A 144179-nucleotide genomic window follows, 5' to 3' on the forward strand; every position below is an offset into this window, starting at 1 on the left:
CGCCTTTAAAATGTCCATACTACAAAGAGTGATCTATAGAGTCAACACAATCCCTATCAAGTTACCAATCGCATATTTCACAGAACTGGAACAAATATTCCAAAAATTTATATGGAACCACAAAATACCCCAAATAGCCTCAGTAATCTTGAGAAAGAACAAAGTTGGAGGTATTATGCTACCTGATACCAAACTATACTACAAGATCATAGTAATCAAAACAGCATGGTACTGGCAAAAAAACAGACATATAGATCAATGGAACAGAATAGAGAGCCCAGAAATAAACTCACAACTTTATAGTCAATTAATATTTGACAAAGGACAAAAATATACAATGTGATAAACATAGTCTTTTTAATAAATGTTGCTGGGAAAATTGGACAGATAAATGCCAAAAATTGAGACTAAAACTACTAGTTTTAGCACCATACACAAGAATAAACTCAAAATGGATTAAAGACATAAAGGTTAGATTTGAAACCATAAAAATCCTAGAAGAAAACATAAGCAGAAAAATCTTGGACATTTCTTGTAGCAATATTTTTTCTGGTATATTGCTTCTGGCAAAGGACACAAAATAAAAAATAAAAAAATACATCAAACTAAAAAGTTTTGGTATAACAAAAGAAACCATCAACAAAATGAAAAGACAACCCACTGAGTGGGAGAATATATAAGGGATTAATATCCAAAATTTATAAAGAATTCATACAACCCAACACCAACAAACACAATCTGATTTAAAAATGGGAGGGGAGAGAAGATGGCGGCGATATAGGCAGATGCGTCCCAGGTCGTGTCCCGGAGCAAATGGAGTGAGCAGCTGAAACTAATAACACCCACCCCGAATTGGCAAAATTGCTCAGCTGGTGAGATGGTTTGCAGCCGGGAAGGGCAGAACTCCCCTGGAAAGGTAAAAACAAACAAACAAAAAAAAACAAACAAACAGGGATTTGGGCAGGAAAGTTTGCCAGACCTCTGAGCCCAGAGGGTCGGAGGGAGACCGCGTGGCAGACAGCCGCGTCCCTTGGGACAGGCACAGCCCCTAACTGGGGAAAGGAGATCTGCGGGATTCCTGGTGCCGCTGGGGGGATTTGAGAGCTGGGTTCTGTGATCACGGAGGACTGAGCCTAAAGGGGGCAGCCTGAAGAGCTGACCAGACCATGCAGTGCCGGTGAGAGAAGAGCTTACAGGAACCAAGCCTTCCCCGTCTCCACGGCCGGCATTTGTTTGTTTGTTCTCACTGAATCCTGTTCATGGGACATTTCGGATATAGACACTCACCTGTGCTGAAGAGAGGGAGAGGGTGCGGAGGAGTGGAATCTGGGGAGAGACTGAGGAGAGAAGGGGGGCCGGGAGAGGTGGAAGCGAATTGAGTGCTGAGACACCCCTGAGCCCAGGACTGGGGCAGCCATTCTCTCCGGAGAGTGAGACTCCTCCCCCCCAGCCCCCAGGCAAGGAGCACAGCCACATCCAGATTCCACCCTGAAGGAGATCAAGGATTAAAATAATCTGATCAGTCCCTGGGAGTTAACAGGGTTTGGCCTATAGAGGGATTTTCAATCCCAGCAACAACACAGAGCGGGTAACTATTAAGGAACCAGCTCTGGATAGTTGACCTCTCCAAATCACTTTTTTTTTTAAAATATATTTTATTGATTTTTTACAGAGAGGAAGTGAGAGAGATAGAGAGCTAGAAACATCGATGAGAGAGAAACATCAATCAGCCGCCTCCTGCACATCTCCTACTGGAGATGTGCCTGCAACCCAGGTACATGCCCTTGACCAGAATCGAACCTGGGACCCTTCAGTCCGCAGGCCAACGCTCTATCCACTGAGCCAAACCGGTTTGGGCCAAATCACTTTTAAGTGCGATAGAGATGCCATATAGCCTCAGAGGCCAACCCTAGAACACTGCCACCCAGAGGCTGAGCCACAAACTGACTCTTTGCTAAACACAAAATAAGGCAGTCTGGGAAACAAATACGGCCTGCTTTAAAATAAGGACTGTGGTTTACAACACAGAGGAACAGTGTATTGCAGGGAAACTCAACACTCTCCTGAATACCTGGCAGGACTAAAGGCGAGCCAGACTGAAGAATAGAAGAACCGAAGGACCTTCACTACTGCAATTTTTTTTTTCTTTTTTCACCTTTTAACTAAGAAACCAATTTTTTTCCTTTTTTTCTTCTTTTTTTTTCTTTTTCTTTCTTTCTTCTTCTTTTTCCATCACCTGATTTTACCCTTTTAATTACTACCTTCTTATTTTTAACCAGTATTATTACTGCTACCATTTTACCATTTTTTAAAGTGCCATTTTATTTTCTCTTTATTTTATTTTGGGATTAGTGTTCTTCATTCTATTCTCGTTTTTATATTATTGGTTCTTTCTAATGCATCCATCTCCAGGCAGCTGGTGCTGGAATTTGTTGGGAATAGTGGCGGTTCTATAGGAGTATTCTCCTCATATAAAAAGTCTCTTCCCCTCTTCCACTTCATTCTCTCTTTTTGCTCTTTTTTTTTCTTTTCTTTTCTCGCTTTTATTTTTCCCCCACCCTTTTCCCAATTTCATTTTTGCACTCCTTTTTTTGGTCCCTACTTTTCTTTTCTTTTTTCTCTTTTATCTTCCTTCTTCCTTATCCCCTAATTCTCTTAATTCGGGCGGTCACCTTTATTTGGGGTTATTAATATTGTGAATATATTTGTGTTTAGTGCCTGGTACATGGTGCCTTGTTGTGTTGTATTTTGTGCCTTTAGATCAACACAGCAGATCCAAGCAACAGCAACCTCCTGAGCACCACACTCTCTGCTGAGGAACAGCAGCTGTACGTGAAACCTCGCCCCACCAGCCAGAAGAGCCACCACAGCTGTGAACAGCACCCACCAGAGGAGCTGCTGCCAACTGAAGAGCAGCTGCTACCACAACCGCCCGAAGAGCAACCACATACCAAGGAGTCACTGCCACCCAGGGAGCAGCCACTGAATGACTCAACGTCTAGATATGTCAGTGAGATCAAACATTGGTAGACAAAGAAACCCCCAAAGGAAAGAGAAGGAGGACTCTCCAGAAAAGCAGCTAAGTAATACAGAGGCATGCAACATGACAGAAAAAGAATTCAGAATAAGGGTCCTAGAGTGCATAAACCGGATGGAGGAAAAAATCGACAACCTCTGCAAGAAGCAAGAAGAAACAGATGAAAAAATCAATAACATATGGAAGAAGCTAGAAGAAACAGATGAAAAAAATCAACAACTTAAGTAAGACCCAAGAAGAAATGAAGAGTGATATAGCTGCAATGAAAAACACCATTGAAAGTATCAACAGTAGACTAGGAGAAGCGGAGGACCGAATTAGTGAATTAGAAGACAAGGAAGCAAAACACACCCAAAATGTACTGCAATTGGAGAAAAAAATTAAAAGACAGGAGGAGAGCCTAAGGGAGCTTTGGGACAACATGAAATGAAACAACATACAAATAATAGGGGTACCAGAACAACAAAAAGATGAATAAGTATTAGAAAACCTATTCGAAGATATAATATCAGAAAACTTCCCTGAGGTGGGGAAGAAAAAAGTCACACAAGCACAGAGAGTCCCAAACAAGGTGAACCCGAAAAGACCCACACCAAGACACATCATAATTACCATGGCAAATGTTCAGGACAAAGAGAGAATCTTACAGGCTGCAAGAGAGAGACGGAAAGTTACATACAAGGGATCTCCCATTAGATTATCAAATGATTTCTCAACAGAAACACATCAGGCCAGAAAAGAATGGATGGAAATTTACAAAGTGATGCAAAGCAAAGGACTGAATCCAAGAATACTCTATCCAGCAAGGCTATCATTCAAACTTGAAGGGGAAATAAGAAGCTTCACAGGCAAAAAAAGGCTAAGGGAGTTTATCACCACCAAGCCAGCAATGCAAGGAATGCTAAAGGGACTGGTATAAAAAGAAGAAATAAAAAGCTCAGAAAGAAAACAGCCACACAAAAACAGAAATGGCTACAAACAAGTACCTTTCAATAATAACTTTAAACATAAACGGACTAAATGCTCCAAACAAAAGACATCGAGTGGCTGAATGGATAAAAAAACATGACCCATACATCTGCTGTCTACAAGAAACCCACCTCATTAGAAGGGACTCACACAGACTGAAACTGAAAGGATGGAAAAATATCTTTCAGGCAAATGGAAAGGAAAAGAAAGCTGGGGTAGCAATACTCATATCGGACAAAATAGACCTCAAAGTGAAGGCCATAACAAGAGATAAGAAAGGCCACTTCATAATACTAAAGGGATCAATACAACAAGAAGATATAACCCTGGTAAACATATATGCACCCAATGCAGGAGCACCCAAATTCATAAAAAAACTCCTGGAAGATATCAAAGGAGAGATCGACAACAATACAATCATAGTAGGGGACTTTAATACACCACTGACAGCACTGGATAAGCCCTCTAGACAAACAATCAGCAAAGATACAGCAATCCTAAATGACTCACTAGATCAGATGGACTTAATAGACATCTTCAGAACACTTCACCCCAAAGCCAGGGAATATACATTCTACTCAAATGCTCATAAGACATATTCAAAAATAGACCATATATTGGGTCACAAGCAAAGTATCCCCAAATTCAAGAAGATTGAAATCATAAAAAGCATCTTCGCAGACCACGATGGCATAATATTAGAAATAAACTACAATAAAAACAACCCAAAATACTCAAACACCTGGAAGCTGAATAGCATGCTATTAAATATTGATTGGGTTACCACTGAGATCAAAGAAGAAATTAAAAACATCCTGGAAACTAATGACAATGAAAACACAACAATCCAAAACCTATGGGACACAATGAAAGCAGTCCTGAGAGGGAAGTTTATAGCTCTACAGGCCTATCTCAAAAAACAAGAAAAAATGGTAGTAAATCATCTAACTCTACAACTCAAAGAATTAGAAAGAGAGCAACAAGAAAACGCCAGAGTGAGCAGAAGGAAGGAGATAATAAAGATTAGAGCAGAAATAAATGACATAGAGACCAAAAAAACAATACAGAAAATCAATGAAACCAAGAGCTGGTTCTTTGAAAGGATAAACAAGATTGACAAACCTCTAGCCAGACTCACCAAGAAGCAAAGAGAGAGGACCCAAATAAACAAAATCAGAAACGATAGAGGCGAAATAACAACAGACCCCACAGAAATACAAATGATTGTTAAAAAATACTATGGACAGCTAGCTCTACTCCAACAAACTAGACAACCTGGAGGAAATGGACAAATTCCTAGAAAAATACAACATTCCAAAACTCAATCAGGAAGAATCTAAAAATCTCAACAGGCCAAAAACTATGGAAGAAATTGAAGCAGTCATCAAAAAGCTTCCATCAAACAAAAGCCCAGGACCAGACGGCTTCACAGGGGAGTTTTACCAAACATTCAAGGAAGAACTAAAACCTATCCTCCTCAGACTACTACAAAAAATTCAAGAGGAAGGAACACTTCCAAGCTCATTCTATGAAGCCAGCATCACCCTAATACCAAAACCGGGTAAAGACAACACAATGAAAGAGAATTACAGGCCAATATCCCTCATGAACATAGATGCCAAAATCCTCAACAAAATCTTAGCAAATCGGATCCAGCAGTACATCAGAAAGATCATACACCATGACCAAGTAGGATTTATCCCAGGGATGCAAGGATGGTACAATATCCGCAAATCAATAAATGTGATACATCACATAAACAAATTGAAAGGAAAAAACCGCATGGTCATATCAATTGATGCAGAAAAAGCATTTGACAAAATTCAACACCCATTTTTGATAAAAACTCTCAGTAAGGCAGGAGTAGAAGGATCATACCTCAACATAATAAAAGCCATATATGACAGGCCCACAGCCAGCATCATACTCAATGGACAAAAACTAACACCATTTCCCCTAAGAACAGGAACAAGACAGGGATGCCCCCTCTCACCACTCCTGTTCAACATAGTACTGGAAGTGTTAGCTATTGCAATTAGGCAAGAAGAAGAAATAAAAGGCATCCAAATTGGAAAAGAGGAAGTAAAACTGTCCTTATTTGCAGATGGCATGATATTATACATACAAAACCCTAGAGACTCCATCAAAAAGCTCCTAGACTTAATACATGAATTTGGCAATGTAGCAGGATACAAAATTAACCCCAAGAAATCTGAGGCATTTCTATACACCAATAGTGAACTTTCAGAAAGAGATTATAAAAACAACCCCGTTTACCATCGCACCAAAAAAATTAAGCTACCTAGGAATAAACTTAACTAAAGAGGTAAAAGCCTCTACTCAGAAAACTACAGGACGTTGAAAAAAGAGATAGAGGAAGACATAAACAGATGGAAGAACATACCGTGTTCATGGATTGGTAGAATCAACATCATTAAAATGTCCATACTACCCAAAGCAATCTATAAATTCAACGCACTTCCCATTAAAATACCAACGGCATACTTCATAGATCTAGAACGAACTCTCCAAAAATTCATCTGGAATAAAAAAAGACCCCGAATAGCTACAGCAATCCTGAAAAAGAACAAAGTAGGTGGGATCTCAATACCAGATATCAAGATGTATTACAAAGCCACTGTTCTCAAAACTGCCTGGTACTGGCACAAGAATAGGCATATAGATCAATGGAATAGAATAGAGAGCCCAGAAATCGGCCCGAACCAATATGTTCAATTAATATTTGACAAAGGAGGCAAGAACATACAATGGAGCCAAGATAGTCTCTTCAATAAATGGTGTTGGGAAAATTGGACGGATATATGCAAGAAAATGAAACTAGACCACCAACTTACACCATACACAAAAATAAACTCAAAATGGATAAAGGACTTAAATGTACGACAGGAAACCATAAAAATTCTAGAAGAATCCAAAGGCAACAAAATCTCAGACATATGCCGAAGCAAGTTCTTCACTGATACAGCTCCTAGGGCACTTGAAACTAAAGAGAAAATGAAATGGGACTACATCAAAATAAAAAGCTTCTGCACAGCAAAAGAAACCATCAACAAAACAACGAGAAAACCCACTGTGTGGGAAAATATATTTGCCAATGTCATATCTGATAAGGGCCTAATCTCCAAAATTTATAGGGAACTCATACAACTTAACAAAAGGAAGATAAACAATCCAATCAAAAAATGGGCAAAGGACCTAAATAGACACCTTTCAAAAGAGGACATTCAGAAAGCCAAGAGACATATGAAAACATGCTCAAAGTCACTAATCATCCGAGAGATGCAAATCAAAACAACAATGAGGTACCATCTCACACCTGTCAGACTGGCTATCATCAACAAATCAACAAACGACAAGTGCTGGAGAGGATGTGGAGAAAAAGGAACACTTGTGCACTGCTGGTGGGAATGCAGACTGGTGCAGCCACTATGGAAGACAGTATGGACTTTCCTCAAAAAACTGAAAATGGAACTCCCATTTGACCCTGTGATCCCACTTCTAGGAATATATCCCAAGAAACCAGAAACACCAATCAGAAAGGATATATGCACCTCTATGTTCATAGCAGCACAATTCACCATAGCTAAGATCTGGAAACAGCCTAAGTGCCCATCAGTAGATGAATGGATTAGAAAACTGTGGTACATCTACACGATGGAATACTATGCTGCTCTAAAAAGGAAGGAACTCTTACCATTTGCAACAGCATGGATGGAATTGGAGAGCATAATGCTAAGTGAAATAAGCCAGTCAATGAAGGAAAAATACCACATGATCTCACTCATTCATGGATAATAGAGACCATTATAAACTTTTGAACAATAATAGATACAGAGGCAGAGCAGCCTCAAACAGATTGTCAAACTGCAGTGGGAAGGCCGGGGAGGGTTGGTGGGCAGGAGGTAGGGGGGGAAAGAGATCAACCAAAGGACTTGTATGCATACATATAAGCATAACCAATGGACATAAGACACTGGGGGATAGGGGAGGCTAGGGGACTGTCTAGGGCAGGGGGGGAAAATGGACACATATGTAATACCCTTTGTAATACTTTAAGCAATAAAATAAAATAAATAAATAAATAAATAAATAAATAAATAAATAAATAAATAAAAAATAAAAAATAAAAAAAGAATTATTCCTGCTGCAAATAAAGATTTTAGAAAACAAAAACAAAAACAAAAACAAACAAAAAAAAAGGGCAGAGGACCTGAATAAACACTTCTCCAAAGAGGGCATACAGATGGCCTATAGAAACATGTCACTAATCATTAGAGAAATGCAAATTAAAACCACAATGAGAGCCCTAGCTGGTTTGGCTCAGTGGATAGAGCGTCGGCCTGCGGACTAAAAGGTCCCAGGTTCGATTCCGGTCAAGGACATGTACCTTGGTTGCAGGCACATCCCCAGTAGGGGGTGTGCAGGAGGCAGCTGATCAATGTTTCTAACTCTCTATCTCTCTCCCTTCCTCTCTGTAAAAAATCAGTAATATATATAAAAGACAATCATATATGCTTCCATCACTGTTATTAAAAAAAAAAACAAAAAACAAAAAACTATAATGAGGTATCACCTCACACCTTCAGAATGACTGTCATCAATAAATCAACAAACAAGTGTTGGTGAGGATGCGGAGAAAAGAGAAGCCACTGTTGGTGGGAATGCAGACCAGTGCAGCTTGTGTGGAAAGCAGTATGGAGTTGTTCCTCAAAAATTAAAAAGTGGAGCTGCCTACAACCCAGCAATTCTACTTCTGGGTGGAATACCTGAGGAAACACAAAACACAGATTTAAAAGAATATATGCACCCCTATGTTCATTGCAGTGTTATTTACAATAGCCAAGATTTGGAAGCAGCCCAAGTGCCCATCAGTAGATGAATAAATGTAAAAGCTGTGGTACATTTTCACAATGGAATGCTGCTCACCCATTAAAAAAATAAATAAATAAATAAATAAATAAATAAATAAATAAATAAATAAAATCTTACCCTTTGAGGCAGCATGGATGGGCCTAGAGAGCATCATGCTAAGTGAAATAAGTCAGTCAGAGAAGAACAAATACCAAGTGATTTCACTCATATGTGCAATCTAATGAACAAAGTGAACTAACAAGCAAAATAGAGACAGAACCATAGACAAGAGAGCAGGCTTACAGCTGTAGCGGGTGGGGGAGATGTTGGGGTCTGGGTGGTTGGGGAGGGATTGAGAAAAAAAGAAACACTCATGGATAGGGACACCAGTGGGAATTACTGTGAGGAGATGGATAGGGTGTAGAAGAGGGTATGGGGGTAAAATAAAATAAAACAGGAAAAATATGAAGAGGAAAGGAATAATACATGAAGAAATGTTTAAAATCACTAGTGAGCGGACTTCCGGCTTCCTCAGCATGGCAGCCTTTCTGGCTCCTCTGCCTCTGTTCTGGTTCCTGACTGCTGGGTCCAGGCTGAGGTAACAAGACCAAGAATACGGGGGAGTCCTGGTCTCCGTCGCACAGATGTGGGGGTGAGGCGGGGTGACCTCACCCAGGTGACCTGCACCAGGCCCAGGACAGGTTCCCACCTCACCCGCAGCCCCCAACTGCTCCGCCCACAGAGTCTGAAGGCGGCCGGCTGAGTGTGACCTTTGATGATGTGGCCGTGTACTTCTCCTGGGAGGAATGGGATCTCCTTGATAAGGCTCAGAGACGCCTGTACCAGGATGTGATCCTGGAGAATTTGGCACTTATAACCTCCTTGGGTTGTTGGCGTGAGGCAGAGGATGAGGCACCTGTGTAGAGCGTTTCTATAGAAAGTGTCACAGGTCAGGATTCCCAAAGCAGATCTGTCTTCCCAGAGGGCCCACTCATGTGAGAGGTATACCCCGGTGTTGAAAGGTATGTTGCTCTCGGCAAATGCCTGTGTGGGAAACAATTAAATTTCAGTGCAAACCTCCCTCAGCACCAGATACAGAATATTGGACAGAAACCCTTCACAATCAATGTGAACAGAGCTTCCATTTACCTGCTGGGAGGTTGGGAAGGACTTCCCGGCCACTTCAGGATTCCTGCAAGTACAAACCACTAACACTGAAAACAATTCCAACACCAGAACCAACTGTGTGGCAGCCTTTCCCAAGTGAAAGACTCATTACAACCTTCAGAACGTACGAAAGCTTCGTGGTACAAACACAAACTTGTTCATCAACAGAGAGACAGAGACAGATGTTACATATGCAGTGAATGTGGGAAATCCTTTAGCCAAAGCTACAGCTTCATTAGATACTGGAGAGTTCACACGGAAGAAAGGCCCTATGAGTGTGGGGAATGTGGAAAATCCTTCAGCAAAAGCCATACCCTTAATAATCACCAGAGAGTTCACACTGGAGAAAGCCTTACTAATGTAGGGAATGTGGAAAACCTTTACTCATAGCTCTAACCTCATGAACACCAGAGTTCACACTGCAGAAAGGCCATATGAGTGCAAGGAATGTGGGAAATTCTTTATCTACAGGTCCCTTCTCTCAGAAACCAAAGAGTTCACACTGGAGAAGGCCTTATGAGTGCAGTGAATGTGGGAAGTCATTTATCCAAAGATCCCACCTCAATAACCATGGGAGAGTTTACACTGGTGAAAGGCCATATGAATGCTGTGATTGTGGGAAATCCTTTAGCCATAGCTCCAGCCTCATTAAACACCACATAGTTCACAGTGGGAAAAGGCCTTATGAGTGTGGGGAATGTGGAAAATTATTTAATAACAAGTCCAGCCTCAATAAATATTGGAGAGTTCATACTGGAAAAAAAATAAGATAAAGTAAAATAAAATCATTAGTGAATAAGGAAAATCAAATTAAGATCAGGATGAGATTTTATACTAATTTGACCCCCCAAAATTAAAAAGTCAGCTTCAAGTGTTGATATAAATCAACAGACGTTTTTTTATACTTTGCTTGAAGGAGTGATATTTGGTACAATAGGTAGAATTCCTTGTTATATGTATAAAATGTAAAAAAAAAAAAAAAATAGCCTTACCAGGAAGCATATGTCAGAATGTTGATAGTCACAGTGCTTATAATACAAAAACAGAATGTCTTTTGTTGACCCCAAGAGCATACCTGACAAAAGGATTTTTCATGGTTCCCTGGACTCAAATTTATCACCAGAGTTTAGCACCCATTTGTTCACCAAGCTGCCAAGCTTCCTGCCCTGTACTCTTGCTATCTGAGTCAACCCTTATAGAAGTCCTTAAATCAACCAATGGGCTGAAGACCTGCCTCAGCCAATGGGGCTGTACTGCTGTATCTTCATTTGCATCTTCACCAACCAACTAGAATGGCTGCATTCCAACTAATCAGGACTGCATTTTGGATCAATAAAACAGTGAGGCTTTGGAGTCCTCATTTGCATGAGAACTGACCAATCAGGGACCAGAGGCTGGAACTCCTCTACATAGCCAGCTTCAGCTGTGTCTCTAGGGAGCCCACTTTCAGTTTCCAGTGAAGGCTGCCTTTCTCCAGCTGGAGCTGCGAGGGCAGAGCGAGGGCAAAGCGCCAGTGGGGCGCAGCTGTGCCACCAGGGCCTCCTTTGGGGCTGCCTCCTATTCCGCTACTGACTATCCCACTACTGAGCTGTCCCGCTGCCACGCTCTCCCGCAGCTGAACTGTACCCCACTGAGCACTCTCACAGCTGAGCTGTTTTACAGTTGAGCCGTTTGCTCTGAGTCAAGTCTGTCCCCCACTTCAGCGTACCCCAAATTGGGATTCCTGCAGGCACTGAGTTGGTGGCAGTGACCTTCAGTTGACACTTTCAATAACAGAACAGATCAATTGTGGAATGTTCACAAAATGACACGTTGTACCATGGTGAAAATTAAAATACAGCTACATGCAGTAGCACAGATGAAACACAGCAGTGTAACACTGACTTTAAAAAACGAGTCCCAGAATATAATGTACTGTAAGGAGCCCTTTGTATTAAAAACTCAAAATAAGTAATGTCCTAGAAATACACTCACACATACACAAAACAAGAGAGTGAACCGCACAGGAACCAGCGTAGTGGTTACTCAGCTGGGGAAGCGGGAAGCAGGAACTGGGGGCGGGGCTGGATAAACAGGTAGCGGTGAGCTGGTGGAGGTCCTCTCTCTGACCGAGCAGCCGGCTCCCACGTGCTTATTCTTAAGTTCATAAACACAATAAAGTAGGCCAGGACGGGATAATGATGGTCATCCTGAGCCAAGAATTCTCACACATCCAATTCTGAGCACCTGCGGTTCGTTAGAAAGCTAACAACGTGGTGATCAAAGAAATACTAGAGAGAATGACAAAACCAAACGCTTTCTTTAAAAGGGTCCTTTGAACAGACTAATAAAAGAGACAAACCTCCAGCATGATATGAAGATGAAGAGAGAAAAGTCACAAAAACAACCTTAGAAATACAAAGGAATGGTTACAGATACAGTTAAAACTTCAATAACATTGGAGAATAAGATAAATAAATATCTCGATGCCAATAAATTTGAAAACCTAGATAAAGTTAAACATTATCCAGAGAAATAGAACTTAATAAAAGTAACATGAGAAGAACCAGAAATGCAGAAGAGATTCATATCTATTTGTTTAAGTAGAATCGGTAGCTAAAACTTGCCACAAATATATACACAGCAAAACAGGTGCATTTTCCCAGATTTCAAGGAACAAATCATCTTTTGCAAATTTCTTCAAAGAGTTGAAAAGCAGGATAACTCTCCTGATGCAACATATGTTCTAAACGAGAAAAGTACACGAAAGGAAAACCATGCGCCAGATTCCCTTATGAGCACAGATGCAATGAGCCTACCCCGAACAGTGGTGAGTGGAGTCGAACAGTATTTTCAAAAAAGTGACAGAGTAGACTTATCACAAGATACCAGTGATAGCTTCACCTTAGACAACAGAGCAGTGTGCCCCATCACATTAAAAGATTAAAGGAAGGAATAAAACCACTAGCCCCTCAATAGATGTAGAAAGAGCATTTGGTAATAATAATGATTATAATAATGATTCTTAGTAAAATAAGAGAAGGAAATTTCCTTAGTCTGATAAGGCCAGCTATCAGAACCTAAAGCAAACAACAGACAATAGTGAAACTTTGAAATCATTACCTTTAAAACAAGGAATACAAATTTTTTTACAAAGGAAAAAGAGGAAGAATCTACAGATAAAACTAATAGCTGAGACTGGTTTGGCTCAGTGGATAGAGCGTCGGCCTGCAGACTGAAAGGTCCCAGGTTCGATGCCGGTCAAGGGCATGTACCTGGGTTGCGGGCACATCCGCAGTAGATGTGCAAGAGGCAGCTGATCGATGTTTCTCTCTCATCGATGTTTCTAACTCTATCTCTCTCCCTTCCTCTCTGTAAAAAATCAATAAAATATATTAAAAAAAAGACTAATAGATCTTAGAGGATTTAATTACCAAATGATAAATACATAAAAAAGTCATGGGGGAATGTAATTTTTAACAATAAAATTTATAGATATCTTTAAATAAATCTAACAAAAAATATTCATGAACTATATTGCTAAAAGTATAAAACTTCATAGATGGATTTAAAAGACATGCATAAATGGAGAGTTTTAATAGACTGTTCAATATCATAAATATAATAATTCTCACAAAATAATCTATAAATCCCATCTAATTCTAATTTATATCAAAATATTTCCTATAACCTGAATTGCTGATCTTAAAATTCCGTGAAACCAAAGAACCAAGAAAAGACAAGTCCATTCTGAAGATGGAGATGGTAGAGTTTCTACTTCACATCTCAAGCCTCATCATAATGTTACAGAAATTGAAGCAGTATGTATATATTTACATATACACATGTATGTGGATATATAACATAATATATACATATAAAACTTATCTGGCAGAAGTAAAATTATAAATCGGGGAAGAAATTGTGCTGGGTCAATCAGCTATTTATATGGGAAGAGATAAAATTAGATTCCTACCTCACATCATTCACAAAAACAAATTCCACACATACTGAAAACCTAAATATGAGAAATAGAAAAAGAACAGACTGGCAGCTGTCAGAGAGAATTAAAAGCATTTTGATGAAGATATAGATGATTTTTATGACATTAGGGAGAAGGAATGATTTCAGAAACATCACATAATAGGCTCAAACCATAAATAAAAAGGCTGCCAACTGAAAACTTCTCTGATAAATAAATGTTATACAAAGTAAAAGCACAAGCCACTCAGAGACATTTGTAAATACAGATGAAAAGATTGGTATCTAGAATATGTGAGTCAGAATATCAGTAAGAAAAGGGTAATACAAATGAGCAAATAATATAAACAGGTAATTCACAAAAAAAGAACATGAATGATTTCTTGAGCAAACGAAAAAACACTGAACCTTACTAATGATCAGAGAAATAAAACAAGAAGATACAATTTCACTATTTATTCATTTAAAATACATTTTAAAATGTGACTGTTTTGCCCTAGCTGGTTTGGCTAAGTGGATAGAGCATCGGCCTGCAGACTAAAGGGTCCCACGTTCAATTCCAGCCAAGAGCAAATGCCCAGGTTGCGGGCTCGATACCCCACCCCACCCCCCCACCCCCCGCCCCAGTAGGAGGCGTGCAGGAGGCAGCCAATCAATGATTCTCTCTCATCACTGACGTTTCTCTCTCTTTCCCTTCCTCTCTGAAATCAATGAAAAAAAATATATATTAAAGATATATTTTTTTAAATAAGAGGTTTCTCTGAGGTTGACAGATACAAGATCAATGCATAAAAATAGTAGCATATTTTTATAATAACAATAAATAGAAAATATAACTAAAAATGAACCACAAACAATAATGATAAAAGTATGAAATGTCTAGAAATTTTAAAATAATTCATAAATCCTTAAATAGAAAAAAATTTAAATCTATTGAAGGACTAAAAGAAGATATAATTGATGAACAGTTGTACTCTTGGTTGAGAATAGTTAAAATTAAGAAGAAATGAATCTTCCCCTAAACAAACTAAAATTTAATGCAACTAAAATTAGAATTCCAGATGAATTTTTGGTGGATTTTGATGAATTCAATCTAAAACTTATTTTAAAATTTCAATAAAGTTTCAGTTATAGCCAGTTCAACACTGCAAAATAAAAAAACATGTGAATGGTTTTTAAATCTAATAACAAGTGTTGGCAAGGGTATAGCTCCCATGAATGGCAGGGGAGGTGCACCAGTACAGCTGTGCAGAGCACTGTCAGCCCCTAGAGGAGCTGAGAGTGCGCCCCCCACATCCAGGTGTCCATTGGGAGCAGCCCTTGCACATGTGCACCGGGGAGCAGGGAAAGCCGGTGAAGCATCATTCTTGGTAATAGCACAAAAATGTAGACCCCGTCTCTCGGGAGGGAATTGGAGCACAGTGAACTATTATACAGCAGTTAAAATGAACGTGCATTGCCAACATGGAATAAATCTCAAAGCATAATGTGTGGCCCAGCCGGCATGGCTCAGTGGTGGAGCACTGACCTGTGAACCAGGAGATGAATCCAAAAATGCTCACGCCAAGACACAAAATAATTAAAAGGCCAAGGTTAAAGACAGAATCTTAAAAGCAGCAAGAGAAAAGCAGTCAGTTGCCTACAAGGGACCTCCCATAAGACAGTCAGCTGATTTACCAACAGAAACTTTGCAGGCCAGAAAGGATTGGCATCAAATATCAGTGATCAAAAGCAGGGACCTACAACCATTATTTAGAATCAAAGGATAGATAAAGAGCTTCCCAGACAAGAAAAACTAAAGCAGGTTTGTACCACCAAGCCAGTATTACAACAAATGTTAAAGGGGGTTCTTTAAGAAGAAGACGAAAAGGTAAAAAATATGAATCATCAAATGGCAATAACTATATATCTATCAATAATTACTTTAAAGGTGAATGGATTAAATGCTTCAGTCAAAAGACATAATGTGACTGAATGGATAAGAAAACAAGTCTCTTACTTTATATATGCTGTCTACAAGAGACTTACTTTAGATTGAAAGACACAGACAGACTGAAAGTAAATGGGGTGGGAAAAGATATTTCATGAAAATGGAGACAACAAAAAAGTTGGGATAACAATACTTATATCAGACAAAATAGACTTTAAAATAAGGGCTATAACAAAAGACAAAGGAGGACCCAGCAATTACAATTCTGAGTATTTATCCCAAGAAATCCAAAACACTAATTTGAAAAGATGTATGCATCCATATGTTTATAGCAGCATTATTTACAATGCTAAGCAACCTATGTGTCTATCAATAGATAAAAGGATAAAGAACTGGTGCATATATACAATGGAATATGATTCAGCCATAAAAAAGAATGAAATCTTGCCATCTGCAACAATATAAAGAGTATTGTGCTGAGTGAAATAAGTCAGACAGAGAAAGGCAAAGGTCATAGATGTCATATGTGGAATCTAAAAGAACAAGATAAATGAACAAATAAAACATAAAGAAACTTGTAGATATAGTTCATTTTGACAGTTGTCAGATGGGACGGGGGTTGGAGGAATGGGTGAAAAAGGTTAAGGGATTAATAAGTACAAATTGGCAGTTACAAAATAGCCATGGGCATGTAAAATATAGCACAGGACATATAGTAAATAATATTGTAATAACTATATATGGTGTCAGATGGGTACTAGATTTATCGGGGTGATCACTTCATAAGTTATATAAATATCTAATCACTATGTTGTACACGTGAAACTAATATAATATTGTATGTCAACTGTAATTGAAAAATAAAAATTATTTAAAAAGAGAGGTGATTTTCAAGAATATGTTTTCACAGTGAAAGAATAATAATAATAATAATAATAATAATAATAATAATATCTGCCCTAACCGGTTTGGCTCAGTGGATAGAGCGTCAGCCTGTGGGCTGAAGGGTCCTAGGTTTGATTCCGGTCAAGGGCATGTACCTTGGTTGCAGGCACATTCCCAGTAGGGGGTGTGCAGGAGGCAGCTGATCGATGTTTCTCTCTCATCGATGTTTCTAACTATCTCTCTCCCTTCCTCTCTGTAAAAAAATCAATAAAAAAAAATATATTTAAAAAAAAAATAAAGATCCACTATGAGGCAAATCCAACAGACATAACAAAGAACAGCATAAGTACCAAGAATGTCACTCAACACAATTGGATTGGAGACTCTAAAACTATTATGTTTAAAATTTTAGCCATAAAAGAAAAAATCGATAAGAAAAAGAAAAGTATGTGAAATAAAGACAGGAAGATTAGGGTGAGGGGAATAAGCAGCTTTAGAAATAAACATTATAGTTATAAAACTCAAAACTTGATGGAGCTTAAACAGAAGATTAGAAAGAAAGGATTCCAGAAGCGGGGGCAGAGAAAACTGGGAAGAGGCAATATTCAAAGAAATAATTCCTTTAGTTTCCCGGGGTTGTTTAAAGACATGGATCCTTAAATTCAGAAAGCAAAAGGTCCATATAGGATAAAAATAATTTCACACAAATCAGAGCAAAAATGCAGAATGCTGAAGACAAAGAGATGATATCCACAAAGGAACAATTTTGAAAATTTAGACAAATGGACAATTTTCTAGGAAAAAAACTTACCAAAATTGACTAAGAGGATTATTGAACACCTGAAAAATTTTAGTGTACAATTCAGTGGCCTTTAGTACATTCACAATATTGTCCAACCATCAACTCTATGTAATTTCAAAGCACTTTAGTCAAAGTGCTCCCCAAAGAGAACTGTGTACCTATTCAACAGTCCCTCTGTATCCACCACCCAGCTCCCAGCCTCTGGGAACCTACAATCTACTTTCTGTCTCCATGGATTTGTCTTTCTGGATATTTTATACAAATGGAATCATACAATATGTAGTCTTTTATGCCTGGTTTCTGTCACTTAGATTATTTTTTGAGGTTTCTTGATTTTGTAGTATGTATCAGTACTTCATACCTTTTCGTGGCTAATTAATATCCCATTGTTTGGATATACTATTTTTTTATCCATTCATCTGTCAATGGACACTTCAGTTATTCCCAACTTTGGCTATTGTGAATAGTGCTTCTATGAACATGAATGTACAAATATCTCTTTGAGACCCTGCTTTCAATTCTTATGGGTATACTAGAGGCCTGGTGCACAAAATTCATGCATGGTAGGGTCCCTAGGCCTCGCTGGCAATTGGGGCCAATCAGTCTTCCAACTGCCAGCCAAGGCCTTCCTTTTGGCTGCTGGCTGCTGGCTGGGGCCTTCCTTCATTCCGCACCACCCCCTGGTGGTCAGTGCACGTCATAGTGAGCAATCAAATTCCTGGTCTCCCAAACTCCCAAAGGGACACTTTGCATGTTAGCCATATATATGTGTATATATATATATATATATATATATATATACATACACACACACACATATATATATGAGGCCCAGTGCACTAAACCGGCAGTCAGACATCCCTCTTGCAATCTGGGACCACTGGCTCCTAACCGCTCACCTGCCTGCCAGCCTGATCACCCCTAACCACCCTGCCTGCTGCCTGATGCCCCTAACTGCTCTCCCCTGCTGGCCTGATCCCCCTAACCATCATGGCTTTGTCCGGAAGGACATCTGGAAGATGTCCAGTCTAATAAGCCTATTACCCTTTTATTAGTATAGACTAGAGACCCGGTGCATGAATTTGTGCACGGGTGGGGTGCGGGAGGCCTGCCCAATGGGTGCCCATTGGGTTGGGCTGGCGGGGGGGGGAGGGGAAGGAAGGAGACATGGTTGGCCGGCCGGCCCCACCCTCATTCGGGGTGTTGGGGGCCAATCGGGGCCCAGATCAGGCTAGTTGGCTGCCGCAGTGCGTGTCATAGCCACTGGTCATTCTGGTCATTTTGCCGTTCCAGTCACTGGGCTTTTATATATATAGACTAGAGGCCCAATGCATGAAATTCATGCAAGGGGCTCGGCCCTCGCAGCTGCGGTGGCTTGCCTCGGCCCTCGCAGCTGTGGTGGCTTGCCTCAGCCCTTGCAGCCCCGGCTTCGTCTGAAAGGTTGTCCAGAAGGACGTCCAGAAGGTCGTTTGGCTGTCTGGTCTAATTAGCATATTATGCTTTTATTATTATAGATACCCAAAAATGGAATTGCTGAATTATAGTGATTCTATTTTTAAATTTTTAAGGAATTGCCATACTGTTTTCCACAGTGGTGCTACCATTTTACATTCTCACCAACAGTGCATAAAAGTTTCAATTGTTTTGCATCTCTATAGACTGTTAGGTTCAGTTAGCTTATAGTGTTGGTCAAATCTTATTTCATTGTTGAACGTCTACCTACTTGCTCCATCCATTATTGAGGATGGGGCACTGAAGTCTACAACTATTGTTTACTTCTCCCTTTATTTCCGCCAGTTTTTGCTTCATGTGTTTCGGTGCTCTCTTATTAGGGGCATATATAATCGTTATATGTTCTCAATGGGTTGACCCTTTACTATTATAAAATGTCTCTCTTTATCTCTAGTAAACATTTCTTAAATTTTGAAGTCTATATTGTCTGATATTAGTAATAGCACTTCAGCTTTCCTGTGGTTGCATGATCTTTTTCCATTCCTTTTGTCTTTGAATTTAAAGTCTTCTGTAGACAAGCTAGATTTTTCTTTTGCACGGAATGGTTTATAATGTAGTATTTTAATTTACCAATGATTTCTTCACTATGTTTTGAGGTGTTTTCTTAGTAATTGCTCTAGGGTTTACCATACATTTCTTAGCTTATCAGATTTATACTAGTTTAATTCCAATCCTGTATAGGCATTACTACCATAGAGCTCTGTTGCCTTTTCCTGTTTTCTGCCTCATTGTGATTATACATATTGTTAGAAATCCACATTATTGTTATAACTATTACTTTACCATCTGTGATCATTTCATTAGCTCATTGCAGCCTTGCTTGCTCCACCCACCTCCTTGCTGTTATTGGCAAGTGTTACATTCTGTATGTGATAGTCCTCCCAGCAATATATTATATATATATTATTTTATATAATTGCTTTTGGAGTCAGTTTAGAGGTGAAACATATTGTATCATTTATAATATTTTTACTATAAAATCTACTTTTACTGTAGCTTTGTTTACGTGGATATGCATTACTATCTGAAGTCACTGGCTTTCAGTCTAAGGAACTTTCTTTAGTAATCCTGTGAGACAGGTCTGCTAGTAACACCTTTTCTGTTTTTATCTCAGGAAGTCTTCATTTCACCTTCATTTTGTAATACCTTTGCTGGGTACAGGATTCTTGGTTTATAGTTTTTTCCTTTGAGCACTTTGAGTGTTATCCTTGCCTTCTGGCCTCCATTACTTCTTCTGAGATATTAACTGTTAATCATGAAGTTCCCTTGTAAATGATGCATAATTTTTCACTTTCTGCTTTCAAGATATTTTTTGTCTTTGATCTCAGCATTTTTACTATGATGTGCCTGTAGGTCTCTTTGTATTTATCCTCTTTGGAGTTCATTTAGCGTCAAGGATGTTTTTCAATGCATTTGGGATGTTTTCAGCCATTATTTGTTTGAATATTTTTTCTTCTCCTTTCTCACTCCCCTCCTTCTGGCACTCCCATTATATGCACGTTGGTGCACTTAATGGTACATCACGTTTCTCCGAGGCTTGGCACATTTTTCTTCGTTATTTCTCTTCTATCTTCTTTGGATAGTATCTCTATCAATCTATCTGCAAGTTGGCTGAATCTCCTGCCATTTCAGATCTACTGCTGAGCCTGCCTAGTAAATGTTTAATTTGTTGCTACACTTTTTAACTATATAAATTTAGCCCCTGAACCTTGAAGCTGGAGAGGATGAGAAATGCTGGCAGCATGCCCCTCCCAGTGAGATACTGTTCCCTTAATTGGGAACTGAGGGAGGGAACCCAATTTTCTGAGCTAAACATACCTGAATTATAGCATCTCTCATCACTGAGATGGGGACGAGTAAGTTGTGGCTCAAGATCAAGAACTCTCACTGTAGATTTCTTGACTAAGTGTTTCTTTGTTTGCAGTATTTCCTTAGGACTATTTCTGGAAATATTAACTTTTGAAGTGGTGGTGGTGTTTGTCTTTTGAAATTTTGTCATTATAGTTGCATTCTGAATAGCAAGTCCAAAGGGTCCCTCACACTGCCATTCTGGAGGTGGAAATCTAAAAGATGTTCTAATGTTGGAAAATATAACTGTATTTTATAATACTATGAGAGATATTTAAAGGAGAAAAATCACACAATGAAATGAACAGATGCAGAAAAAGCATTTAATACAATTCAGCACTGTATTCTGGGCTGCAAGGAGCATTTCCTTAACCTGATAAAGGCCACCTACTAGAAAACAATAGCAACTGTATACTGGGTGTCTCCAAAATGTATACATACTTAAGAACTAATAGCTCAGTTTTGAAAATGAAATCTATTTTAATAAACACTGCCTTTATAATTATTCAAAGTGTGTATATACATTTTGGGGGACACCGTATATTAAATGGTAAAAACCTAGAAGCTTATCTTCAATGTCAGGAATAAGAGAAGGATGCCAAACGTTTACATTCATTGTCATATAGGAAATATATAAGTATTGGAATGGAAGAAACATAATTGTCATTATTTGCAGCTGATATAACTGTCACATACAGGATAATTTATAGACTATCAGAACTAATAAAAGTTCAAGAAGATTGCTAGATATGACCAATATATAAGTCAACAATAAAACTAGAAAATACTTTTTAAATGTTATGTAGCAACCAAAAGTATAGGATTATTAGGAATAAATGTAAGATGTGCATAATCTTATAAAATATCAGTGAAAGACAAAACGGAATTATGTCTTCACAATTAATACGCATTATAAATGCCCTATTCATAAATGAAACTCAATATTATAAATAATCATTCCCAAGCAATCTGTACAGTCATTACAATTTCAAAAACAAAATCCAAATATGATGAGGTGATCCCAAAATTTATATGAAACAAAGGTCCAAGAATACAGCATTTCTAGAGGATGACAGGGTTCATTCTATCATATATTGATAGCCAATTATAAGCTACAATGATTAAAACAGTGGGTTATTGGCAGTTAGATATGTGGACCAATTTAATGGAACACAGAGCCTAGAAACATTCCCATAATACCTGAAAATTGAGTATAATGTAGAGGAGGAGAAAATGGCGGCCAAATAGGCAGACCTACTGGGCACCTCATCCCAGGGCCAAGCTGGAACTACAACTAAATTGGAGAACATACACCTGGAATTTCCTGCTGTGGTTCAGCTGAGGAGGTGGCCTATATCAAGGAAGAATAGGAGGGACCTGGGGATTGGCAGGAAGGGCAAGATAACGAGAGGTGGGAGCCTGGAGAGGAGGGACCTGAGCTACAGGGAGAACGATCCCAGGAGCACAGGCAGGGCTCCACACACCTGCCCGCAGCAGTGGCAGCAGCAGCGACCCAATAGGCGGTGCTTCCCGACCCACTACAGTGCCACCTGCAGTGCCCATATCATCTAAGCAGCTGCAAAAGACAGCAGGACTGCTGGCAGCAGCAGTCTAGACCCGGCAGACCAGAGCCAGTGGGGCAGAGAGCCACAGTTTCAATTGCCTTTAAAAAAAAAAAAAAAATCTTTAAACCCAGAGCACAGAAGTTTTCCTTTGTAACTACACACCTGAGGCACTGGCACAGGGAGGGATGCATGGGTTAAGGTGCCAGAGGACAGGCGGGGTGGGAAGCAGGGCAGGAAGACTTGGAAAAGCAGTAGCCAGGAGTCCTGCATTGGGTCATTCTATGCTTGCAAACCAAACGGCCATTTTCCCTGGGAGGAGCTTCCTGCCCCCAACACCCAGAGGCAGGTCAATGGAAACCCACCCAAGGTGGCACAGCTGCCACACCTGCAGTGTGAGCTTCACTGAGGAACGAAGGCAGAGGCCAAGCTTACCGGTCTGAACAGTGACTGCACTGGAGGAGGGGCCATCTGCCCACTATTCTAGGAACCAGCCTGATACAACTCCAGGGTCCCAGCTGACCCCATGGGTCTCCATACAAGGATCTCTGGCCAACAAGGGCAAGTGTTGGTGAGGCTGTGGAGAAAAGGGAACCTAGTACAGAGCTGGTGGGAATGCAGACTGGTGCAGCCTCTGTGGAAACAGCATGGAGTTTCCTCAAAACATTAAAAATGGAACTGCCTTATGACCCAGTGATCCCACTTCTAGGAATATATCTTAAGAGCCCAAAACACCAATCAGAAAGGACATATGCACCCCTATGTTCATAGCAGCACAATTTACAATAGCTAAGTCTTGGAAACAGTGCCTATCAGCAGATGAATGAATGAATAAAAAAACTGTGGCACATTTACACAATGGAATACTGTGCAGCAATAAAAAAGAAAGAACTCTTACCATTTGCAACAGCATGGAGGGACCTGGAGAGCATTATGCTGAGCGAAATAAGCCAGTCAGAGAAAGGTAACTATCACATGATCTCATCATATGTGGAATCTAATCAACCAGACAAACTGATGAACAAACATAGACCCAGAAACATAGAAACATGAACAGATTGTTGAGCCTCGGAGTTAAGGCCAGGGAGGGTGAGTGGGAAGAGATCAGCCAATGAATTTGTATGCATATATGCATAACCTGTGGACACAGACAATGGAGTGGTGAGGATCTCGGAGGTAGGGGGGCAGGAGTGGGCTGGAAGAGGTTAATGGGGGACATATGTAATACATTCAACAATAAAGATTAAAAAAAAGAATAAAATGTAGAAGTGGCCTTATGAATTAGGAAGGAAAGGATGAATTTTTTTAAAAAGGCATTAGGAAAAATAACTATCTTTATGGACTTTACAAGAGAATTTGTGAGAATGTAATCATGACTTTAGGTCATTAAAGAGGTTATTAAATAAGTAAACAAAACAAAGTATGGATAGACTAAATTTTACTGTATTTAAATTAAAAATTTCTGTATAATAAATGACAGCATAAACAAAGTAGATACCTGGATGTTCTAATTTCTCAGATTTTTACGTAAAATTTAAAAATTCTCACCCCAAACTAAAAATCTATAAAATACCTAGAAATAAGCTTAATATAAAATGTGCAAGATCTTTATGAAAAAGTTATTAAAATGTTATCCAAGAGCATAAAATATTTTAATAAAGAGACCTATCATGATACTAATGGGAAAAATTGTATTAATTATAAATAAATCTATTCTCCACAATTTTAGTGGAACGTAATAAATTGATTCTAAAATTCACGCAGAACAGAATATGTACAAGAATAAGACAATGGAAGAGGAGGGGAAGGGAGAACTTGCCTATAGGCAATAAGACGCATATGAAGTCAAATGACAGTGAAGAGCATGGTTGGTAGGACAGGCATCTAGATCTACTGTCCAGAAACAGGCAACTTATCATATGATAAACTTGGCATTTCAAATAAATGAAGAAAGAAATGGACTAGTTAATACTAGTTGGGACAATTGCCATTTCATTTTTGCTTGGAGGGGGGAGGAACCCTTAAAGATAAATAACCAATAGTAAAACTAGGTAAATACGACATTAACAGGCAATACAATAGAGGATCTATAAATGACAAGAAAATATGAAATGTTTAGTTTTTAAAGTAATCAGGGAAATTCAAGTTAAAGCAAGATTATTTCCAACCACAAGATTGGTCAAAAAAAAAAAAAGACACTAGTATCTACTGTTGTCAAGGGTGTAGAGTATGGTCCTTTGAATAGAAGAAAACAATTTTATTATGCTATATAATAAAAGCCTAATATGCTAAGTGTCCGGTGGTCTGTTCAACCAAAGTATAATATGCTAATGATATGCTAAGGCCGCTCAACCACTCGCTATGACATGCACTGACCACCAGGGGGCAGACAGTCCAACCGGTAGTTTAGCTTGCTGCTGGGGTCTGGCCGATCGAGACTGAGTGAGATGGGCTGGACATGCCCTGGAGCCCTCCTGCGGTCCCTCCCCGACTGGCCAACCTCCCGCCTCCCTCCCCAGTCCCGATCGTATACCAGTGGGATCCCTCGGCCTGACCTGCACCCTCTTGAAATCTGGGACCCCTCAGGGGGGCACATTGACTGTCAGGTAGTTCCATCTATATAATAAAAGGCTAAGTGACCATTATGGCAGAATGACCAGTCACTATGATGTGCACTGACCATTAGGGGGCAGACGCTCAATGCAGGAACTGCCCCCTCGTGGTCAGTGCACTTCCATAGGGGGAGTGCTGCTCAGCCAGAAGCCAGGCTCATGGCTGGCGAGCGCAGTGGTGGTGGCAGGAGCCTCTTCCACCTCCGCAGCAGCATTAAGGAGCAGTGAGCAGAGCAGTAAGGAGCGAGCAGGTGGGCGGTAAGGAGGGGTCCCAGATTTTAAGAGAGATCCTAGACTGCAAGAAGGCACAGGCTGGGCTGAGCCCCTACCCCCCACCCCCACCCCAGTGCATGAATTTTGTGCACCGGGCCTCTAGTCTCCATTAAAATTAAAAATATACATGATTTTTAATCCAGCAATTCTATGAAAGTAGAGGTGTCATTATAGGAATGAAAAGACATCTTGCATATAATGTTAAAGTTAATTGCAAAATAAGAATATAATCCCACTTATTTAAATCACATGCATTGAAAAAACAAAACTAGCCGCTGTAATAAAGAGACTCCAAAGGACAGTGGTTTAAGCAAGTCAGAAATTAATTTCACTCTAAGTTACAGGTGAAAGGAATTTTCCCATCCTTAACACGTGACTTCTGCCCATCCCATGCCACTGTTTAAGCCTGCACTGGCATCTCAGCCAGCAAGGAAGGGGCATGACAGAATTTTACACCCAACTCTTTAGTTAAGGACCTGATCTGGAAGGGCTACTCACATCCATTGCCTGGTCATGTGGCCACAATTACTATAAGAGGCTTGGAAACAGCCTTTAGCTGGGCAGCACCTGTCCAGATACAACTTTATCAGTAAAGGAAGGAGAACACGGGCATCATAGCAGCAGTCTCTGCCACATGTATTTGTAAATAGGCTGCATGAATACACACCAAATACAGTGCTTATCTTCGGAACAGGAGCAAGAGTGGTGGGGAGGTGGAGTATTTCTGAAATTTTATAAACAGTATTAGCATATTTATATATCAACTAAGGAATTTTTAAAATTCACATTTTAAAATCTTTTACTTGGGGCTTGAAACTATTGTTAAGCACACTAAATCTATTAACACTATAGAAAGCATTTAAAGTTCCAAAAATTATATTTTAATCTAAATGAGAAAGTTACTCTGTATTGTTGAAACCATTTTACTTAGAGCATCTTTCTCCAAGCTGCTCACCCAGGAAGCGTGATGGCATTGTCTGTAGGCCAGGGGTGGGCAAACTTTTTGACTCGAGGGCCACAATGGGTTCTTAAACTGGACCGGAGGGCCGGAACAAAAGCATGGATGGAGTGTTTGTGTGAACTAATATAAATTCAAAGTAAACATCATTACATAAAAGGGTACGGTCTTTTTTTTTTTAGTTTTATTCATTTCAAATGGGCCGGATCCGGCCCGCGGGCCGTAGTTTGCCCATGGCTGCTGTAGACAGTCACACTGAGGCACAGGCAGGGCGGCGATCCAGCCGAGGTCACAGCATGCCAGTGGCCGAGACAACTGTCGTGTGGGCCACCCTGCCTTCTCTGCATCATGACTTTGCTAGTTTCCTACTTGTTGAGAGGCTGCCACTCCTCCAGCCCCGGACAGTGTGGATTTCAGACAGTGCATGATGCCCACACGCTTCCCACTCACTAACTGCATCAGGACTTCAATCTCTGAACAAGGGGACACAGCTCTCTTATAGGCTAATGATTACAACAATGAAAATACCAGCGGGCTTCTCAGAAACAAAACAGTCATGAGCTGAACTGACTCCCTTCTGAGCCAAGTACTCAAGTTCAGGATTTCCTCATCTGTTTAAAAATCCCTTCCATGACTTCTAGATAATGATGGCGAATGAGGAAAATATAGGACCTTTCTCCTCTGATATATAATGGATCACGCTATAAATATGAAAAAAAATGAACAAGCCAGAATCCCCCCCAGAACAGCAGAAAACCCATGCAGGAGGCAACCGTCAGATGTTTCTCTCTTCCCCCTCCCTCCCTCCCTTCCACTCTCTCTAAAAAACAAACAAACGACTTCAGAGCTGAGATCTTAAACATAATGAGAAGGAAACAAGGAAAAACAGACTAAGAAAACAAACTGAGGTTCAAAACAGCACCATCACAGAACTACAAACACATAAATACCAGCCAGAAAGAGCAGCTGAAAACCAACCCTTAAACAGGAGAGTCATCAGGAAGGCACAGGAAGCAATGGAAACAGGACAGAGGACAACACCTAAGGAGAGCAGTGCTGCCTGACAGCCACCAGCACCACTAGGAGAGCGACAGACCACTGAAAGGAATCGGTGAGGTCGCCTCCCATCGCGGGCGCAGCGGGCTGGGCTCTGGAGCGATGTTTGTGAGCATGGGTGTGTTGGCTGTGTTATCTGCACTTTTGGTTCTGCTTGTTTTGTTTTTGTTTTTGAGGATAACATTTCATTTTCCTAAAACCAACAGTTATCATAGGGACTTTGCTTGTTATAAAACTGAGTACACTACAACTTTCTAAAACATGTCTTATTTATCCCAGGCTACCTCATGCTTTACTAACGAAACTAACTGCCAATTCAACAGCACCTTAAAAGAAAGACTATTTACAGGCAATTAAGATGATTCAAAAGATAAATCTGATCTCTCTTGGGGTGGCAAATGATAAATTTAAACATTGTAAAAATTTAAGCACCGAAAACAACACTGTTGTCAGATATTGCTGAATTAATTTATTGAACAGGTCTCACTGAATAGAAGACATGTTTTAGTGCAATAAAAAGAATTGTTGCGATTCCGGTCCACAGACTTCTCAATGAGCAGTAGCGTCTCCGGGACTGAAGTCCACAGACTTCTAAATGAGAGTAGCGTCTCCGGAAAAGCGGCTTTTGGGAAAAGGAACAAATGTGTCCTAGGACTGTTGGGCCCCTGGTTTTATAACATAATTCAGAGCATCAAAAAAATCAACCCATGTGTTTATAAAACTTTTAAGTCCCAAAGAATTTCTTCTTCCTTAAAGTTTTAATTATGAGGTAGCTATCATTCAAAGTAAACATCAAATGCAGCCAACCTCTGCTGACAGACATGAGCCCTAATCATAATTCTTGGAAATTGCCACTGGAAAGTCAATTAAAAGTTTAGAAATTATGTTAATCAGCAGTATTCTGGCTTGAGTTTCCAAATTCCTTCCCCACCAGAAGTTCTATGAAAAGTGCAGAGGTTTCTCAACAGTTCTCGAAAGACACAAGACTGGGAAACTGTTAACTTGGACTCGAACTCCTGCAGAATCTCCTGCGTGCTGGCCTGGCCGTCCACGCGGGCCTGAAAGGCGATGAAGTTCCTCATTTCCACCAGGAGGTCGTCGTGCTCCGCGCTGGAGGGCGGCGGGGCGCAAGCCTCGGGAGGGTGCACGTTTTCACTTTCCAGCCGCTCCGGCAAAATCAGGTGGTTCCTGGCTCTCATTCTAGCCAACAGTGAGGACGAAGCGAGGGCCCCGGATGAGGACTCCACAGCTTCCACGTTTCCACTAAAATGCTCAGAAATGTGATCTTTTCCATCCTTTTTCACGATGCTGTCCTGCAGAAGCAAGAGCACTGCATTGATACGTTTACCGTCTAACTTATGGTCCACTAATCTCCCCAAAGCTCTGAGGGGCTATACAGTAACATGGGTGCCCGGGCCAGGATGTCAAATTCATGGGGACAGAATGAAACAATAGATACCACAAAGGGAAAGGAGAGTCAGCCATCTAAATCCACCCATATTAAAAACCAACAACAAAAAGACACCCAAAACTACACTATTCACTTGGTGGCCACTCTGCGTGATGAGGATGGAGGGAGAACAGAGGGGCTGGGGAGCAGGCGCCAGGAAACTGCCTCTAGGAAGCTTGAGTTCTGTGGGCTTCTCCTGCTCTTCCTTCCAACTTTATCCTGGTCTAGGTTGGCACTGTGGGCTAAGGAACAATATTGAGCTGTACTTCTTTTTCTTCACTTTTATATATTTTATTCTTTACTACTTTATACCTCCTATGTGTTTCCTTAAAAACAACAAAGTTTCTCTAGTCATATTCATCTAAAATAGGAGTCTGAACCTGGCAGTTCCAAAGGTTATCAGTAGCACAGCCCTTAACCAGAAAAGACCGAGAGAGCACTGAGTGAGTGAGCGAGGCCCGAGGGCGCGGCCCGGCTGCTCTCGTGGAGCACTCGGACGTTCGTTACAGGACAGAGAGACCGTGCAGAGCGCCGGCAGCTGGTGAATGACAAGCATCTCAGGCCTTTGCTCTAGGGCAGTGGTCTTTGGAACCACTGAACCTGGTACTGCTGCGTGGGCCATGCCTTCCACCTGTCACCTGTCCCTGTATGAACACCCTCCCCCCACACACATTAACTTTCTAAGGGCAAAATAGAGAATTTGCTCTAGATTGTGGGTTAAAGACTTCTTCTGTTAGGAAGTTAGCTGGCCTTTTAGATTCGAATAAAGTGGTTCATAAATCAGAGCAGGCAGCACAAATCGCAGGTGGCGTTAGCCAGAGACTTTTTTCACATCCGAATCGGGTTACATTTTCCTGGGAATCCAATGAAGTCTCCCAGGTGAAAAGCGGACAGGCTACCACATTACCTGGCGTTTCTGCTTTGGGGACGTCGAAGAAGGATGCTGCACAGAGAAGCTGGAATTCCTTTTCTGACCAAATCTACTCCTAAATAAGGAAAAGAATCACAGATAAAATGGCTGTTTTTGTGACTAAGAGATGAAAATGCCTTTTCAACAACTAAACTCTTCCTGGAAAACTTTTGTTCTGCGTAATTCTTCTTTCACAGTCATGGCCCCGCCCTTCCTCTGCTTTACTCCCCTGGGAAGAAATGCTGCATCTTGAGCAAGAACCACTCCATGTCCCTGTTCAGCATACGGGGGCCACTGCCTCCCCCCGGGGAGGAAAAGCCTTCCCGGAGAGTGCACTGAGCAGCACAGCCACGCCCACTGAGGGAGCTGGTGAGATGTCTTATGAAGGCTTAACTGTGATTCTGCACCTCTTCCTGGTTTTAACAAAACAGCTCTCCTTCCCCCTGAAAGCTTGTCTTTGGAAAGCAGGAAACAAAGCGAAGAAGAAGGTAAGGTTACAAACGTGTTTCGCTGAGTCCCACAAGCTGGCTGCCCGTACCTCCCTGAGGTTTCCCCTGCAGAAGAGCAGGGGGAGTGCCCACGCCTGCCCTGACTGTGCCCAGCGGGACGGCCTGGCCTTCTCGCAGCACGGCAGGCAGGGCAGCATTTCTTACTTCGTTCCCGCTGGTGCGCCAGAAACCCCCCTGTGGCCGGTCCAGGTGGGAACACCAGACGCCACTCCCAGACATCTCTGCCGAGAGAGCCTCAGTGCCTTCAGGGCGTCCTGGGCCACTCGGTTGGCCTCTGCCTCCACCAGCACATAATCGGGGCTGGCTCCATCCATGATGGCGTCGTGCTTCATGACACTGTGCACGCCAACTAGCAAGAACACAGAAAACAGGAAACATGTTATTTCAGGTGGAAACAATCGCAGTTTTTCTTCCGTACAGTCTAGCATGTCATAGGTAGAGGGAAATGATGACTATTTTTATTTACCGAGACCCAGTCACTTACATGCTGTGGCTGCTTACCTTCACCACACGGTCTGAGGTAGAGACTATTACTGTCCCTGTTTTACACAATGGAAGCATGATGCTTCGATCATAACTTCAACATCACCTCTTCCCCCCTATCTGGGAATTTTAAAATCTTCTATGGTATGGTATGTGAATTATATCTCAATAAAGCTATCTTTCTGAATCAATTAAGAGAAAAAAATTCTTTACTGAAGGGAAAAATATAAACCAGAATTATAGAATTTCTAAATGTAATGACCATGAAAATATTACATATTAGACTAATTTAATGCAGTTATTAATGGAAAATTCATAGCCTTAAATACTTGTATCAGTAAAAATAAATGAATATAAGAACTACATTTCCAAGTCAAACGGTTTTATAAAAAGACAAAAAAATTCACCAAAACACAAAAACAAAAGCATAAGGAAGAAAGTAATGAAGATAAAAGCAAAAATTATGAAGTAGAGAACAATCATGGATCTAGTTAATAAATCAAAATCTTGGTTTACTAAAAAAAAAAAAAATTCACAAACTAGACAAACCACTAGCTTAACTTGATCAAGAAAAAAATGGTGCGTGTCGGGAGGGCATAGAATATTAGAAATGACAAGGGGGAAATTATCTTGAAAAAGAAGTAAATTAAAAAGAAACATTTCAAGAGTATTTTCTGTCTCTATGCAAATGAACCTGAAAACGGGATAAAACAGATAATTTGCTAGGAAAACAGACCAGTACTGCAGAAAGGGCAGAGTTAACCAGTTACAGGAAAGCATCGGGCCCAGACGGTTGCTCTCTGAAATGCCATCCCAAGCTGCCTCCTTGAACAGAGAACCATCCCAGCGACCTGTTGAGGCCTGAACAGGACCACACCCCATGGATGAGGAAGCTGGGCAGGACTGCCGTCCCCGGGTCCTGACACATTGCTGAGACTTCTTCTGTTCTCCCTTGAGGTTAGCCACTAGCTTTCCTGCTTCCGGAGTGCCTGCCTCTGGCCATACCCCTGCCCTGCCCCCCTCCCCTGCTGTTACTGCAATCTCCTGTGGTTGGAAAATCAGATAAATAAAGCATGTAGGGAAATCTCCTATTAACGTTCAGACAGCACAAGTCCATTGAAAGCATTGCACCCCTCCCGTAAGTGGTTATGTCAAGTACTATTGTTCTCCAAAGTTTCAAATCCTAGGTCTTCAAAAGGGAGAGGTGAATAAAATTTTCAAAAATGTCTAATAAATTTCAAATCTTAATTTTAGGCGAAAAAATTACTTCCAGTAGATAGCACTGTCAGCAGAGGCTGCTACTGCTAGAAACGGCCTACTCATGTCTGTCCCCAGCACACCTGTGGCAAATTCAGCAAAGGATTGCCTGACTTTTTTTTTGTTTGTTTATTTGTTAATCCTCACCCAAAGATAATTTTTTCCATTGATTTTTAGATAGTGTGAAAGGAGGGAGAGAGGAGGAGTGCATATATGTGTGTCGGGGGGGAGAGAGAGAGAGACAGCGCGCGCAAGAAACATTGATGTGAGAGAGACACATCTATTGGTTGCCTCTCGCACACGCCCCAACCAGGGCCAGGGATTGAACCTGCAGCCCAGGTACATGCCCTTGACCAGGAATGGCACTCGGGACCCTACGGTGCACGGGCCGACACTAACCACTGAGAACACCGGCCAGGATGGATTACCTGATTTTTTGAAAAGCTTTTCTAAAACATAGTCATCATTGTTCTGCTGCTTGCTCTCCTGCTCGTTTTCACTGTCCTGCTTCCGGTACTTTCTTTTCTTCACAAGGTGTGGAATTCGAGTTCCTTCAAACTTGGCGTCTCTATGGCACTTGGAGCTCCTGGGCTTTTGCTGTGGCCTCAGAAGCGTCTCCGGGGTCTCTTCTTCTGCCACACTATGTTTTGTTTTCGACTTGTGCTTACAGAAGTTATTGTCCATTTGTCCATTCTCACAAAGAGGTTCAGTTTGGACCTGGCAGCTTTCTCTTTTATCAGAAAGACCTTGCTTTTCACCAATCCTTTCCCCACCAGATGTCTTGCCCATGTCACTGATTCCTGGAGAACATGAACACTGGCCCTCTGCACTCGGCACTGGCCAGTCCTCCAGTCTAATCACTGCGTCTGTCTCCTCGGCAAGTCTGTCACCACGAGCTCCAGTGCCAGGTGTCCAAGGGGCCTCTGGCAAAGGGTCACTTTGATTAGAAGGCGCTGCATTTACTGCAGCTCCTACAGCTGCAGATTTCTCTGCTGATGCTGTGCCATCGCTGGCGGATGCATCAGAACCAGGGAACTTTTTGCCTATTGGAATGTTATGGTCTGTTCCAAAGGCCAGCTGAAGTTTTCTTTTTAAATGGCGTTTGGGTGTCTGAACATCTGAGCCAGTTCCTGTAAAAGGAAAAACACACTAATGTTACATTTTGTAATTCTTGTATCATTTGTTCCGTCAAGTTAAACGAGCTTCTGTAATACCTGCAAAAATAGCACTTGTTTCCGTGCCCTGGGATGCATCAGGACTAGTCAGAGTGAACAGCTCATAGAGGTCATTGGACTTGAAGAACCGCCGTTGCTTCGGATCCTTTAACACTCTATTTGTCAGAAACTGCTTGAAGATTTGTCTAAAGATAGAAAGTAACTGGTATGAAACAACAGTTAGCTCTACCTCAAAATCCTAATTATAAAACAATACGAGAGAGACATGATAACTGCAGCTGTACAGGTGTCTAAATAATTCCTAAAACTTCTAGCCTTGGAAATTACAATTCAAGAAGTACACAAAACATCAGGTGGTCTCCCATGTTTTACAGAATTTAAGTTAGAAATAATGCCTTGTTATTATTTATACCCCATGGGTTTCTGCAATTTCCAAGATTCATCACATTTCAAGAAACACCTTTTTCCACACAATTAAGTGGCACACAGGCTGTCTAAGCTGCAAAGAGCCAGCCCCTGACTCCTGGACCAGGCCCCTTCCCATGACGGGCTCCGCAAACCCCGACCTGGGCTTTGCAAAGTTTCCACCTGGAGCTATCTCACCAGCTTCCACCTCCTGAGCCACACCCCACACTAAAGCAGTATGCCATCGTCACTCTTGCCCAGATCCCCCCATAAAGGAGCCCTGCCCGCCCAGTGGCTCATTCTTCAGGCTAAGGCGTGTATTTCTAAGTGGAGAGCTCTCCCTCAGGACTCGACTGGTCTCCAGCCCTCACACCAGGCCCCTGAAGAACACGTACGGACCCACAGTGGCCCCGCACATGGTGGAGAGCAGGGGCCTCCCTTTAGATCTGGGATGTGGTTCAATAAAGTCTCCAGCACGGGCGAAACTGGCCATCTCTCCATTCCACTGCTGAGGTGCTCCTTGCTCAAATCCCTCCTCTTCACAGAGAGAAAGACGGAGGAAACACAGGTCAACCTTCCTCTATGGGGCGCCTGAGCCACAGCGAACAGAACACCCACGCCAATCACACCCACATGCCATGTGTAAATACCAATACTGTTAGCATTTTAATTCTGTCACGTCTTACAATTTTTCTGAAAAAAAGATGGCACACTATAGTAGGTAGGAAAATTTCTCTCAAATAACAGGATGAAGTTTAAACAGAAGCAGTCCTTGAAGTTTAATAAAGTAGGACAATGACCACGTTCAAAGACATCTTTTCAAAACCTCACAATAAGCCATTTCAAAAAACTAAAATAAGGCTTATTTTAGAAAAATAAAATATAAAGACAAAACAAAAACTTCAAAAACCACATTTTCCCTCAGGTTATAGCAACCATTGCTTTACAAAAGACGCCTGCCTGCCCGGCGGTGGGTCTGTCCCGCACACACACGGTGGGAGGGCGGGCCCCGCGCACTGACCGGTGGTAGATCTTCTCCTCGATGGTGCCCGCGGTGAGGAGCCGGTACACCGTCACCTGCTTCCTCTGGCCGATCCTCCACGCGCGCTCCCGGGCCTGCGGAGAGAGCACGCGTCAGCAGGGCCCTCCCCACGACAAGCACTGACAGAGACAGGCGGCTGGGTGCTGCCCTCCACGCCCCGTCAGAGTGCTGGCTAATGAGGCTGACACCCCTCAGGCCTGTTAGGAAGATAAATAGGCCAGTGACAGAGAGACCGCTATTTCTATCTGAAAAACGAGTCTGTAGCATTCCCTTTATCAGACCTGGTGATGAGGCTGCGCACAAACAGAAGCGCGTCCTCCTCAGGCCGAAGCCCAGCAGCAACACGGAGCCCTGCTGCCACCCAGGTGCGGCCCATAACCGACTGCTGACCCACACAAAAACCCGAGGTAACCTCACTCCAAAACTTAACTACTGACAGCCTTCTGCTGAGCTGACTCGTAATATAAACAGTCGGTAAACACATACTGTGTATGTCATATGTACTATATACTGTAGTCTCACAATAAAGTAAGCTAGAGAAAAGAAAATCAGAAAGAAGACAAAGGACATTTACTGTACTTAATTTTAAAAAGCCTCAGATAAATGGACTCAGGCAGTTCAAACCCGTGTTGTTCAAGGGCCAACTATGTCAGCAACACACTCCTTTTAAAAAATAAACAGACCTGCGTGTCGGTGCTTGGGTTCCAGTCGGGGTCGTAGATGATGACTCTGTTGGCCCCTGTCAGGTTGACTCCGAGGCCACCCACCCGAGTGGTCAGAAGAAACACAAATATGGATGTGTCCTAGAGTAAGACACACAACACTGAGTGTGCACATTTAGGACCAGAGAGAATCGTCACCTCTACCGCCCGTACTCCACCCATGGAACATGGCCCTGATATAAGGAATGGGCTGTGGACTAGAGACCCTGCTCAGTCAAAGATGCCATCTCACCACTCCTGCTCTTAATAGCAATATTAGTTGATATGTAAAAGTTGGGTTTTCAAGAAAAAATATACACACATTAATAATTTTACATGCACATAGACACACACATCAATAATACAGAAATGCACAGAGTTAAAAGCAAAAACTCCCCCTCCCCCTGCTGCCCACCCCAGACTCCGCATGCTCAGGCAGTGCGGGCACGCCTGCCTCTGCACGCAGCAGCAGCTCCGGCATCACTGCCAGTCACTGGTCACCTCATTGTATCTTGTGATCAGCGGCTGTCTTGAAGCTATGGTCGTGGTGCCATCCATTTTGAGATAGGAATACTTCTGGGCTCTAAGAAAGACTTCAAGTATGTCCAACATCTGTTTGGGAGAGAGGATGGGGGGTAAGAGTTTAAAAATTAAATGCACAACCCCGTGAGTGCTTTCACATTTGTGTGAACAGTGACACCTTCCCAACGGTCACATTAAAAGGGTTTCTTGCTTTGAGGGACATAAATTGCTACGAGTATTTTGGGGATTTCTCTGCTGTTAATTTTTACAAGTTTTGTAAATAGCTGGGCATTTATTTGAGTAACTAAGTAACATGGTAACTAAGCCTTTTTAAAAAGCCAACTTCTGAGCGCCAAATCTAGACAGAGATCTAAGCCCAAAGAGATTAGCAGGCTGCCACCCCAGTATCAGCAGGTGGAGCTGCTAAGGGGATCATTACTCTAGATCAGGGGTGGGCAAACTACGGCATGCGGGCCGGATCCGGCCCGTTTGAAATGAATAAAACTAAAAAAAAAAAAGACCGTACCCTTTTATGTAATGATGTTTACTTTGAATTTATATTAGTTCACACAAACACTCCATCCATGCTTTTGTTCCGGCCCTCCCGTCCAGTTTAAGGACCCATTGTGGCCCTCGAGTCAAAAAGTTTGCCCACCCCTGATCTAGATTATACCCCCTATTGTGAATTATAAGCCGTAAGGAACCAGCTTGTCTCCTGAGTGAGCGTTGTCTGCTCACCTGCCTTGACTGGGAAAACAGCAGTACTCGCTGGCCCTGCTTGTGCCATATCTTCAACAAGGACTCAACAACGATCATCTTCCCAGAACGTCTCCAGTGTCCAAACTGGTCTTCCTCTGGTTCATTATCAGAAATGCCTCTGGGAGTCTTGGGGCCTCCAGAAAAGAGGTCGGGGTGGTTGCAGATTTTCCTCAGGGCGACCAGGCCAGAGAAAACCTAGGCATAATAGAACATGTGCGCTCCAGACGACTTGGTGTAAACTCCGTCACGCAGGAAGGAGGGGAGGAGGGAGGCCGTTCGATACAGAACGCAGATTAAGAAGGAATTCTTCATTCGCTTCTTAGCTTCCTCCCTAATCACAGCATATGAGGAGCTAGAAGAAATCAACCTTCACTCATCTTCTTTTCCTGACAGGGCAAGTTCTCCAGAAACAAAAAAAATTCTACTGGACCAAACATGTCTGTGGGGGTCATATTCAATTCCTGATTATCTATCTCCCTCACTAGGAGAAAAGGTGGGCAGCTCACAGCATCAGAAAAAACATGATATATAAAACTGACTCATCTTTTACGTACAAATAAAAAATGTCACGCCCATCTCAACTGGCAGAAATCAGTCACGTAACTTAGCAAATGCACTGAAATAGTACACTCCTGAGGACTCACTAAAAGTTCTATAATTTAATATGAGTCAGCGGTGTCCACTAGTATCATATCAGAAATAGCATGTGCAGGGGAAACACACAATGGGAAAGACGTGCGGTGGTTCACTCTGCAGGACACATAGCAGGAGAGCGCTGCCTCCATGCCTGGCAGGAGGGCCTTCGTCAGTTTTCAGAGCGCGACGCACATCGAGCTCCCCAGTATAAAAGCTCAAGCAGCGCCCTAACCAGTATGGCTCAGTGGATAGAGCGTCGGCCTGCAGACTGAAGGGTCCCAGGTTCGATTCCGGTCAAGGGCATGTACCTTGGTTGCGGGCACATCCCCAGCAGGTGCGTGCAGGAGGCAGCTGATCGATGTTTCTCTCGCATCGATGTTTCTAACTCTCTATCTCTCTCCGTTCCTCTCTGTAAAAAGTCAATAAAATATATATATATATATTTTTTTTTAAAAAAAAGCTCAAGCTGGAAAAGATAAAGTCATAAACTGAGCCAGTAGTCAAAGACTATGATAGTTCTGACTAGTAAATAATAGTTAAACAAATACACTATGAAGAATCTGCATAAATGAGGAACATTGTCAAAATACCCCAGAGTCACCTAACTCATCTTTTTTCCCCAGCCCTTGCCTCCAACACAGCAGTCACAGCCACGTGTGGCCACAGCACAGGAAGTGCGGCTGGTCCGAACTGAGAGGAGCCATAGTGTAAATACACTGACCCTTTCAACTGAAGGCAAACTTTTTTCAATAAATCAGTCAGCCCTCCGTATCCACAGGCTTAGCATCCTTGGATTCAACCAACCACTGACGGAAACGGTGTTTCTGATCCAAGACTGGAGATCATGCATGCAGAGGGCCGACTGTATGCATGGTTCTACGCCATTTTATATAAGGTACATGAGCATCTTTGGATTTTCGTATCTACAGGAGTCCTTGAAACAATCTCCTCGGATACCAAGGGATGACTACTGTTGAGTTTTTAAGGAGTCAAAAGTTAAAAGCAGATTTTTGTGTGGGGTGGGGTACTGGCACCCCAGCCTGAGTTAAAGGTCAACTATCCAATTTTGAAGACTTAACTACAAAAAAAGAGTAAAATATCTCAATAACTATTGATTACATATTAAAGCATTTTGGATATATCAGGTTCAATGAATGTACCATTAAAACTGATTTGCCATCTTTCTTCACCTTTTTTTAAGTGACTACTGGAACACTTTGATCACACATGTGGCTCATATCCTGTATCTCTAGACCATCTAAAGCAGGGGTCCTCAAACTTTTTAAACAGGGAGCCAGTTCACTGTCCCTCAGACCGTTGGAGGGCCGGACTATAGTTAAAAAAAAAAAAACTATGAACAAATTCCTATGCACACTGCACATATCTTATTTTGAAGTAAAAAAACAAAACGGGAACAAATACAGTATTTGTATCTGCATGTGGCCTGCGGGCCGTAGTTTGAGAACCCCTGATCTAAAGCTTCAAGACTTGGAGGCACCTGAAGATAAGGGGAGATTTAGGAGAGATAATAAATGTGAATAATTTAACAAACCTCCAATAGGAGACAAAATAAGAAATTATGAGCCCTGGCCAGTGTTCTCAGTGGTTAGAGCATCAGTCCCTGCACTGAAGGATGGCGGGTTCAATTCCGGGTCAAGGGCATGGGTACCTGGATTGCAGGTTCCATCACCGGTCCTAGTCAGGGTGTGTGCAGGAGGCAACCAATCGATGTGTCTCTCTCACATCGATGTTTCTCTCTCTCTCTCTCACCCCCCTTCCCTCCCTTATAGTCTCTCTAAAAATATCAATGGAAAAAACTTCCTTGGGTGAGGATTAACAAAAATACAATAAAAAAACAACTGAAGTGACTTAACCTGGAGGAAAAGCATGCAGATGCCACGGACACAGGTAGCCCTGTCCCTGCACTCATCTCTGTCTACCCACGGATAAGCAGGACAGTGTGCACCTTGGAGCATACCGTGCTACTCCAGTGAGAACAGGTCAAGGTTTACGAAAGTCTTACATGTCAAATAAATAAAGCACAACTCACAATGTACGATTCTGAAACACAAACACGTTGAATAGTTTACATAAAGCTTGAGACTTAAATGCTGATTATAAACCTACTACATACACTTACTGAAGAGACATTTCCTCACACACTGCTGAGTATTACCAATAACTAAAATGTTATCACGGAAAAATGGATAATGATAATTCTTCCTCCAGGCGCCTGGTAACCCAGCAGGCCAAGACTGCCCCTCCACCCCATCCTGTATGGATCTGCAGCCCCCAAAGGACTCACCATCAGATCTGTCATCTAGAGCTGCTCTCCCACTAGACCCCCCGCTGCTGGGTTCAAGTCTAACAGTACTCCGCACAGACCAAAGGGAGCGTGCCAGAGTATAGCGTGGTCTCTTACTTCTGGTAAAGGTTCTAAATGAAGGCTTGCACCAAAATGTTTTGAAGAGCGTAATAGTGGTGCCCTGGCAGTCATCTCAGTGGTTAGCATGTAGGCCTGTGCACTAAAGGGCCACGGGTTCAATTCCCAGCAAAAGGCATGTCCCTGGGTTGCAGGTTCACTCCCATGCCCAGGTCAGTATGTGTGCAGGGGTCTCTCACATCGATGTTTCTCTCTCTCTCTCTCTCCTTTCTTCCCTCCCTCCCTCTCTCTCTCGCTCCCCTTTCCTTTTCTCTCTGAAAAAAATATCCTCAGGTGAGGATTAAACAAATAAAAATAAAAAAAGAGAGAGAGTGAGCGACAGTGAACCCTGACTGGCGCTGGTATCCGTTCTTTCCCACTTCCCTTCCTTTCTCCAGCTTCTCTCACTTAACTGACCTGCATCTCTCCATTGAGAATTCTGTAAACTTCTTTGGAATCAATGAAATTTTGGTAGACTTTATGTTGCTCTTCTGTAAGACGGCAAAATAAGACCTATGGGGGAGAAAATAAAACAAAAAAACTATAATTTCAAAAAACATTTTAACAGAATAAAATAATTACAATATCAATGAAATTTCCTAATCCAACAGCACAATGTATGCAATTTTAACAATGTATCTCTTGTTTAAAAAACAAAATGAAGCCTCATCTTAGAACTGAACAATGAGTCCAGTTCCCTCCTCTCATCAACCCCTATTTCTGTCCTCTGTCCACCTCCTGGTCCCCACCCACTGTCCTGAGAGTCCCTGAAGACTGGCCTCCTGCTCACAGGAGAGCTCAGGACCAGGTGCTCAGGGCTTGCTCCATCCTAGCCACCACATGCTGGGAGGCTCACCTCCCACGATGCCCCCTTGCCTCAGGTCAGGCCCACACCTCTGCTCCCACGGACTCTGCAGGCTGACTCATCCCCTTCCTCCACTTTCTTTCCTCTTCAATGTTTGCAAACACCACCTGAGTAATCCTTCCAAAACAGAACCCGAGTGTTTATAATTCTTAAATTCACATTTCAGTCCTTTAAAAATGGCAACAGAAAAGCCTCCCCTCTCAATCGCAAGTTAATTGAACAAGTTATTCACCAGGTACCTAGCGTCTGCAAATCACTGTTCTGGGTGCCATGCGGAACCCGAAGATGGGAAAGACAAAATCCCGATCTCAGAGTCCAGTCTAGGAGAGGCCCCAGCGGAGCCTAGTGAGGTCCCCAAGTGGAACCTGTGTGTGGTGCGCTTGCAGAGGGGTGGGAACACCTTCAGGCAAAGGGGCCTCAGGTGCAAATGGGAGGAAAAGTGGGGCGTTTTAAAAAAATCGGAAGCAATTTGCGTTGACTACTGCATGGAATACAAGAAGAAGCATTCTAGGATTCCATAGTAAAAATAAAGTGTTGCAAATAAGCTAAATCGGTATTCCTGGTGGAGAGAGGGATATCCAAGGTATCCATCCAGCAACACTGCAATATTGAGAGGACTGGGGAGTGCCGATGAGCAGGCCATCGGACAACCCCACTGACTTATGAGGATGTGAAGCAGAGAAGGAGAGAATGAATCACCACAGCAACTGGTTGATGGGGACTCAGAGGCAGTCAGAGGGCTGTGGCCTGAGCGGCCGGCAGGGGTGGGTGACCTGTGGGGAGAGCTAAGACCACGACTAAAGCTGGAGATGAGTTCTGCTGGGAAGGGAAGAGGCAGCCATGAAAGTAGCCTTGATGACCAATCTCCCAGATCCGTTAGAGTTTCAACACTCAACATCTACAAGGGATTTATTTTTAGATGCTGAACAGAAGGGTGGCCACCTATTCAGAGAATAGGACACTAGGATGAAATTTAAAAGGATGATCCCTCAAAAGCCTAAGTCAGATGATGTCACTCCCCGCTCAGTATCTTCCTGTGAATTTCCTCTCAAGTCTTCCCCATGCCCAGTGGCCCTGGTGATCTGGCCAGCAATCTGACTTCTTCCACTGAGCCCTCTCCTTGCTCTTGCCCCCCAGCCACACTGGCCTCCTTGAATGTACCCCCACTTTCCATCTGCCTAGAATGCTCTTCCTCCCAAATCCCCTATAAATCCCTCCTTCACCTTCTTTAGGCCTCTGTTCAAATGACACTTTATTAGAGGTCTTCTCCACTTCCCTTATAAAAGTCTGCTTCCCCAAATCCTTGCCCTCATCACCCCTACCCCCATACCCTGCCTCATCTTTATCTCCACACTTATTAGCACCTGCCACCTGATGTATGTCTTTGTGGCTGTCTCTCCTCAAGAATGAATGTGAGTTCCGTGAGAACAAGTGTCTGCTTCGTTCACTGCTAACTCCCAGGTATGGGACTGGCAACGAACACAATTTATAGCACAAATGAATTGAGGACTTGGGAAATAGAGAAGTTTAGAAAAAGTAGCTGCAGGAATCCATGGCTTAATACGAGATCTAAAACTGTGGACCACAGGAGGAGTCCTGCTGAGGGCAGATGCCACTGCAGACTCACCTGCCACACACTTGTACATACAGCCTGACCACACCCCTGCGACCACGCCTATTACCCTCACCAATTCTGCACCTGAAACGGAGAGTGACGGACAGGTGCACCGCGCTTTAGGAATATTTTGGCAACTCCTGGATTTACAGACCTGCTCATTTTTATCCGGTAAAGAAAGACTCATCTTGACATCTGACTTCATTCTCCGCAGAAGGTATGGATTTATGGTATCTCGTAAGACACACGCACACTTATAAGCAGTTTTAACCTTTAGTAAGACAAAAGAAGACACAATTACTGTATGTTTAAGGAATGTATTTGTTTCTAACTCTCGATTCCAATGCTTGAAAAAAGAATTTTCAAAAGAATGACCAATGATTATACAGTATGTTCCAGGAGGTAGGAGCTTTCATAATATCAGTAAAAAACACATCTTATTAACCAAAATGTGCAAGCAAAAGAACAGCTGGTAATTTTGTACCCTATTTCTTTTCTATACTTTGCTTTAATTATTACTGTATAGTTAAACCCTAAAATGGAGATTTATTTGGTTCCCAACCATCCTCTAGGGAAAAAACTGCTTGCAAACAAATCTCTACTTACAATCTCATATTCTCCAAAAGCTACAAGAGAACGGCTACTCTGCAAGCTGAAGATCAAAAGGCAACCAGGGGGGAAGCTACAGCAGTGGAGGCAGCCAGATAATCAGCAGAGATTACTGCCCTTTGGAGACTTCAGAGAGTGAGTTCAAGACAAGCCCTATGATCCCAGAAATGAAAGGTCGCTCAGGCCTACCACAGAGCATATGGCTCTGTAATGGAGCAGCCACATGAGATGGTATTAACTACGTAGAAAAACAAAGACCCACAGCACAGAAACCACTCTGCATTTCATTTAAAGGCAAACAAAGAATTCAATAAATTATTGATATTAAAAAAAATCTACATAGGCTTAACAACCTAGTGAATTACTATTTAATGGAAAAAAAATTCTAAGTTGAAATTTAAGAAACTTAGCTGCAAAATGAATGAGAGGTTGATCATAATACAGAAAAATTCATGTTACAAACTTAACATGGTAAAAAAGAAAAAATTTAAAAGACCCTAAGAACACCTCAAGTATGTATATATGTATGTGCATGTATGTGTGTTTATCTTCTGTGATATTTTTGTCAAAACTGCAAAACCTGAATCCAATCACAAAGAATGAAAGACAAACCCAAAGTGAGGCACATTCTATAAAATAACAGGCCTGTAGTCTTCAAAAATATCAAGGTCATCGAAAGGCATAAGAAAAGTTAGAGAAACTATACAAAATTAAAGGAGACTAAAGAGACACAGATACTACCAGAACTGGCAAAATGTAAATGACATACACATTAGATAACAAAATTCTATCAATATTATATTTCCTCCTCTAATGTTTATGCTGTTGTTCTGTTAAGAAAATGCCCTTGTTCTTAAAAAATACACACTGAAGGGTTTAGAGGAAAGAGCATCATCTGCAACTTGTTCTCAGATGATTCAGAAACAAACATAATCTGTGCAGATAGAGGTGGGGGGGAGGGAGGGAAGAGAAGATCGAGCAAATATGGCAAAACGTTAGCTAAATACGAACAACTAGTGAATCTAGGTGAAGAGCATGTAATTCTTTCTAATTTCTGTTAAACTTAAAATTATTTCTAGCCCAGCCAGTGTTGCTCAATGGTGAGCACCTACCCATGAACCAGGAGGTAACGGTTCAATTCTAGGTCATGGCACATGTCTGAATTGCAGGCTCAATCCACAGTAAGGGGGTGTGCAGGAGGCAGCCAATCAATGATTTCCTCTCATCACTGATGGTTCTAGCTCTCTCCCGTCTCCCTTCCTCTCTCTCTGAAATCAATAAAGACATATTTTTTAGAAGAAATTATTTCTAAATAAAAAACCACTATAAATGAAGAATAATAAGGATTCAGTGGAAGAGAGCCCTTACAAAAGTTAATTAAAAATCATTCAATCTCAAGATGTAAAAGGTATTAAAACTGTTGTTGACAATCCTCTGATTGTAAAGATCTAAAATTCTATTTCTAATCAAGTATTTCAAACATGTGAACGTCATTCGGTGAAAGGCTTTCTGTCGAGGCTCAGGCTGCCCCGGAGGGCTGTGCAGAAGCTCTGCCTCTCACCCAGGATGGAGCCTGACCTCAGGTCGGCTTCCCATCCTACTGTCCTTGCCTGTGACAACCCCATTCTCCCAGTTACCCAGGCCTAAAATCTCAGGGCTCAGCAGCAAGCTCACCACCACCTATCCCATTACCTTTATCTGAGCAGCCTCCACATCTCATTTGTTCTGTCTAAAAAATTGCCACCAGGGGCCCTGCTCACCACTTTCTTTCTCAGCATTACCACTCAGGTCCAGGTCCAGGCCCAAGTCCTCACTGCCCTCACCCCCAGGAGTCCTGCAGGGCCCTCAATGCACCCTGAGAACCCACCTGCAGCCTGAATACCCACCTGCAGCCCGAGTACCCACCTGCAGCCTGAGTACCCACCTGCAGCCTGAGTACCCACCTGCAGCCTGAGAACCCACCTGCAGCCTGAGAACCCACCTAGAGCCTGAGTACCCACCTAGAGCCTGAGTACCCCACCCGCAGCCTGAGTACACCACTGCAGCCTGAGTACCAACCTGCAGCCTGAAAACCCACCTGCAGCCTGAGTACACCACTGCAGCCTGAGTACCAACCTGCAGCCTGAGAACCCACCTGCAGCCTGCATACCCACCTGCAGCCTGAGAACCCACCTGCAGCCTGAGAACCCACCTGCAGCCGAGTACCCACCTGCAGCCTGAATACCCACCTGCAGCCTGAATACCCACCTGCAGCCTGAGAACCCACCTGCATCCTGAATACCCACCTGCAGCCTGAGGACCCACCTGCAGCCGAGTACCCACCTGCAGCCTGAATACCCACCTGCAGCCTGAGAACCCACCTGCATCCTGAATACCCACCTGCAGCCTGAGAACCCACCTGCAGCCTGAATACCCACCTGCAGCCTGAGAACCCACCTGCAGCCGAGTACCCACCTGCAGCCTGAACACCCACCTGCAGCCTGAGAACCCACCTGCATCCTGAATACCGACCTGCAGTCTGAGTACCCACCTGCAGCCTGAGTACCCACCTGAAGCCTGAGTACACCACCTGCAGCCTGAGAACCCACCTAGAGCCTGAGACCCACCTAGAGCCTGAGTACCCCACCTGCAGCCTGAATACCCACCTGCAGCCGGAATACCCACCTGCAGCCTGAGAACCCACCTGCAGCCTAAGAACCCACCTGCAGCCTGAGTACCCACCTGCAGCCTGATAACCCACCTGCAGCCTGAGAACCCACCTGCAGCCTGAGAACCCACCTGCAGCCTGAGTACCCACCTGCAGCCTGAGAACCCACCTGCAGCCTGAGAACCCACCTGCAGCCTGAGTACCCACCTGCAGCCTGAGTACCCACCTGCAGCCTGAGAACCCACCTGCAGCCTGAGAACCCACCTGCAGCCTGAGAACCCACCTGCAGCCTGAGAACCCACCTGCAGCCTGAGAACCCACCTGCAGCCTGAGAACCCACCTGTAGCCTGAGTACCCACCTGCAGCCTGAGAACCCACCTGCAGCCTGAGTACCCACCTGCAGCCTGAGAACCCACCTGCAGCCTGGTACCTGCGAGGACAGCCCTCTCCCATCTCCGCTCAGACAGCCTCGTTGGCTCTTCCTTACCTGAGCGCCTCTGCCTCCCTTTCAAGGCTCCCCTTTCCGGAACCCACAGCTTTCCTGGTGCTTCTCCACAAGCATCTCCAGTCCAGTGAAGTGTGTCTCTTCACTGCCCATGGCCACATAAAGTGGCTGTTGCCTTGTTCTCGAGCCTGTTTTCCCAGAATCAGGATAAGAGATACCTTGTCTCCTTAAGTCTTCCCTGAACAGTTCTCTCTGGTTTCCCCTTCCTAAGACTTTATACTACTTTATAATATGTACTACCCCAATTTGCACTAAATTATATGCTGTCCAGAACTGATTCACTCATTTCATAATTTGGTTGCTCTCAACTATTTTACATGATTTTTAAAAAATCATCTGGAAAAATATGAGCTATTAAGCAAACATAATTTTGTGATTTTTATCAGATACCAATTTATAGGCTTGGCTCTTTCCCTTATTTCTAAACAGTTTGGGTACAAAGTATAATAATGAAATCTAGAAATGCTAACAGTGTTACCTGTACTGGGGAGGCATTTGAATATCCCCCCATGGTGATGGGGACCGAGAACTGCTCCATAAACACAGGTAACGTGCCCAACTTCCCTGGAAAGACAAAGTCAAAGAGCGACCACAGCTCACGGAGGTTATTCTGCATCGGAGAGCCAGACAAGATGATGCGATGAGGGGTGCGGAACTATTTTAGGGAAGAAAATATTTTCTTATTAAATTCAGCTTTTAACAGATGATCACCGACCCTACCCCAAAACACTCCCACTCTATTTTTAGAGTAAAAATTGTGTAAATGTGTAAATTTAACACATTTACATATCATTTTGGTCTTTCCAAAACACAGAAGACATTTTATATAATTTTAATTCTTCAATTACATAAGGGGAGAATTATTTCTTATTGTTCTACCTGAATACTATGGATTTGAGTTAGATTTGGTTACATTCTAACAAATGATCCCTATAAGGATATTAATATGAACAATTAGAATTCTTTAAAAAACATGACTAAGAGCAAGAAGAACTGTCTGTATTAAAGCTAAATGTGTATTTCAAATCCCATATGCAAAGGCACAAGGAAAGATTTAGTAAATGCGTTACTAAAATCAGGGAGTTTATTCTCAATTAAATATTATTACCCACCTGGCAATCCCCCTTGTTCCAAGAGGTCATACCTGTTTGCAAGCAAGGGTGATGGCAGCATTTGGATTTCGAATTTTGTGTCCCTCATCCAAGATCACGTAGTGCCAGTCATGCCTACTAATATCATCTTGCCTCAGTCGGATGTAGGAGTAGGAAGTGATCAAAATTCCATGACAATGAGCAATATCTCGAATTAGTTTCTCCTAAATTGATAATAAAATGGAAAAGCAAGTTTTAAATAAAAAGTTAAATTATATAAGCATGACTCTTAAAATGACAATCTTCCAATCATTGTGCAATCTAAAGAACTTTATAAATATGTATACAAACACTATACAGACAACTGTAGTTCTACATTAGCAGCAATGGAAGGTTACTGCATGTTTCATTCATCTGTAAGTAGCAAGTACTAACACAGCCATTACTGGGGGAAGGGGCTCAAAAGAAGACTACAAAAAATTATAACATACACTTACTCAATTTTTATTTTTACAAAACCTCCTTTGTGTCAATCCTTGTTAAACTTAAAACAACAAGGTAGATGGAAAGTGATTTATTTTAATACAAAAGCTAGAAAATGAGAGAAAAGCCAAAGAGACAAGATAAACAAATCCAGGAGTTCTAACAATTTATGGCATGAATTCCAGGAGAACAGAGTTGAAAGGATATAAAAGTAATCATTTTTTTTTAAAGGTAGGAAAAAATCTGAGGAGAGACTTGGGTCTAGAAAGCAAAACATCCAAGAGTGTCAGGTGGAAGAAAACACTGAAAAAAGACATAGACCTACGCAAATACCTACTAGATGTCTGAATTCCAAAAATAAAGAAAAATAAGAGAAACTACTGTAGTTTTTAGTTAGAACAAAAAAGAGAAAAGATTTCCTTCAGAGGAAAGACTAACTGTGGTATCTTTTATGTAACATTAAAATTTTCAGAAAACAGCCCGGCCAGCGTGGCTCAGTGGTTGAGCATTGACCTATGACCAGGAGGTCATGGTTCGATTCCAGGTTAGGGTACATGCCTGGGTTGTGGGCTCAAACCCCAGTGTGGGGCATGCAGGAGGCAGCTGATCAATAATTCTCTCTCATCATTTATGTTTCTATCTCTCTCACCCACTCCCTTCTTCTCTGAAATCAATAAAAATATATTTAAAAAAAATTTTTTTTCCAGAAAACAACTGGAAAATCTTTCCATATTTCGAGGGGAAAGCAGTGACCTGGGAATTCTGCACTGATCCAAAGTAGCAGTTATGCTTGAGAGGAAAAGAAATTCCACCTCAGTCAGGCAGGGGCAGAGCACAAAGCTGCAGGAGGTGGGCCTGGTACAGTGGGCCAGCACAGGGCTGCAGTCACCCAGAGAACACGGTGAGCCCGCAGACCTCGGGCCGGAAAGCTCATCACAGACAGCATGCTCCAGGCAACCCTGAGAGCGGACAGAGGCCCCAGTACTAACCCCCACTTCACAGATGAGGAAACTGTAGCTTAGAAACAGTAAATAACACATCAGGTCACACAGCTGAGAAGTGGTGGGGTCAGGGTTTGAATACAGAAAGGCAGCCAACTCTAAAGCTAATTAACTGAATGTTACGCAACATTGCCTCTTACTTTACCATAAAAGAAAAAGAATTTTAAGAGAAAATTACATGTAAGATACATTCTAGTTTTTAAAATAAATTATTAAAACAATAATTAAGAAGGATTTAAAACATAAAAAGGGATATATTAAGTGTTATTATAATTCCAATTTAGTTTAACAAAACCTAGAGTGACAATAAGGGAAAATAAAAGTGTACTAAAAATCTTACCCTGTCTAAGGGTAGAATGGGGCTTAGGTGATCGATATAGTTTAATTTCTTAACCGCAAGAGAAAAATAAATTTGTAAACCATTTATGCCCACTTACTGATTCATATTTGCTATTCTGGCATGAATATAAAAAAAAGAAGTAAGATTACAGAACTAGCAAACCACTATAGGGGAAACAAGACGAAACATGCCAGGGGTCTCCATAGGACAGTCGGTAATTAGCAGCTAGACCTGCCACTGGGTAAATACAGCAAAAACATTATGGGACTTATCGAAGATATACCAAGGAAATGCAAACAAAAACAGGGCAGGATAAGAAAGATAAATATCAAACAAAAAGAAATGAACAGAAAAAAGAGGGATATTTTTCTATTTTAAAGGAAACAACATAAAGAAAGGAGAGCCATGAACCTTTACCTACTAAAAAAGCACCACGAGACAGGAAAGCAAAGCCCTAAGTGCTACAGTGACAAAGTGGCCTAGCCACAGCCTTCAGGGGACCTGACCACTGCCTCTCAGAGTGTGACAGATCTGAAGAGAAAAAACATTAAAGAAAACAAAAATTTTAAAATTAAGATACAAGGGATCTGAGTGCACCATGGCTCTCAGCAGTGCTCAGACCACACGAGGAACACCCCTCTTCACACCTCAGAAAGGCTGGGATCAAACCCAGCAGCCACACAATCTGCTGAATCAGGAAAATGGGAGGATGGATAACACAAAAATAAAAATTAGTGACTCTTAAAGAAAAAACCTGACAGAAATGATAAAGCAAAACACTAAACAATTCTTTGAAAAAAACAAAAGAGATGAACCTCTAAAAAGTTAACCCAAGAACACATAGACGCGGATGCACAGCACAAGAACTGGCAAAGCAGTGTCATCGCAGATGCAGAGAAGACAAAATGCTAGCCAACGCTGCGTGCAGTCTAATGTCAAAAGATCATCTGTCAGGAGATGACTGTTTACAAAATCAATCACCAAACTGGACTCAAGAAAAATGAGACAAACCAATCAGTCTACCATACCCAAAGGTTTCATGAGTGAAGTAAGAATCCATCCTGTTAAACTGTCCCAAAACACAAAAAAGATCAAATAAATTCCAAGTCATTAATATAAAGCTAGCAAAACTCTGTTTTCAAAACTGACAGACATACACATTAGAGAGCCATTACTTTATAAATAAAATTTAGCAATTTATTAACCTAATCATGCTATTACAGGAACATAAGAATAGATAAATATCAGGAAACCTAATACAATAATTCATGTAATCACAATCATATAAATTTTTAAAAATTCAACATCTTCAAAAATGATATTATCTTAATAAACTATGCTTAGAATGTTTTTAATTAGAGTACAAAAGGGTATAACAAGGGCCAAGAAATTTATGAAATAAAAATAAAGAGGAGTTTAATAAAAAAAACTTACAGCAAACGAAAGCCCTGGGTCAGACAGCTTCACAGGGGAGTTCCACCAAGCATTCAGAGAAGAACTAAAACCTATCCTCCTCAGACTACTCCAAAAAATTCAAGAGGAAGGAACACTTCCAAGCTCTTTCTATGAAACCAGCATCACCCTAATCCCAAAACCAGATAAAGACACGACAAGGAAAGAGAATGACAGGCCAATATCTCTGATGAACATAGATGCTAAAATCTTCAACAAAATTCTAGCAAAGTGATCCAGCATTACATTAGAAAGATCATACACCATGACCAAGTGGGATTTATTCCAGGGATGCAGGCTGGTACAATATCCGCAAATCCATAAACGTGATATATCATATAAACAAACTGAGAGATAAAAATCACATAATTATATCAATTGATGGAGAAAAAGCATTTGACAAAATCCAACACCCTTTCCTGATAAAAACTCTCAAAGTAGGAATAGAGGGATCATATCTCAATATAATAAAACTAGAGGCTCAGTGCATGGATTCGTGCACCAGTGGGGTCCCTCAGCCTGGCCTGTGCCCTCTCCCAATCCAGGACCCCTCAGGGGATGTCGGACTGCCAGTTTCAGCCCAATTCCTGCAGCCAGGCCAAGGGACCCCACCAGTGCACAAATTCATGCACCAGGCCTCTAGTATGCATATAAGATCTTTGGTTAATCTCTTCCTGCCCTCCCCCTGCCCCCTTCCCTCTGAGATTCATCAGTCTGTTTCCATGCCTGTGTGTTGAGCATCTGCCCCCTGATGGTCAGTGCGCATCATAGCTACAGGTCAAACGGTCTCTTAGGCTTTTATATATATATTAAAAATGGGTGTTGAATTTTGTCTAATGCTTTTTCTGCATCAATTGATAATACTATGTGGTTTTTTTCTTTCAATTTGTTTATGTGATGTATCACGTTTATTGATTTGCGGATATTGTACCATCCTTGCATCCCTGGGATAAATCCTACTTGGTCGTGGTGTATGATCTTTCTGATGTACTGCTGGATCCGATTTGCTAAGATTTTGTTGAGGATTTTGGCATCTATGTTCATGAGGGATATTGGCCTGTAATTCTCTTTCATTGTGTTGTCTTTACCCGGTTTTGGTATTAGGGTGATGCTGGCTTCATAGAATGAGCTTGGAAGGTTCCTTCCTCTTGGATTTTTTGTAGTAGTCTGAGGAGGATAGGTTTTACTTCTTCATATATATATATATATATATATAGATCTTTATATGACAATCCTACTGCCAACATCATACTTAATGGGCAAAAGCTAAAACCATTTCCCCTAAGAACAGGAACAAGACAGGGATGCTCACTCTCACCACTCCTGTTTGACATAGTACTGGAAATGCTAGCCATAGTAATCAGACAAGAAGAAGAAATAAAAGCATCCAAATTGGAAAAGAAGAACTAAAACTGTTCATTATTCACAGATGACATGATATTGTACAAAGAAAACCATAAAGACTCCGTAAGAAAACTACTAGATTTAATAAATGAATTTGGCAATGTAACTGGATACAAAATTAACACCCAGATATCTATGGCTTTTTTATACATCAATAATGAACTCACAGAAAGAGAAACAAACAAACAAAAAATCCCTTTTATCACTGCACCAAAACAATTAAGATACCTAGGAATAAAAGCTTAACTAAGGAAGTAAAAGACCTGTACTCGGAAAACTATAGGACATTGAAAAAAGAGATAGAGAAAGACAAACAATGGAAGAATATCCCATGTTCATGGATTGGTAGAATCAACATCATTAAAATGTCCATACTACCCAAAGCAATCTATAGATTCAATGCACTCCCCATTAAAATTCACAGACCTAGAACAAACTCTCCAAAAATTCATATGGAATAAAAAAAGACCCTGAATAGCCATAGCAATCTTGAGAAAGAAGAACAAAGTTGGAGGGATCACAATACCAGATATCAAGCTATATTACAAAGCCACTGTTCTCAAAACTGCCTGATACTGGCACAAGAACAGACATATAGACCAGTGGTCAGCAAACTGCAGCCCCTTGAGTGTGGCTCTTCCACAAAATACCACGTGCAGGTGCGCACGTACAGTGTGATTGAAACTTTGTGGCCACACTCAAGGGGCCAAAGAGCTGCATGTGGCTCGCGAGCCACAGTTTGCCAACCATTGATATAGACCAATGGAATAGAACAGAGAACCCAGAAATCGACACAAGCCATTATGCTCAATTAATATTTGACAAAGGAGGCAAGAGCATACAATGGAGTCAAGACAGTCTCTTCAATAAATGGTGTTGGGAAAATTTAACAGATACATGCAAAAAAATGAAACTAGACTACCAACTTACACCATACACAAAAATAAACTCAAAATGGATAAAGGACTGAAACGTAAGACAGGAAACCATAAAAATTTTAGAAGAATCAATAGGCAGCAAAATAGCAGACATTTGTCGAAGCAATAGTTTTATCGATACAGCTCCTAGGACAATGGAAACTAAGGAGAAAATAAACAAATGGGACTACATCAAAATAAAAAGCTTCTGTACAGCAAAAGAAACCATCAAAAAACAGCATGAAAGCCCACTTCATGGGAGAACATATTTGCCAATGTTACATCTGATAAGGGCTTAATCTCTAAAATGTATAGGGAACTCATACTTCTTAACAAAAGGAATATAAAAAATCCAATCAAAAAAATGGACAAAGGACATAAACAGACACTTTTCGAAAGTGGACATACAGAAGGACAACAGACATGTGAAAACATGCTCAAAGTCACTAATCATCCAAGAGATGCAAATCAAAATGACAATGAGGTACCATCTCACACCTGTCAGAATGGCTATGACAAGTGCTGGCGAGGATGTGGAGAAAAAGGAACCCTCGTGCACTGCTGGTGGGAATGCAGACTGGTACAGCCACTGTGGAAAACAGTATGGAGTTTCCTAAAAAAATTAAAAATGGAACTCCCATTTGACCCAGTAATCCCACTTCTAGGACTATATCCTAAGAAACCCAGAAACACCAATCAGAAATGATATATGTACCCCTATGTTCATAGCAGCACAATTTACAATAGCTAAGATTTGGAAACAGCCTAAGTGCCCATCAGCAGGTGAGTGGATTAAAAACCTGTGGTACATCTACACAATGGAATACTATGCTGCTGTAAAAAGAAAGAACTCTTACCATTTGCAACAGCATAGATGGAACTGGAGAGCATTATGCTAAGCGAAATAAGCCAGTGGGAGAAAGACAAATATCACATGATCTCACTCATTTGTGGACTGTAATGAACAACATAAACTGATGAACAAAAATAGATCCAGAAACAGAGAACCATCAAACAGACTGTCAAACTTCAGAGGGAAGGCAGGGGAGGGTGGGAGGAGGAAGGGTAAAAGATCACCCAAAGGACTTGTATGCATGCATATAAGCATAACCAATGGTCACAGGCACTAGGGGGGTGAGGACATGTGCTGGGGGGTGGGAGTGGCCGGGAAGAGGTCAATGGGGGAAAAGGAGACATATGTAATACATGTAATACTTTAAACAATAAAGAATTAAAAAATAAAGAGGAGGAAATTGTCTTCTCATCTGTCACAATAAACTTAACATTTCAGAGCCAATAACACTGCTTTAGAGAATAACTATAACACCTGTACCTATTAAAGGTTCGACAGGTGAGAGCTATAACATTATGACTGGTATTTTGCCATCTTCCTATTCACCATTTTCAGTACCTGCACAATACTACATTGAAGGCCACCCTGACTTAACCATTTCCTGACTTCCTACTTATGATGAATGCAGCAGTAAACACCTCCGGGCTCACACTCCTTCATTGCTTCCCCCTGACTACACCACTATTCTGCTGGCACCGCCACCAGCTGCTATCGAAAGATGCAGCGTTCCACCTCAAAGAACCACAGCCCACCTCCAAAGACTTCTAGAAGCAGTGATGATTTCAACAGTTCCTCCACATTTAGATTTTCCATGGAGGTTCTGGCTGCTAGAAGTCATGAAGCAGGTTGGGCATGAGACAGAAGATAGCAAACAGAGACCCGGACTGTTCCAGGCCGCCTTTCAGTCCAGGCACAAAGCTGTGTGCATGCACAGAGAAAAAAGGAGATGAAGACAACCACAACTGTTTGGGGCCTGAAATACACCGAAAGTTAAATCACCACTGTCACTTATACAATTGCCACTGGATCATGGCCCAGCCCTGCAAACGCAGACCCTGCGACCCCGACTGCTGGGTGCAGAATCCCCAGGATCGCTCTGGACAGCACTTCACCAAGTTACACAAATGAGATTCCAACCTCTCAAATACCATGTTTAGCTTCTTTTGTATGTTTAAGGGTTAAAGTTTATTTTTTAAATTCTGTAATGTTAGCTATAAATGTATAATGAGTAAGGATTAAGAAGACACTTTTAGAAAAAGAATAAGTAAAATTTAAAAATGCCCCCATTGAAAAGATAACCGCCACACACAATAGCTACTGGTAAAAACACATGCAAGACTATTTGCTTTCACCTGATTCAATCACAGAATTCTGTAACTGCTAAGACTGGAGTTTCAATAATGGTGAATTGTTGAATATTACCGATGTCTCTATCCAAATACTTAAGACAAATTATCTCGGGCGGTTTCAAATTAAAAGCTTGTAAAATATGTAACCTCTCTCCTAGTTTTTGCAATTAATAGGGTACGTCTGCAATTAGCCTGACTTACTGAACGCAGTGCTGCTGTCATTAAAAGATGTCTGTGCAAGAGCTGCTGTTATTACGGAGGCTCAGGAGACCAATCGCTCCTAGAGGGCAAACAGTGGACTGGTAGGAAACAAGAGCCATAAATCACACTGTCAGGTGCCGAGAGCGGAGGGGAGCACCGGCACATGAAGGCCATTCGCTGCAAGCACAGCATGGCAGCTTCCCAGGCAGGATTTACTGCACCTGTAATTAATTAAAATTTCCTTCAAGCTAAATCTTTAATAAACAAGGATTTGTGCTGACAATGAAGAAAAAAAGCTCCAACAACATAATTTTACAATACACCTCACAGAACAAGCATAGCATCTATCATTCCTTGTATCAGGTGAACATACCATCTCTGAAGTTAATAGGAATTACATCACTTTGCGTAATAATGTGTGTACTTGGAATGGGTCTGAAATATTTAGGATGCTGGAGGCATGCACAGAGGCATGTGGCCCTTTTATTTGTTATGGTTTCACTCTCTTCCAGCTTTTTAAAAAGCCAAGTCTTTTTACTCTAATGTTTCAGAAAACAGGACTTTTAAAAGAACACACAAGAACAGTTTTATCAGATGCCTATGTTTTGTGTGGTTTGTCTTTAATTACACATTGTAGTTCTCAAAAAGCATTTTAACATTCTATTTCATTGTTTCCATTTGGGGCCAAGTGTCTGGACCCGAGGAAAGAAGGTCTATCCATGAATGACCATGAACATTTTTGATGCATTTATATGGAATCATCAGATATGCCAGAATGTATTTTCTTTCTCAACAACTAAGATAGAGACCTACAATTCTTTGTTTCTAATATTAAAATTCCCAGAGTAAATGTAAGCTTTGCACATCCCATTTCACAGGAAATCAAACTGGGCTCATAGAGGCTAAGTGACTTGCCCAAGATCACAAAGTGATCAAATGATAGATACAAGATTCAAACCCTGGTCTGATAATTGCAAAAATCTATGCTTTACACCTTTAAGCCATTGTATTTCTCACTCTTAAGCCTCTAAATGCCATGAATTGATCAAAATAAGATAAAACTCTTTGAATTATCTAAAATATTCCACAGAATTACTATATCCTACATAGAAGCATAAGGTGAGACATAAAGTGACAACTGTTTCGGAATATAAGCAAGAAATTTCTCGCTATACATCTTCAAACTGAAAGAAAGGTCCTTAATAATTAAGTAAACGTTTCAACAGAGTGTTAAAGATACTGCCACCCACTGTGAGTTATGGCAGAAGTATCACAAAACTACCTTCTTTTATTATCTTTTCATATATTTTCTTTCCCCAACAAAACGGTTAGCTTTTCAAGGCCAGTTAAAACTATATACCCATTTTGGGAAGCCCTAACAGCCTGGAACCTCATGTTCATAATTATACAACAAATAAATACTAACTGACTGACACATTAGGTTTCTCTATAATAGGAAAAAAAGGACCACAAAACATGAGAAAGGGAAAATCTTTGACTCCTATTAAATAAGATTTTAACTGACCATTGAAGGAGATTCAAAAGACTAGAAATGAATTTATCTGGTTGGACCATTTGGTTGAATATATTAGTCACACATTTTTTTTTTTTTTGTGGCATGGTAGCTGGGTTTTTATTTACTATCAAAGAGAATATTAACAAAGATAATATAAGAAGGTGATGGAGGTGGGAAGCTAACAGGCTATTTAGAGAAGAAGAAAAATAGATGCACCCCATTTAGAAATCGTTTGATCATTTAAATATGTTCTCTAAATGCAAAAATTTCAAAATTTTATGTCATACCAACTACAACAAATCATTATGAAAATAAAGATAATCTATTTGAATGGTAAACAGAACAATTGTGGCATGATTACTCTAGTTAGTATTTTTAAAGAAAAATTCTCTTCTCTTCCTCTTTTTCCCCACCCTGAATGTTCCTATGCCAAAGCACCACTGTGACATTTAGACAGGACAACCGGTGGGCACAGAAAGCTCCCCCTGGAGAAAAGGAGTCAGCCAATAAGTATGGAGAGGAGGGCAGACAATAGATGCAGGGTGAGAAGCTGGACCGTCACTGACACAATGTTTGAAATATGATTAAGAAACATAAATTCTATTGCAATTGAAAACACCTCTAAACCAATAGGTGTGCATGTGATGGCAAAGATCTATACATACAAATATGAAAGAACAGAGCAGAGGGATCAAACACCACTTGGGTGCCTGAATCCAAAAGCCAGAGTTCTGATCTCGGCAGTGTTACTAACAGGCCTGGGTAAGGAATTAACACATTTTGATGTATCATCATCACAAATAACAAAGTGATGTTAGCATTCAAAATAAATGGATTGTGTTTCTAAGTCGTGAGTATGGTTTGAAAGAGAACATAATTTTGATCTTTCGCTTGACAGCTTATATCTTTAGAGATCTGAGATACATTTTTGTTTGTTTGTTTTTTAAAGAAACCTGAAGTGATCTGCTTTCCTACATAACCTCCAGGTTATATATATACTAGAGGCCCAGTGCACGAAATCATGCACGGGTAGGGTCCCTAGGCCTAGCCTGCGATCAGGGCCATCTTCCACCCGCTCGCCAGTCCCTAGTTCCCACCACCCACCTCAGTTCCCCGTGGTTCCCCGTTTGCCATCCAGTGATCGGAGCCTGCAGGCCAGAGGAAGGGACCAAGAGGTCTGCCTTCTGCCTGCTTGCCAGCCCCCAGTCCTGCCGCCACCCACCCCGGTTCCCTGTGGTTCCCCATTGGCCATCCAGTGATCAGAGCCTGAGTGATGGGGGAGGGACCGAGAGGTCGTCAATGCACCTCATAGCGACTGATCAATTGGTTGTTCTGTTCGTTACGCCATTATGGTCGCTGGCCTTTTATTATATAGGATATTTTTTAAATATATTTTTTACTGATTTTTACAGAGAGGAAGGGAGAGGGATAGAGAGTTAGAAACATCGAATAGAAAGAAACATCGATCAACTACCTTCTGCACACCCCCTACTGGGGATCAAGCCTGCAACCAAGGTACATGCCCTTGACCAGAATTGAACCTGGGACCCTTCAGTCCACAGGCCGATGCTCTATCCACTGAGCCAAACCAGTTAGGGCAGATCTGAGATATTCTGTAACAAAAAAGGAACAATAGAGTTAAGGGTCAGAATAAAAACACAAGTCTACTGCTTTTCCTTAAAAGTTTAGTAAGGAACTTCAAGTTAAACTCCTTGGTGAACTGTAAAGCACTGAGAAAATTATGAACAATCACTTCGGCATGTGTCTGTGTATGCAAAACAACCTCAGAAGCTAGAATCACTGTAAACAGAAGTGAAATATCTGTCCTTAAGCTTTTGCCCTCTGAACAAGTTAAGGAAGCAAGCCTTACCAAGAAACACTGCCCAATGTCAATGCTACTTCCATTAATGAGTCAATGTATTTCATTTACATGCAGGTAGCTCTTCAGGTTACAATTACAGAAGAAACACAGGTGAGCCGTGATCCAGGTGAAGGTGTGAAATATACACACTTCACTAACCCAAAGAAAAGCATAAAGATGGACATAGAAAAAAATTGTCTTTTAAAGACAAACATCAACTAATGAATCTTTCCACAGAATTTTGTGAAACAAAACATTAAGAGATGTCAATAGACAATGGAAGTGAAAAAAGGAATACCCAGGCTTACAAGGGTGGTGACAGAATGGTTATAATTTATTTTGACTAGAAAAACAATAGCAACTCTTATTTTTACCCTCGCGGGTTTGGTTCAGTGGTTAGAGCATCAACCCTCAGATCAAAGGATTGAGGGATCGATTCCCAGTTAAGGAAGCAGTTGCAGGTTTGCCAGCCCTGGTAGGGGTGTGTGTGTGGGAGGCAACCAATAGAGTGTCTCTCTCACATCCATCTTTCTCTCTCTCTCTCTTCCTCCCTTCCACTCTCTGTAGAAATCAATGGAAAAATATCCTCAGGTGAGGATTAAAAAAAAACACCCAAAAAACCCAAAACTATTATTTCCATGCTGCTAAAATATCACTTTTTAAAATCACAGCATTATATTTTAACTCGGTTTATATTCCATTTATCATTTAAAATTCAAGGCAAAGTTGGTTGGTTTTAACAACAGCTAGTATAAGTAAGACTCCATCTCACCAAACTTGAGCTACCAAACTATGGATAGTACTGATTCACTTCCATCAAAAGTTCTGCTTACTCATGATCACAACAAGTTGGGAATGTAGAAGAAAGGGGTATTGGCAAAATTACAGAAACCCTGGGGTCTAGTGGCTCATGTGTGTCTCCCTCAGAAAGGCCAACATTCACCAGCTCTTTCATGGTCCATGAGAGCTCGCTCAAGGGCTCCAACACTCAGGAAAGAAAGAACTCAGAATAAACTGCCACTTCCCGTCAATAAAACAAACTGCAAAACCACAGTGACAATGTGTAATTGTTATTTATTCCGCAAATGCTTATAGGGCACTTGGGATACAAAAATGCGGAACACACAGTCCCTACTCTACGCAACTTACAGTCTAGATAGTGAGACAGATGACAATAAAAAAAGCATAACAGAACACATCTATGTTACCCCTAGGAATACAGATAAACCTCCTTTTAGATAATGTGGTTAAAATTAGGAATAAGTGAGGAAACACACTATCAAAATACAGTGATTATAATTATATGACAACCAAGGATTCAGAGAACAAAAAACTAAAAAGCAACAATGCAAACTGCAAAATTCTCAAAATGGCATATTGTTCTTTTGTTCATTGAAAACATGTTTTAAAAGCATATTAACAAATGGTTTTGCCAATTAAAAATTATGACCTTTATTACCCACCTTCCTAAAACCGTCTGAAGCCACCAATACTCCTAATCCGCCAGGGGACTGTTCGTGAGCCTGCCTTACGGCCCCTCGTGCTCCCAGGCTGAGCCCTGTCTGTGCCCAGCAGGACAACCAACAGTCTCATCACCACTAGGGGCTGGAATGATAAGCCTTCATTCACAATTATTTTCAAAATACACAGCTCAAATTAAATCAGTAGCAGTTTAAGTGCATGAAGAGAAACACAGAAACACCCACTTGATATACATGGGTCAAAGAAAACAAGCATGTAAAATGGAAGGCTTTAAGATGAAACAAACAAAAAGGTGCTGACGTGGTACTGTTACCTTTCTGTGGGTGTAGGAGCCAGTTTCGTGTAGAACTGCCACTCTGAACGGAGGCCACCATGTGTGAAATTCCTTCACCCACTGATGCATCACTGTCGTAGGGCAGACAATGATTGTCGGACCCAACCCCTCAAACCTGTACCAAAATGTCCAAGAAGAAAATACAACCATAAATGACAGCGCAAGGATGATCAACTGCCAAAAAATAAAAAAAGAAACAAACAAAACTTAACAGTTCAAAAAAGAAAATCCAAAAAACAAAAGGAAAATCCTAGCTATGGGATTTGATATTTCCTATAAAGAAAAAGCTGCTAAGGTTGAAACCCAGTCAGTGAAATCCCCACCATCCCATTCATCAATTGGTGAATGCAGGCATTAAGGGAAAACGCTAGCTAGCACATTGGAAGACAACATCCATGCCCAGCTGGTGTTGCTCAGTGGTTGAGCGTTGACCTATGAACCAGGAGGTCACGGTTTGATTCCTGGTCAGAGCACATGCCCGGGTTGCAGGCTTGATCCCCAGTGGGGGGTGTGCAGGAGGCAGCTGATCAATGATTCTCTCTCATCATTGATGTTTCTATCTCTCTCTCCCTCTCCCTTCCTCTCTGAAATCAATAAAAATAATTTTTTTTTAGAAAAGATAATATCTAAAGGAAAATCAAACAAAAATCATGTCATAAAAATACTTTTCTCTCCTCCTCTAGTCCAGATTGATGAAGAGATTATTATCAATGTATCTCAAACTAAGGGAACACAAGAGTGCCTTCCATTTGTCTGACCCTTTATAATTTACCACAAGTTTTCACCCACAAAATTCCAGCCAGCCTCACAGCCCTGGAAATAAGCAGGACAGAAATGCCCAGGGGTTCAGAGCCCAGAATGCTGACGTGCCAGGGCCGCATGGTCACAGGAGATGGGTAACACCTAGAAGTCAGTCTTCCGAGCGCTGCAGCCCGCTCTTCCACCTGCTGCTCGCTTCCCATGTGATAAACACACGAGAGCAGCGCAGTGGCCGTCACTAGCGGTAAGCCCATGGCCATCGAGCGCACGCGCCTGCTCTAGTGGAAACAACTGAGCACCGCGAGCAAGAGCCTTGTCAACAGCCCACGTCCTCCCAGCACCCCAAGCAGCATGTGCACACGGTGGGGAGAGGGGCCTATTTTTCCTACTTGCTTCCTCTTTTACTTACACGCCCACAATAAGGGAGGGTGGACGAAAGCATCCTGTTCGTTAATGTAGCATAGGTCAGTGGTTAGGACTGCCTGCGTCTGAATCCCAGCTCTGGACACACTAATTCTGTGATCTTGGGTACATCACTTAATCTCTCTGAACCTGTTTCTCATCTTAAAGTGGGAATAACAGTACTGATCATATGGTTTACATAAAGATTGAATCAGTCAATATCTGTAAAGTGCTTACAGTCAATATTGTACCACACAGTAAATACTATAAGTGCTTGTTAAAGAAGATGGAATATCATGTAACCATTAATATTCCTTCTGAAGAATATTTTAAAATCTGGAAAAATGTTCATAGCAAGTCTTTTAAAAAAAGACTTACACATAGGTAGCTGATAGATGGGTCGTGACCACTATCCCAGCATGCCTTTCTCCTAGCTCCTCCCTAACAGAACCAGTGCTGTGCAGCATCCACGCTTCCTTCCCAGAGGCGTCCCTGCTGGGACTCAGCAGGGTCTGGCGGTAGTGAAGACGGGAGAAGCAGGAGTCCCAATTCTTCTCAGAGTGTCAGCCCACACCACGCCCCTGGCAATGCTCACTAGTCCACTAAGGGGCCTGGGAACACTGGCTCACCCAGTGATGGTAGTCCCCCCTTATCTGCGGTTTCATCTTCTGCATTTTCAGTTCAAAAATGTTAAATGGAAAAGTCCAGAAATAAACAATTCTAAAGTTTTAAACTGGTCTGAGTAGCCAGACTGTGATGAAATCTCACATCCAGCTTCAGTCGTGCAACCCCTTTGGCCAGTGTACCGGTGCTGTATACACTCCCACCCATTAGTCACTGAGCAGCCATCTGGGCTCTCGGATTGACTGTCGTGGTACCACAGTGCTTGTGTTCACTCACCCTTATAGCAGCCTGCGCTATGGCACCCTGCCCACGCCACTCACCTCCTTTCCTCCTCAGCTACACACCGCACCATCCCACATCATCACAAGAAAAAGAGGGTGAGAACAGTAAAATAAGACGTTTTGAGAGAGAGGTCACATTCACATATCTTTATGGTAGTACATGGTTATAATTGTTTGATTTTGTTATTAGTTACTATTGTTCATTGCTTACTGTGCCTAATTTATAAATTAAACTTTACCATAGGTGTGTATGCATAGGTTCGGTGCTACCCCAGGTGTCAGATATTCACTGGGGATCTTGGAACACACCGTGTAGATGAGGTGCTGCACCTTCTCAGCTGGGGAAGCGTTTCCTCTGTTGGTCTCCTGCTGCACGTGCACAAGGAGCTAGCCCAGTGGCCACAGGGCAGCTGGGTACAGTGCAAAATCTTATGACACAAGGAGAAATGTGAGCACCTGGGTCCCTGACGACATCCCAGCCTACTGATCGGCTGTGTTACTGCCCACTCCTGCAGTTTTCAAGGGATAGCACACGTACTGGGAGAGTTTAACCTATTTTGAAACCGGGCTTTATTTACTTACACTCAAACTATTCTGATGCACTGTAAACCACAGGTACCTGCATCTACCCGTCCTGCCCGCCCTACCCTCCTGTGACAGTAGAACAGTGTTCCTTCTCTCATCAGAGACCAGCCCCTGGGCCTTGCTATGAGCCTGTGCCCCACCACAGCCGCCCGCCATTGCTGGCTGCTTCATCTGCAGTCTTGCGGGGAGTCGGGTGCTAGTAAGTGCATAGTGAATATTAAGCAACTTGGGGGGATCTCTTTACACTAGACTCACGCAGCTCCTGCTACAAGAGGAGCCAACACTGTCCAGACCCTGCTGACCTCCATGGCCCTCTCCCTCATTCTGGAGCCGTCTCGGGCACTTTTTAAACTGCCCTTCTTCCCCTCCCCTACCTTTTTCTGCCCGACACAGTGTAGACTACAGTTAGATGTACACTGCACTTTCCTGCCCCATGCTATCTAATTAATTCCCATTGTTTCAATTACTCCCTCTACACAGATGATGCCAAATCTAGGTCTCCAGCCCAGATCTCCTTCCTGAACTCCAAAGTACCATATGCTTGGATGTCTAATGCTGTATCTCCACTCAGATGTCCCCACGGCATCTTCCCCACACACCTTGCCCTCTGCATGACTCCTAATCCAACGGAAAGAACTGTCACCTACTCTCCAGGTGCCCAATTTGGAAATCCAGCCCTCATCCCTGGTCAGCCCCTCTTGCTCTCCACCATATCCAACCTATCAAGTTCACGTCACGTTTGGCTCCTCAATCCCTCCACAAGCCACCTGCCTGTGCATCTACATGCTGATGCTCAGTTCTGGCCACTGTCATCTGACCCAGTTACTGTGTGTACTAGCATGATCAGTTCAAAAAAGCAAAATCTGAATGCTTCATCCCTTTGCTTAAAAAAGCCTTTTAACGTCTGCCTGTTGTTCCTGGAACAGTTTAAATACCTAATCTGGCCTATGAAACCACAAGAATCTGAGCTCTGCTCCCCTCATCAGCCTCACCTCTCATGACACCATCCCAACATCTGCCCGGAGGCTCAGCACTCCAACTGTCCGCACTGTCTTCAGTTCCTACCAAGAGCACAACCTGGGCCTCTCACTCTCTGCCTCGTCCCTTCCTATCCTTTTATCCTAGCTACCGTCTATTTGTCCTTCAGACCTCAGCTGCTTCGGTAGCTTCTCCCTGTCCTTTCCTCTCCAGAAGGGCTAAGGACCTTTCCGCGGTGCAGTACCCTAATGAGACCCGGTACTAACTAATCATTCCTAAGCTCCTTCCTTCAAATCACCTCCATGCCTAAGGCACAGGAAGGAATTAATGAATACTGGCTTTATTAAATAAAAATATTTTTAAGGCCCTGACCGGTTTGGCTCAGTGGATAGAGCATCGGCCTGAGGACTGAAAGGTCCCGGGTTCGATTCCAGTCAAGGGCACGTACCTTGGTTGCGGGCACATCCCCAGTGGAGGGTGTGCAGGAGGCAGCTGATCGATGTTTCTCTCTCATCGATGTTTCTAGCTCTCTATCCCTCTCCCTTCCTCTCTGTAAAAAATCAATAAAATATATTTAAAAAAAAATATTTTTAAGGGTTGGCAGAAAATATATTGAAATAAAAGAGATAATTTCTGAGTTGGGGGAACATGTGTAATTTTTATTTTCTTGCTACAGCTCAATAAATGATACCTGAACTTAAAAAAAAATTATAAATCAGAGTAAATCAAACAGTGCTTAAAATATTAAAAACAATATTGTGCAAAACTGAAAAATACCTTGTAGCTCTAATAGAAAAACAAGCCATAACCTAAACGAGGCTTACTCTTATACTCCAATGTGACAGAGTCTCCACCTGCTTCCAAACCCTTTCAACCTGCGGCTACAGCCCCTGCCCTGCCCTCTGCTCTGCACAAGGGCTGGGACTACAGAAGTCAGAGGCTGCAGTCGACTCTGGCACTTCCTGCAGAATTCCCCAAACGTCTCTGCTTCTCACCAAGGCAGGTCCTGGGAGAGCGTGCCTCTGCCCTGGCCCCTTCCAAGACAATACTCCTTTCTAAAAGGATTAAATGCACTGGCTTCTATTCTCCAAGAGGAACAAGAGTTATCATCAATATGTACTTAGCAGGAATTAGGAAACAACCATTCAAAATCTGTCTAAAATAGTTAAAAACAAATTCACTTTCAAATAAGCATAAATACACACATACGGGGTTTTTATTAGGTTCTACCGCAGTTTTTCTCTTTCAGCAAACTGCTACAAATGATGACTCACATTTTGTCATTTAAGGTCAATATTACATTCTGGCTGAACAGCTGTGTGAATTATTACGCCCTTCAATTTCTGTCATTCTTTCTTTATTCGAAGACTATGGAGGCTTAGAGGCTGAGTAGACAGCTAGGAGCAATACCAACCTTGTTCCTGAACCAAAGAAGGGGCAATCAAATCCATTAACAATCACATCTACTACCCTACCCTTTTCCAGCCCTCAACACTGGTAAGATGACCACTAGAAGTACTTAAATATCCTAGAGCCATGGTTGGCAAACCGCAGCTCGCGAGCCACATGCGGCTCTTTGGCCCCTTCAGTGTGGCTCCTCCGCAAAATACCACGTGCGGGCACGCACGTACAATGCGATTGAAACTTCGTGGCCCATTTGCAGAAGTCGGTATTTTGTGGAAGAGCTGGTATTTTGTGGAAGAGCCACACTGAAGGGGCCAAAGAGCCGCATGTGGCTCGCGAACCACAGTTTGCCGAGTCGCAGTTTGCTGACCACTGTCCTAGAGGATTAGTATCAATTACCAAACTGGCTACAGTTCCTTTCATCCTCGATTATCATTGATTATGATCTCACAAATTTAAGACAAGCCAATAGTGTCAGGGTCAAATATGACAACCTGCAGGATGGAAATCTGCTACTCACAGCCTAGACAGGGGTGGGCAAACTTTGTGACTCGAGGGCCACAATGGGTTCTTAAACTGGACCGGAGGGCCGGAACAAAAGCATGGATGGAGTGTTTGTGTGAACTAATATAAATTCAAAGTAAACACCATTACATAAAAGGGTACGGTCTATTTTTTTTTTTTAGTTTTATTCATTTCAAACGGGCCGGATCCGGCCCGCGGGCCGTAGTTTGCCCAAGGATGACCTAGAACTTACCAGAAATTACAAAGTAAAATATTTACCTTGAAAAGTTTATTAATTTTTTCAAGCCATTTATCTGTAATTAGAAATTTACTCAATGATAGCTAAGACTTTAAAATATTATCTGAAGTTTGAAAGATAATTTCTTTCCTCTCCATCATAAAATTTGGGGTGTGTCTATCATAATATGAATGGCAAAGTGAAAATAAGATAGTATGTGCATTATGAACTGGGAACACAGTGACCAGTATAGATTTTTATTAACCACATGCCATATGTTTCTCCTTCTTAAAAACAAACACACATATACAACACATTAAAATAAACCACCCAAAACATCTTTTGCCACAAAGTTTCTTCTTGAATCACAGAGACCCACACTATTTTAATGATCATGGGACTCAAAATTACAACACTAAGACCACCTAAAGTTAGGGCCTCAAACTGCACAGCTTGTAGGAGTTTGGGGGAAATGTGCACAGCCAATAAAGCAAGGCCGACTCATAGCACTTGACAACTCAATTTCACTTGAACTTCATTTGACTATTCATCTGACTCATTTCCTTAGGACATGAACACAGAGGAAAACTCTAAATTCATTCTGTTTCAGAGGAGGATATGTTACAATGCTGTTACATACCAGTAGTTTGCTCTGGCACACAGGAGTTGGGGGACCCTCAGTGCACCTCTATTCATACAGAGCCTCGTTGTTCTGATGATATACAACCACATTCTGGGAAGCACTTGTACCAATACTATTTCAGTGAAGACGATCTGGGCTATAGTCCAACACGTCACACGATTTCATTATGGAAAAAAGGATATGCGCACCGATAGCTAATTGATTACAGCTGTTCTATCATTAGCCTTGACTTCACTCCTACAATTGTCACTGCTTGGGAGGCATGTTTTAATTTTTAGATCAAAATTACACTGCAGGGATGACTTTAGGTTTCCTAGGCCCAGAGGACGAGGTTCCATACAGGTTTCATGATAATAGGGAAGGAAAGGAGGAAAAGACATGGGAAATAAGAAAATCCCAGAAATCATTTAAGGAAAGAAAGACAGTCCTAGAAAATATCTGGGGCAGCTTAGGGCATTCTAGTTATCAAAACAACAACAAAAACCCAAGTGGAGTTATAGAGCCAAGCCCACCTAAGAGCTATTTAGAACAGAGAAAGCATTTTACAAATCTAAACTAATGACAGTCTTAGAAAAGAAAATATTAAGTTCAACTCTGCCTTTTCCCTGGGCTGGAATGTCTTCACTTGATTCCAGGCAAAATGTAACAGAATTCTAATATATGAAGAAAAACCTCTTCTTCCTTGTAATAACAACAAAATATTTAGTATTTTTAAATCACCAAGTGTTTTTTCCCTTTCCCGCATTTACATAAATATTTCTAAAACTTTAAATACTCCTCATGAGAAGTGTTGACCTGGTAAATTAATAACAGAGTAAGGGATAAAAACAAAGCACTGTGAAGATAGAAAGCTCCTCACTCAGTAGCCTATGGTTTGTATTTGGCTCTCTGCTATACACTGTCTGTGAAGAATTGGAGGACAACACAACACAGGGACTTTCTGCAGTTGTGACTTCAGACACACTGCTATGATTTTAAAGGTGTCTCCAAATCGTATCTAGAGCATGCCCGAGGTTTCTACCACATAACCATCCGGTAAATAGCTTGCTTTTACTCCTTAGATAAGCCTATTGGAATCTAAAAAGCTCTCAGTATTATGCTAAGTGAAATAAGCCCGTCAGAGAAAGACAAGTATCACATGATCTCACTCATATGTGGAATCTAATGAACAAAATAAACTGATGAACATAATAGTTCCAGAGACACAAAAGCAAAGAAAAGACTGATGAATCTCAGAGGGAAGGTGGGGGAGGGTGGGTGGGTGGGTGGGAAGTGATCAACCAAAGAGCTTGTATGCATATATGCATAACCCATGGGCACAGACAATAGGGTGGTGAAGGCTGGGGGGTGGGGGAGGCAGGGAAGTGGACTAGAAAGGGTTAATGGGGGGAAGAGGGGACATAAGTAATACTTTCAACAATAAAGATTTTAAAAAATAATAAGCAGCTCTAAGATTAACTGGCTTCAAGAATAACCCACATAATTTACCTAGCATTATTGTTCCCAGTACTAAACTATACAAAGCAAATTTACAACTTAAATATGGAAACAGTCACCACACTGATTTTAAAATAAAATATTTCAGTCCTACCATACCGAAATAACACTTTAAAATTCTTATTCTTTCAGAGTACTAAAGCTTTAATAGTATTTAAATTCCTAAAGAAAATAAAGACTAAAATCTAAACAGTTTTCTATCATTTTAGCATTTCAGATAGTCACTCAGGCTGTGGCCTTAGAATTTCTATAAAGTCTTGGAAGAGGGGGTAGAAAGCAATAGTGAGTAGACAAGTAATGTCATTTTAAGAAATCACTGTCTATAAATGCTCTCATGCACAACGACTATAAAAGAAATTCGGGAGAATGGCTTTTCCAAAGCTCCAACTCTCCCCATGAATAGACTTTGTACTTACTGTAATGCTTACCTGGTCTCATGCCAAAACAAATATTTTAATATAAAATTTAATAAATGGAACTAAAAGTATCATGTCTAATTTAATATTCCATATTGTGTAAACTATTGATATTAACATAATTGAGTTTGTAAACAATCCATTTGTAGAAGCTAACCTTAGACAACTGTATTGACCCAAAACATCTAGTGGGGCTCATCTGCAAAATGAAGCCTCAATGCCTAGAATTCATTAAAAGTGTTACATGTTTAATTTCTCCTGCCCTACAGCTCCATTGTCTCGTAAAAATTTTCCTTTGATCTCCCCCACTAAAAGAATTAAAGGAATATTGTAATTGAAATGTCATCAATAATTCACAAGACCCTCCTCCACAGCAATACATCTGATAAAATATTAATTGAGCTCCACAGACTGACAGTCTGCAGAGGAGCACTTGCCTGTAATTTGAACCACGAGTTCTGATCTTGCTGTAGCTCAGACCTGCCAAGAAGGCAATTATCTGGATGGTCTTGCCCAATCCCATTTCGTCTCCCAGAATTCCTCCTGCCTGCTGGCAGTGCAATTCCCACAGCCACCTAACACCTGTCTGCTGGTACCTACAACAACAAACACCAACAAGAAAAAGAAAATGGCAAATGGTGGATAATACAGATCATAACACAAAGTACTCATGAATTAATCATTTCGCTAAGTTCTAGTACCAGTTAGAGAAACATGCCGGATGTGTGTTTTACATAAGTATTATATTTATAAAGTCATACATTTTTTATTACCTAGGCCTAAAATCACAAATTTTTCTTTACAGAACATTAACACATTTCTAATTAAACTGATAGATGGCGTAATTAGGGACTATTTTATTTCCTTTACAACATTAAAAATAGCTTGGTAGATAAACATAAACTCATTATCTTTTTCAGTATCTTTCTGGAGGGGGAAATCTCAAATACTTTTAGTTTTTTAAGTTTCAATAATTTTCTGTTAACAACATGCATGAACAGCATCAAAAGCAGGCTACAGATTACCAATTTATAGCATATATTACTGAAAAGTCACTTGGTAATCATATTTCTTTTTTTGTTGTTGTTAATCCTCACCTGAAGATATTTTTTCCATTGATTTTTAGAGAGAGTGGAAGGTAGGGGGAGAGACAGAGAGAAAGAAACATTGGCCGGGGATCGAGCCTGCCACCAAGGTACATGCCATTGACCAGAATCGAACCTGGGACCCTCCAGTCCATGGGTGGACGCTCTATCCACTGAGCCAAATCGGCTAGGTCCATATTTTCTTTTTATAAGAAAAATTAAATTAAATTGTAAGGTGATAAACAAGTCTGAATAATAGAGTTCCTCACAAAATTAATACATAACAGATGATTCTGCCATATTACTAACATATGCAAAAAAAAAAAACAGTTTAAAAAATCAATAATACAAAAAAACTTTTTAATATTTTAAAGCAGAACTTGATTCAGGGACTTTTTCATAGATACAAAAACATCAGAGCTCTTGAAATTTTAAATAAGGAGTACAGGTCAAAGGTAATAATAACACAGTCCCCTCTACAAAAAAAAAAGAAAGAAAAATGTTGGTATTTTCCTTTCTCAATGGCATATTTATTTAATCTATAGTCTAAAAATAAAGTTTAAAAAAGGAATAATGCAAAAAGAATTTTTAAGAGTTAACATCATGGAACAGTATAAAGATTCCATGCCAAGTTTAAAAAAAAGTTAAAAAGAAATCTAAAAAACAAACAAAAAAAAAACACCTAAGTTAAAAGACAATGAAATCCAAAGGATTTTTTTTTCTTTCAGGAAAATACCAAGACTAATGAGCTTCCCACCATAAAAGAAAATCATTTTATTTTACTGCCCAAATGTATTTGGTACATGACATGTCTACCTAAAATCTCATTATGAACTGCAGTCCTTGTTGAACTAGTTTTACTTAATCTTCTCTCATGTCATAATTAACTTTCCCCCAGTATTTTGCAAATCAATTCCAAAATTTGACTCCAGCTGTTGCCATTATTATCTATCACATAAGGAAAACTTAGAATGAGAATTTTACTGCTTACTAAGTTTGCTAATCTATACTAATAAAAAGGTAATATGCTAATTAGGGCGGAGGTCCTTCCAGGCATCCTTCCGGACAAAGCCACAGTGGCTGCCCGAGGCTCAGGCAGGCCACAGATGGAGGCTGCTACTGGGAGGGCCGGCCCAAGGCTCAGGCAACGAGGGCCAGGCTGAGGCTCAGGCAAGCCGTGGCGGGAGCGGGCCTAAGCTGTCAGTAGGACATCCCCTGAGGGTTCCTGGACTGTGAGAGGGGGCAGGCCGGGCTGAGGGACCCCCCACCCCCATCCAGTGCACAAATTTTTGTGCACCAGGCCTCTAGTCATAATATACAATTTGAATATGCACCCTGGAAAAAAAGGATTAAAAATCAAGACATAAAAAGTGCACTATGAATAAAAGATCACTTAATTTGGGAAGAAGGACAAGTTCTACTTGCAAGTGGTATGCAATCAGAGAATAATGGCAACTACTTCGGGAGCCTAGAGCCTACTGCCAGGGAGGCACCAGGCCAGGTGGTTGGATGTAGCCTCAAAACCACCCTGCAGGGAGATTGGCCAGCCTGTTTTATAGTTAGGAAATGAAGGCACGGAGAGGTTAAGTAACTTGCCAGAGGTCACACTGTTAGAAAAAAATGAGCAAGGCAGAACTGAAAATCCAGAACCTCTGATTCCAACCACTTGAGAGATAATCCTGACCAGCAGTTCTCAAGGAGGGGTCACTCTGCTTCCTCGGGAGCATCTGGCACTACCTACAGGCAAATGCCATTGTTCTCTAGTGGTGAAAGTCCAAGATGCTTATCAGCATCCTACAACGCAAAGGAACAGTTCCTACAACAAAGAATTATTCGGCCCAAAATATTGTTGTACTAAAGATGAGAAACCCAGATCTAGACTAAAAGCTGGCTGTGAACTGGCTAATAAACTAATTCCAGCTTTGGAAAAGGATGTATTCAAAAAACTTGCCAAAAAACTTATGTACAGAACTAACCCTTTATTTGTGGTTTCACTTTCTACAGTTTCAATTGCTTGCAGTAAATCACAGTCCAAAAATATTAAAGAGAAACTCCAGAAATAAACATAAGTTTTAAGTTTGCACACCATTCTGAGTAGCATGATGAAATCTTAAGCCTCCCCACTTCGTCCTGCTGGGACATAAGTCACCCCTTTGTCCAGCATTACCCCCGCTGTACACGCTCCCTGCCCATTAGTCACTTAGTAGCTCTTTCAGTTATCACATCCACTGCTGAGGTATTACAGTGCTTGTGTTCAAGTAACCCTGATTTTACTTAAAAATGGCCCAGGCACAAGAGTGGTGCTGGCAATTCAGACTATGCCAAAGAGAAGTGAAAAGAAAAGTTTGGTACTATCCACAGTTTCAGGCATCTATTGGGGGTCATTAGGGAAAGTTAAATATTTTTACAAATTACTGTACCATAGTAAAGAAATTATTATACTCTGCTTCTCCCATGAGACTAAAACATCACAAAATTATCACAGATAATTGGTATATTTTGGCATTGTCACACTAATCCAAAATTGCATTAACTAGTGTAGCTAAAAGTAAGGTCAAAAGGGTGAAGCTTGCCATTCGATTGCTAAATTATACAGATGAATGCATTTGCTGGGCAAACTTTCAAAACAGAATTTTAAAAGTTAAACATGACCTTACAGAAAATATCACTTAAATGGATAATTGTACCTTCTGACTCCCTTGTGTACAATTCCCTGTTAATCTAAATCCACAGGGTGCAGTAAATACAGGAAAAATACATATCTATAGTTTAAAATTAAATTGCCTTACCTGAAATTTAATCATAAAATAAAAATGGAGACTATCAATCTTATTACTCTTTTTCATATAGCAGAAGAAAAGGAACAGAAGTTTTATAACATTTGTGAAGTATTTAAAACCCTGTTTTGAGTGATGAAAAACAACAACAAAAAATACTTTCCAGGAATGTGCAATTAAGATAAATTAAAAACCCAAACAAACGTGCCAACATTAACTACAATAAGGTAAACAGTCAATACAATAAATCATATACGTTCTTAGTAAGCAAAGTTTGGTTGTAGTAACTGTGAAATTTTTTTGCTAGAAAATTTCACATTTTTTAAAAATGCAGATTCAACTTGAGTCTTGAGGATATTTGCCAAATCACTATACGTGTAGAAGTATCTTATCTTTGATAAATCAACGAAATCTATAATTTGGCCTGTTATTTAATAAGCAATCGCTTCAGAGAAGATGAAAAGAGTTGCCAATAAACATCTTTATTTATCTTTCCATAGTTAAATTTTCATTTTGGGAAAGCAATAAACAAAGTTGCCACCTCTCCAAGCTATAAAATCTACAAAAATTACTAGAGAGATTCAGATTTTAATTTCTTTGCAGTTTTTTCTGTCTAGTTATGGTAACCCAACCAAGATACTTCAACACATCTTTAGGATTCAGCTTTTCTATATGTTTAGTGAGATAAAATAATTCTTCCTGTTCTTATTTTCTCCCACACACTCCAAGAAAAATTAAAACGATAAATAAAAACTCTTTGAGATGAAATATAAAAAGCATGCTATTTTTAAATAGGCATCTTGCAGAAGTTTAAAGCATGGCTGACAGGCAAATCTATGAAGATTAAACATAACCATTTCAAAGAAAGAAGTTTGCATCCCGCACCCAACTACCAACTGATGATGAGAGACAGAAAGAAGCTATTTAATGGTTTAACTTCCTATATGCATCTAAGAAGCCTTCCTGAAGTACCTTGTTAAGCAAGTCCCAAGAGTGATGAGACTGAAAATGTGCCTCAGTATTCACATTCATCACGGGAGACTGCCCAGGCCTTGCAGGCTTTCCGCATGCGCCTGCCATGCAGCATCCGGTTCTAACACTGAGGCCACTTCACATATGAAACATAGTCAGTTTCAAAGAGCAGCTCAATCCTGAAGGTGTTTGCCTATATCTTCTTTTCTGACATTAGGACATCTACATAAAATATTTAGATGCACATTTGGTCAGCTCAAAAGTATTACACCCTTAGGTACAATATAGGGCACTCAGAAAATAATCTAAACAGTTTTTTTATTCTACATAGAAGTAAAAAACCTTCCCAATATTGATTTTAATATAAAACTCTTCTTAATTAATCTGATTTAAGAAATTAGAGGTTTGGTTCCTAAAAATTACTAAGAACAATAAAATAACTCAATGTAGATGGTTTTTAAATGTGCTGCTTTTAGTCTGCTAAGACGGGTCTATATAGATTCATCAGTTTACAAACATACCCAATGCGCACTTCAATTTATTATCATCTAATTTTAATGAACAGCATGTGGCTAAAATTTCACTTGACAGCATCTATTTGCAATAAATTGCTGCCAGTACCTAAGGGCCCACAGGTAACTGCTGTGTAATTCCTAAAATATTAATCTACACACAATGGCTTGATGACAGAATAAAAGGAAAAAAACACATGGCACATACTTGAAAAGCTTTTTGAACAAAAAACCTGGCACTTTAAAACCTTCATCAAACTCAGCATCACTTTCCTCAGAATCATCTTCAAGCTTCAGACACTTCTCTTTGTCCTGTAGTCTCAGCTTATTCCATCTCCTACCATGAAAAGAAAAATCATATTTCCATTATTTTGATTATAAGACAGATTAAAATAGATCAGTCTAGATAATGCACAGGAAAAAAACAGGCAAATCAGAATGATCTTTTTTCGTCCAAAACACCAATATTCAAAAAAGAAAAACAACTAATTCTCTTTTCCTTCCTTCTCAATTCAATTCTTATTTGAATTATTGTTGCTGTGCTAGAAATATTTTTGTAAGGTCCCAATTCATTATCAAAAACTACCTGCTCCTCTTCTGGAATACACCCTGAGGGAAAATTTCTCTGCTAGTTCCTAAGATATATGAACTTAATTTTACAAAAGATCCAGTGAAAATTTCAATGTGGCTAAGTATCTCCAAAACAGCAGTATAACAAAAATATTTTATTTATAATTACTATTTCTGTGCTAAAAATATGCTACTAATAGCACAAAACAGCACAATATCTTGAATATAAAGCAAATTTTTGGTCAATATGACTATAATTGGATTCACACATTGAATACTTTTTTTTTTTTTTTTTTTAAATATATTTTATTGATTTTTTACAGAGAGGAAGGGAGAGAGATAGAGAGTTAGAAACATCGATGAGAGAGAAACATCGATCAGCTGCCTCCGGCACATCTCCTACTGGGGATATGCCCGCAACCCAGGTACATGCCCTTGACCGGAATCGAACCTGGGACCTTTCAGTCCGCAGGCCGACGCTCTATCCACTGAGCCAAACCGGTTTCGGCAACACACATTGAATACTTAATGGAGGGCATCAATAATATAAAAGTACTGATAATTATACCACTGAGAAAAAGTGTGTTCACTAAATAAAATCTAAGTTACAAATTTAGTACATAATGCTTTTCAAATATAAAATAAAAGGAATATTTATATTTCAGAAGGGTAATGCCATCTATCCTATCTAATAATAGACAAACATGGTAATTGACCATACCTTCGCTACCCCTCCCATTGGCTAATCAGCACAATATGCAAATTAACCACCAACAAAGAGGGCGGCTAATTGTATACTGCAGGCAGGGCAGGACAGTGGGAGCCGCCAGTGCTAACACCATCCAGGGCAGGCCTGGCCCTCCTTGCCACCCATGACTCCATCAGCAGGTCCCGGGCAGCTAGGCAGCCCCGCCCCAGAAGCCCCAGAAGCAGGCCTGCCTTGCCCCATAAGCCAAGACAGATTATGAGGGTGAATCAAAAACAAAACCCACTTTAAGTATAAAGACACATGTAGATTAAAAGTAAATGAATTAAGCAAAACGCTCAGTGGATAGAGCATTAGCCCGTAGACTGAAGGGTCCCAGGTTCAATTCCAGTCAAGGGCATGAACCTCAGTTGCTGGTTTGATCCCCAGTCCCTATCAAAGCATGTGCAGGAGGCAACCAATCAACGTGTCTCTCCCTTTCCCTTCAATCTCTCTAAAATTCAATGTAAAAATATCCTTGGGTGAAGATTAACAAAAACAAAGTAAATGGATTAAGTAACGTTAAAGAGATTATAAGAAAAATATATTCCAAATTTTGTTAGTTGTATAATGGTTATGTTTAAATTATTAACACCTAAGAAATTGGGTGAAGGGTACATATAATATGCTGTAGTATTTTATAGTTCTTTTATATGTATGAGATTATTTCAAATTAAAATATTAAAAAATTAAAAATTAATAAAATATTAATTGAAATGTATCTGCATTACATGAAAAATCTCCTAATTGCTTCTAGAATAATTTATTAAATTGTGCTAAAATTTACAAGGGTTCAATTAAAAAATATCTTAATTCTAAATGATGTAATAGAAAATATGTAATAGTGCAGTTATAAGCACTTATCTGAAAATAAAAATTTAAAAAAGTGAATTTAAAGAAGGGATTAGCCAAAGAGAATATATGCACAACCCATGGACACAGACAACAGTATGGTGATGCCAGAGAGAAGTGGGGGGCAAGAGCTGGGTAGAGGGGGCAAACGGGGGATATAGGGACATCCTATATCCTATCTAATAAAAGAGAAACATGGTAATTAGCGTATGTCCGCTACCCTTCCCACTGGCTAATCAGCGAGATATGCAAATTAACTGCCAGCCAAGATGGCGGCCGGCAGCCAGGCAGCTTGAAGCGAACATGAGGCTTGCTTGCTTCAGTAACGGAGGACTCCAACGTTCCCCGCCTGCCACTGCCGGCCTCTGAGCTTGCAGTTTGAAACATTGTTACAAATATAGAAGCTAAACAAACTCCAGAAACCTGCTTTCAGCCAGCTGGGATCTCAGAGCTGGAGTTGAAACAGTGTTTCAATTATAGAACCCAAACAAACCAGATACCTGCTTTCAGCAGCCGAGGCCTAAGAGCTGGAGCCAAGCCTCAGAGCTAAAGCTGGCCCAGAATTAAAAAAAAAAGAAAGAAAAAAAGGTGTGGTTGGGAGCTTCAGTCACCCGCCAGCCTGAAAACAGCCCTCAGCCCCTCACCCAGACTGGCCAGGCACCCCAGTGGGGACCCCCACCCTGATCCAGGACACCCTTCAGGGCAAACCAGCCAGCCCCCACCCATGCACCAGGCCTCTATCCTATATAGTAAAAGGGTAATATGCCCCCAGCACCAGGATCAGTGGAGCCGAGAGGCCTCCCGGCACCGGGATCAGCGTGACAGGGGGCAGCGCCCAAACCCCCTGATTGCCCTGTGGCTCTGTGTGTGACAGGGGGCGGGGCCACAACCTCCCTATCCGCCCTGCTCTGTTCGTGACAGGGGAAGGCGCCCCAACCCCCTGATCAGCCCTGCTCTGTGCCTGATAGGAGGGAGCTCCCCAACCCTCTGATCACCCTGCGGTCTGTGTGTGACAGGGTGCGGCGCCCCAACCCCCTGATTGGCCCTGCTCTGTGTGTGACAGGGGGCGGTGCCCCAACTCCCCTATCAGCCCTACTCTGTGAGTGACAGGGGGGAGCTCCCCAACCCCCTGATGGGCCGTGCTCTGTGCGTGACAGGGGGGAGCTCCCCAACCCCGATTGGCCCTGCTCTGTGCGTGACAGGCGGTGGCGCCGCAACCTCTCCATCGACCCTGCCTTGAATGTGACAGGGGGCGGTGCCCCAACCCCCCAATCGGCCCTACCTTGAGCGTGACTGAGGGTGGCATCGCAACCTCCCGGTCTGCCCTACTCTGAGCCCGGCCAGGGGCTGCACCTAGGGATTGGGCCTGCCCTCTGTCACCCGGGAGCAGGCCTAAGCCAGCAGGTCGTTATCTCCCGAGGGGTCCCAGACTGCGAGAGGGCACAAGCCAGGCTGAGGGACCTCCCCTCCCCCCCGAGTGCACAAGTTTTTATGCACCGGGCCTCTAGTAATAATAATAAAAGGCTAATATGCACATTGACTGAATGGCAGAATGACCGGTTGCTATGATGCGCACTGGCCACCAGAGGGCAGATGCTCAATGCAGGAGCTGCCCCCTAGTGGTCAGTGCACTTCCATATGGGGAGTGCCACTCAGCCAGAAGCTGGCTCATGGCTGGCCAGCACAGTGGTGGTGGCAGGAGCCTCTCACACCTCCGTGGCAGCACTAAGATTAGTCCAACTAACGGTTTAGACCCGATCCCTTGGGGGCCTAAGCCTTTAGTCGGACATCCCCCGAGGGCTCCCTGGCTGTCAGAAGGATGTCTGACTGTAAGCTTAGGCCTGATCCCCCGGGGAGTGGGCCTAAGTTGACAGGTGGACATCCCCCAAGGGGTCCTGGACTGTGAATGGGCACAGGCCGGGCTGAGGGACACCCCCTCTCCCCCGCCGAGTGCACAAATTTTTGTGCACCAGGCCTCTAGTCTATATAATAAAAGCCTAAGCGACCGTTACAGGTGAATGACCAGAACAACTGGTCACTCTGATGCACACTGACCACCAAGGGGCAGCCACTCAACGCAGGAGCTGCCCCCTGGTGGTCAGTGCGCTCCCACAGGGGGAGCACTGCTCTGCCAGAAGAGGGGCTCACAGCTGGCAAGCGCAGCAGCGGTGACAGGAGCCTCTCCGGCCCCCGCGGCAGCACTAAGGAGAAGCGAGCCAAACGGTAAGGAGCAAGCAGGTGGGTGGTAAGGAGCAAGGGATCCCGGACTGTGAGAGGAATGTTAGAAGGGTCCCAGACTGCAAGAGGGCACAGGCCGGGCTGAGGAACCACCCCCCCCCCCGCCCCAGTGCACAAATTTCGTGCACCGGGTCTCTAGTATATACATAAAAGAACAAAATGTATAAGATCTAAAAGTCTCAGCAATACACCAAGGTTGTTGAGAAGTTGTAGCCATTTAGCCAGGCTAATTCTATATTCATATAACTACAATGGACACTGGTGTCACAAGTTAAAAAAAAGTCAATAGCCTCACATATTATTTTCTTCCATTAATAAAAGGATGACTTTTTCAGTATGCTTGCAATTTTGAATTTCACAAAATGGTGGAAATAAAGCACTGATACAGATAAATGCCTTCCAAATAAAAAGCTCACAGCAACAAATGTAAGAAGGCATTTATCTGCCACTCATGCAAGAAAAACATCGCACATCTAAAGGAAGATAAAGGAGAAAAGGGAAGAATGATATTGCACACGGTGGATTCTCCAGTATCAATTACCAAACCAGCATGGAGGCCAAACAGAGCAACAGGCGGGTGACCCCATCCAGGGAGCTGCTTAAAGTACCTCCTCTGATAAATTCTTGCCTTGATGAAAATTTCAAGTCTTCAAAGTAGCAAAAGGAAGGGTTAGCTGAAGTTTAACTGAAACCACTGAGGAAGACTAGCTGGTGACTGAAACTGCTTCTCAGGGTACTGAGAGAACCTATAAATCAGCATTGTTGGTAAATTCCAGAGAACAGCAAATGGAAGAGGCAGTACATGGCCAAGCCTAAGGAAATAGCTGTTATGTAAGATTTAGTATGTGATAGTCTTTTTATGTAAAAAATTAATGACCTTTTTGTGCTTCACTTCTAAAGGCAATCTCTTCCTCTCTTTTATTTGTATTTTTCTTCCTTAATTTCCAGGTAACTGATTAAATGAAGAGTGATGTGGTGGGCTACAATAGTCTCTGCTATTCTGAGTTTCACTTCATCTATAAACTTAGTCACATGCAATGGCATACAGCAGTGGTTCTCAACTGACCGTCCTCCATCACCCCCTTGTCACAGGGGGATTTGACAATGCCTGGAGACATATGTGGTTGCTACAACTGTTGGAGGAGAGGAGATATACGACTAGCATAGAGCTGGCTAGGCCAGGGATGCTAAGCATCCTACAACGTACAGGACAGTCCTCTACAACAAAATGTTATCTGGTCTCAAAGGCCCATAGTGCCAAGGCTGAAAAGCCTGGCTATATAGGTATCCTTTACTAGTGGAACTTAAATAGTCACACATTTTCTTGACATACATATATGAGTTCTTGCTACTCACTACCTAAAATTTAGCAAGCAAGCAAATTCAAATGAGGTATCCAAACTCTTACTATCAGAGCTCAAAACCAAACATCCGCATAACAAAGGACACTGTACTTAGAAAATTTGTGGATAATATAAAATCTGTGGAAAAATCACAAAAACTATCACAGTCACTGAAAAAGTACTTCATTTGCAAATACTCACAGGTAATCTTATAAGAAAAAAAGAAAAACACCAGAAGTTACTGGCTTTTTAAATTTGGTACAACGGGTCATTAAATACTTTATATACAAGAAATTCACATATTAAACTTCACTCACAGATGATCGCCATTTCCTTAGACTCAGCCAGTACATCTTTGTGGCTGTTAAATTTCCCACCACATCACTTTGTACCAACAGGGAATCAGCTTCCTCCTCCCGCCCTGCCTCCCTCTTAAAATGCAGGCATCATGTCAGCACAGAACACACAGCACCTAAGAAACCACAGAAGCCACCATAGAAATGATTGCATCCCAGCGTCATCCGCTTCATAAAGAAAGATGGAAAGAAACAAACATTTATTCAGCTTGGCTAAAGGATGACTGAAAGTGGTGGAGAAAAATCATTATTACTTATAAATATTTGTATCATTGTGGAGACAAATCACCCAGTAGAATCATATACAAATTATTAAAGACAGAAAACACCAGTTATAAAACCACATGTCCATGTGGCTCAAGCTAAGAGACTCTTCTGTTACACAAAGCAGGAATTCCTAGGTGGCTTGTAGCCAAAACAGGTCTGCCCATGTCACTAGTGCCCACGCAGAGCAGCGCCAAGCGCGGGTTGGCAAGAAGTACAAGGCACACTGTGGAGGTGGAGGAGAGCTGGAGCCATCTGAACCCTGAGGGAAACAGGTGCGTTTCCCATCCTCACTGCCCTCAGGGGCCTCATGCTCTTTTTCGCGAGCTCACCCCGCTTCTCCCAGCCTGGAAGGCTGAGGGATCTGTCCGGCCAGCAGATGTCGAGGGGACTCTGTGCTGTGAACAAACTGGGTTAGACATGCCGTAAGCACAGGCCCAAACATAGTCCTGGTCTCAGGTGGTCCAGAACCACATCCTGACTGCTGTTTATTAGCTCCTTAACCCACAGCAAGTAAATTAATCTGTTTAGCATCTAAGTTTCCTCAACCGTGAGATGGAGAGAACAACAGCGTCTACTTACCTGGATTTGGGGGAGAATTAAATGAGGTGTCACATGGAAAGCACTTATTAGCATAAGCCTAAAATAAAATAAATGCTAAATAAATTAATCTACCGTTATATATAATGCTACCTATATGTGTGAAACCCTCCACAACCCTGAGGCAGGAGCCATTACTATGCCCAGAGGGGAATAAAGGAATCTGTAGTCCAATACAATTGCAAACAATACTGAAAAAACACCACCAATTTCACAGAACTCCTGAACAAGTCCATTTGAACTAAAACAAAACTGGTTCATCAAATGGATGCTAAGTAAATTATTACGAGTAACATGATCAGCATGAATAAAGACAGTAGCCATCAGAGGGTACCTGCTAGAATACCTCAATTTAAAAATTCTGTAACAGACTATTACAGTGAACTGTCGTGAAGTAGGTCCATCTTTTATATAACAAAATGACTTTTACATAACACAGAATGACTTAAAATTAGTTGATGGCAGAAAAATAAGATCCGGACCCAAGTAATCTGAAATCTTAAAAATTAGAAATGGCTCCAAAATGTCTAAATTCTGTTACGAAGTAGTCCAATATTTACATTTTTGGAAAAGAAATAACTTTTTCCTGTTTTCTATTCTCTCACTTAAAAAAATCCACACATGTAATAGTCACAGCTGCAGCCGCATAAAACGAAGTGGGCCTGGTGTTTCTGGCAGTGTCTCTAGCTCCTCACACAACGACCACAGTCAGCCCGCTGTTGACTCCACTGGCAGCCACTTAGAAGAGAACCAGCAATAAACATAAACTTCAATTCCAAGCAGATGCAAGCTGAGAAAACACTCGCCGGCTCCCCCACACTCACGCAGGAGTGAGAACCTGGCCCAGGCCGTGAGGCCCGGGGCTGATACCACAATAACCATCTATCAGAAGCAGCTCGAACCCAGAGCCATGCTGCCAGCAATGAGGACACTACATGACCAGTTGAACTGCACCAGGAACAATACTTCCTCCAGTTGTAACTTACTGGGGTACCTTGTCAATGAAACCCTAACGATACACTGGAGAGCTAGTTGCCACCACTTAAAGTTAATTTACTTCCAAAAGAGAAATTTCCATCATGTCAAGAGTGTTCCATACACACAAGCGAAAAACACAGAGAGGTGGCAGAATGTCATCCCTGTGGCCTCCTCATATCTGTGCATCTACATTCCTGCACTGTCCCAACCTCCCCGCCCAACACACATCCCACATCCGTGGGCCCGTTAGACCTCTGCCCACCTAGTGCTTCCGGAGAAGGACGCCTCTCCTCACCAGCCAGTCAGCCATCGTGTCCCCCAGGTGCTCTCTCAGCCCCTTGGGACCTCAGGCATGCCCAGTGTCTCTGCTAGCATCTTTTGAAATCCGTATCTGTCGCCCCCTAAGGCTGGAGCCATTTGAGAATAGAGACTGTCTTAGTCATTTTTATATCCCCAGAGACTAGTATAAATGCCCACCTCACCACAGACACTCAATAAATGCTGAATGAATGAATGAGGTTCGGAATTGGGCTAGGAATAAGGAAAACACCAGGATTGGAAAGTGATCTGAGTGGGTCACTCAGAAATGGGTTCAAGAAACTTCCAGTTCCATCTCATTTACAGCCTCCCTCCTGCTGCATTTCCTTCTCCCACACACGTGACCTAAGGAACTACTGGCTGTATCCACGGGATAACAGGGGTAAGGTCCACTATGAAGCATCAGCCAGGGCAAACAGCAACTGCTAGGTTAGAGAAATTCTAATTTAGAATTTTATAACCAAAAATGTTATATTGAATATAAAAATGTTGTAAGTCATCTTCAAGTCCTGAATTCTGTTTTTTGGGTCTCCCAGGGGATGTACTTTGCAGCTAGGTTCTGCATAGGGGCTGATGGGAAGAATCAGAAGCCCAAGGTAAAACCCAAGCTTCCCTAGGGCCAGATGGAACAGCTGGGCAAAAGATTAAACTTTTTATGAAAGACTTTGTCTTCTGATAGAGGAAGAAAGGTGTTAACTAGCCCTAAAGTATATTTACATTAGCAGGAAGGAAATGCTTTTTATGTTCCCACCTACATCTTTTTCTTTAATCCAGACATATAATAGTCACAGCTGCAAGCAAATAAAATGAAGGAGTATATTATTCACTTGGGGGGTGGTTCTAAATCCTACAGTCCCCCTCCCTCCAATGGCAGCCACCAGAGGAGAACTCAGTAAAAAAAAAAGATTTAAGACATCCAGTGAGAACTGGATATTGGCAGAGAGCTGCATTATAGATCTGCAACAGGTACGGAGAGGTCTGAACTTTAAAAACATCTTTTAACCATTACTGCATTTGTCTCCTTGACCACAAAGTGAACAAATATTGGGTTTTTACAGAACTAAATGAGATTATATATATATTATACCCTTTGAATTAAAACTGCATGTTTTGTTTTGGTTTTTACACAGCATACATGTCAGATGCTTTTATAATTATTGGCAGATTACACACAAAAAAGGTAAAACTAAGAAATTTTAGTTAATTGCAGGTTAAAGGTGAATAAACAGTGAAACACATAGAGCAATCTTGGGCAGGCAGGAGGCAAGTAGCCCCCAGACTAAAGGCCATCCTGCTAGCCTATCCCTACTGCCAGCCAAGATCAAGATCACTGTAGTCCCTAGGACAGCAAGAGTGTGTCAGTCAAGCCTTACATGGCACAACAGAAGGACCTGGAACACTAACCTTAGAACAAAGAGATCTGTGAGGAACCAAAGTGTCATCTTGACATACCCACACTTAGAACCAATGAAGTTTGAAGAGTACTCCCTGGGCAGATGTCTAGTGCCCCCTAGTGTGTTCAGAGGAGATATCATTTTTTTATTTTTCCCCAAAACTACTGAAAATGTACTTATATTTGTCACTGATACTTTATCACTAAGTGGAGTCTTAATCATATCAATAAAAAATGTATGAAAGATAAGAAAAGCCTAAAATTAAAAAAAAAACTAAGTTTATAACAGCTAATGATTTGGCTAAGCATATTAATCCCAACTGTGAAACTGCCTTTGACTTTAGAGAGAAGTTACCTTTGATTCTCATGGACCCCTTACTGGCTTGATGGGATCTTTGTAGTAATGTTTTACCTAGTGGGCATGCAAATAACAAAAACAGCTAATATTTACTGAGTGCCTGACATATGCCAAATATCTTGGATATATTATCGTTCGTAATCCTCATAATGCCCTTGAAATAGGTGCTATTATGATTCCCATTTTATGGATGAGGATATGTACAAAACCTCAGAGATACTAGATGAGACTTTGACATTCTGATTTCATGGCCTGTGATTTCTAACCTCTATGCCAAATATCACTTCCTTAAGTAATGTCAGCTAGCTCTGGTCAAGCTGTGTTTTGAAATTATACATACAACCCTAGCCAGTTTGGCTCAGTGGACCGAAGGGCACCAGGTTCGATTCCATTCAAGGACATGTATCTCGGTTGCAGGCTCCTCCCCGGCCCGGACCCTCGTCAGGGCACGTGCAGGAAGCAACCAATCAATGTGTTTCTCTCACATCGATATTTCTCTCTGTCTTTCCCTCTCTCTTCCACTTTCTCTAAAAATCAATGGAAAAATATCCTTGGGTGAGGATTAATAAAATAAAAAAAGAAATTATACATACTTACATACATACACACCATAGTAGCCTGCCCAAGATCAGTAATGTGAAGATTCAAACCCAGATCATCGGCTCCAGAGTCTGCACTTCTTATTCTTACATAACCTTGCCTCTCAAAAAGCATTTTTCAAAATCCCCAAAACCACCTCTTTTCTCCTAAGTACCAAGCCAAGGGTAAATAATCATTTCTTTAATTGCTATACAATGCAAACAATTACACAAGAGCAAATCAAATTCTACTAAGCTTCAATGCAAATCTGTCTCAAAAAATGTCAATGCTAAAGTTTAAGGAGGAGAAAGATGGCTTTCATTTTCGTGCAATAATGTGATTTCTTCCCGACTTCAACACTGTGCACAGTGAGTCCAAACTCACTTTTCACTGGGCACCTGCCATCTTTCCAAGGAGCAGTAAAATCAGTTTAGTTCTTTTGACCACAGATAATCTGGAGTGAACAGATGCATAAGACACATTTAATATTAGACAATCCAATATACTCAACTGCCTATACAACCCACAAAAATGCAAAATATACCTATTAATAGGATCTGTCAAATTATTAGTAACAAGAGCATATATTAGCAAAATGAACATGCTCTCCCTGAAACGAAGTCATATACTGAGCTGCTTGAAATCCAAATTTTACCTTGCTGCTCCGTCTTCATTTTTACATTGAAGGCCACCAAGGCCAGAGCAGTTTGGATCCACACGGACTGTGCGGAAGTCACACATGATACAGTTAAATCACTCTTAATACAGGGTGCAATTTCAATCTGAGGATCCTTCTCCACTGACTGCAATATCCATGAAAGAAATTCTTCAACAGAAGCACAATAAGTACAATTTGATTTTTAAAAGTATATTCAAGGCACCAAGCTGGGTATTTAATATAGTTTGCATTTCTGCAGCGCACTGGGTTCTCTATCTCAGACAGTTCAGAATCCCTTACAGATTACTCTAATTTGCTAAATTGAGATACTCGGTGTTTTACTTTTCTTATCTGCCTTTTTATGGTCTTTCTGGGCGGACTTAATTGGCACATCTAAGCAGATGAAATAGCCTCAGTTAGGAGTCCAGATCTCACAGAGTAAATTAAGACTGATGCAGACAATTATGCACTGGAGCTGAGAATGAGAGGTGTGTGCAGAGCACAAAGCTAAATTAGTCTTCATTTGTGTCTTAGTTTTATCATTTAAAAGAAGGCAAGATGCACCATAAAAAAATTCTTTAAGGCAGTAATTTTTGCTTCTCTTCAAAACACAGACTTTTTGGCCCTAGCTGGTTTGGCTCAGTGGATAGAGCAGACTGAAGGGGTCCCTGGTTCGATTCCAGTCAAGGGCACATGCCCAGATTGTGGGCTCGATCCCCAGTGGAGGGCGTGCAAGAAGCAGCCAATCAATGATTCTCTCTCACCATTGATGTTTTTATATCTCTCTCCCTCTCCCTTCCTCTCTGAAATGAATAAAAATATATTTAAAAAAAAACAGACTTTCCGGTTGCTCTCTTACACGCCCCCCTCCCCTACATGTGCTGGGGGGTGGGAGTGGCAGGGGAGAGGTCAATGGGGGAAAAAGGAGATATATGTAATACTTTAAACAACAAAGAATAAAGAATAAAATAAAATAAATTTTTAAAAAATCACAGACCCCTAGAAGAAAATTAAAAAAGGACATAGTTTTATTTCTTGAGAAAGAAATTAAGTCCCAGAAACTGATTATATTAGGTTTCTAGATCAAGTCCATATTAAACTTTTACTAAATTCAGATTTTTAGGAATCAAATGATGTTGGTTATTTTTGTGTGTTTTTTTAAATTGGGATATAATTGGCATATAATTGACATATAACACTGTATTAGTTTCAGATATACAACATAATGATTTGATACTTGTGTATATTGCAAAGTGATCCCCACAGTAAGTCTAATAAACATCTGCCACCACACATAATTACAAATTGTTTTTCTTGGGATGAGAATATTTAAAATTTACTCTCTTAGCAACTTTCAAATACGCAATACAGTGTTACTAACTTAACTACAGTCACCATACTGGTTTGTGTTTTTTGTGTTTTTAAATTAAGCTTTACAAGGTAATTTGGCCTTTGTGTAATTGCCACCTGAAGGAGCTGAATCTTCACCCAGGGCAAACCAAGATCCAAATGATGGACCACAGGGGACAATCCCAGCGCAAAGGGAGACATCTCTAGACCTCTCCAGTGCACTGCAGAAATGCAAATGATATGAAACACCCACACAGTAAAATGTAGACAGAGCACCTGGGAGAGTGGGGCTGGGGGCGCGGCCTCCAGCAGCATTTCGGGGGAGCAGTGGAAAGCCTGCAGCAGGCCTCCATGGAGCAACAGGAGGAGCTAATTGCTACAGCCAGACTCTTCCGAGTCCACTGCACCCGACCAAGCTGACAGGCAGCTTCCACCTGACCCACAACAACTCAGGCCCCAAATTACTTCAGCTTTTTGAGCTCAGGTTCCCGTCTCCTAAGGGGTTGTGAGGTTTAAACCAATGAACCCACATAACATGAAGCACTGCAAAGTAGTAAACATTCAGTAACGTTAGCTATTATTGTTCTCATATAATCTCCTCCCATCCCTGCTCAGGCCACGGAGGCCTCCAAATTTCCAAATCCAAAAGTTTTTCAACGTTTATCCTACTTAGCTTGACGCCTCTTAGCAACTGAACACGCTGACTTCTGAACACCCTTCTAGAATTATGTGTGTATACAGCCAAACCCTCTGAACAAGACTCAACTCACTCCTGGCCTCAAAGAGGAGGACAATGAAACAGTTTTCCCAAAAGATTAAGCCGTGCAGAGCATTGGAAGATATTCCTTAAGATTTACATAATGAATGGAGTCATCAGTCCTTTTAAGCTCAAAGTTATTCATGTAAAATAAAGTAAAAAATAAGTCAGAAGAAAAAAATCTTTAAGGTAAAAAATGTATTAAAAACCAGTCACATCAACAGGCATCATGGCTATGGATTCAGGTTATACCAGATCATAAGGCAAATTCTAAATACATGGCCAGCGTGGCTCAGTTGGTTGGAGCGTCTTCCTATGCAGCAAAGGGTTGCAGGTTTGATTTCCAGTTGGGTACATGCTTGGATTTCAGTTCGATTCCCAGTTGGGGCGCATATGAGAGGCAGACAATTAATGCATCTCTCACATTGATGCTTTGCTCTATTTCTCTGTCTCTTTCTTTCTCCCTCTCTCTCTCTTTCTGCCTTTCTCTCTCTCTCTAAAATCAGTAGAACATATCCTGGAGTGAGGATAAAAAAAATTCTATCCACACCATACTTGTCAGGTCTAGACTCCCTAGCAATCTCCTCAAATCCCCATCCAACTGGCTTTTTTGGTTTGGTTTCTATCAGGGAGGTGGAGGCAGCTATGTGCTGATTCTTGGCACCACCTTGTGGTCACATCTAAATATTACACATTCCACATCATTCCACAAATGGAAGGAAACTGATACAGTGGGGCCTTGACTTACGAGTTTAATTCGTTCCGAGACCGAGCTCGTTAACTCAAATTACTCTATCAACTCAATGCAAAAAATCGGCAGTGAGACAGCTGGTATCTCAAAAAACTCGTTAGTCGGGACACTCGTAAGTCAAGGCCCCACTGTATTTACATAACCCTGTCCTGGCTCCCATTCCCAGTTCTACCTCTTAAGAAATGGTTAAAACTGCAAAGACTGACTTGAGGTCCTGGATTAAATCAGAAAGTAGGATCACAGTGCTATTACCCAGTCCCAGGAAAGGTTAAGCTGTAGAGGAGACTTGGTAGGAAATCCCCACTAAGCATCAGCTTAAAAAGAAAAAGAAAGATACCTAGTTAGAACTGATCTTGCGCTAATGAGAGACTTATGGCACAAGCTGAAAGCTTAAAGGATATGAGACGTCTAAGAGTCACCCACTTTCACGAATTTAAAAGAGCTTTATAATTAACACATTGTGGGCAGATCACAAGCATTCTCATGTTTTCATATTACACAGTGTTTTACATAAATGTTAAAGGCACACCTTAAAATTAAATACTCATTGCATTTTGAAGTTATTACATGTTCTTACAAACTAATATCTTTTTAAAGTATGATACTTTGTAAAACGTTTTTTGTACTCGTTCAGTAGAAACTTATCTGGCCACTGGGTAAAGCTAGCAATAAAACTACTGGTGGGCAATGTGTTAACAGGACTATAATACAGACTTACGTTCAAAAAATGTGCCTAGACTTTGGCACATAATGGGACAGAGGGGGTGGGGTGGGTGAGGTCATGGAGCAGGGTCAGCTGGTTTGAACAAGACCAAGACAGAACTACAGCCAGGCACTACAGCTTAACAGAGAATGTTTTAATAAATAAGTGCCTTAAGAGTACTTGAAATATGCTTCCATATTTCAAAACATAAAAGGTTAACCTGACAGGAGAGTTTGTGTGTTTGACCTGGGTTCGGGAAGAAAGGGCCAGACCTTGGAAGCTGCTATTGATGGGCCTTGCAGGGTTGCTTGAATCTTCACAGGCCTAGCCTGGGCCTGGCCCTGGGCCCAGAAGGAAATTTAAAGCTTGCTCTGGAAGCCAGTTGGTGTCCTTGACCAACTGCATCCCTAAGAAGAGGCACTGCTGCCTGAATGAACTGAGGGTTTCAGCCCTGAGATGTTTAGTTGAATACACTGATTTTCATTGAGCATTTCTGACGATTTTTCCAATTACTCCTGAAATTTCTATCTACTATGTTTTGTTTTGTTTTTTCACTATGGGACCTGAATAAGGGTTGTGTCCCATTTTACTGTCTTTTAAGTTTAAATTTAGCCATGGCTGGCTTTGCTCAGTGGTTAGAACATTGGCCCATGCACCAAAGAGTCTCAGGTTTGATTCCCAGTCAAAGGTACATACCTGTGTTGCAGGTTCATTCCCTGGCCCCACATGCAGAAGGCAAAAAATTGATGTGTCTCTCTTACATCCATGTTCTCCCTCCCTCCCCCACCCCCGACTCCCCTGCTTCCCTTCCACTCTCTAAAATATCAATGGAAAAAATATCCTCAGGTAAAGATTAACAACAACAACAAAATGTACATTTAACATGTTTCTCTTTTCTGCTCCCCTTGCCCACAGAGGATTCCACTTTGGCTGCTTAAAGTTTGCTGCTTAGGTCAGCTCAAAGAAGAAAGCAGGGACCCCCCCCCCCCCCCCCCCCCGCAACAAGGGGTTAAAAGGACCCTAGCTCAAAGGCAGAGCCTCCCACTCAAAACTTTCTTTCAAGGGTACTTTTGCTTTGCTTGCTGAATAAACCTTCTCTCGTGAGTTTGAATCTTGGCTCTGAATTCTTTTCAAAGCCAGAACTCAAGCACTGAGGTCTGCTTTCACTGTTCACATCTTGGTGCAGTGATTCGAATTGTCCTACTCACTTGCTGTGGTAAGTCATCCTCTCCGACTCACTCCTTGGTCTCCCTTTCTCAGGACCCGCAGCCAGGTAAACAGTAAATACTAGCAGTTTGTTAATTACCTTCTGGGAGTTCGAACTAAACCTTTTGCTGGAAAAATGAGAGCCTGAACTTGTTCAGCTCCAAAGATAAGGAGCACTGCCTCCCTCCAGCTCCAATCTCGGGTATGCTTGGGTGACTAAGAAACTATGTGGCAGCCTCAGCAGGCATCCCCGTGATGGGCAAGAGCCCCATAGGGAATTCCAACTGTAACTAAATAACTGATTTGTCTGCGGATGCGCACATAGAGGCTGGTTACCTAGCGCTCCCCGAGGAGAGAAGCAGAGACAGAGTGTTTGAGATGACTCAGGGGGAACAGCCCCTTGGAGCTCAACACACAACAGCACACTTCCACCCCCACACAATATCCCTGGAAATGTTGCTCAGACCAGTAAATTAAAACTGAAATTAATAGGAGAGCTTACATCAATGATGAGAGAGAACCATTGATCGGCTGCCTCCTGCATGCCCCACAATGGGAATCGAGCTCACAGCCCGAGCATGTGCCCTGACCGGGAATCAAGCCGTGACCTCCTGCTTCATAGGGTCCATGCTCAGCCACTCAGCCACACCTCCCGAGCAAGGTCCTGGTCTTTTAAAACAGCTTTCTGCATACTCTTTAAGGTCCCTGAAACAGGGGAATAAGACCACCCTCAATTCCTTCTACACTCTTCTAACGACCTTTTCTTTATTTCCAACTTCTATAAGAGCCTCAGGAATAACTTAACAGGGACTCTCACTTCCCCTCGAGAGGTGGCTGCTCTCTCTCTCCAAGGCCTCCACAAGGACCAGAGATCTTGGGAACATGAGAGACAAGGCAACAGGTCACTAGCCCAACTATTGAAGACCAAAGTTACAGGAGGAGTTTTCCACCCAAGGTGATGACGGTACTAGGCACCCCTTGGATGGATGGGTGTGATGGGTGAGGGGGAAGAGGACCTCCGGTAAGACCAGCTAAGGTTGGAGGCCAAGAAGCAGGGATGCCTGGCTTCGAACAGGAGCACTCTACACCTGGGTGGCACCCAGACAGCAGGGTATCCTGCCCTACTGTGGCTCTCAGACCACAGGGCAGTTCAATATAGCCCAGATATTAGCAGGGATGCCTCTAATTGTTGGTCCAGAGTATACCTGTCTCTCTGTAGATGGGGAACCAGTCCACAGTGCCTCGAGATACCCCTCTGGAATACATACCAACTGGGAGAAATTTGACCCTGAATTCTTAAAAAAAAAAAAAAAAAAAGGCTAATATTCTTTTACAACACGCCCTTGCCCCAATACAAGTTGGACAACAGAGATGTTTGGCCAGTCAATGGCACCATTACTTTTAATACTATTTTACAACTAGACCTGTTCGCAATTCCCAAGGGAAATAGGCAAAAGTCCCATACATCCAAGCCTTTATGGCTCAGGGATGACCCCAGGCTATGCATTACCTGTAAACTAGATCCCTCCAGAATTGCTATACTGTACCCACAGCCCCTGCCTCCCTTGCCTCCCCCAGGTAACACCTCTCCTTCTCCTTGCTCTCCTGTGACCCCAAAGGATGAAGAAAGAACTACCTGTCAGGCTCCAGTCCCTCTTCCCCCATATCTGGGGCCTTCTCAAGCTACTTTAACTGGCCCTTTACAAGAGGTAGCAGGACGGACTGCCCCTTTCTCTATAAAAGATCTACACACCAAATCCAACAGGACTTACGAAAATTCTCAGAAGACCCAAAGCTTTGATCTGAACTGGAGAGACATTACTGTAATCCTTGCTCAACCCCTAAATAAGGAAGAAAAGGTAAGATCATAAAGGATGCCATCCAGCTTGGGAATGGTATGCATATGATAAATACCCTCTAGGAATGATGGCTGTACGGGTCACTGATCCTTTATGGGACTATTAACAGCCCCAGAGGACCTGGAACTGGGACCATTTCCTAAAAAGCCTTCTAGAGGGAATGAAACAAAGTTGATCTAAGCCTATTAATTAGCAACTATAAGCCAGGAACCTCAGCAGACTACCATAGCCTTCTTAGAGAGATTGAGGGAGGCCATCATGAAATATACTAACCTAGATCTTGATTTGGAAACAGGCCAACAGTCTCATGAGACTGTTTTCTAACCTAGGCTGCCCCCGATATTCTGAGAAAACTTCAAAAGCTCTCTTAGGACCACATACCCCTACCCCAGGCCTACTTATGGCAGCCTCATCCGTCTTCTATAACTGGGATCTAGAGGAGGAGGAGAGGCTCCAATCAAGGGAGAGGCCTAAAGATCAGAGATAGGCTCAGTTATTAGCCATGCTCCTCTGTCGCTACTCAGGTTGAGCAGATCCAGGGTGCCATGGAAGAACACCTCCTCCCAGAAATGACTATATCTACATAAGATCTGGATATTGGCAGAACAACCACCCCCAGCAAGGAAGTCCCAGGGTCAGGGTGAGCCACCTGGCCGCTGTGCACTCTGTCATGAGCATGGGCACTGGAGGTGGAACTGCCCCAGGAACTGCAGGGATCCTGGGTCCAACTTGTCTCTCCCCACATGGCCTTAGACTAAAGGGGCCTTGGATACCATCTGGCTCCCAAATCCAACATCAACATCATGGGGATGGAGCCCAGGGAAACCTTGGAAGTCGAAGGTGAGACAGTTAAGTTTTTACTTGATATGGAAGCTGCATTCTTGGTCTTGAAAACCTTCTCTGGGTCACTCTGCTCTGCCTCTCACCTGGTGGCAGGTGTGGATGGTAAGCTGACCCACCGATGGCTCAAGCTAAATCTGCTGCCACTGGAAGGGTCACTTATTTTCCTACCAATTTATAGTTATCCCTGGTGCCCCAGCCCCTTCCAGGTAGAGATCTTTTAGAAAACTAGGAGCCCAATTAATTTTCCAAGGGAGATAGGCATCTTCATTAAATTTTATAGCCATCGGTCCCCCTCAAGACCCTCAAAATTCTAAGAAAGAGAATGAGCTAGTTAGATAATTTCCTGGACAAACCCTGAAGCTTGGGCAGCTAAAAGACCTGGACGAGCTAAAACTGCCAGCCCAATTTAATAACCTGAAGGGAAGCCAACCTCCTCCACTAGCCCCTCTGGTCCAACATCAATAAGCTTACCCAGGAGAAGAATGGCTACGAGACATCACCCAAATGCCAAGATAGAAGGGACTAAAACACCTTTTAGCTTTTATTGACACCTTCACTGGATGGATTAAAGCATATCCCACTAGGACAGAAAGGGCCACCGAAGTAACTGAGGCATTACGTAAGGATCTAATCCCCAGACTCAGCCTACCCCGGTCTCCACAGAGCAACAATGGGCCATTTTTGTATTCCAGGGCACCAACAACTAGCTACTTCCCTAGAAATTTAATATCACCTCCACTCCTCTGGAGGCCCCAAGCATCAGGAAAAACAGAAAGGACTAATCTTAGAGTCCATCATTAGAAAACTAAGCCAGGAAATGGCTCTCCCATGGGTTGAAAACAGTGTTGCTGCAAGTTTCTCCACCATAAAGTAACCGGGGGCGCAGAGGATGGGCTGAGACCCGTCCCTGTGCCCACTGCAGCCTTGCGGCACACAGTTCCTTTCAAAGTGCACAAATTCGTGCATGGGCCCTTAGTCTAATATATTAAGCTGGATCTAGAATTCTTATTTACTCATAAACCTGCTGCCTAAGATAAAGCAAGCAGTATAACCTGTTTATAATAATCTCCCCAGACTGACCTTAATCGCTGTTTATAATAATCTTCATCTCCATCGTCTCGGCATCTCACTACTTTCCGACCTCCTCCTCCTTTGGCAGCTTCAGCTTCTTCCCCAAAACTCTCATCATCAATCTCCTGCGCTGTGATTTTCTTCTGCCATTTCCGTCGCTTGAGCACAGGCCCCAGTTCAGAGTCAGTGCCTTCTGCAGACAGGTCCACCTCTGCTGCCGCCTCCCGCTCCTCCTCCTCGGTGGGTAAGTACTCGGACTCCTCACCCTCAGAATCTTCCTCTGCCTTTGGCCTCACGTCAGACTCCAAGTGTTTCTTTCCCTTCGGCAATCCCACTTTCCCCTGGAACTGAAGAGCCCTCTTCTGGAGTTTTTTGATGTGCTTTTTCAAGCGCTTGTCTGTTTTCGAAAGAACTTTGCTTCTCTTGTTTGGTTTGTTTTCACTGAGTGTTGGGCTCAGCTCAGAAGTGACCAAGGCTGGAGTTTTCCTAGACGCCCTTTTATTACCAGCTTGCTTCTTCCTTTCAAAAGACAGTTTTGCTTGATCTGCCAAATACTTTTCAAAGCCTGATGCTTCATTAAGCATTAGTTTCCTAGGCTTTTTCTCCTGTTTCTGAGGGATCTGGGTACCAAAAGGTGTCATCTGGCCAGTGCGGATGAGCTCTTCCCAAGCAGTCTCCTGAGCAGGCATGAGCATGCTGCCGAGACAGGACGGCCCTGCTTCTGAAAGAGGAACAACAATGCATTGGGCACTAGCGTAAAACTCACCAGGAGTACAAGGGATATACTCAGCCATTCAATAAACATTAGGCTCCTACAATTAATTCATATTAAAACTACAGTGGGGCCTTGACTTACGAGTGTCCCGACTAACGAGTTTTTCGAGATACGAGCCATCTCTCGGCCGATTTTTTGCTTTGAGTTGCGAGCTAAAATTCGGGTTACAAGCCAGCTTCAGATACCCCACCGCTAGTTGGCGCAGCGAACGTCACAGTGAACACCACAACATCAGCCCAGCATCACGTGTCTCACTCGTTTACTTTTTGATTTGACATACAAGTAATTTGAGTTACGAGCTCCATCACAGAACGAATTAAACTCGTAAGTCAAGGCCCCACTGTACATCATCAATCATTAATACCTAGCTAATGTGATTCAGTGGTTGAGTGTTGACCCATGAACCAGGCCATGGGTTCGATTCCTGGACAGGGCACATGCCTGGGTTGCAGGCTCGATCCCCAGTAGGGGCTGCACAGGAGGCAGCCAATCAATGTTTCTAACTCTCTCTCCCTTCCTCTTTCTCTAAAATCAATAAGAACATATTTTTTTAAAAATATATATATACACACACTAATAAAAGGGTAATATGCAAACTGGTCATGACCAGATATGCTAATTAGTCACGACTGGGTATGCTAGTCATCACTGGTATGCAAACTGACCATCACTCCAACACACAAGATGGCCACCCCCCTGTGGCCACAAGATGGCCTGCAGGGGAGGGCAGTTGTGAGCGATCAGGCCAGCAGGGGAGGGCAGTTAGTGGCAACCAGACCTGCAGGGGAGGGCAGTTAGGGGCAACCGGGCCTGCAGTGGAGGGCAGCTGGGGGTGACCGGGCCTGCAGGAAAGGGCTGTTGGGGGGGACCGGGCCTGCAGGGAAGGGCAGTTGGGGACAACCGGGCTGGCAAGGGAGGGCATTTGGGGGCGACCGGGCCAGCAGGGGAGGGCAGTTGGGGGCAACCAGGCCTGCAGGGGAGGGCAGTTGGGGACGACCGGGCCGGCGGGGAGAGCAGTTGGGGGTGATCGGGACGGCAGGGTAACAGTTAGGCGTCGATCAGCTGGCAGGGGAGCGGTTTGGGGGTGATCAGGCTGGCAGGCAGGCAAGCGGTTGGGAGCCAGCAGTCCTGGATTGTAAGAGGGATGTCTGACTGGCCGTTTAGGCCCGCCTAAATGGGCAGTCAGACATTTCTCGAGGGGTCCCAGATTGGAGAGGGTGCAGGCTGGGCTGAGGGACACTCCCCCAGTGCATGAATTTCGTGCACCGGGCCTCTAGTGTATGTATATATATATATATATATATATACACATACATACACACATACACACACACACACATATACTAGCATATATATCATTAGTATACTAAAGCATATGAAGAATAGAGTAAAATTTATCATGCCACTTTTAATATATTCCTGTTCAAAAAGGTGATTTCTCAATAACTTTTTCTAAAATATGGCATTATAAATATACTCTCATGCATCCAAAGACAGACCTAGTCATATGCAACATAAAGATAAATTTAGGTATGCTTCTTTACCAATTAAAGAGTAACTGGGAGGAAACAATCTCCCCAGTTTCCATGTCACTGCTAATACCAGCATTCAGGCTGACTTAAATTCAAGAGATGGTAAAACTGAAAACAGACATCTAAAGAATCAGCATGCACTGAAATAGGTAAACATACACGTCAGATCTGCACTACCCAATAGTCACCATGTGGCAATTTAAATTTGAGTTGAAAATTCAGTTCCTCAGTTGCACCTGCTCAATGTGCTCAATAGCACATGTGGCTGGACAACACGGACAGACATGTCCATCACTGGATAGCACTATGCTAGGTGTGGGAAGTTAACTGGCCGAGGGAAGGACTAAAATTGGCAGCTAAGTCATAATAACATAAAGTAACCTAGAAATCATCCTTCTTTCATTTGTTGAAATTAATAATCTCTAACAAGATTACTTCAGCCATGTAGTAGTATTACTTTATGGTATAAGTTTTATTTCCCTGATGACTAATGAACTATGGTACCTTTTCATAGATTTATTGATATTCTGGATTGCCTCTTTTGAAGAAAATGTTCAAATCCTTTGCCCAAAATATCCAAAGAAGTAAGGCTAAACAGGAAGAAATTCATATTCTAAACTCTATGTTTCTTGTAGGCCAATAATACCATGGCCAGTTTCTCAGTAAACCTGAACTAAAAACAAAAATCACTGAAGTGCACAGATCCTAATGTAGAGCTCAGTGAAATTTCAGAAAAAACATACCCATACACCAGTATCCAGATCAAGAAACAGAAATTACTAGCATCTCAGATGTGCCCTTCTTGGTACCTCCAAGCCTCTAACCACCTCCCACCCCCTAAGATGACTATCAACAGTAAAGACAAGTTATACCTGACTTTGAACTTTATGTAAATGGAAATGTTCATACTCTTGTGTCTGGCTTCTTTTTCTCAATATTACACTTGTAGGATTCACACTTGCTGAATATAGTTGTAGTTTGTTGATTCTCATTGCTGTTAGTGTTCAATTATATAACTATACTACAATCTTTCCATCCCACAATTAATGGACATTTGGGTAGTTTCCAGTTTGGGCTACTAGGAATAATGTTGCTATTAATATTCTGGTGCATATCCTTTGGATATATGTTTATAATTCTTTGGGTTTGTTAAGCTTTAGTAGGCACTGCCAGTTTTCCAAAATGGTCCTATTAATTTTAAGTTTCACCAACAGTGTTTGAAAATTCCAATTGGTCCACATTTCTGTCATTCTATTTTAGCTACTGTTAGGCATGTAGTAGTATTACTTTATGGTATAAGTTTTATTTCCCTGATGACTAATGAACTATGATACCTTTTCATAGACTTATTGATATTTTGGAGTCTCTTTTGAAGAAAATGTTCAAATCCTTTGCCCACTTTTCTTATAGTTTGCCTTTTAAAAAAAGATTTCTAGCCCTAACCAGTTTGCTCAGTGCTTAGAGCGTCAGCCAATGCACCAAAGGGTCACAGGTTCAATTCCCAGTCAAGGGCACGTATCTCAGTTGCAGGCTCAATCCCCAGCCAAGGTCGGGCGCCTGCAGGAAGCAACCAACCAATTTGTCTTTCTTCCACACACACACACCCCCGCCCCTGCCCCTTTCCATTCTTTCTGAAAATCAATGGAAAAATATCCTCCAGTGAGGATTTAACAATTTAAATAAATAAATAAATAAACAAACAAAAATAAAAGATTTCTAGTTCTCTATACATTCTGGATTCAAGTCTTCTGATTGCTATATGTACTGGCAATAGCTTCTCCTACTCTGCCGATTTTCATTCTCTTAATACTATCTTTTAACATACAGAAGTTCTTAGTTATAATATAGTTCATTTATCAGAACTTCCCATTTTTTGGTCTCATTACGTCTTTGCCCCAAAGTCATAAAAAATATTTTCCTATATTATACTATAAAAACTTTGTTCCACCAATCACATTTAGATATACAACTCATTTGGAATTTGTTTTTGTAGATGTGCATTAACTCAGCACACATACTGAAAACGTGGTTCTTCTCCACAGTATTACATTACCACATCTGTCATAAATCAAGTGACCACATGTGGGTGGGTCTGTTTGCTGGACCCTCTATTCTGTCCCATTGGTCTACTTGTCTATACTTGTGCCACTACTGCAGTGACTTAATTACTGTAGCTAGATAGCTGGTCTTGATATTTTGTTCTTCTTCAATATTGCCTTAATTATTCTTGAGCCAATGAATTTTTACATGAATTTTAGAGTCAGTTTGTTAATGCCTTACCCTACACTTTCCACCCTAAAATCTCTTCCTCAAAGACCCCTGAAAACATATATTGGGGTTGCATTGAACCTATAAATGGATAGAACTAACATCATTACAATACCACATCTTCCAATCCATTATCACACTGTGCCTCCCCATTTATTTAAGTCTTCTTTTTGAACAACGTTTTCTATTTTTAAACATTTTTCTACTTATTTTTAAATACATTTTTATTGATTTCAGAAAGGGAGAGGGAGAGGGAGATAGAAACATCAATGATGAGAGAAAAATCTCTGATCAGTTGCTTCCTGCATACCCCCTACTGGGAACTGAGTCCACAACCTGGGTATGTGCTCTGACCTGGCATCGAACCGTGACCTCCTGGTTCATAGGTTGACGTTCAACCACTGAGCCATGCCAGTTGGGGAACATTTTCTATTTTTTAATGTAGAAAGCATTGCAGGAAACTATATTTTTTTGTTAAGATTATTTTTAATTATTTGATTTTTATAATTGGCATCTTTATTAAATTTTACTTTTTGTTTTTGCTGGTACATAGAAATATGACTTATCTATATGAGTCCGTCGCTATGATGCGCACTGACCACCAGGAGGCAGATGCTCAACACAGGAGCTGCCCCCTAGCGGTCAGTGTGCTCCACAGCGGGAGCACCACTCAGCTAACCAACAGGTGCCAGATGCAGGGCTCACCTCTCCTGATCAGGACTGACTGGATGTGAGCCTGCAGCAGGCGCAACAAGGCTGGGATGAGCCACAGAAGCGGCAGGTGGCGTTGGACTGCTGGTTTTGGCCCAATCCCAGCAGGCCATGCTGAAGGACCCCTGGTGCATGAATCCGTGTACCGGGCCTCTAGTTTTTATATATCAGCCCTATATTCAATGATATTGCTAAATTCACATATTAATTCCAACAGATTGTCCATTGATTCTTTTGGATTTTCTACATAAAAAATCATGTATTCTATGAATAGTCATAGTTTTATTTCTTCATTTCAATCTTATGCTTTTTATTTCTCTTTTTCCAAATACTACACTGTCCAGTACAATGTTAAACAGAAAAAGAGGCAGTGAGTACTTCATCTCCTCCAAATGAGGAGCAAAGCCTACTTCTAGGAATGGATTCGTTATCAGATAATTCCCACAACAACCTCTGAAATGGATCACTATGTGGAGAACAGGGGAAAGAAACCTCAGGTAAGCACGTGAGCAGAGAAATGAAGGTCTACCATACGTATGCCTAGCTCATAAGTTCAAAACAGGATTGCAAAGGTTCAGGAGTGAGGTCAAGGTCTGTGCCCAGGCAATGCAGAGCTGGGTGGCACAAAGAGTCCTACACACTCTGTTTTCCTGCCTCTCCAAATTGGGCACTAGTGACCAAGAAAGGGCAGAGGAGGGAGGTCGATAAGAGAGACCAGGAGTCTCAAGTGCTGGCTGGTACCCCAATGGAGAGATATAATAGGAACCAAGAGCTCAGAAAAAAGGCAAGGCCATAAGTCTACAAATGTGTAAGATTCTAGAACCTAGGTGTCCGCAAAAGCCAAGGGGAGTTGGATAAGATTATTTGGGAAGAGGCTCAGCAAAAAATCCTGAGAACAATTAACATTTAAGATAAGGCCAGAATAGTTGGCCAAAAATAACTAACTAGGAATGGTCTGAGGGCCGAAAGGAAAGCCAGTTGAAAGACAGGAATCCTGGGAGACAGACGTATCTGTTGCTAATGTAGGGTGAAAAGTAGCTTTTGGATTTGGGGAAGTAACTATTAATCTGGGGCAAAGTTTTATCAAAGAATCAATAGGAGGTGAAAGATAGCAGCAAGTTTTAGGCAGCCAGACAAGAACAAAAACTTGTTACCAGTGAGAGCTATGGTGCCTCAGCAGCAGAAAGCTTGGCTTTAAAAGCACACATCTCTAATATTTTTTCTGTTGCCTCAATGAATTCTTTATAATTCTCTTGTCTTACTGAATACATTTCTGGAGCTAGTAGAAAAGATTTGCTTGAAGAGCGTAAATGCTAAGAAGCCTTAGTCTTTATTTCAAGTAATAAATGAATGACCAGCTACCAACAATTTCTAAACATACATACATACATACACACTGACCACAGAGGTATTTCATTTCAGGGCTTATGTATTTTCTCAAAAGGTTTTCCAAAAGACGCCCATCTAAGACAGCGATACAAACAAAACCATGGCCATGGTTTACCTGGAATGAAGGAACCTTTCCTTAACAAAACTGATGTTTGCAAAGTCTATCAAATATGCCCCAAAAACATATGTGAAATCAATTCTACGAATGCTGATGATGTTGGGCTTACAAAATGTACCTCAATTAAGATGTTAGTTGTCTTTAAAAAATTAACTATACAAAAATGTAAGAGTTCTAATTTATTAAACATAATATTAAATGTGGACCAGCAGCCAACAGTAGACTGAGTTAAAATTTCACTTTCACTCTCTAACTTTGGTTCTGCAAGTGTAGAGAATAAAATTTTCCTAAATCAGTTTTGACACTAAGGCAAAGAAATATATTTTTCAGAAAACCTAGGCCAGGACTCACTATTGGCCTCAAGTATCAACTCAAGAACACAGAGACACTGTTCCCAGTACCTCACCTGCATCCTCCTCCTCCAGACTGGCATGATCTAGTTCAGCTTTCGCTGCCACTCCTCCAAGGAGGGCCTGCAGACGTTTCTGTTTTGCTGTGATCTTCTTTAGTTGTTGTTCCTTAAATGGTAAACAGTGAATACAGAAAACATCAATGCAGTGATTTATTGTTACAAATACAAAAGACAGCATTACAAAATTTTTAAGCTTTAATCAAGAGAAAAATAAAACAGAAATTCCATATATTACTATTACCATAGAGAACCTTATCTGAGCCACTGCCATATTTCCAGCAGGAAGTAGGGTTCAAAGCATTTCCATCAGGCAGGTATCCCTGTCCCCACCCACTCTCCCAGCATAGCTTTCTACGTGCCCAGAATGATGTCCACATGTACTGACTCTCCGCTGATGTGGGGGTGGCACTGCTCTACTTGGTTCCCCCATTACAACTGGGTAAATCACCACACTCCTCTGCGTTCGGACCTTAACAGCCAATGGGCTATGAGGTTAATAGGTTGTAAGGATAAGAAACATAAACGTGAATGTTCAAAAGTTGAAACAGTCAGTCCCCTTTGATAACTTACCATATTTATAATTGTCCTTTATAGAATTCTACCCAATCACAAAATTTTAAAAGGAAATATATTTTGATATACCCTTTTACCCCGATCACAACAGACTCCTCTTAGGCTTGTCACCCTCTATACCACCAGGGCTCAGATATGGGGACATTGCTACAGCCTCCTCAATTAACTAGGCCTGTGGTACTCGGTTCTTCCCAAGGTCACGAATGCTTAAATACCAAATATGAATGTGGGGCAAGGGAAATCCTGAATATAAAGGCCATATTAGAATGACTTGTAATTTGTTTGCAGTTTTTCTCACCCAAATCTTATTTAAAACAGCCTTTCTCTCTGAATAGTCTATCTCTAAACATCAAAGAGCTGCTAAGGAAAGACAGGGATATATAATTGAGTGGGACTATTATCTAAAATGGTCTAAAAGTTGATCCTCTCCTCTCCTTAAAACTACAGCCCACCGAAGCCCAAGGTCAGAGAAGGTCTCTGCACATTAAACCACATGCTCCCACAAGAGGCCAGATGCTGCTTTTCTGATTTGGGAAGACCAACAGCTGCTTCAAGCCACTACTAGCTGTGACTCTGGGGCTGCTACTCTGGAGGTGAGAGAAGATAGGGTGGTGAAGACAATGGGCTGGTGAGTGGAAAGCAAAAGGAGGAACTGAGTCTGCACACATCCCCACTAGCACAGCTTAAGTGAAAGATGCACAGACTCTACTCGTTGCAATGAATCAATTGCAAGCACAAAGGTATCTGTTAGTCACTTTGGATGGAGAAGTAAAATGATCAAAACTAGTCATTCCTATCTTCTGCAATGTATTTCCATAAAGTGTACATAATTCTAAAAAGTGTTTCAAATCTCGCCAAAAAAAATGTCATAAGTAACAGTCCCTATCCTTAAGTTCTACGACTCTAAATGCAGACGCAGTGTGGCTGGATGATGACTGTAATACCTGAGGCCAGCCTGTATCACAGGAAACAGTGCAAACAATCAGTGCAAGCAGGAGCTAAGCAGGAAAAAAAAAGAAAGTTCATACAAAACAAGGAGACTGAGTAGAGGCCTGCACACCAAGCAGAAGCCTAAGTTGGGTAAAAGAAAATAGTGAGGCAAGGAAGGCTATGAAAGTACACCAGTAAGAAGGCATGCAAAGCCAAAAAACCTTTTTCTCAAACATGTGCGTGTGTATGTCTGTATTTTTAAAAATACTCTAACAAAGGATATTAAAGGGAAACAGATGAAAAATTAAACATACATAAAAACTCAAAGTTTTCTATTATAAATATTTGCTTCAAATCTTAGAAGTACTTTTCAGAATCCTTCCTAAACATTAAATGAGTCTAAATGATGACTTTTTCAAGTGTCATTTGAAATCACCTTGTTATATTTTTGCCGTTTTACAGAATCTAGTTTCCTGTTGATGTCTCTGTTGGTGGCAGCTTGAGGGCTAAGTTGTTCAATAATTTTATTGATTTGCCTTAGGGATGTCGTACATGACCTGAAAAATAAGATAAAATGTATGTTTTCCACCCTGATAACATTTCTAATAGTATAATATAAAGATTGAAATACTAAAAACATGGCTCTCTTATTTCTTATTAACTAAGATAAAAGAAACTAAACTAAAATGCATAGTCTTCCTGACCATAAATAGAACTTGAAGGGTTGTTAGAAGTTTAAGATGACTACTGTTTTTTTTTAATCTGGCTTCTTTAAATCAGCTCATTCCACTTTGTAAGCTGATTAATTTATCCTATAAGCATTTTAAGTGACTAGTTTATTCAAGAGACTACTAAAACAATGTGCAATAAGTTGTCCTTTTATATGAGAAGATGAGTACATTTTTTTAAGACTACTTTTTATAGAAGTTTTAGGTTCACAGCAAAATTGAGAGGAAGGTGCAGAGATTTCCCATATACCCCCTGCTTCCCCTATTGTCAACCACCCCATAGATGGATTTTAAAAGTCCATTATGAAAGTCTCTCTAAGCTTGGAAAAGTACTAAAAATGCTTAAACATTTTCTTCTGTAAGTCAGACATCTGTGGCAATATTTTTCTTTCACATGACCAGAAAACACATTTGCTGTAGTATTATGAAGGGGGAAAAAATCAATTTGTAATACATTGCTCCTAAAATAAACACCACAGAATTATAGCTCCCAATTTTCAAAACACCAATTCAATCTTGACATTTGTGTAATTTGCTGTTGTATGCTTTCTGGATTTTAGCATAAGATGTTATCAATGCAAGTGACTGGCAAGCTGAGGACCACGTGCCACCACCCATCTGGTGCTAACCTGCCCGTGGCTCTGCAGCACTCCGCTCTGCCACCTCTGTAAGCAGTGGACACATTTCTAAGGTCAAATGTAAAAGGTGCGTTCATTACAAAGAGTTGAGGTGCTCACACCTGAAGGTCAGACTACAACGATTCGAGAACATCTGCAACTCAAGAGGCCTAAAGAACATACCAGGAAACTTAATAGAAAACATGTCCTTTAAGTGCCAATAGCCAGCTATACTACAGCCTTCCCCAGGGGTAACCAACAGCTCCATGTTACTCCTTCTCCCTCCCACAACCACCCCCAGCTAAGACTGCACCCACCCCTCCATCCAGCCCTCCCCTTCTCTTTCTTGCTTGCCTGACACTGCCTGGAACACTGGCCAAGGCAGAGAAGACCAGCAATGGAGTGTGAGCTCAATCTTGCACCCCCTCCTAGCCCAGCCCAGAGCCTCTTCCTTCTCTACCAATGTGTTAATGTGTTATGCTCAACAGGGCCCAAGTCTCCTCTAAAACACAAATGAAATCTCCATGGGACTTCATCTTCCTTTACAGTCAAAAGTAGGACAGAAGAAAGGAAGAGCAAAGAGATATTTTCCCTTATTTCTAGAAATGCAAAATCTGAAAAATTACCAAAAGACATACTCATTTTAAGGGAAAGAAACTACAAGATAGAGAAAAATGTGAGAGGGCAGGTGTGTTCCTGGTTTCTCAAGCAGGACACCTAAGAACTGTGAGTACACTTCTCCTGAGAATGATTCTGTGCACATGCTTGTGAGTTCCGGGTCACTCCTCTCCATTATGCACAAACAGGCTGTTGTGAGCAGGTCTGAAACTTTAACTACCATGTGCACGCTGCTCCAGCGGGAAGGGCTGAGGTTCGAACACAAGGTCGATGAGCGCCCTTTTGATTCTATCCTCCATATGAGAAATGCTATGAATCTCCTAATATTTCTGGGATACTACAGCTAGTACCTGAATCTCTCCATCCCTTGTAAACACAAATTCTGCAATTAGAGAGAAGATGGTCCACACTCACGTGAGGTCATCCAGGACTGACTGATACTCCTTCTCTGCATCAAGGAGCTGGGCAGCATGGCTGGCCTCATGGATGGCACTGTCCACCTGCTGAAGCACCCCTTGCTCCAGCACGTCCTGGTCATAGACGTCCACACCCAACCCCTGCAGTTCAAGGGCCTGCGCACTGGGCTCCACCGCCTGGATCTGATGTCTGTCGATATGCAGCAAGGCAGGCCTTCTCCTCGGAACTTCCCACGGACACCCCTCCGTGGAGATGGATGGCCCATTAGCAGAGGAACAAGAGGGGAGGCTTTCCTCCATCTCTGCATCACCATCATTTTCTTGCTTAACTGTCATTTTCTCACCATCACTGACACACCGACTCTGTAAACAGTCTTGCTCCTCAGTCTGACTTGAGTCGGGAATTCTCTCATTCGGCATCCTTTACAGACGACCTAAAAGTAAAAAAACAAACAACAAAAAACCTTTCAATAGCCTTTTCTGTTATACAGAAAGGATAGCTACATAGTTTCTTGAATATTTTATGAAGCAGACTGATTTTTCAAAAGATCAAGTAATAATCCTCCAATTACACAAACAAGTTTCCATGTATTACTTTTCTTAAAAGCTATATATCTTCTTGAGTTCTGATAATAAATAAGAAAAACTAACCAAAAGAAAAAAATGTAGTGTCACTGACAAAGGACATTTGGGTAGCCAGCTAAAAAAGCTGACAACCAAAGTCCTGAGTAGCAGCGAAGAGTCTTCTCCATCCAGCTGGCGCTTCCTACATTAGCCTCTTCACTATGTCATGGCATAAATGCCTTACATTATAGTGGCATGACCAACTGTGATGTATAGACTTAGATTTAGTGATGTAAGGAGAGAGCTTCTATATGAATCTGACACTAGAAACTTTGAGGTTGAACATTTATTTACTCCAATAAACAGAAACAAGAGATCATCATAACACCACTCAAATCAGAATCTAAGAAAAATTAAAATATTCTCAAAAATAACTCTATTTCAATGTATGATATAATTTCTCACCCACTGGGTAGGCAAAAACATAAAGCCAGATTATATCCGTAGAGACAAGGAAGGTACACCCTCACACAATGCTGGTGAGAATATAAATTAGTAAAGTTCCTTTGGAAGGCAATTAGCAATATCTATTAAGATTTAAAATGCACCCGACTAGGTATTTATTCCAGAGAAATAATATGTGCAGGTATGTTTATTGCAGCATGTTTTAACAGTTTAATGTAGGCATTAGGTATATTCAGTGTACTGGTATAAGTCTTGTAAAGTGAAAAGAGCCATAGTATAAACACATTTATGGAAAAAGCTGCATCTGCATCTATCTGTGTGTATGGAATGCACTCAAAGTGATCTGGAGATAACACTACACCTACAATAGTTGGAAGGGGAAGCAGAAGGGGCAGGGAGGAATACAGAAGAAGTTTCACATTTCCAAGTAGTCAGGAATTCCTTGAATAAAAATATATTCACTATGTTGCCTGCATAACTCTAATAACTAGATTATAAAGCAACACACTGACCAAGAGACAGCTTGCTTTTCATTTAACTGTGAATAAACTAAGGTTTTTCAGCACTGAAACTTATTTCTATGAAATGACCACAAGTACCCCCAATAAGCCCCACTCATTCCTCATTAGATAAAAAGATCCCAGAGGCCAGAGATACAGAGATGCCAGGAACTCGGCATCACCCTGCCCTGAGCGGCTCACTCTCTAGTGGGAAAGTGTGTCAAAAACAAGACAGCAGGACAGATCCATAGAAGAGACATGAACAAGAGGCCACGTGGACACAGAGGAAGTGACGATGAATTGGGTGATGATGTTCAAAAAACATGTACAAGATTTGAACACCTGGCCCAGGGTCTGATACAGAGGAGGTGCTCAATATATGCTGAAAGTAAGTCAGGTTCAGAGAGGAGTCTTAAATAACAAGTCTGGTCTGGACTACTGAGTCACCGGTGAATTCAGTCACAAAAATAAAATCTCTGAAAGGAAGCAGATGGAAGCAGGCAGAAAGGCTGGTGGGAAGTTATAAATGCCAGGTACGGGTGAGGATGCAGTCAGAATGCAAATCTGGGCTCAAAAGAAAGAGATGACAGGTACCAGAGATTCTTTTAGAGGTTAAAGTGAACAACAGAGTAAGAAAGTCCCTCCTTTCTTTGGCCTTCTGATTATTTTCAGGAGAATTAGTTTAGTGCTCCATCATTAACTAGTCTCCACTTTCAACAGAGGCAGGATCCTTAATACTGGCTGAAATTTAACAACTGTTTTCATTTTTCTTACTTGTATGTATGCAAAGATTTGTTTTTCAGTTAAAAAACACATAAATCCAAATATATTAAGTAATAATATTGTAGAATAACATATGAAGTAATAATGTTAGATAATAAAGAGAAGGTTAAATAATGTTTGCAGAAAACTTCTAATAGAAAAGAAGAGGGAATAGTTAAAAGTGGGAAATGAGATGGCAAGTTCACATAAGGAAACTAGAAAGAATCCAGTGGATTTGGAAATTAGCAGGTCTCTGGTTATCTTAGTTTAAAAAAAGTTTCAGTGGAGCAATGGGGACAAACACCAGACTATAGGGAGTTAAGAAGTGAGTAGCCACCAGTGAGTAGCCTACCCTCTAAGCCTTAGAGTCTAAGGAGCTTGCCTATGTAAGGTTGACAGCTGGAATGATCCTATATAATAAAAGCCTAATAGGCTAAGTCCGGTCAGCTGTTCAACCAATCAAAGCATAATATGCTAATGATATGCTAAGGGCACTCAACCGCTCACTATGACATGCACTGACCACCAGGGGCAGACACTCCAACTGGTAGGTTAGCTTGCTGCTGGGGTCCTGCCGAGCGAGATGAGCTGGACATGCCCTGGAGCCCTCCCCCCCCCTCCCTCCCAGCCTGATTGTGCACTCATGGGGTCCCTTGGCCTGGCCTGCACCCTCTCAAAATCTGGGACCCCTCGGGGGATGTCGGAGAGCTGGTTTCAGCCGATCCCAAAGGCCAGGCTGAGGGACCACACTGTTGCAGAAATTTGTGCACCGGGCCTCTAGTAAAGTAATAATGAATTGGGAGGGGAAAACTAGGTCAAGAAAAACTATAACATGCAATAGCTGGAAAGGGAGCAGGGAAATAACCTACAGAGAACACTGTACAAGAGACATATTTGTATATGTATATATAAAATATATAAGTATACACACACAAATGTCACTGTGGTAACTGTTGTAAGAGGAAAGCACAGGATTCTGTATGACAAAGTAACAGAGGGACCTAAGTGACATTGTGGAGGGCAGGGAGGCCTCTCTGATAAAGTGATGTTTAAGCCAGCATCTGAAGAACGAATGAGTTAATCGGCCACAAGTGGAGTGAGCGCTTTTTTTGCAAAGAAACAGGATGTGTATTCCTAAGGCTGGTAAGGGCTGGTGCACTTGGAAAATGCAAGGAGTGGGCACAGTGAGCATTTACTTTACATTCATTGTGCAAATCTAGCGCTCCGCACGGCTGAAGGGGAAACAGTATCTTCGTTGTCCTCCCCTCACAGCACGGGTTCTGCGGGGCGCGGGGCGCGGGGCTCGGGGCTGGAGTCTGGCTGCGCGCACACAGGCTGGAGGCGGGGAGTGAAGAGGAGGGCAGGCGAGGCCCAGACCGACCGCGCGGCCTGGGTAAAGCGAGCGTGGACTTCACTCCAAGCGCAAGGGTCCGAACTCTTCCGAGTTCTGCACACGGAGGTGATGGCATGATCCAAATGTGTCTGTGGACGGCTGCGCCATCGCAGGCCGGAGGAAGCAGCGCGACGAGGAGACGGGAGACACACGGTGAAGGGACGCCGCGTGGAACGGGCGACGGCAGGGCGAGGGCGCTCCGTGGGAAACCACCTGACAGCCTTCGCGCGGCCGGCTCTGCCCTCCCCACGCCAGGGACCCAACGCCCCAAGTGCCGACGTGCATTCAGCCCGATCCTCTCGGTCAAACAACAAACAGCTCTGATACTTAACCGACATCAAACTGGGCCGAGCGGACCCTGCGCGCGGGGCCGGCCACAGGGCCAAGAAGTGGGGCTCGGTCGCTGGCTCACCCGCCCGCGCCGGTCAGTTTGGGGACCCGCCACCCCGGGAGCGCGCGTCGCGGCGTCACTTCCGACCGCAGGTGGGCGGCCCGGGAGGCGCGCCGGGCGACCTGACAGGCCCGGGGCCAGGGGTCCGAGGGGCCCCGGCTGCCGGGCAGCACGAGCGAGGCCCAGTCACTACCCGCCCGACACTCAGCCCGGCCGCGCCAACACTCACCCGGGGCCGCGAGACCGCCAGCAGGGACACGCAGACGCCGCCGCAGCGCGCAGCCGGGACGCCGACTGGATGCGGCCACGGCGCATGCGTGGGGACCCGCCCCCAGCACCGCCCCCAACGGTGACCGCCGGCCTGCGTGGGCGGGGCCAGCGGCGGCGCCGGGCGGACTTGGCAGGCGGTCGGGGCCCAGCGGTTGGAGGGCTGGTGCAGCTCCGCCTTTCCACCTTTGACCCGGATGTGAATGAGGAGCGGCGTGTCCCTGGTTGCGGGCGCTTCATTTCTATTAAAAATGCCTCCGTAGTCAGGTGGTGATGAGCATTAAAGGACATGTACACACACACACAAACACACACCATGTACACACACACAATGTACGCACACACACACCCTGGGCGGGGTCGGTGTGTGCTCACAGTGGGCCTGCAGAAATGTCTTGATTGCATTAGTGATTCACTAATTTAATATCTGCCCTCAGATCAAAGATGAGGAGGATTTTGAGCCAGGTGAGAATTTCAGGTTGGAGCATTTGAAGAAACAAAATGCCAGCACGTAGGTTCAGAACAAACGGAGGAGCTCTAACCGGTTTGGCTCAGTGGATAGAGCGTCAGCCTGCGGACTGAAGGGTCCCAGGTTCGATTCTGGTCAAGGGCATGTATCTTGGTTGCGGGCACATCCCCAGTGGGGGGGTTTGCAGGAGGCAGCTGATCGATGTTTCTAACTCTCTATTCCTCTCCCTTCCTCTCTGTGAAAAATCAATAAAATATATTTAAAAAAAAAAAAAAAAAAGAACAAACGGGGAAACTGAAATTCAACTGAGGAAGGAGTCGCCCCAGGCGGGAGCGGAAGCAGCGGCAGGGTCCGCCGGGGTTCCAGGCCGGGAGTGGACTTCCCAGGGGCCAATGAGAGCCGGGGGATGGGCCGGACCGGTGTGTGGGCCTGGTGGGAAGTGCGCTGCTCGCTTAGGGGCTAAGGGACCAAGGGACAGGATCGGGACTATCACCAAGCCCTCCTGTTAGCGACGCCCATGTACAGGTGTTTCTGTCATCCCACATACAAATGTAACTTGCTTTTTTAAGAGGGAATAGAGAATTCTATTGGTCTCTTGGATAAAATACTGAGAATAGAAAGCCATTTGGTAAAATAGTACTTTTTCACGCTTGAATCTGAAAGCAGAATTTGCCCCAGATCTATAGTGGTCCCCAACCATTTTAAGAATGAGGCCCCTTTTTTAATATGTACTATTTTGGAGAGTCCCTATATATCAGTCAGAATTTGGACAGGTGGTACATCAAACTGGGTAGTTAAGGAGAATTAATGACTTTTAAAAATATATGTTTTTATTGATTTCAGGGAGGAAGGAAGAGAGAGAGTGAGAGAGAAGCATCAGTGATGAGAGAGAATCATTGATTGGCTGCCTCCTGCACAACCCCCACCGGGGATGGCGCTCACAACCCGGGCCTGTGCCCTGAACAGGAATCAAACCGTGACCTGGTTCATAGGTCGATGCTCAACCACTGAGCCACGCCAGCTGGGTAAGAATTCATAACTTAGAAAGCTGTAGGCAGGGGTTAGGAAAACAACTCAGGATGGCACAGTACTCCTAGGGCTAAAAGAGACAAGAAGCTGTTCCCATCTGTGAAGGGCTAGATTGCATCCCCCCAAATTCAATTGAAATCCTAACCCCAGTAACTCAGAATGTGACTGTATTTGGAGATAGAGTCTTTAAAGACCTTAAACACTTTTAATTACATTAAAATGGTATCATTAGGGTGAACTTTAATCAAATATCACTATTGCACTTCTACATATGTAATCAAGAGAATTGAAAGCATAGATCCACACACAAAAAAAATGTACACAAAGAGTCATAGTAATGTTGCTTGTAATAGCCAAAAGGTGGGAAAATCCAAAAGTCCATCAGTGGATGAGTGGATAAACAAAAGGTTGCATATCAATACAATGGGAAATTATTCAGTCATTAAAAGAATGAAGGACTGATGCATGCTACAACATGAAAACATGCTGTGTGAAAGCCAAACACAGAGAACCACATACTATATATTCCATTTATATGAAATGTCCAGAATAGACAAATGCATAGAGACAGAGAGTAGATAAGTAATTGCCAGGGCATGGGGGAAAGGGGAGTTGGAGAGTGGCTGTTAAAGAGTACAGGGTTTTTTTTTGGGGGGGGGGGGTAATGAAAATATTCTGGAATTAGTGACAATGGTTACACAATTTTGCGAGTATCCTAATAGCCACTGAATTATACTCTTTAAAAGTGAATTTTATGGTGTGTGAATTATATCTCAGAAAAACAATTTGAAAAAAAATTCCTTAATGCCCACCCAGTAGAGACCCTCCACCCAGAGTCAGGCTCAGACCTGTGACTCCAGAAGACACATCAATACCACATCAGACACACCAAAATGCACCATGACCTCCAGCAACTACTAGGCAGCACCATATAGAATCACTGATATTTGACTATTTTTTTCCTATAAAAATGGCAATACTATATGATTCTACTGAACATTTACTTCGCTGTAAAACTTGAAAGGATTTTTACCAATTTAACTTCAAAATCGTTTGGCAAATGGTAACTCATTAATGTACAATTGGTTAAGATATCTTGGCAATTATCATACATACTTAGAAATTCTTTTAAGTAAACCTAGGAAATAATAAAAAAAAAATGCTAGAATGCCTTGGGGCTTGAACTGTTGTTTCTCTTGGAAATCTTGTGACAGCTGCCATGCAAATAAGCTCAGTGGACAGCAGGCCAACTTCACAGGTGTGAGAGGCCATCCTATACCATCCAATGTCAACAGAAAACTGAGCCTCCAGCTGACTGCAGGGGTCTGATGCAGACCAGAGAAAGTTGACTGATATGGAAGGTGATCCAAATGGCTATACCAGAGATGGGAAAGACAACAAGATGAGGACCTGCCACTTACATAAAGACAATGGCAGCCAGCAGTCACGGCACCGTTACCCACAGAGCACGCAGGTCCACGGAGTCCACACACATTGCCAGCATTCAAAGTAGATGCAGAAGTGAAGCAAAAGAGACTCATTCCTGTTTCCACCAAGAGCAGGTGATCCCTAAGTGGGACCTTCTTCATACTGTCCCAGGGCACTGCCCTTATGGGCACAGAACCTGGGGCAGGGAGGGCAGGCTGGGATGGAGGGCAGGCCACGTGCTCTCCTCTGCCAGCAGCTCATGCTTCTGAGAGCCTGGGCAGAGAATCATAACACCCAGATAAGCTGAATATTTACCTGAAAGGACACAGGTTTTAATCTTGTATTCAAATACTAGCCAAGCTTACTAATATTTTGGGTAATATTTTGTGGCAAGACATCAAGTTTTCTTCCCAGAAACAGAAAAAGGACCTGAAAGAGCAATGTTGGTAGCAGTGGTTATTAGGGAGGGTCACATTTGCACATTGCTGGATTAAAACGCCCCAATTTGGCCTGTTACATTTTCATTCATTTTTCTCACCCTCCTATTTGGAGCTAGCCATGCATCTGGCCCTTGGAAAGTGGAGGAATGAATGTTTGAGTCTTTGCTCATGCCCTCACTTCAGGTGGTCAGCATGGTGATAGTCTATGAGCCCTTTGTGGCTCAGCTCCAGCTCCGCCTTTTCATAAGCTTCCCAGCACTCTTCTTCACGGTGCAAGAAGTCCTCCTTGCCCTCTGTCCTTAACTCCAGCACAGCACTCACTGTTTTGTAGCTGCTGGGTCAGGGGCCATTTCCCTTGCTATCGGGGAATGAGATCTCTGCTGCCCCCCAGGACCCTGGCCCTTTCTCTCCAGGTACACAGAATGCCACTCCCAGGCCCTCTCCCACAGCCACTAGGACTGCCAGGCACTGCAGCTAGAGAGATGTGGCCACTGCAAGATCTCAGAGCCACTGGCTATTCCAAGGTTGTGTGAAGTGGTGAAGCTTCAAAGATTTGCCCCCTCTAGCCTAGCAGGAGCCCTGCCCACAGCTCACCTCATTTTAGAGAGGTCCGTAGAGACCCTCAGACTCCTGGAGGTGCTTTTTAATACTTCCTGTTCTTTGCTGGCAACATATTAATCCATTTGTGGCAGCATAAATAAAATTAGAGGGTTTAATTACAACTCATGCATGAGTGAGTGGAGAGCAGCCTGGCCAGTTTGCTCTCAGCCCAGTAGCAGTAAATAATGAAAAGGTCTCACAGAGAGTGACAGGGTTAGCAGAAGTGTAGAGCAGCCAATAGGGCCCCAGAGAGCCCCTCCACCTGGTGCAATTTGCCAGTTGGTGGAATCGCCATTTGGTGTGCCTTATGAACTAATTCCACACGAACTGTTCCGGTTTTCTGGCCCTTCCCAAAAAAGGGAAGAAATGAGTAGCATGCCAGCTGCACATCCTCTGCTTATCCTTGGTGTGCTTTCACAGGCGCCCCTTGGTGCCCTCATCTCCGGGAGCGAGCAGAGTAGTGGGCACAGAGAGGGGCCGAATGAGAGGTAGTGAATGGGCAGCTGCCTCAGTGTGTAGAATACAAAAGGGAGACCTGTCCCACAACCCGCCTGACTTTCAGGTGCTTTCCTAGACAGTCACATAGGTGAAGCCGGTCCGTAATTATTTGGGCTGAGATCTGAAATCATGTAAACATAAAGTCCTTTTTGCAGTTTTACTAAGGTATTTTCCAGATATGGAACGGAAAGGGGACAGAAATAGAATGTTGGGGAACCAGCTAGAATTGTAAGAAATATTGATCATGCTCTGTGAACCGTGATTGTTTTATTCTGATTAAAGAAGGCACATTCTCACCTGGCTGGCAGCCACACTTGGGACCTGAGAGCTCACCTGGAAATGCAGCTCCCTCCCCATTTGGAGCTGCCGATTATCATGGAAAGATTAACTTTGCTGCAGAAACCAGAATCGCCAGCCCTTTGTGCACACCTGCAGGCCTTTGCAAATCTCCAGCCTGCTCACCTGTTAACTGCCCATCTGGCCCATCCTTTGGCTATTTTCCCTTGTAACCCCAGGCCTTGCATATCACTAAGCTCTTTGAATATCCCAGATAGGTTGCATATCTGTAAACTGCCCATTTGCCCTTTTGCCTACTTTCCTTTGTACTTCTACTGATATAAACATCTGGCTTATGGGGGAAGGGGGAGAGAGCAGATTTTTGTGGACGGCCCGCTGCCCTCCCACACTGCCAGCGATATTGGGGTAAACACTCATATATGATTCAACCCTGTCTCTGCTTAATTGGCTTGAGTAGTGACAGGCAGCACGGACCCATTGTTTGTCCGGTTACACAACTGCTGTGTGAGCAAGGTAAGCTGGGACTTTGGCTTCAACTCCTTACAGGTACTACTTCTCTGGTTACCCTAAACACCTCGCATTTATTCTAATATTGCCAGCAGTATGGGAGAGCAGCGGGTCGTCCTAACGAAATAGAAATTTATCTCTCACATTTCTGGGTTGGGAAATCCAAGGTCAAGTGCCGGCATGGTAGATCTCATTCTGAGGCCTATTCTCTCGGCTTGGGCATGGCTGCCATTGCACTGAGCTCACATGGCCTCTTCGTGCACATCAGGGAGGGAGGGGAGCCAAGCTCTCTGTGTCTCTTCTTGTAGCACCATTACTCCCATCATGGGGGCCCCACTGTCAGGACCTCATCTGCTAGTAATCGCCTCCCGAAGGCCTCATCTTTAAATTTCCTTAGTTGGGGGTTAAGGGTTCAACATACAAGTTGGGTGAAGACACAAACATTCAGCTCATAATATAATCCTTTGCCCAGTTTCTGGACTGGAGCCAATTTGGTAATCTGAAGCCCATTGACTGAAGGAGAGGCCGGGTCCAGCAGGAGGGACCCTGCAGCCCTAGGATGATTTCCCAGCCCTGAGGGAGCATTTCCTTGGGTGCTCTATCTTATCCCTAGAAGCAGTGGCAGTTCCTCATACTCACTATTCCTGTGTTCTTTAAAGGGATCTTTATTTTTTACTATCCAATCTCTTATTACTCCGTTCCCCTGTTAGTGTTTATAATTCTTTATATTAAACTCTCTGTATTCAAATTAATATGTCATTTCTCTTTCTTGATTGAACCCTGACTGATGCAAAGTTGGTGCCAAGAATGATTTCATCTTCCACCCTCTGCTATATCTCATATTTGTTTAGATGTTACTAAGACACCTAAGAAATTTATTACTTCATGCTCATCAGACCTGATCAGCATAATATTGTCAATGTAGTGGGCCACTGTGATGTTTTGTCAAATGTCAAGATGACCAAAATCTCTGTAGACAATATTATGGTAGCGAGCAGGAGATTAACAAAGCTCTGAGGTAAGGGTATAAAGGTATACTAACTGTACTTATTGTGCAAGGTAAAAGGAAATAAATTCTGGTGATCTTTATAAATTAGTATGGAGAAAAAGTACTAGCTAGGTCAATAGCTGCAGGCCAAGTGCCAGGAACTGTGTTTACTTTTTCTAGTAAAGTTTTCTGGGATAGCGACTAAAATTGGAGTCACCATTTGATTCAGTTTACAATAGTCTACAGTCATTCTCCAAGATCCTTCTGACCTTCACACAGACAAAACTGGTGAGTCATATGGGGATGTGATAGTCTTCATCACCCCTGTTTATTTCAAGTCTTTTTTGGTAACATTAATGTGTAATTCTCCCAGGCATGTAGTACTGCTTCTGGTTTACTGTCTTGGAGAAAGTGGAAGTTAGTCCTTAGCCATTCGTATCATAATGGTCTTCACCTCATAGGTCAGAGAGAACATATGGTATCCCACCAGTTGCCAAGTATGTCTAAGTCAAATATACATTAAAAAACTTGAAAAATTACCACAGAGTTGATCTATGGACCAAGAGAGCCCACTGTAATTCAGACTTCAGCTACAATTCCATCTATCACCTGACCACCATCAAATCCCACACTGACTGGTGTGCCATCAGAGTCAGTATCTGCTAATTTTGGAGAGATACCAATTTCCTTTCCCCAAATGCACAGTCACTCCAGAAAACAGCAGTAGATATCTTTGGAGAAGGCTGGAGTAATATTTACAACATTTATTTGTGGAAATGATGCAGGGTTTTTCTCAAAAGACTTCTTCATTCAAGGGGCTGAGTGTGGGAATCACCTTAAATCTAAAAACAGCTTGGAAAGCTACAACTCCAGTCAGATTTTAGTTACCAGACCAAGAATTTTTCCTTATATAGATCAAGGAATACTGTAGTAGACTGTTCATATATTTCATTCTTAAGAACACTGTAACTAATTGGCCACAGCCAAAGACCTCTGTGGGTAAAGGCATTCTGATCGTCTGTGCATCCCTGCTGTCCTTTACAGTAGATGTGCCTTTGGCCTTTAAGCGCTGCCTCTTGGCCTCCACTATTCTGAAATCACATCCTTATGCAACCAGAGAGCCCATCTCAATGCCTGAATTCCCTGCAGTCATAACTGACCTACAAAAGAAAGCAACCGCAGAGCCGTTCAAAGGTGCAGGTGTTCTGATCACTAATGTATTTCTCAATGCCTTAGCGAAGGGAGTGTCTCTTGGGCCTTCTCCAGAACATGGGTGGAGGTAGAAGTAAAGGTCCATGATAAATCCAGTCTGTAATTCCCCTCTGTCTGGCCTTTAAATTCCGTTCTCTGCATCATGCCAGGGCAGCTCTCGCACTGCAGCCTCATTACCAGTAGATGTAGGCCAGGTTGAATCCAAGTTTCAGCCAACCAACCAAATAGGCTGTTAGAATCACCTCTAGCTGTATGAACCAACACATTAAATAAAGATATATATACAAATATGTGTAAATATGCCCTATATACTCAAACATATTGTAGCAAAATAAAGAAGGAAATGCACATAATAATTATAGTCCTCATACTAAGGGACACCCAAAGGGGTCTTCTACATTCCAGACATACTCTTCCTTACCTCCACTGGGGCAGTAGTCCAATTTCCCCTTGGTAGTCATGATCAATCACCCAGCCAACACCAAAACAGCCTATTTGCCTGTTGATTCAGAGGCATAAGGAGTCCAAAGTGGCCAGAAGACGATTTTTCCTTTTTATTGAATTTATCGGGGTGACACAGCTTAACAAAATTATACAGGTTTCAGGTGCATAATTCCAAGCATCATCTGTACACTGTATTATATGTTTACCACACCAAGTCAAATCATTCTTTTATTTTTTAATAATATTTTTTTTAGAGTTGAGGTACAGTATAGTTTCAGTTGCACAACCCAGTGATTAGACATTTATATAACTTACAAAGTGATTATCTCAATAAATCTAGTACCATCTATCACCATATATAGTTATTATAATATTATTGACTATATTTCCTATGCTATATTTTACATCCCCATGACTACTCTGTACCTGCTAATTTGTACTTCTTTTTTAATTCTTATTATTGAAAGTATTACATATGTCCCCTTTATCCCCCATTGTCCTCTCCCAGTCTCCCCACCTCCCAGCCCAGGCCTTCACCCCCTATTGTCTGTGTCCATTGGTTTTGCTTATATACATACAAGTTCTTTGGTTGATCTCTTACCCGTTCGTCCCCCTCCCCCCCCCCCCCGCAGCCCCTCCCACCCTCCTTTTTCTTCCCTTTCCTCTGAAGTTGGACCAGGGGTGGGCAAACTTTTTGACTCGAGGGCCACAATGGGTTCTTAAACTGGACCGGAGGGCCGGAACAAAAGCATGGATGGAGTGTTTGTGTGAACTAATATAAATTCAAAGTAAACATCATTACATAAAAGGGTACGGTCTTTTTTTTTTTTTAGTTTTATTCATTTCAAATGGCCGGATCCGGCCCGCGGGCTGTAGTTTGCCCACGGCTGGGTTGGACGGTCTGATGATGATCTTAACTTCCCGTTCAATTGAATTATTATTGTGTCTCCTGATGGAGGTGTTCCTTCCTTTGGGACCAAGACGTCTCCGACAGCAGAACATAAAGTCACAGGAACAGGAAGAAAAGGGGTCACACGGTAAAAGTGCGTGGTGCCGCTTTCATTTCCATCCCTTGATTCCTGAACCAGTCAATCCTGGCTATTGGAGACACAACACCAGAGTCTCCTGGAGGAACTACTCCAGCCCTGCAAACTATTGTCACCCAGCTGGCACTGTAACCTCATCTTCAAAAGGCCATTCCAACATTCTCTCAAGCCAGTTGCTTCAGGATGGTGAGGAACATGGGAAGACCAATGAATTCCGTGAGCCTGGGCCCATTGCCTCACTCTCTGTGCTGTGCAGTGAGTTCCCTGATCAGAAGCCGTGCTCTGTGGAATAACAGGATGGTGAAGAAGGCATTCTGCAAAACCACAGATGGTGGTTTTGTCAGAAACATTGCATGCAGAGAAAGCAAATTCATATTCAGATTGTTTATTCCAGTAAGGATAAAATGCTGCCCCCTCCACGATGGAAGTAGTAATCCTATGTAATCAACTTGCCACTAGGGATCTGGCTGGTCACCCCAGGAAATGGTTCCATATTGGGGACTCAGGGCTGATCTGTGCTGCTGGCAGATTGTGTACTCGGTGGTGGCCTAGGACCGTGGTCGGCAAACTGCGGCTCGCGAGCCACATGCGGCTCTTTGGCCCCTTGAGTGTGGCTCTTCCTAAGCCTTAGGAGTACCCTCATTAAGTTAATAACAATGTACCTACCTATACAGTTTAAGTTTAAGAAATTTGGCTCTCAAAAGAAATTTCAATCGTTGTACTGTTGATATTTGGCTCTGTTGACTAATGAGTTTGCCGACCACTGGCCTAGGAGAGCGGAAGTTCTCATTGCTGATCCCACACATAAACTCCATCCCTGCCTCCATGGCCAGTATGTGCATGGGCCCACTGGAACTGACGGGTGGCTGAGGAAAGAGGCTGAGTGGGATCCACAGGAGGGGTCACCCATCAACTTGTTTATGAAAATCCTCCTCTGCCAAGATCACCCTTTGGTGAGCATTTACATGGGAGACAAACATATTCACATGTTTTGCCCATTCAGAGAGTTCTATCTACATACCTCTTCCCCAAATTTCTTTGTCACTTGTTATTCAAACACGTGCTTTCCAAGTCCTGGACAATACAGTCAAACCATTAGCGACAGCTCATGAGTCAGCATATAATCACGTCTGGACATTTCTCCCTCCAAGCAAAGTGGACAACCAGCGCATTCCTCAAAATTCTGCCCACTGCAATGCTTTCCTTCATGAGCATTCTTCAGGAATGTCCCAGGAAGGACCAATTGTTGCAGCTGTCCACTTCGGGGTGGTGTCTGCATATCACGTGAAGCATCTGCAAACCAGACCTCAGTCTTTCCTTCCTCTGTCAATTGGTCATAAGGAACTCCTCCTGAAGCCATTGGAGCAGCAGGAGGGGGCGCTGTGGGCATGTGGGTCACTTCTTCCTGTCACTTCCTTGTACCTTCAGGGGCTGCTCAGGCCTAATAATGTACATACCACTCCCATTTGATGTTGGGATGTTGTCATGCACACCCAGCTTCCTGGCTTGGTGAAGCAGATATTCCCAGTTCATGATGGGCAGCTCAAGTCAGATGGTAACTTGGTGACCCATGGTGAAGTGTTCCATCTTTACAGAGACCTGGTAACAGGCCAAGAGCTGTTTCTCAGAAGAATAGTTATCTGTGGAACATGGCAGGGCTTTGCTCCAAAATCCTACGGGCCTGCACTGAGGCTCACCTAGAAATGCCTGCTGAAGTCTCTAAACCACACCCCTATCTGCCATTGATGTTTCAGTTATTTGAAAGACTAACACAATTTTAAGAAACATAAAGTAGGTAAGTATGGCACTTATTTTTCCACTTGAGTAGTAGCTTCTCCCATGCTCCATGAATAATATTTTTAAAATACAGCATAACACTGTGTTACAAGGCCTGAGTATGTGTTTCGCCCTTAACACAGCCCCAGGGCAGGGTGACAATGTGCCCGCTGTGTCTCTGTGTCCTCCCCGCCTAACACAACTCCTGAGATGTGGTTCTTTTTGGTGTCTATGGAATGAGTGAAAGGCTGGCATTGAGGCCTTGGAGGGATCTGCCAGAAAGTTTCTTTCTACTTCCCGAGTCCTGAACACCCTTGTAACTTGGTTCTTAGAGGGTGGATGGCGGCGCCTGCACCAGCATCGTGAGTGTACTGGTTAAACGCAGGCTCCCTGTCCCCTCAGGCCACCAGGACTGAATCCTCAGGGTGGGCCAGGAACAGAGCTGTCGCCCCACTTCCCTGGGGACTGACACATGTGGAGAGGAGCCTCTGGGACCTCCAGGCCAGGGGAGGCATTTCTGACTCCTCCCGCCTCAGGGAAACGCTTCTCCTTCATTCTCATCCTCAGAGCGGCCTGTAGGTTCAGTTTCCCTATGTTTACCTCCACCCCCTGGGTATTTCTCTTCCAACAGTCTGGCCCACCTTGTACACCAGCATACCAATTGTGGGGTCCAGTGGTAATGTTTTTCATAGACTTACGCTGTTTCACACTTTGCACTCAAGAAATGTGGAATTTTCTCTGTAACCGGCTGTTCTAGCCCAGTCAGCATGAAGAATTGATACAGGTAGGGAATGAGAAGCAAAGGTACAGAAATCAACACAGGTCCCAGGAAGAATCCCAACTTAAAGCAATATTAAAGAAAACAATGCACCACACTCTCAAGCAATTAATGCCTTAGTGTCAAGCTTTAATTTTTCAAAAACTAAAATCCTTATTGAGGATGAAGGTTGGGATTCATAGCCAGTGTGGTGTGAGCTGATAAAAGAATTGAGGCCCTTGGTCCAGGGGAGAAAATGGCAGGCTCAGCAAGATTCCAAAGTGGAAGCAATTTAGAAATGGTTTGGAGATCAATTCTCAGCCCAAAAGGTCTGAACAAATCCAAACCAGAGCTTTTTACACAAATAATTAGAAATGAAAGAGAAATTTTTGTCAAAACAAAGATGTGTGTGCAACATATTGGCCCCTTGGTGTCATTTGAAGGAAATTAATGTGGAGACCAAAGAAACAGAGTCTGCAGTATGCGGCGCCCTAGAGGCCTGCTATTTTGTTCCTGGTGTAGCAGGAACACACGCTCCCAGCAAGCCTTCAGGGAGAAATAAGACATGTGCATAAGTAAGATTAATCAGCAAAGCAGGCGGCAACCTAATGAGTCATCTTTGACATCACAAAACTCGGAAAGTATGAGGTTGTGGCCTGTCAGGTCTGTGCACACTCAGCAGAAGCAGGCGGGCTGCCAGGGGCACAGCTGGGCGCCTCTTGAGTGCTTTGGGCCCAGGAAATGGCTGCATGGGGTTATTGACTTATGTGAGTCTGCTTCTGTGAGGAGACTTAGGGTGAGGTCTGGGGCGGGGAAACCAAAGGTTTGGGGCTCCTGCTCCTTCCCCCCTCAGGAGCCCCCTTCCTTCTATGCAAATGAAGCTCCCAGGAGGCTGTGTTTCCATCCAAACCATCCATCCACGGGGCTTTCCTGGGACGCAGACCCCACTCTGGGAGACTGGAAAGCAGGGGCGCAGCGTGAACCCAGGACCAGCCTCCATGAGGCAGGGCCTTCCGGGCCTGGCAGAAGAGTGTTTGCAGTGGCCTGTGTCCCACGAGCGGCCAATTCTCCTCCCCATTTGTCACCAGCCCCTGTGGGCCAGCCTCATCCAGCATTAGCCCTCCTTCCCACTGTGCACCCGCACCTGCTCACACTCAGCCCTTACTTCCCTTGAGTCTGAAAACTCTTCATGTCCCTCCCCTCCCAACCTGGGTTACCCCCAAACTCAACCAAGGCAAGGCCAGGGGCCATGGTGCTGTCCTCACAAAGTCACAGTCCTTGCAGGAGGTGGCCCACTTTATTCAGCGCCTCGGATGTCTCCAGCCCCACCACCCTTTGCTGGCAGATGCCAAATCTCTTCCTTGGGGAATTATGGTGACGTGGAAGCCAGAGCACAGCTTCCCCAGGTACTTCCTGGCTCTAAAAGCTTTCTTTAATCACCCCACAAGCTGAAACCCATCTTTCCTTTGCTGACTGATTCCATCTAGATGGAATATCCAAGAGGCCTAGAAAGTTCCTCGTGGTTAGAGCCTCCTAAAAGAACAGGCAGGCCCCTCCACGGAGCACAGCCATGTCTGTGGGAGCAGTCCTCCCTGCAGAGCCCACACCACATCACGCCAGTTGCACCCAACCACACCGGAGCTCTCCACCCACTGCACACACTGCAGGCCCTGCTGCGTGCGCTGCCTGTCTGGCTAATTCCACAGGACCCAGCTACAGCATGCAATGTCGTGGGCACACAGACCCCTCCCCCAAGTGGCTGATTCCAGAAGCCCTTGGCCAGGGCCTCGGATCTGGCCCTCTTTCCTGGACCACGTGCTCCTTGTTCATGAGCACAACTGGAGCAGAGGTCTCTGGGCCTCTTCCCAATGACAGCCACGGGGAGTGGGAAAGGGCACGACTTTGGAGCAATGCGGCCGCACACCAGCGGTGTCCCGGCTAAGTCACTGCTGTGCATCTTGACAAGTGGGTTTGCCCCTCAGAGCCTTGGTCTCCTCATCTTTCTCTAAGTCAAGGAACAGTTACTATTCTACTCTGTGCCTGAACTCTTCTAGTCACTGAGGCTATAGCAGTAAATAGCAAAGGTACAATCTCCACTCTCCTGGGCTTCTATTTTTGTAGAAAAAGAAAGACAAACAACGAACAAATGAACAAGTAAATAAGTGCCGCAGCGCCATCCAGTGGTGAATGCCACGCAGGAAGTGCTCACGACACAGGGCCTGTGGCTGGACAGCTGGGGGGACTTGGACAGAGTGGTCAGGAAAGGCCTCTCCCAGGGGGCGATCATCGAGATGAGGCTGATAACCAAGAGGGAGCCAGCCGTGGGAAGATCTAGAGTGAGAGAAAGAAAAGCTTGCTGAGGTCACAGAGAATTCCAGGTACTCGAGGGGCAGCAGGGCAGCCAGTGAAGGAAGCGAGGGGAGTCAGGGGGTGATATGGATCCAAGCTGTGGGCGGGGGCTAGATCATGTAGGGCAAGCATGCCAAACTCTCCTCCTGTGGGCCGCATGTGGTCCACAACAAATATTTTTGCGGCCCAGTCAATATAACGGTATGTAAGAAATGTTTTAATAAAAATTTTGTAACTTAATTTTTACAATATCCTGTTATACATAATTATTAACAAACTACAACGTTCGCTAATGACTGATTACTATAACCGTGTTGCATTCATGTCCCTTACATGCCTTATGCACAGGCGCACCATTTCTCTCCACTAATACCAGCAGCGAATACTTTAGCAGCTGATGGCCACCTCATTAGTCTTGGACTGACTTGTTTGGTGTGCACAACAGGAAATAATTCACTTTCGGAGAACAAGAAAAATAGGTTTATTTGCATTACGCTTATTAATTTGTGCAGTTATTCAGTGTCTGGTAAGTTAATATTCAAGAAAAATATTAATTTTTATTAAAATGATCTATATTTTATGTTAACGATTACTCATTTATTTCAGCCCTTTGTATTCAGCATGTCTCTATTGAAACAAACCTACGTTTCTATGAAAATAGAAGCTTTTGTTTTTTTGTGGCCACATCAACTTACACCTTGTTTTTTTGGCCCGGGTTAGCCTTTGAGTTTGACATGCTTGATGTAAGGCCTTGTGAGCTACAGGTACTCCCTGCTTCAATTTTATTCAAGTTGTAATAGAAAACCATGGATGGTTTTTGGTAAGAGGATGATACTAGGTTTCAGTTTCCAGAACTTGACTCTGTCTGCCTGCCTCCTGATGGGTAGCAGGTGGCAGGGACAAAGGGTGGGAATGGGTGGAGTAGAAGCAGTGACTACTAGGCAGCTTCTGCAGTTGTCCAAAAGAGAGAGTAGGATGGAAGTAGTGGCGACAGAGAGCAGGGACAGATTTAGATTACACTTTCGAATAAACCCGGCAGGTCTTGCCCAAGGATTTGATGTGAGGGTTAAGGAAGAAAGAATTAGGAATTAGTCTACGAACTTTTGCCTGCGTCATTAGTTGGGTGGTGGTACCATTTACTGAGAAGGGGAAGCCTGGGAGTGAAGCAGAAGTGTGCAGGGGGAGCAGACAGGAGCAATGCTTTGGCCGGGTTATGTCTGAGAGACCTCTTAGACCTCTGAATGAAAATTCCAAGTATATGTAATACCCTTTGTAATACTTTAAGCAATAAAAAAAATAAATAAATAAAAAATTCCAAGTATACTCTTGGATATATGGGCCTAGAGACAGCGAAGAGGTCCAGGGTAGAAAGGTAAGTTTAGAAGTCCTCAGTGCATGGATGGAATGTTAAGTCATGAGATTAGATGAAAGCACCTCCAGGCACGTGTAAACAGGAAAGGTGGACCAAGCTCTGGAGCCTCCAACATGTGAAAATGAAGATGATAAACCAGCAAAGGAGACTGAGAAACTGGGGTAGGAGGAGCATTGGGAAAGAAAGAATATCATGAAAGTCAAAAAAGGAGACTACTTCATGAAGCAGCGAATGGTCCACTGTGTTTGTACCACCCCTTTCATGTGACCACTTCAGGACTAAACAATATGCAAAGATCCCTGTGGGCCATCCCAGAAATGTGCACAACGACTACTATTACTTAAAAGGCCCATTGCCGTCTGCTTCCAGGGCCTGCTGCTCTCGTAAGACGCCTCTGTGCCACTGTAAGCCATTATGCTCCAAATTGCCAATGACCTGTATAAAAGGGAGAGCAATCACAGCACCGTTTTCCTCATGAAGTCCGATAGAAATTGCAGTGATCACTGGGTATTTAGCAGAATATGTTTGTGTACGAAAATTACCCAGGTCTGGGAAAAGAGCCATCCGAAACTATTAGGGGAAACAATGCCCAGCGCTCACACAGTTGCTGAAAAGTGCCTGTTCCGACCGGGCAGACTGGGCAAACTCATAATAAACAATGGAAGTACTCAGGAAACTCTCCTCAACAATGCAAAATAATTAGCCTGAGACTGGGCACTGCCCCAATCCCACCCAACAAATAATAAATCAACATTTAAAGGCTCAAACTGTCTCCAAGCAAATTAACTGCATCCCAGGACAAAGCTCAAGAAGATTTATAATAATAAAAATATACTTTACACCCAACAAAGTAAGCTCACAATCCAATCAAAGATCACCAAACATTCAAAGAGGCAGGAAAATTCACTCCATAACAAGGACAACAAAGTTATAAAAAATGACCCTTGTTAAATTCCTGAAATGAAAACTACAATATATAAAATGAAAAATACCCTGAATGGGATTAATGGCAGAATAGACATTGCAGAAGAAAAGGTTAGTGAACTTGTAAACATTGTGATAAAAACTGTCCATAATGAAACACAGAGAAAAAAATGTTTTAAAAAATGAAAAAGCATCGGTGATTTGGAGGACAACTTTAAGCATCCTGGTATGTGCGTGATTGGAGTCCCTGAAAGGGGAGAGGGACAGAAAATGCAGTCCTCTCTTCTTGTCCATGGGGTTTCCTTCCAGAATCCCCCCACACCCCAGAGATACCAAAATCCACAGGTGCTCAAGTCCCTTATATAAAATGCATAGTATTTATAGATAACCTACACACATAATCCCATACACTTTAAGTCATTTCTGTATTACTTATAATACGTAATATCATGTAACTGCTATGTAAATAGTTGTTATACCTTATTGTTTAGGGAATAATGACAAGAAGAAAAGTCTGTATGTGTTCACTACAGACATAACCATTGTAGGCCTAACTACATAGTAGATGTCAGCAACAATGTAATATTTTTTCTCTAATATTTTTGGTCTGTGGTTAGTTGAATCCATGGTTTCAGAGCTAACTGTGTTTGAAAAATAATGTTTGAAAATTTCCAAACTTGATCAAAGCAATCTACCCACATAACCATGAAGCATAACAAATTCTAAGCAATGAAATATGAAGAAAACTACACCAAGGCATATATATAATCAAATTGCTCAAAACCAGTGGGAAAGAGAAAATCCTGAAAGCAGTCAGAAGAACAAGACATGCTACAGACAGAAGAACAAAGATCAAGACAACTGACCATTTCTCTTTGGAAACAATTTAAGCAGGAGCACAGTGGGGGCAGAATCTTTAAAGCACTGATAGAGAAAAAAAATCAATCTAGATTTTTATACCCAACAAAATATCTTTCAAAAACAAAGGTGAAATAAAGACTTTTTCTGACATATGAAAAGCTGAATGAATTCATTATGAGCAGACTACCTGCAATACAAGAAATGTTAAGGAATATCCTTCAAACAAAAGTAAAACAGTATCAGATAGAAATCTGGATCAATACAAACAAAAAATACCAGAAATGGTGACTATATAGGTAAGTGTATAAGTCCTTTTTCATTATTTAAATTAATTAAAGGATAACATGTTTAAATAATAACAATGACAATGTATTATAATACTTATAACACAAGTAAAAATAAAATGTATGACAAAAATAGCATAAGTACTAGGAAAAAGAGTAAGTATGCTATTATAAGGTTCTTATACTGAATGCCAGGGTTTCTCAACCACACCACTATTGACATTTTGGACTAAGTAACTTTTTATTGGGGGGCTGTTCTGTGCATTGTAGGGATTTTAGCAGCATCCCTGTCTTCTGCTCACTGGACGATCCCAGTCTCTAGACATTGCCCACAGTTCTCCGGAGGACAAAATTGTCTCCAGTTGAAAACCACTGCTGTATGTGAAAATGCTTCATGTCACTTGAAGGTAGACATGATAAGTTAAAGATATATACTATAAACCTTAGATCAAGCACTGAAATTACAAAACAGGGAACTAATAGGCCAAGAAAAAAGATAAAATTAAATGTTAGAAAACATTCAATTCAAAGAAAGTATAAAAATAATTTAAAAGGGAACAAAGAACAGACAGGATATATAGACACAATAAAATGATAGATTTGAACTTAACCATATCAAAAAATCATATTAAATGTGGTTTAAACATTCAATTGAAAGGCAGAGATTGTCAGACTGGATAAAAAAAGCAATACCAAAACTATATTCTGCCTAGAAGAAATGTACTTTAAATATAAAGACAGAAATAGATGAAGCATCAAGGTGGAAGAAAATCATATACCATACTGATCAAAAGAAAGCCGCAGTGGCTATATCAATATCAGACAAAGAGAATTTCAGAGCAAAGGATAATATCAAGGATGAAGAAGATCATTTCATAAAGGTAAAGGAGTCAATTTATCAAGATGTAATAATCATAAACATTTATGACCCTAATAAGGTAGCTTCAAATATATAAAGAAACGTTGATAGAACTGTGATGAGAAATAAACAAAGCCATATTATACTCAGAAGTTTAAATACTCCTTCAAAAATTAAAGAACAAGCACACAGAAAAGCAACAAAGATACAGTAGACTTGCGCACTCTCAACCAACTTGACCTGTTTGACATTATAAAATGCTCCACAGCCAAGTACTCATTCTGCTCAAGTGCACATGGAACATTTTCCAAAATATTTCAAGCTAGAAAATAAGTTGCAATACATTAAAAAAGACTGCAGTCAGAAAAGGTATGTTCTCTAACCACAGTGGAATTAGGTTAGGAATGCATAGCAGAAAGATATCTGGAAAAAACCCAAATATTTTGAAACTAAATAACATACTTCTATGCAATCCATGGGTCAAAAAAGAAATCCAATGGAAAACTAGAGAGTATTTTGAACTGAATGAAAATGAAGATGCATATATAATATTGGGGAATGGAAGAGAATTATTGCACTAAAAACCTATATTAGAAAAAAAAGAGAAAAATCTCAAATCAATGACCACAGTTTGCATCTTAAGAAATTAGAAAAGGAAGATCAAATTTAAAGATGAAGGAGAAAAGAGAAAATAATAAATCCTAATAAAGAAATCAATACAATTGAATAAAAAGGAAAAAAAATTCAGGAAACCAAAAGCTGGTGTTTTGAGGAGATCAACAAAACTTGATAAACTGGCAGAACCAATCAGGGGGAAAATTGCCAATATCAGAAATAAGAGAGGTGATTTTAAAAGGATAATAAGGAGATATTATGAGCAACTTTATGCCAATAAATTTACAATATAGATGAAATGGACACATTCTGAATAAATTTTGGCCACATTTTTGCTGTCTCCTTATCCTCTTTTGACTTCTAAATGTTGGAGTGCTCAAGAGCCCAGTATTTGGCAATCTTTTCTTTTCAGTCTACTTTTATTTTCAATGTGATCTCAATTATCCTATACCACTAATCATCATCTAAATGCTGATCAGTCCCTATTTTTTTGTTTTGTTTTGTTTGTTTTGTTTTGTCTTTTTCCTTTCAGGCTGATCTGTCTCCCACACCTCAAACATGCGTATTCAGCTTTCTACTCAACAGCTCTATTATGCTATCCCATAGGCATTTCAAATTTATTTATTTATTTATTTATTTATTTATTTATTTATTTATTTATTATTTTCTAATCCTCACCCAAGGATATTTTTCCATTGATTTTTAGAGAGAGTGGAAGAGAGAAGAAAAGACAGAGAGAAACATTGATTGTGAGAGAAATACATCGATTGGTTGCCTCCTGCATGAGCCCCGAGCAGGGTTGGGGCAGGGGAAGAGTCTGCAACCAAGGTATGTGCCCTTGACTGGAATCGAACCTAGGATCCTTCGGCCTATGGTCTATCCACTGAGCCAAATCAGCTACTGCAGCATTTCAAATTTAAATGTCCAAAATGAATATGCTGATTTCCTCCTGCTCACACACAAATGAGTCCCTCTCTCCGGCTTCTCCATCTCAATAAATGCAGCCATCATTCCTCCAATATTTTGGCCTAAAACCCAAGGAGTTCAGTTCCAATCCAACAACAAGTCCTCTCATCCTCTCTACTTTCAAAACATATATCCACTCTAATCTCTTCGCCATCTTCACCACTACTACTCTGGCACAATCCACCATATCTTGTCCGGACGTCTGCAATAGGCTCTTAACTAAAATTTCTTCCTCTACTCGTGCTCAATCCCTGCCATCTATCCTAGAGGCATAGATATTCAATGTCCACAGCTTACCTGTGTGCTTCTTCACACTCTCCTGCACCCTTGCAGTTGAGCTGTACTGTACGCAGAAGAGACGAAGGTAAGGCTGAAACAGGAACAGCTCCCGTCTAACTCCTCCAGCCCAGAGGCCACATATTGAGACGGTAAGTTAAGGATGAAACCAGCCTGTCTAGGTCCTCAGTTTAGAAGGGTGTTGCCCTAGAGAACTACCAGACTTTGCAGGAACATGAAATTAATGTTATGCATCTAGACACTGAGATTTTGGGTTTTGTTTGTTACTGCATCAAGCGTATTTTATCCTGTCTAACCCAACCTTACAGCATAGTAAAAGGTGAATCTTTTTGAACATTTATAATCACATTTTTAAAACTTCTTTTGTTGAAATGTGATTCACATAACATAAAATTAACCATTTTAAAATAGAATTTAGTATATTCACAATGTTGTGTAACTACCACTCCTATAAAATGCTAAAACATTTTCATTACTCCAGAAGAAAAATGTTTCATTAAATTATCATTCTTCATTTTCCCTTCTCCCAACCCCCGACAACCACCAATCTGCCTTCTGTCTCTATAGATTTACCTACACTAATTATATATATACTAGAGGCCCGTTGCACGAAGAGATTCGTGCAATAGGCCTTTCCTTCCCCTGGCTGCTGGCACCGGTTTTCCTCTGGCACCCAGGACCCAGGCCTTCGCTCTGGACGGAGCCTTCAGTCTTCGCTCCACTGCTTCGCCCCTACGTATGCAAATTAGCAGCCATCTTTGTTGGGTTAATTTGAATACTCTCCTGATTGGCTTGTGAGTGTAGCAGAGGGATGGTTAATTTACATGTTTGTCTATTATTAGGTAAGATATATAAAAGCTGAAGTGACAATTATGACTAAACAACCTGAACGACTGGAACAACCAGTCACTTTGATACGCACTGACCACCAGAGGACAGATGCTCAACGCAGGAGCTGCCCCGTGGTAGTCAGTGTACTCCCACAGTGGGACCTCCACGCAGCTGACTGACCCATCCCTGCGGCCCACCAGCCCAGCCAGGCACCAATGGACCAGAGCCGGCGGCACGATCGTGACACTGCTACTGGCCTCCTGAAAGTCAGCCTTGGGCACTGCAGCCACTTTCCCTCCCTAGATGCTCCGCAAGGAAGAAAGGATATAACAGCAGCTGCCAGGTGGCTCCTGACAACCAGCACAAACATAAGCGGGATGAATCTGGATCCTGGCCGGCAAAGGCATCCCACCACCCTCCCAGAGGGCCAATCACCTCCCAGGTCCCCATCCCCCCCTCCCCTGGGGACCCCACCCATGCATGAATTCCGTGCACCGGGCCTCTAGTTTCATATAAATGGGATCATAACTATGTGAACTTTTTGTCTGACTTTTTTCACTTAGCATAACTCTTTCAAGGTTTGTCCATATTCTAGCATGTATCAGTTCTTCATTCCTTTTATGGTGAATAATATTCCATTGCGTAGAATTTTGTTGTATCCATTTATCCACTGATGAACATTTGGGTTGTTTCCACCATTTGGTTATTGTGATTAATGTTATTATGAACATTTGTGCACAAATATTTGAATACCTTTTTCAATTCTTTTTGGTCTATACATAAGAATGGAGTTTCTTGGTCATATGGTAATTCTGTAATTAACTTTTGGAGTAATCACCAAACTGTTTTCCATGGTGTCTGTACCATTTTACATTCCCACCAGGAATGCACTCCACACCATTACCAACACTTACATTCTGTTTTGCGTTTGTTTGTTTTTATTGTAGTCATCCTAACGAGCCTGAAGTAGCATCTCTATATGGGATGTGATTTGCATTTCCCTAATGAATGATGATGTTGAACATCTTTTCATCTGCTTGTTGCCCATTTGTATATATATTTTGGAGAAATATATATTCAAATCTTTGCCCATTTTTAAATTGGATTGTTTGTCTTTTTGCTGTTGAATTATAAAAGTTCTTTACATATTCTGGATACTATACTAGTTTCCTTTGTCATGCAAACCTTTTTATTTGGATATAGTCCTGCTTATTTGTTTTTCTTTTGTTTCCCTTGCCTGAAGAGATATATCAGAAAGAAATTCTAAGAAAAATTTTATAGATTTTACTGTCTGTGTTTTCTTCCAGGAGTTTTATGATTTTGAGTCTTGCATTGAAGTCTTTAACCCATTTTGAGTTTATATGGTTTAAGAGGGTGGTCTTCTTTCCTGTATCTGTTCAATTTTTTCAAACACCATTTATTAAATAGACTGTCTTTACCTCATAATATGCTATTACCTCCTTTGTCATTTATCAACTGACCATCTAGGTGTGGTTTTATTTCTGGGCTCTCTATTCTGCTCTGCTGATCTCTATGTCTGGTTTTATGACAGTACATGCTTTTTTGATGACTATGGCCTTGTAGTATTGGTTAATATCAGGTAGTGTAATACCTCCAACTTTTTTCTTTTCTCTGAAAACTGCTGTTGCTATTCAGGGTCTTTTGCGGTTTCATATAAATTTTTTGAATGTTTCTTCTAGTTCTTTGAAATACACCATTGGTATCTTGATAGAAGTTGGGTTGAATCTATGGATTGCTTTAGGCAGTATAGAAATTTTAATGATGTTAATTCTTTCTATCCATGGGCATGGTATATACTTCCATTTATTTGTAGCTTCTTCAATTTCTTTCTTCAGTGTCTTATAATTTTTTGAGTACAGGTCTTTTACCTCCTTTGTTAAATTTATTCATTGGCAGTTTATTTTTTTTTTTATGCAACTGTAAATAGGAATGTTTTCTTAGTTTTCCTTTCTGATAGTTCATTCTCCTATATAATAAAAGGCTAATATGCAAATCGACTGAATGGTGGAACGACTGGTCACTGTGACACGCACTGACCACCAGGGGGCAGATGCTCAACACAGGAGCTGTCCCCTGTTGGTCAGTATGCTCCCACATGGGGATGGCTGCTCAGCCAGAAGCCGCACGCTGGCGAGCGCAGCGGCGGTGGCAGGAGCCTCTCCCGCTTCCAGGACAATGCTAAGGATATCCGACTGCCAGCTTAGGCCTGCTCCCGCTGTCAGTCGGACATCCCCCAAGGGCTCCTGGACTGCGAGAGGGTGCAGACTGGGCTGGGGAACCCCCCTGAGTGCATGAATCTTGTACACTGGGCCTCTAGTTGGTGTATAAAAATGCAACTGATTTCTGAATATTAATTTTGTCTCTTGCTACTTTCCTGCTTTCATTTATCAGTTCTAGTAGTTTTTTGGTGGAATATTTAGGTTTCTCTATATACAGTGTCATGTCATCTGCAAATAATTACAATTTATTTCTTCCTTTCCAATTTAGATGCCTTTTATTTTTTCTTTGTGTCTTGTTTTTATGGCTAGGACTTTGAGTACTATGTTGAATAAGAGGTGAAAGCAGAAATCTCTGTCTTGTTCCTGATCTTAAGGAAAATACTTTTAGTTTTTGCTTGTTGAGTATATGATGTTGGCTATGAGTTTGCATATATGGCCTTTATTTTGTTGAAGTATGTTTTTGCTATTTCCACTTTGCTGAGTTTTTATCATAAATGGATGCTGTATTTTGTCAAATGTGTCTGTAGCTGTTAATATGATTGCATAATTTTTATCTTTCATTTTGTTTATGTGGTATATCATGTTAATTGACCTGTGGATATTGTACCAACCTTGCATTCCCAGAATAATACTCATTTGATCATGGTGTATGATCTTTTAAATATAAGACTGGATTCAGTTTGCTAATATTTTGTTGAGGATTTTAGCATCTTTGTTCATCAGTGATATTGGCCTACACTTTTCTTTCTTTGTAGTGTCTTTATTTGTTTTTTAAATTAGGATAATGCTATTCTCAGAAAATGAGCTTGGGAGTCTTCCCTCCTCTTGAATTTTTTTGTAATAGTTTAAGTGTAGGTTTTAGTTCTTCTTTTAATGTTTGGTAAAATTCAGCTGTAAAGTCATCCAGTAAAGGACTTTTGCTTGCTGGGAGTTTGGGGATTACTGCTACAATTTCATTAGTTGTAATCAGATTTCTGTTTCTTCTTGATTGAATTTGGGAAGATTTCATTTTTAAGTCATTTATCCATTTCTCCCAGGTTGTCCAATTTTTTGGCATATAATGTTTGTAATATTTTCTTATAATACTTTGTATTTCTGTGATGTCGGTTGTTACTTCTTCTCTTTTATTTTTGATTTTTTTTTTATTTGGGTCCTCTCTTTCCTTTTTCTTGATAAGTCTGGTAAAAGGTTTATCAATCTTATCTTTTCAAAGAACCAGCTCCTGGTTTCATTCATCTTTTGTATATTTTAATAGACTCTTTTTCATTTATTTCTTTTCTAATATTTATTATGTCCTTTTTTCTACTCACTTCAGTCTCTTTTTAGTTATTATTCTAGTTCCTCTAGGTGTAAGTTTGGATTTTTGTTTTGTTTTTAGATTTTTCTTCTTTCTTGGAGTAGGCCTGTATTGCTATGAAGTTTCCTCTTAGGACTATTTTCACTGCTTTCCATAAATTTGGGGTCATTGTGTTTTCATGTTCATTTGTTTTAAGGTATCTTTTGATTTCTTGCTTGGCCTCATTGTTAGCCCATTCATTGTGTAGTATTATGTTACTTAGCCTCTATGTGTTCATGTTTTTCAGTTTTCTTCTTTTAACTGATTTCTAGTTTCATACCATTATGATCAGAGGAGATGCTTGGTATGATTTCAATCTTTATAAATTTATTGAGATTTGTTTTGTCGCTTAAGATGTGGTCTAACCTGAAAAATTTTCCATGTACACTTGGGAAGAATATATTCTACTACAGTATATTAGTATATATTTTACTAAAGTATATTCTACTACATTGGTGTAGAGAGCACCTGGGAGGGCACATGGGCATTTCTTTAATTATTGTCAGCTGAATCCTGTGGCATTGGCAGAGCCACATCCTGGAAACATACCTTGCCAGAGGCAGGAGTGTTGTCAGCCTGACCATCAGCCCAGGTGCCAGGGGGCGGGTTTCGTTATTTAAATCCAGCCAAGCACCAGGAATGAATATGACTCAGGCCCACCCAAAAATGCACATACTCTCCTTTGTCTTCACTTTTAGTAAAACTTCCTGCTTTTTGCTGTATAAAAGAAACAGGCTGTATTGGCTCTGGGTCACTATTTCTGTCCCTGTCTGGGTCAGAGGACAATGTTCCCACACGGCCCCAGCTTTTTCTTTCCATCTCTGTGTCTGTCTCTTTCTTTCATTTTCTCAATCCCCAGCCGCCCCTACCCAGGAACCAGACGCTCTCTATCTGCGCTGGATGCGGAGAAGAGAGACATATTTACACATTGGGGTGAAATATTCTAAAAATATCAATTAAATTTGCCTGGATTTACTTGTCTTTTAAGGCTATTGTTTCCTTGTTGATTTTCAGTCAGGATGATCCATCCATCGATATAAATGGGGTATTAAAAATCCCCTACTATCAACACCTGGATTTTTTAAATCTCCTCTAGTGATTTTAACTAAAGTCAAGTTTGAGAACCATTTACTTGTAAGATGATGGAGGAAAAGGATGAAAAGAAACTAGATCTCTGAACGAACACATAGAGCAGAACCTCCTGTTGACTTGTAATATTTATTTGGGGCCTTCGTGTAAGAGAGAAAATTCTCTACTCTTTAAGCCATACAATTGATGATTTTCCTGTCAGAGCAATTTTAGCTTATTAATAAGAGCATGAGCCAGAGTTAGTGGTTCACCTGCTCTGCCCAGTATTTCCTATCTTGGTCACCTTAGATATATTGCCCCACTTCAACTTAATCGTGGGGTGTAAACTCTAGTGCAAGTCTAACTGATCCACCTCAGCCACCATGGAAGGCCTTCTAACTAAGGGAGCAATAGACACACTAGAAGAAAAGGGGCTGTACAGGTCTAAGCGAGTGAAAAGCAAATGAAATAAGAAGGAAGTAGGATAGCTTAAGAAATTGGAGTTCCTGGTCAGAGAGTGAGAGACACAGTATACTTCCAGGAGTGGAATAGCACCAGTTGGCGCAAGCTCATGGCAACAGCCATGGGTTTGAGCAGCCAGCAGGTAGTGTAGGTGAGAGCTTGGGGTCTAGGGAGTCAAAGTGCCATGGGGCGGTAGGAGGGTAACATTTTCCCCTGACTATTTCTGCCTCACTTTGCCCAGAGCTTTACCATTATGCGCTCTTAGCCCCGCAGAAGGAGGGATGACCACAAGCAGATTATAATAAAAAGGGGCCTTTCCCTGACTTTAAATTTCAAAAGCTAAGAAGGCCCTTAGATGACTTAGGCAATGAATTTAGGATAAAAACATGAATAAGAAAGAGTGGGATTCCACCCTTCCTTAGGCTATCAGGGGAACAATAAGAATAGATTTGGGTGGGTCTTAAAGATAGTGATCCCACATGTTGCTCTCAGGCGTCAGAATCCAGAGAAGTCTGTGGGGTCTGTGAGCAGAGACAAGCTACGCATACCTCCTAGTACAGACCTTGAGTGAAAGGGTGAGTCGTCGCGGGGCCTGACCACGCTGCTGGCGGCCTCGGGCACCGACTCCCCAGCCCACGGCGGGAGCCCGGCGCAGGCTGCCACCCGCCTGCCGCCCCCGGACAGCAGCGGCGGCGGCGGGGCGGGGCGTGTGCCCTCGCCCGAGGAGATGGAGGAGGAGGCGATCGCCGGCACCCCCGGGAACGAGATGGAGGACATGGACTTCCTGTCTGGGCTGGAACTGGTCGATCTGCTGGACCCCCAGCAACCGGACTGGCCCCTGGAGCCCGGGCTCAGCTCGCCCTGGGGGGGGGGGGGGGGGGGGGCTAGGACTGCGCCCTCCCTCTTGCCCTGGGTCCTCCAGTTTTGGGGCGGCCACCATGTGCTCAGGAGAGTGCCTTCTTCCCGGAAGCCCAGGCCCCTGCTGGCCACGCCCAGGAACCAATAATAATCAAGGGAAGTGCACACCATCACTACTCACGCCTGGCCAATCGGCGGGGCACACAGTCCCCTCTCCTGCCCTCACTCCACCCCCCTTTAAAACCCCCTGTCCCATCAGGCCTCTCTCTCTCTCTCTCTCTCTCTCTCTCTCTCTCTCTCTCTCTCGGCCACTGGGCTACCCTTGCATCGGTGAGTGTGGTCGGGGAGCCGAACCTAGGTTCGAAATGAAGGACTCTTTGCTTTTGCATAGGACTGACGGGCTCCCTGGGGGTCCTGGGAACCTTGAAATCTGGGCACAACAGGAGAAGCAGCAGGGGCAGCCCTACAATGAGTGGCTAATTTAGATGTCTAAGCAGAGGGGATCTTGGGCAGCCTCTCAACCCTGTGGGTTGGGGTAGAGATGAAGGACAGAGGTAGGGAACCAGCCTCTTAGCCCAGCAGCAGTAGGGAGAAGAAACCCATAGAGTAGAGACTACCCTCTGATCCTAAGGGTAAACCAGAGTTAACCAGACCAAAAAGGAGGGCAATGACGTCCCAGGAGGAGGAACAGCCCTGGGGAAAGGGAGCCAGCTGTTCAGACACCCACAAGAAGTTGGGCAGGGCTGGAGCGACTGATTCCTGAAAGTCAAGATCATCACAGAAAGAGACAGGAAGGCAGCCGGACCCACCCAACAGGGATGAAGGATGCAGGATGCTTTTCCCCCCAGCCTTCTGACCTGCATTCATAAATGACACCCAGGACCAGAATCTCTGTCTTCACCAAATTTTAGCCTCAGCCATAAGGACAGGGAGTGGGGTGTGTGTTGGCCGAGGTTAGGATTCCCTCACTGCTGCAGAGTGGGGGCTGGAATTAGAATAAAGAACATTCGTATTTCTTGTACGCCTGAGTGGCGGACTGTAACCTACCCATTTGCAGGAGAGCACAGGGTGGTAGGAGAGGCAGATGGCAGAGGGTGGGGGCAGGCTGGGCACTGGAGGGAAAGACAGGGACAGGGTGGACGTCACCAGGTCTTCCTGCTCCACAACCAGTGGCCTTGCTCTTCTGGGGTCATGTAGTTCCCAAACCCTCCAGGAGCCGGTCAGGGTGGGTGCGGTGGGCAGGGGGCACCCTAGGATCTGGCAGGCTGGCAGCTGGTCTCTGCTCTAGGCTGCAAAAGGAGATTCAATTGCTACCAAGATCCCTTTTTGCTCCTTTCTTTTTTTTTTCTTTTTGACTCTCATGACCCAATAGGAAGTCAATGGATCAGCCCAGTGAAATAACCAGGAAGTGACCACCGCGGTCTAGTCCAGTGATGGCGAACCTCTGACACGCGAACTCATTTTTTTTGGTTGATTTTTCTTTGTTAAATGGCATTTAAATATATAAAATAAATATCAAAAATATAAATCTTTGTTTTACTATGGTTGCAAATATCAAAAAATTTCTCTATGTGACACGGCACCAGAGTTAAGTTAGGGTTTTTCAAAATGCTGACACGCCGAGCTCAAAAGGTTCGCCATCACTGGTCTAGTCCATTCATTCATTCAACTGACTTCGTTCCCAAGCAGCAGCAAAGGGAGCTACTGATGCTGCCGCGTCGGTGGGGAGATCACAGAGGAGGATGTCACTGAAAGGTGAGCCTCGAGAGGCGAGTGTGATCGTGGACAAGAGGGGAAGGTGAGTGATTTCATCACCACGACATACGAGGGAAGGCTGTTGGATCTGGAACCTGGAGAGCAGGAGCCCTGGCTGCTTTCCTCTGTGTCCCCATCACTCAGAGGAACAGGTAAACACGCAGGACGACGGAGGGGTGGACGAGTCCATGGAGGGATGAAGGTACTGAGGCCATTTCAAGCCAGGCAGAGAAGACGCGGGGAACCCAACAGGATAAAATAAAATAAGAAGCAAATTCAAATCCATACTAGAGGCAGCTGATCCCGCAGCTACCCTTGCTTCATGATGTCCCCTCTGCTTGGGACGCTGCTTCTGAGGGGATGAGCTCAGTGCAGGCTGAGAGCCGCGAGACGACGGATGCGCAGGCTCCCTTCCACCCTCCCTCACCACCCAGCCATCGCACCCCAGCCTTGCCCAGCTCCTTGTGGGTGTCTGAATGTTCCTAATCCTGGAGTGCCCCAGTCAAAGCAAGACATTTGACTCTGCCATTTTAACTCCACTGACACTTTGACCAAATTGCCTGGGTGGGGGGAGAAATTTGTGAAAAATAGTCAATATGAAATAAATAGTTAAAATAGTACAGGTAAACATTTTAATGAACTAAAGAAATGGATGCGTAAATAGCAACAGTGACACCTAAAGAAAACGCACGTTATATTGCCTGACCGGTTTGGCTCAGTGGATAGAGCGTCGGCCTGCGGACTGAAAGGTCCCAGGTTTGATTCCGGTCAAGGGCATGTACCTTGGTTGCGGGCACATCCCCAGTAGAGGGTGTGCAGGAGGCAGCTGATCCATGTTTCTAACTCTCTATCTCACTCCCTTCCTCTATGTAAAAAATTAATAAAATATATATTTTAAAAAAAAATAAAAGCCCAATGCATAAGCCAAATCTTCACTGAGAAACTTACAAGGAAAACGATTTATCCCAGCGAAGGTGCTTTTAGTGAAATAAAATGAGAAGTAAGAGGCAGATGGAACTGCCACGTTGGAGGGACAGCATGTCATTCTGCAGCGTGGCCAGACCGTGGCAGCAGAGACCACGATGGACTCATCCCGGACAGCGGCAGCCGCCCGTTGGGGGAGGGTAGGGGATAACTCCAGGCAAGGGCCAAGGAAGCCCCGCTGGGAGCTTGGTAGAAGTACAAATCCAAACCCTCGGAGTCGAGGCTGCGGGTGCTGCAGCCCCTACGGTGCACTCTAGCGAGCCCTTTCGGTGACGCCGCGGCCCACGCAGGAACCCGCAGCCAAGCCCTGGCCAGTTTCCTCCAAAGCCCTGGTCGGCAAACCGCGGCTCGGGAGCCACATGCGGCTCTTTGGCCCCTTGAGTGTGTGTCTCTTCCACAAAATACCACATGGGGGCGCGCACGTACAGTGCGATTGAAACTTCGTGGCTCATGCGCAGAAGTCGGTATTTTGTGGAAGAGCCACACTCAAGGGGCCAAAGAGCTGCACGTGGCTCGCGAGCCGCGGTTTGCGGAGCCACAGTTTGCCGACCACTGCTCCAAAGGGAGCGGGCTCTGCTGTAGGCATTGCTTGTTTCCTTAGTTCACCAAACAGCTCCTGCCTAGCCCCTGCACTGCGCTTCTGAAAGCAATGAGGCACAGCTGGTTCTGTCAGACGGGGGACCTGCTGCTTTAAACCTCTGTCCAGCTCGGTTCAGGGATGAGGTCAGAGTCCTGTGTCTGTAAGAACAGCTCCCAGGCTGGCCACCTTGCCCCCACTGTCCTGGCCTGGCCACTGGCTGCCCTGTCTCAGGCCCGCCCTCCGCCCCTGCCTCAGTGCTTCTCACACTGATCACGTGGAGGTGGAATTTTCCTGTCTGTCTCGGGTCTCCTCTTGGAAAGGAACCCTGTGGTCAACCCGGGGAGCAGGCCCTGCAGCCTGAGCCCTCACCCTGCCCTGGCGCTAGAGGTGAGACTTTACATGCCATGGAGCTCTCTTCCCATAGTTCTTCAATGTGTAAGTCAGAGGGAAAAGCCGGACCCACCCCATAGTCCACAGGTCTGCCCTGGCTCCTCCCATGAAACCCTGGGCTGTGCCCACGTCACACTCCCTGCCGCATCCCTGCAGCAATGCCTGGAGGCAGGTGATTCGATGGCGATGCTGTTGCCCGCAGGAGCCTTGGAATGAGGTCTGGGCACAGAGGTGGACAGAGCAGGCTCCCGCAGAAGACAGACCCGATCCAGGCAAGGCGCTGCCCCTTTCTGCAGGTTGGCACAAGTAAGTCACCAAGCCTCACCACGCTCAATTTCCATACCTGTACGATGGCGCGAAAAACGCCTTCCTCACGGGCTCGCTAATTCTGGCACCTGCAGTACCTGGCAGGCTCTCAGCACATGGAGATGCTCTCCCTTCCCTCTGAAAGCAGCGAGCCTGTGCCTGGCCACGAGCCGAGGTCACTGCCCCCTCGTCAGACACAGTAGAGCAGAGGTTACAGCTCAGATGCCTTCAGGGACAAGGACACAGGAGACAGGAGTGAGTGTGGGCGCTCGATGGGCCTGTGAGAAGCTGCTGACCGTGTGTTCCATCTGAGCTGCTCCGCAGCCCAGCGAGCTGTCGTCAGGTGGACAAGAGGGCCCCGGCTCGTCAGGCTTTCTTGTTTTTCAGTAGAAATCGAGATGCTTCCATGAAGCCCGGCTACAGCCTGCCGCCTGAGGACCACAGCTGATGGGGTGCAGGCCCAGGCCTCTCAGGACGTGACAGGCTGAAACCGTCACCTGTGCGGCCTTCCGGAGGCCACAGAAGCGAGGAGAAGGCCTGGCTTTGCATCTGGGCTCTAGCACTCACCAGCTGCGAGGCCTTGCACTACGACTGCCACCACAAGCCTCTTCTCCGTCAGGCACACAAGGCCAGCAACCACCCTCCGGGCCAGCCTTCCTGGGGGCTAGGGAAACCGGTGAAAGGGCTTTGAGACTTGGACGTGAGGTGTCCTATTAATCAGCGATAGCAAACCCCATTTGACAAAGAGCACGAGGGCCACGCCGTTAGAGTTGGGCTTGAGTCTGCTGCAGCGGGGGGCGGGGGGAGGAGGGCTGCACCTGGGCAGCGGTGGCCTCCTGCCAGGAGGGTGCTGAACCAACTGAGGATTTGGGGTAAGAGCAGGATACAGGAACAAGTTTGGATGGAGTGTTGGACACAGTCAAGACAGAGCAAGGCTGCAGGCAAAGGCGGTCTGTGTTGAGAGGTGGGCCCAGGTCGTTTCCTTAGAAACCACAAGGGTAAGATCGAGTGGGATGTTGTGTCTGAAAACCCCTTACCCAGAGCTCCGCCCTGTGGGAGCTAGGGACCCGTTCTCTGAGCCACCGGGAGCCCTGGCTGGGGTTCTCCCGCGGTGACTGGAACGTCTCGTTTCTGGCCCTTTGATTTGAGGGCCCATCTCTCAGCACCATTCCCTGGCTGTTCCTACAGACGGCTGTCCTGCAGCATGGGTGCCTTTCGGCGCTGCACAGGCTGAGCCGTGGCTGGAACCAGAAAGCCCGGCCCTGAGCCCCGGCTCTGCCACCTCCTGGCTCTGTGATCTTTGCTCACATACCTTCTCAGAACCTGTTTGGGGACAAGTACAGATTCACAATCCCTAATCAGCAACTTCAAAATCTCAAAAGCAATGAACGCCAAAAGATTTTTGTAACTAATGTGGCTGTAAAACCTGTCTTGACCTAATTCATTTGGTGACAAAACCTGCCTGAACTGCCATGAGTCTATTTTTGTCTCCATTAATTCCACAACGTGTGAATATTTGCATATTTCCCTGCAGAAAACACTGAAGCAGTTGACTATGGGGCTCTCCCCCAGACCCTGCTGGGAAATTATAGAAGATGCAGTATATGCACCATCTTCTTTTTAGGGAAAGATGTTCAGTTCCCAGAACCACAAGGCCCGGGCTTCGGGGAAGCATTCACAGGCCTGTGGAGGCTGGCTCTCCAGGTGCCTGGGGAGACGTGGAGCCACGCGGCAAGGTGCTCCGTGCAGGACTGGCTGCCTGCCATGAGGCCCTCCTCCTTCCCCAGGATTCCGGGCGCTCTGCCCTCTCCCAGCCGCCATGCCTCCTCTGGGCATCGCCAACTGTGGAGCTGTCCTCACAGGATAAGCCCCTCTTCCCAGGACAGACTTGTTACCAGCTATGGCCCTCCCGTCCTCGGGGCACCTTCAGACCCCGCCCTGCAGCTCACCTCCGAGCCCTCAGCTGCCCTCCTGGATCCGGGAGCAAGGCCATACCTACTCTTAGCTTGGCAGCATTCTCCTCCCCACCCAGATCTGCACACCCGGCTCCTGGTGCTGCAGGACTGGTTACAGGGAGGGCCGTGCGTGGGGCCTAATCGCTTGGCATCTCTCCCATCACTCAGCACTCAGTGGCAGCACCTGCTGGCCTGGCATCACGGAACCTGATCCGTGGGTAACTCAGCACATGGGGGGCCTGGAGGGATTCCCAGGCCTCCTGAGCAAGCCATTCGGGGACCCTCTGCGCCTCCTCACACCAGTGTGACTGCCGAGGACACGTGCATGAAGCTGAGACGGTTGGTTCAGAAAGCCGGGCCAGCTGCTGCGGGCCAGCTGCTGTGGGAGCAGGGGGGGAGTCTTTACCCAGGAGCCTTGGTTTCAGGTTTTCATCCAATCAGAGCCCACCCAGGCTTCACCCCTGGCAGCGCTCAGTCCCGCTGGGCCACGCACTGACCAGCACCCATGGAGGGGTGTGGTGGGCTCCCTGCGGACGTGGCCTTCAGTGTGGGAAGAGCTGGGGGATGGAGGGGAGCACAAGCCCTAGGAAAGAAGGGCGCAGACCCCGAGGCAGGGTGCCTGGGGACAGTCCCGGGGAGCGGCTTGATTGAGATCCTGGACAAGCTGAGCAAAGCCTGGAAGACCAGTGGCCATGGGGTCATAGGTCAGTCTCCCTGGGCTGAGGTCACAGCTCAGGTCACTTGGGTCATGTCCTGGCCCATTCCCAGTCCCACAGAGGGTAGATGTTGCCAGTCCTCCCCCTTCCTGTTTCCATTCTGAGTTGCACATCATCCGCTCAGCCTGCCACTTCCTCCCCACCTGGTTTCCCCACTTCCTCACCCCACCTCTACCTCTGGGCTTTCCTGCATCTTCACTTTCTCCACTCTTCACCCCCATCCCTCTGGTTAATTCAACAGCCCCTCAAGGGCCTTGGAGTACCAGCGCCTGCCACCTCCAGGACCCCCTCCCCAGGACTCCTCAGGACCCCCCATCAAAGGGACCTTGTATTTAGCTTTTGCTGCATGTCATTCACTGAGAGAAAGAATGGCCCAGAGGTCTTTCTGCATTAGCATGCTGCTAGGCTAGGTGGGGGCGGGGGGGGGGGCGGGATGAGGGGGGAAGATCCTCCCTCCCAGCCCTCCCGGGAGCAGCAGGGGTCAGACCAGGAGGCACCCCATTCCTCCCCATCCTCTCTGCAGTGCACTTGGCCCCTCTGTACACTCCAGCCCAGCAGCCAGTGCTGGCTTCTTCCCTCAACTCTGCACCCTGACCCTTCCCCTTTCCGTGTGCCCTCTGAGGACATCCATTCCAGGGAGGGGACAGGCAGTAAACACCCTATGAACTCTGCTACGGGGACACACACACTGGCAAATAGTAACAGCCAAGGGGAATGAGAGGTGCGGGGGCCATTGTAAGCGAGCTGGTCTGGGAAACTTTATACCAGAGAGATGAGATGAGAGGGGGTGAGGGAACGAGACCTGCAGGTGACGCTGGCAGAGGGGAGAGCATGTGCAAAGGGCCAGTGAGTGGAGCGGCTGTGCCAGGACCTGCCCAAGGACAGCGGGGGTGGGGTCTAGACCAGAGCACCCCGAGGCTGGTGGGTGGGGTGTCACACTGACTTCTAATCATTAGACAAGGTGGCGCTGCCCCGGGTGGCTGGTTGAGTGTGGTGAGGGGTGGCTGGTTGAGTTGTAGGGTGGGGTGGCTGGTTGAGTGTGGTGCGGGGTGGCTAGTTGAGTGTGGTGCGGGGTGGCTGGTTGAGTTGTAGGGTAGGGTGGCTGGTTGAGTGTGGTGCGGGGTGGCTGGTTGAGTTGTAGGGTGGGGTGGCTGGTTGAGTGTGGTGTATATGTTTAAGGTAATGATCCTGGTGCTGCTGTGGGGTGAGGGGGAGAGAAGCATTCATGGTTGGCGGGAATGGAATCTGGTGTCATGCTTTTGCAAAGCCACAGGCTCTATGCATTAAGAGCTATGAAATGGCCCTGCCCTTTGGACCAGTCTTTCTACATCTGGGACTCTAGCCTTAAAAAAACCCCAAACATGGGGATCCTATATGATTCCCCTCAGTTCTCCATGGACAGCTATTGGCTGCCCAGGGCCCGGCACACAGCCCCTCCGGTCCCAGGACTCTGCACTCACTGCCCCACCCACACCCGTCCTCTGGCCCAGCACCTGCCACAGCATGTAACCTCCATCTTCTCCTCCAGCTTCTGGCCACGCAC

At 43.0% G+C, this 144179-nt stretch overlaps 1 protein-coding gene and 1 long non-coding RNA gene across 6 annotated transcripts; one reads left to right on the forward strand and one right to left on the reverse strand.

Annotated features, from left to right (window-relative positions):
- Window positions 1–27892: 27892 nt before the first annotated feature.
- On the reverse strand, window positions 27893–109193 carry ERCC6 (ERCC excision repair 6, chromatin remodeling factor). Of its 5 annotated transcripts, XM_036355929.1 has the most exons (21): window positions 109100–109193; window positions 104794–105229; window positions 102853–102973; window positions 100908–101019; window positions 93718–94429; window positions 74125–74253; window positions 69008–69166; window positions 60219–60354; window positions 47100–47270; window positions 46434–46610; window positions 42349–42465; window positions 40132–40227; window positions 36636–36851; window positions 35877–35987; window positions 35358–35477; window positions 34654–34748; window positions 33267–33412; window positions 32481–33182; window positions 30457–30661; window positions 29801–29879; window positions 27893–28756 (listed from the first exon to the last, which is right to left on the reverse strand). In XM_036355929.1, exons 2-21 carry the CDS (start codon window positions 105213–105215, stop codon window positions 28334–28336), a joined length of 4449 nt encoding a protein of 1482 aa, XP_036211822.1. In that variant the 5' UTR covers window positions 105216–105229; window positions 109100–109193; the 3' UTR covers window positions 27893–28333. The 5 variants fall into 5 exon arrangements, with proteins under 5 accessions (XP_036211822.1, XP_036211824.1, XP_036211823.1 ...); XM_036355931.1 differs by lacking the exon at window positions 36636–36851; XM_036355930.1 differs by lacking the exon at window positions 35358–35477.
- Window positions 109194–136247: 27054 nt separating this feature from the next.
- LOC118679347 lies at window positions 136248–141479 on the forward strand. Its single transcript, XR_004975211.1, has 4 exons — window positions 136248–136280; window positions 137640–137857; window positions 139862–139965; window positions 140353–141479. It is a non-coding gene; the product is annotated as an uncharacterized LOC118679347 (long non-coding RNA).
- Window positions 141480–144179: the final 2700 nt, after the last annotated feature.

The sequence above is a fragment of the Myotis myotis genome, unplaced genomic scaffold (assembly GCF_014108235.1).
Source record: "Myotis myotis isolate mMyoMyo1 unplaced genomic scaffold, mMyoMyo1.p scaffold_m19_p_24, whole genome shotgun sequence".
Classification (NCBI taxonomy): domain Eukaryota; kingdom Metazoa; phylum Chordata; class Mammalia; order Chiroptera; family Vespertilionidae; genus Myotis; species Myotis myotis.

Bases quoted from the DNA above. Each gene is read 5' to 3' on its own strand.
- ERCC6 (XM_036355929.1), bottom strand. From the start codon at position 105,215: ATGCCGAATGAGAGAATTCCCGACTCAAGTCAGACTGAGGAGCAAGAC. The intron at 69,167-74,124 runs GTATGTGCCATG...TTGTTGTTGTAG, and splicing joins TTGTTCAAAAAGCTTTTCAA to GTACCAGCAGACAGGTGTTA. The intron at 47,271-60,218 runs GTAACAGTACCA...TTATCAATTTAG, and splicing joins GCTCCTACACCCACAGAAAG to GAGAAACTAATTCGAGATAT.